This window comes from Phoenix dactylifera, unplaced genomic scaffold, assembly GCF_009389715.1.
Source record: "Phoenix dactylifera cultivar Barhee BC4 unplaced genomic scaffold, palm_55x_up_171113_PBpolish2nd_filt_p 000796F, whole genome shotgun sequence".
NCBI classification, from domain to species: domain Eukaryota; kingdom Viridiplantae; phylum Streptophyta; class Magnoliopsida; order Arecales; family Arecaceae; genus Phoenix; species Phoenix dactylifera.
Window position 1 is genome coordinate 69460 of NW_024068163.1, and position 123366 is coordinate 192825.

A 123366-nucleotide genomic window follows, 5' to 3' on the forward strand; every position below is an offset into this window, starting at 1 on the left:
AGTATCTTCATCCAAATATATCAAATAGCACACATTAAAAAAGGACCATAAACACAAGTGAGAATGTTCTTATTACTATTTACAATGCCAAAGATCGAGGTGATCAAATGGAGAAACTACAAATAGGCAGGTGGTAATGGGTAGGGTCCAGAGGAAACACATCATACATTCAATCAAGGTTTAAACTAAGTCTTTTAGAGTATCAGCAGTCCATGAGTGGGCTCTCATGATTAATAAGATTGAAGATGCATTGTCATGACAACAAAATAGTCATGGTGAGAGCAACCTTTATAACTTAACAAATAGTTCAGAGTATCAATTTTCCCCCATTTAAGATTCTACTTTCCAGAGGCTATGGGCATCATCTATGGTGATGTAACATGACATCATATGTTAATGGTGTAGCAATAAACATAAAGAAGAATTTGACGAAAACTCTTAAGAATATGAGGAGCCCATGTCAGCTTACAAATAGCATGATGATAGTGGTAACAGGAGCTATGACAACTATATTGAACATCCACATGATTTTCAGTGTAAGAACTATAATCTCACCCTAATTGATGTTGTATTTCTTGGCATATCGATCATAATCTTACTTTAGTTTGTTAATCTACTATGACTTGATGGTGGCATTGCAACTAGAAGAGAGGAAGATCCCAAGTTTTGGCCCATTATATAGCATGACGTTCCTCGGTCATTTCCAGCTGTCATTCCAGTTTATTGCCCCATGATAGGACTTGTCATCTTAGGTCAGAGTAAGTATGTAACGGAAATGTGATTGTGGAGAGTAGTCAATTGAAGACTGCTGATAGGATCAGATGCTTGATGTTTACACGAGGCATACATGGTTACTATCATATCCAATACTAATGGATGAAGACAATGGATCTGTTCCACCCATCTAGCCCCACATAACTTGCACTACTGGGTAAGTGTCCAGCATGGATGTTAATGAGCTTACTACAGATGTTGGTAGGGGGTTGACTCCCAATTAATTTGCCATGATGAAGAATGGTAGAACACTTTCAGCAGGTGTTGTCATTGGACACATAACACATTGAACAAAAAAGGCAATTTCAAGGCTTAAAATGTGATTAAAGCAATTAGATAGCTGACTGAAATAGGATCATTTAATGGTTCCAGATAGTTTTCTGGTAAAATTATGAACTGCAGCAATGGTAGTACCCTTCATATTATTTCAAATGAAATTAAAAAGTGTAGCTTGGACAAATTAAATCATAAAAAATCTAATAAGATGGAGATAGATTTGATTTCAAGCAAAATGATTGGCCCTATAAAATCAATGTTTTGGCTTCAACCAACAAAAGGACTTATGCAGTGGAATTCACCAGTTTTGACCAAAACAAGTTGGACCATTACCTAATCTGAATGTCTCCAAAACAATATGTTTTTAACCTTCGAGTCATCAAAAGATTATCACCAGATAACCTAAAACAGCATAGCCCAACCTGAGCATGACAATCTCAAATCGAACCATCAAACCAAGGTTGAAAGTGTTAGATCAAGGCTCAGAGGTTTTAATATTGTACATGCACATTTGTATCGCATGCTGACATCAACGGTGGATCATTGCATTTATTCATCCATAACATCTCTAACTAGAAATGTGTCCACAGAAGTTAGACAATGGCAAACACACATGAGAGACACAATCTACACATTCTTATTCTTTTACCTTGAGAAAGAATATTATCCTATGCCTTTTGTTTATGTTCTTCTTGAGCCTCTTTTCTTAATAATTGTAGCGTAGTTTTTAGTAAAACCATGTATGATCAGTCTAACAAATGAAAGTATTCCACTATTGCAATTGTGCCTTGCAGAACAATTAATTGAAATTGTTTGGTTTAAGTGTTGATTTTCACATTCCGATACCTAAATGGTTGAGTAATGAAAATGTCTTGTTAGGCCATGTTTGGGGGAGTTGTTGATAGTAGAGCTTTTGAAAGTAGAGCTGTTAGAAGTAGAGCTTTCTGAAGTAGAGCTTTTATAAAAAGTTTTTTGCTGTTTGGTAACTATATTTCTAAAGTGTTGTGGCACTTTAATATGTGTTTGGTAAACAAACTGAGAAAGAACTTTTGTATGACAAAATTACCATAAAGGACATTGCATAGTATTATACAACAGAGCATAATAAAATATAACATATATTAATACATAAATATATAATATAATGTAATATTACTGTAATGTACTATAATATTATTATAATATAGTAATATATCATTTATACTATAGCATATTAATTTAATATAATATTAAATTATTTAACATAACATATCAATGTATTATGATATAATGTAATATAATATTATATTTATAGTATAATACAATAATAAAGGTACAAAATATTATAATTATTAGCATACATTAATTTTTCATAATATAACAGAATATTAAATTGTTTAACATAACATATTAATGTATTATGATATAATGTAATATAATATTATATTTATAGTATAATACAATAATAGGAAATAAGAATACCTTTTCTTGCACGGAAGGGAGTCTGATCCATGGCTAGGGTTCTTTGTTAGGGCTCCAGCAGAATTTTAGGTTTATAAAGGGACAAAGTATGTAATTATTATATTTTATTATAGATATTTTGGTCAAAAAAATAGCTCTCCGACAAAACTCAAAACAGTTTTTTCGGAAAGTTCCAAAAAATAGCTTCTTCTAAGAAGCTATTTTAGCTTTCTGAAAAAGTTAAAACAGCTTTCTAAAATTTTTATCAAACACCCTTTTTCATCCAAAAGTGCTTTTGGCCCTCCAAAAGCTCCCCCAAACGGGGCCTTAGTCATCAATGGCTCTTGGATATTTATAACCAATGAGCCTCCCCTCATCAATTTGGGCACAAAATGAATGACAAGGGACCTGGCAATGTATCGTGTTCTATTCATTACCCTGCATTATAAGCACTTCACTACAATCTCTTCATTTGGATGGATAACTAGGAGAGTAATATGTTTATTAAATGTTACTTGTTTCTGGATGCAGGGCGCCAAGATTGTGGATGAATCACATGACCAAGACACTACAGATCTACACAAGTGTGTAGCTTCTATTCAGAACCGCACACCTGACTTGGACAAATCTAATGTAAGTTGCATGAAGATGTTAGGAAACCTCATGGTATACAGATGAATGGACTAGTCCACATAAGAATGATATGTCTTTCCACGTGGTGGCTTTCTTTTTCTTTGCTGATTGAGTTTCAACTTTTTCAGAGTATAAAAGCCCGACTGATAACTACTGTTTGACAGGGAAGCAACCAGCTATAAATTCAGCATGAGTTAACAACATACACTAATGACACCCCCCATGTTGCCCATATGTTTTCTGAATGCTTCTCTGTTGGTTGGCTTAAACAATTCCGCATTACTGGATGCCAGCAAAAATGAGCAGCGTAAGACATCCTGAGAGGAGTCAACAAGTGGTAATTCAAATTTCACAACTGAAATGTAAGAACTCTCAGAATCACAATTGTAGCATCAATAAAGACCACTTGATGCAATTGGGATGCATAATTCACCATAAGGTCTGCCTCTGCACATTCCAGATCAGGCTTATGGCATTTTGGTAGATACTAATACATGTTCATTACTAATGCAACCACTTAAAGAGGGATGGAAATGTAAATGGTGTAAAAGCCTATTAAACTAGTTAGCAGTTGCTTTTGATAAGAAGGTAGTTTAATATTTCCAATAGTAGCTTTCCCTCTTTAGAGCAAGTTAACATGCAAGGTTTATTAATTAGTAAAATCATATTTGGAAATTTGTGAAGGTTATCCTTGGAGTTGTTCATATGATGTAGGGCTCATGGTTTCAACTGAATGCAGAGGGAGAGCAAGAATAGTGATGAAACGGGTATGCTTAAGGAAGTTGTTGACGTACTGTGTTACCTGGACACTTTTTGTCCAGTTCCAAGAATCTGTCTAATACATATCCAAATTAGATATGCATCAGATACTTGAATACTCATCTAATTCTTTTCTTGCATCTTTTAGAGATGGGTGGACAGGTGCTCTCTTGCAACAAGGATTTCAACAGGCTATTGTGGCTTCCGCATTGAACTCTTGTTCTATTTTTAGACTGGTGAAGGATGTAGATATAAAACGCCTTTGTCAAGTGTCTTTTTTCTTATATCCTTACACTAATTGGGAAGTATTGATGAGAAACTTGTATATTGAAAAATCCTAACAAAGAATATTTTTTAATGCTCTTCCTATATAATTTTATGAAAATAATGCATAATTTAGTTGAAGCTGTTCTCTGTTACATATTTGTATCATATGTGTTTGAATCCAATTCTCATGTTCGTGTCCATGCAATACTGGACTCACATTGTTTTTAATTATGTCCTTTTTTCTCCATTACATTGTTTTTAATTATCTCCTTTTTCTCTCAATTACATTGTTTTTAATTATCTCCTTTTTTCTCAATTAGGGTTTCTCTCCATGAGTTAATTATGTTCAACTTCTAGGCACAAACTAAGTCCTCATATGAAGCTAAGGCTAGCAAAGATGTCTGATATTTTGATCCTCTGTGAAATTTGATATAGCATCGCTGGTATTTTTTTTTTCTTTTGAGAATCAAAAATTATACGATCCGTTGGTGATCGGGTTTTGCATTGCTGGTATATTCCTTATCTACCAAAATATATGAATGGAGAAGAAACTCAATATCTAATATACAACAAAAGCTAGCTTGAAAGCAACTTAAGATAAGCCTTCAAAAGCATCCAAGGAACCAAGTGACCTGTTTCAGGTCCTTTCACCCCTGTATCAGAGCATTATACTTTTGTTGGCTCTTCCTTTAATTTTTAACTACTTTATAGGCTCTTTCATTTTCAATTATCTGCCAAGATACTGATGTTCGCTTGCTTAAATTGTAGTCATGCGTTCTTGTCGTATGGCCTCTTGGAGGAAGGTTCGATCATGAGATTGGAAACATCAATGTTCTTTATTTGTTCTCAGATATGCGGATCGTCCTTCTATCTGTTGATTGCCTAATCCTACTTCTTCCAGGGACACACATGCATGAAATTCATATCCAGTCATCAGTTGAAGGCCCATACTGTGGACTGGTTCCTATTGGAAAACCATCTGCTAGAACCACAACAACTGGCCTGCAATGGAATCTGAGTAAGCACATGACACAAACTCATTATGTGACTTGTATTATGTACTTCGAATCAATAGCAGTGGTAGGAGTGGCGGCATGATGTGAGACTATATCTCCCTTCCATGAAATGTAGTTTGCTGCTAAGCATGATATGCTCAAACCATTGGTAGATATGCTAAATAGTGGTATATGGGGTCCGGTTGCTGCATAATCTCATTTTGTGGATGATAAGCCGGCATCGATACCAAAGAAAGTTGTCTGTCACCAATGCTTGTTTCTTATGATCCTTAACAGGGAACATTTGCTGTGATCTCTTTGTGGGGCATCACTCTGCTGCTACATCTGAAACAGGATTGCATATTTTTTGTTGCTGTAGATTCTAAATTTGTGAATGTGATGGGGCTTACAAGCTGTGGAAATGGCTTAAATACTTCTAAAAACAAATTAGCGTCACTGCACGGAATCAGCATTAAGAAAATGTAGTTTGAAATTCCTTTTTTGACCCTTGTTCCATCAGTGTCAAGTTTTCACATTCTGTCTGGCTTGACATGTTCTTTTTTTTTTTTTTACTAAGGCAGGTGAATCATACCTAACAAGTACGGATGCACCCAATAAAGTCAAAAAACAGAATGCCTCGGAGTGCCCAGGGCAACTCTCCATCACCAGTCCATAGGGTGCTATCGGAGTGGCTGGCTACATAAGAAGCCACCCAATCCGCAGCCCCATTAGCTTCATGGAACACATGCTTGGCCTGAAAGGCTCCGCCATCTCTCACCATAACCCAGATGTCTCACAACAACGGGTGGGCGCAATTGTTGTCCCTAGGCTCCCCTCCGGATCCAACTGATGACAGTGGCCGAGTCCTTCTCCAGGATAATAGAACTAGCCCGTAAGACACCAGGCGTGACAAAAGACCTGTCCAAGTGGCCCGCAGCTCCGCACCCAGAACCGATGTGTGGAAGAGTTGACTGCCTTTAGTAGCCACAACCCTGGCAGACGAGTCTCGAATAACAAAATCCGCACCACCCCACATACCTCCATCCAAGACAGACCCGTCGAAATTAAACTTGAGGAAACTCGGAGGTGGGGGCTCCCAGGTGAAAAATACTATACAGAAAACTATCGAAGCAGAAAGGGAACCCCAGGTGTCCCAAGCTGTCAAGGTCCCTTCAACAGGTGTAATGAGACTGAGCTATGCCGCCTACACGCGGGCATTCTCCACTACCAGTCTAGGCGACATACTGTGCTTACCAAAGATTCAAGCGTTCCTAGCCAGCTAAATCTGATAGGATGTGCAAATTGCTTGAGCCGCCTCCTAGCACAGCAGTGGGGACTCCGAGTATCGGCTCATGGCATGCAAGAATAGGTCCCTCCGTCTTCAAACCTCCCACTAGATTCCTGCCATTCGCCACGTTGTCCTAGCCTATGTACGCTGAAACAAGGCATAGTCCACTGTTTCGTCCACACCACAATCCCCGCACACCGAGAAAATCCTCAAGCCTTATCCACTCAGTACCGCTCTCATTGGAAGACGGTCCCAGGCCACCTTTCAGAGAAACAATGCTACTCTCGGGTGGAGACCCAAACGCTAGATCCAGGTGCAATTTGACCCAGGCTCATACTGCTGCTGAAGGATGCAGGAAAGGTTGCTCGCCTTGACACTGGTCCTAGTAAAGATGCTCCAGATCTGCACATCTGGACCTGCGCACCCTGGTAGCAGGAGAGATCGAACTCTCTATGCCAGATGCCCTCCAAAGAGCTGAATCAACCTAGACTCATCCCATGTAGCCCCCTAGATCACATACATGCAGGCCCTCCCCTGCTTCAACACAAACCGTAGTTAGCCAGAGCCGCAAAGGGATTGACATCTTCCTTAACTTGGTTATTTCCAGCTGACTCAGAGATGAGCTTCAGCGGCTTGATAAGTACATCAAATATTGCATGCGAGGAGAAGATAACGGTCTGCTCTGATGCAGATCTTTGGACAATTTTGATCTGGAAGCTGATCTGAAGGGCTTGCTCCCATAAGAGGTCAGAAGACATTTTGTCAGAGGTTGAAATGACACCATATGTATTAGAAAAACAGTTTGTTCGACTCTTTTCTTTGCTGATATCAATTTTTTATATTTCTAAGTCAACCATTAAGTTGTTTTTTTTCTTCTTAAATAACCTTCATATGTGCCACTTATGTCATGGAAAATATGTCATGACACTCTAGCTGTGCAAATATTCCCGCACGGTGTCACTTATTTCATGGCAAAGATCCAGTGTTTCAAAGAATGGTTGTCCCTGCAAGGCCAAAAATGAAACAGCTATATTAATTAAATCCATCAAATTCCAGGCTGCATCTGAGGTTCTAAATGATGGGCGACGAGACTATGATGCACTTGAATGTCAAAATGCAGGTATGAAGTTGTTTGGATTCAATATGCTGTTATCAGGAAGGCCAACCTGAGCACCAAACTAACACCAGAAAATTTACCCAGGCAGGGTGCTGTGGTTACATAGGATTTGTTCCAGTTCTGTAATTTAATTACTAATATGGCATTCTTAATGAAAAGTGAATTAATCGTATCGGTACTCTGATAGTAGGATTTGAATTGGTCGGATGATTTTGTAGCTCCCAGCTAGAGAGAAGGTTGAGGCTGGAACTTTCTCTCGGAGCTCCTTGTGGATTCTTATGATGTGGTGGCCTAATAGGTGGTGCAGTCTTGTGGGGTTTGAACATATCATGGCTTTAAATCATTCTGCAAAATTTCTGCAAATTTATGACCCCGGTGCCGGTGGTCATCGGCGGTAAAAAGACATGATCCTGTCACTAACTGGATGACAGGAAAATAGCTTGGATTTGAAATTATATGAATCATTTTGGATGGGCGATATTATGGGGTACATGTTGCTAATCATTGCTAATCATTTTGTCCGGATGCTGCATTAACAGATCAAGCTTTAGATCTCTCTCTCTCTCTCCCCTTCCTTTTTTTTTTTTTTTGTTGGGGTGGGGGAGGTATTGAGGAAGGCTTAGATCTCTTTCGTCAATGGTTGTGATCATTGGGTCTGGACTAGGGATGGACCCAATGGGCAAAAAAATAGGCGGCGTCTATATACATATTCTTAAGCTTAATCCTTTGATTGCTGCAATTGAGAAACGGTTGGGACTCAGAGAAGCTTTGGCACATTTGGCACCGCTCCTAAGTAAAAGATTTTCTTATGAAGATTATTATGGAGGCAGCTACCTACAAGGCTACAAATCAATAATATTTGTACTATATTAGAAAGAAATTATTAGTTGTATATGAATCGGTCCGATCAGAAAGCAATACATGTAATAATAATTTTTTTTCTCCTCTAATGAATTTATTAGCAAATTATTATTAGACATGTTGCTTTTTGATTGAATTACAATAAATTAGGTCGAATTAATATTTTTTAATATTAGCCTTGGGCTCAACTAAATATATTATTAAAAAATTATTATTATTATTATTATTATTGTGATTATTATTGTTATTATTTATACATACACACGTATACATACATACACGTATACATACATAATTATATTCATAATTACGTATACATACATGTATACATACAAATTACGTATACATACATGTATACATACATAATTACGTATACATACATGTATATAAGGGCATTTGTGTCGAGGAAGTCTGGTTGAGGACGAAGATTGGGTGGTTCTATATACACCCCCCCTATTGCTAAGGACACCCCCCAAAAACCAAAAAAAAATACCCAAACTAACCTTTAGTGTAATTACCATATTGCCCTTGAAATTTTCTCCTACACCCCCCCTTCCTCCTCCTCCGTTTCGTCTTGAAAAGAAAAAAAAAAAACACCCCTCAAACCCCCCTTAAACCCCTCGATCCATTTACATCGTTTAGGCGATCTTTGAAGGAGATTTAAGCCCCATTCGAAGCATGGACAAGCAACTAGTGATTTGGGACGAAGAATCGGCCGCAAAGGTACGTGTTCCACCTTGTTTCGAAATTTTTTTTTTTTCACGGTTCGTGCTCCGTTCGGCACTGGATCGCCGAACAAAAGGCTTCTGTTCGGCTGAACAGTGCCGGACAGAAGCCTTCTGTTCGGCAACCCTCAACCGAACAGATCTGTTCGGCTGCACAGTGCCGAACAGAAGGCTTCTGTCCGGCACTGTTCAGCCGAACAGAAGCCTTTTGTTCGGCGATCCAGTGCCGAACGGAGCACGAACCGTGAAAAAAAAAAATTTCGGGAGAAGCCGGCGAGGTGGTTCCGGGAGAAGCCGGCGAGGTGGTCGGAGATCGGGAGAATGCCGGCGACGAGAGGGAGAAGGGGGAACGGGGGGTTTTGGGCGTTGGCGAGGTGTTTTGGAGGGGAAGAGCGGGGTGGGGGGAGGTTTGGGGGGTGTAGAGAGCAATTTAGGTGAGGGGGTGGGGAGGGTGGGGGGTAATTTAGGAATTTTTAATTTTTTAGGGGTGTCCTTAGCAAATGGGGGGGTGTAGAGAGTATTTAATTTTTTTTTAATTTTTGGGGGGTGTCCTGAGCAATAGGGGGGGTGTATCTTTCCGCGGAGGGAAGCCTTGTTTTGGCGCCAAACCATCAGTACAAGGGATCGAGAGCCTAGGGTTTTACCCGAGCCCCTAAAATCTCCGAGCCTCGTTACCAATTTCCTCTCCGTAATCACTTTCGCTTCCTACGATCTCCCATCCAGACCTCGATCCTGTCCGTACCCGCGTCGCGGCCTCCTCTTCCGTTCCGACCCGGAAAAGTTTGATCTTTTTGAATCCTTTAGGGTTTATGCGTTTGGTTTTAGATCTCCATGTTAACTGCTCTTTAATCCTCATCCTCTCGTCGTACTTTTCTCGATTCGATGTAGTGAACTAAATTGATTTGATTTTTTTTTCTTTTACCGAAGTAGTAGGTGAGCATGTGAAGTGAGATGGGAGGAGAAGGTGGTTCACCGGTTATTAAGGCCATCAATAAGGCGGTGGTTCACAGGATTTGTTCGGGTCAAGTGATTTTGGATCTTTCGTCTGCGGTCAAGGAGTTGGTGGAGAACAGTTTGGATGCCAGTGCGACCAGCATCGAGATAAGTCTCAAGGAATATGGTGAAGAGCATTTCAAAGTTATAGATAATGGCTGTGGCATCTCACCCAGTAATTTTCAGGTATCTGGCAATTTTATACGAGTTATAAGCAGTAAATTATACTCTCTAGTTCATCAAATGGTTACTATTTGATATATTTTCCCCCCTCTCCTATCTTGTTGAGATTATAATTGGGGATAGCTCAAGGTTAAAAAGGCTGCCTAAGGGTGAATGGGTATCCTTTCAACCTCAATGTAGATTCTATAGAGTAATCAGTAGAATCATGGGCACCCAATAAGAGAAGTAGATGAAGCTGCTTTCTATTTTTGACCACCTTCAAAGTCTCATTTTTCACACTTCCAAGAAGAAGTAAGCTGCATTTTTATGAGAGATGCCCAGAAATTTCTTGATGTCAACCTTGATTTAATACCTATAGATGTGAATCCATATAATTTGTGGGAGCAAAGAAAGTCTTCTTTATTCCATTGTTTGGCAATAAAAAGAAAATCCAAGGAGAGAAGATTAAGAAAAAAGTAAGGAGCCAAAGTTTTCTCTGCAGAAGTAAAGGTCCTCCCCACTGCTTTTCTAATAGGCACCAATTAGGGAACAAAATAATAACCAGCCACAGGATAACAAGAACTTGGGGTATATGCTAACTGCCTTTTCTACAATTTTCTCTTCAGCAAAGAATGAGAAAATTCATAATTTTTTTCTGTCCTGTTGTTTTTTTTCCCTTTCGCTTTCTCAGCAACGGCAAAACCTTACTGCTTTCAATACCAGTTACATAAGTTTTTATTTTGGAAGATTACTTGCAGGCACTTTCTTCAACTAGTGGAATTCGTGGTCCCTAGTCAAAGGGGGTAGTTTAGTGCACAAATTTGCTGAAATCATGGACAAGTTACATAGTAAAATGATGATTGCAAGAATGATTAAGATCTAAGAAAAGGAGGCTCAAACCAATGTTGGCGGAACTGGTACCAGGTACTGTATCGGTTGTCCAGCGGGACGAGTCGGTACGGGCCTACGTCGTGCCGTGTTGGGCCCGTACCATGCCGGGCCTATACCGGCACAATAAAGGACGGGAGAGAGAGAAGGGGGAGAGAGGCCGGTGGGGGGTGGCGGAGAGACAGCGGAGGGCCGTCAAAAGCTGGTGACCCGGGCAGGAGGCAGAGGAAATCTCCGCGGAATAGGAGACCTGCCCTGTTTTTCGGCCGTGGAGCCGCGGAGCCCGGAGGAGCGTCCTCCATGTAGCTCGCCGGCCTCCACCTCCCTCTCTCTTCCTTCCTCCCCCGCTCGCTCTCTTTTTTTCTCTTTTTCCTTCTCCTTCTGCTCCTCCAGCAACGGATTTCGTTTTCGTTGCCGGTCAGCCGCCGAGGCGGCTCGGAAAGGCCGGAACCCCCCGATTTGGGACAGTTCCGCCGACCCTGGCTTAAACAAATCTTGAATTAACAAATTTTACTTCATGACTTGTCAATTTGTGGATCTATTTTATGTGCTAAATTAAAGAGTCGGGAACAATATCTTGTTTTGAACCATGATTTGAAGTGTTAGCCCATGCTAGTTCGTGCAAGTGGGCATATGCCATGCTGGGCGAGTATGATGAGACCCCCAGCCCGCCGAGCCAAATCCATGATGGCTCAACCGAGGCCAACCTCGGCCAAGGCCAAGGATCGGGCCAACTCCACTACATGGAGGCTTGCCCAGGCCTCGGCCAACCAAGTCAGAAGAAAGCACTCGGGCTAAGCCTATCCGCATCAGACCACAACAGGTTAAGCCCGACCGCATTAGCACGTGCCCAACTAAACCTAATCAAAGGGGCCACGCACTAGCAAGCACAAAGGACCCATGCGCGCCCAAGTGGCACGCCACCTAACTCTCGGCCAGCCCATGCCTAGTAGAAGACCAAGTCAACAACAAGCCGAGCCAAATGGCAATCATCCAAAGGCCACAAGCATGAGAGCATAAAGGGAAAAGCCCCCCATTCCGGAAATGCAAACATTAGCAATCTGTGGAAGAATCCTAGGACTTTTCCATGGCCATTCGATCTCTGAGAGCAAGGGCCCAGATTTAATGGGCCAAAGATCAGCACCTCATGTGCGCGTGCCAAGTCACCAATCCGCACACATGAGAAAATACAAACAAGGTAGGACCTGCAAGGCGCCAACCAAAGACAAGTGCAAAATAAGAAAGGAGATCTTCATGCGGCCAAAAGATAGCAAGTGCAACCGATGGAGAATCCCCCATGTGCGTGACAAGTCAGTAATCCATGGCCAAAGAGGACATCAGCCGGACACTTGTCAAAGAATGAATAGATCACTCGCTTTGGCCAACCAAGCGCGCGCCCAAAGGATCCAGCCTTCCACCTTTGCAATTTCAGCATGTGACCTGCATGGGAGAAATTTGAATTTAAATTCTCCATGCGACCGATTAGGAAGTCTTTTGAATTTTAAATTATTCTGCCAATAAGCCATATGTGGCACATGAGTCTTAGGTCTATATAAGGGAGTCTTAGGCCTCTTGTGAGAAAAATCTTTGATCAGTTGTCATTTAGCTCTTTTGAGTTGTAAGTCCCTTAGGGAGTCGGCCACAAGGCTTGGGCTAGAGTAGGATAAATCAATTCTCTCTAGATTGTATTAGGCTAGTATGGACCCTTTCCGTCCTTACTAGAGTTCTTGTTACCTTTGTTGTTTTTTGGAATTCGAAGCCACATCCTTTTCTTCCATCCGAGTTTATTGCATGGTGTGTGTTTCTGCTGAGCGCTAGAATAGGATTCTAGACGAATAGGCGAGAGTTCCATGTAGCAAGAGTAGTCGCGTTACCCGCCCAAAGACAGTCCCACGACCACCATCCCATCTCAATGAAAGCACCAATGTTGGCTTGCGAGGCGTTGCGATCCCAAACTCCGTGCCAAGGGCGTTGCGATCCCAAACCCTACGCCAAGGATCTGCCGAGGGAGATGGGATGGTGGTCGTGGGACCGACTTTGGGCGGGTAACACAACTATCTCTTGCTGCTTGGAACTCTCGCCTATTCGCCTAGAATCCTATTCTAGTGCTCGGCAGAAACACACACCATACAAAGAACTTGGATGGAAGAAAAGTATGTGGCTTTGAATTCTAAAAAACAACGAAGGTAACAAGAACTCTAGTAAGGACGAAAAGGGTCCATACTAGCCTAATTCAGTCTAGAGAGGATTGATTTATCCTACTCTAGCCCAAGCCTTGCGGCCGACTCCCTAAGGAACTTACAACTCAAAACAGCTAAATGACAATTGATCCAAGATTTTCCTCACAAGAGGCCTAAGACTCATGTGCCACATATGGCTTATTGGCGGGATAATTTGAAATTCAAAAGACTTCCTAATCGGCCGCATGGAGAATTTAAATTCAAACTCCCATGCAGGTCACATGCTGAAGTTGCAAAGGTGGAAGGCTGGATCCTTTGGGCGCGCACTTGGTTGGCCGAAGCGAGTGATCCGTTCATCCTTTGACAAGTGTTTGGCTAATGTCCTCTTTGGCCATGGATTGTTGACTTGTCACGTGCATGGGGGATTCTCCATCGGTTACACTTGCCATCTTTTGGCCGCTCCTTTCTTATTTTGCGCTTGCCTTTGGTTGGCGCCTTGCTGATCCTTCCTTGTTTGTATTTCCTCATGTGTGCGGATTGGTGACTTGGCGCACGCACATGAGGTGCTGATCTTTGGCTCGTTGAATCTGGGCCCTTGCTTTCTCGGATCGGATGGCCATGGAAGAGTCCTGGGACTCCTCCACGGATTGCTATGTCTGCATTTCTGGAATGAGGGGCTTTTCCCTTTATGCTCCCACGCTTGTGGCCTTTGGATGATTGCCACCTGGCTTGGCTTGTTATTGACTTGGTCTTCTGCTAGGCATGGGCTGGTCGAGAGCTAAGTGGCGTGCCACTTAGGCACGCATGGGTCCTTTGTGCTTGCTGGTGCGTGGCGCCTTTGATTGGATTTAGCTGGGCGCATGCTAATGCGGTCAGGCTTAGCCTGTTGTGGTCTGATGTGGATAGGCTTAGCCCGAGCGCTTTCTTCTGACTTGGTTGGTCGGGGCCCGGGCAAGCCTCCATGCAGTGGAGTTGGCCCGATCCTTGGCCTTGACCGAGGTTGGCCTCGGTTGAGCCATCATGGATTTGGCTCGGCGGGCTGGGGGTCTCATTAGAGTACTGATACTGAACTGTGTCAACAAAACACTTATTAGGTTCTTCGTTTTTTCATTTTTTTAACTAGAAAAGGCTTTAACTTCTTTTATTTTATTTCAACTGCTGGGTGACATGCCCTGTCAGCGACCCATCAATCCTTTCTTGGAACAAAAAAGGAAACCAAGACCATAGCTATTTATAAGTCACAATTTAAGAAGAGCGAAGTGGAGTTTTAAATTAGTTGAATGTCATGTTAGGTCAAAATGTATTTAGGAATCTTGGTCTTCCTAGTCTAGTTCTTTTCCAAATAGTAGGAATTTTTTGTTGTAGTCTTCTCATTCCTGTGCCTGCAATTACTTTGTGCACTATTCTCCAATATGGAAACTGTTGGGGGAAAAACCCCAAGTCATACCGCCACGGAGGCGCTCGGCCAGAAAGCGCCGACCGGAAAGGCGCTCGGCCAAAGAGCGCCGACCAAAAAGATGCTCGGCCAAAAAGCGCCGACCAGGAAGGCGCCGACCAGGAAAGCGCCGACCAGGAAGGCGCCCGACCAGAGAGCACCAACCAGAGGGGTGCTCGGCTAGAGAGCGCCGATCCGAAAAGATGCTCGGCCCAAGAGCCGACTAGAGGACGCCGACCAGAAAAGCGCTCGATTAGAAGACGCTGACCAGAAGCATTAGAAGCAACCCCGCCACAGGGCGCCCCATTGGGCGACCAGCTCGGCTTGGCACCCCTGCCGAGCCGATTGCCTTGACCAAATGTTCAACTCCTGCCTAACCCCTTGAGGGACCTGACAACTCCACTACAACCTGCCGCTATCTCCAAGCTATCAAGGCATAAGATCTCCGCAGGTATTTGGCACGACCTGCCATTAATGCATGAGACCCCCTCAAGTCTCCGATGCACTCAGTCATTTAATGAACACGGCTCAAGACGATCTCCGGATCACTGAACCATCAAAGCGTATGGCTCTCCCTGACCGCCGGTTCACTCGGTAATAAATGCACTTACCATTCATGGACCCCAGGCCTACCACGGCCGGCGGTTCAACCACTCCAACAGGTCCGATCGACCGTGACAACTCCCTGGTTTCGGTCTGATTCGGCCTTATTTTCCACTACGCCATTAATGGGCCAAATCGTGCCCAATTATTACAAAAGAGAACAAACCCCCTGTCACCTCCCGGGCAACATAAAATCCTTCTATAAAAGGGAGCCTGGGAGGAAAGAAGGGGGGACCGGAACATAAGTAAACGGCACAGACACAATTGAGCACAATATTCTCTTCATCTTCTCCACATATCTCTTCCTTGCTCTCTCCACATATTTGCCCCCTCTGACTTAAGCATCGGAGGGCCGGCGCCGGGGAGCCCGGCCACCGGCTTTTTTGCAGGACAGGACAGGACGCACTCTCCCTCGCTCACCCTCCAGGAGGACGCAGCCGGCCGGCGCACCGCCGTCCGCCCTCCCTGCGGCGGAGCTCCTCCTCCCCTGGCTCCGTGGCGGCCCCCGGGTCCAATTTCCAGCAACAGTTGGCGCTAGAGGAAGGGTCCGAGTCGCTGCCATGAAGCTAAGAAGCAAAGGGGCTTCCAACGCCTCTCGACGTCCTCCACCCAGTCCTGAACATTCTGTCCAAAACTCACCACCTCCGGCCGAGTCAGCACCTCAAGTTCGGCCGGAGCAGTTTGATGCCCTGGTGCGACAGGTGCAGGCCTTGGCCACCGCTGTCCAAAGCCTGCAACCCAGGGGCATCCCAACGGCATCACCTCCTCCGGCTCCAGTTCAACCGGAGCCTCCTACAAGCGGACTTCCCCTTCGAGGTCAGGACTCTCAAGTCCAGGCCTCCCTCTGGAGAGAGCACCCAGTCAGAGGCCACGGAGGCTGGCCACAACCTTCAGAAGCTGAGTCGGTTCCGGGGCAACCTGCACCCGAACGAACCGCTACAGCGATCCTCCAGAATGACGAACTCGACAAGAAGGTCGAGAAGCTGGAGCGCCAAATCCAGGCACTCCACGGGAGAAAATCAGGACGTGACGGCGACTTCAAGTTCACTACGAAGTCACCCTTCTCTCCGGAGATCGAAGATGAACCGGTTCCGCTACGGTTCAAGATGCCCCAGGTGGAGCCTTACAACGGCAAGGCTGATCCCCTTGACCACCTGGAAAGCTACCGGGTCTTAATGGCCCTACAAGGAGCCTCGGAGGCCATGATGTGCAAGGCTTTTCCGGCGACACTCCGAGGACTAGCCCGACTGTGGTTTACCGGGCTGAAGCCGAATACTGTCTCCTCCTTTGAGCAGCTCGGCAGACAGTTTGCTGGCAATTTTGCCGCCAGCCAGCCCCAGCGGCGGACATCCGACTCCCTCCTTGATATCAAACAAAAGGAGGGAGAATCCTTCAAGGAGTATTTGGACCGGTTCACCGCCGCAACATGGGAGGTCCGGGAGCTTGACCAGTCAATCGCAATGTCAGCACTGAAGACTGGAGCCCGGTCCTACAAGTTCCTCTTCTCGATCGAGAAGAATTTCCCTGCGGACCTCCCCGAAATGCTCGCCCGGGCGCGGAAGTACGCCAAGGCTGAGGAAGCCGTGGCCGTTAGGCGGGGCGGGACCGAGCAGAACCCCAGGAAGAGACGCCGCGAGGAGCGCGGCCAGCCCAGAAGCCCGTCTCCGCGACGAGCTAAGAATCCGCCCCGCCCGAAGAGTCCACCCCGGTTGAGGGGACCGCCACAGCAGAGGTCATCACTCCGCCCGAAGTTCCAACTGCGAGCCCATGCACCCGAGGAGAGGTATGAAAAATACACTCCCCTCAATGCTCCTCGGGCTGAAATTCTCATGGAGATCGAGGGTCGGGATCGCATCCAGCTCCCACCTTCGAAACAAGATACCAGAATCCGGCGTGATTCCCGGAAGTATTGCCGTTTCCACCGGGATCACGGCCATGATACTGAGGATTGTTATCAGCTCCGAAACGAGATCGAAGCACTCATCCGCCGAGGGGTGCTCGATCGGTTTGTGCAAGGCCGGCGTGAAGAGAAGAAGCCAGCCGAAGGAGCCACACGGCCTGAAGGTTCAAATGCCAACAGGCCCATCGCCGGCGTCATCAACACCATCCAAGGCGGGGCCTCGGTTGGAGAAACTTCAGGGGAAGGAATCTCCTCGAAGCGCCTGCGCGCCTCTGAAGCCATCTCCTTTTCAGATGATGATCTAGAGGGAGTCGAAACTCCCCATGATGATGCCATGGTCATCTCCATGATCATAAACAAATTTGATGTAAAGCGCATCTTGGTCGATAATGGAAGCTCGGCGAATGTTTTGTATTATGGTGCCTATTGTAAAATGGGGATGACCAAAGAACAACTACGGAGGATGAATGCTCCGTTAGTTGGATTTACTGGGGATTCAGTCCCAGTAGAGGGCGAGATTGACCTTCTGGTCACAGCTGGGCTCGCCCCCCGTGAAAGTACCGTGGGGATGAGCTTCCTCGTGATACGCCTTCCCTCAGTCTACAATGCCATCCTCGGAAGGCCAGGCCTCAACGCCCTCCGAGCAGTGGTCTCAACTCACCACTTGCTCATGCGGTTCCCCACCGGCCAGGGAGTCGGCGAAGTTCGAGGAGATCAAATGGTGGCAAGGCGATGCTACCTGGCGACCAACGAGGCAAAGCGACCAGCCGAGGTGCCTGTCCCAGCGACCGACCAGCCATCGACTAAGATTCTGGAGGCACGGGTCAACCCTCAGAAAGAGCGGGTAGAGCCTGGTGAGTTATTAATTCAAGTTCCTTTACGAGAGAACTCTCCCGGGCTAACCGTGCAGATCGGCTCTGGCCTCAACGAGCATGAGAGGGGTCGCCTCGTCAATTTTCTACAAGACAACATGGATGTCTTCGCATGGTCGCCTGCAGACATGCCGGGGATAGACCCGGAGATCATGGTCCACCGGCTCCAAGTGAAGCCAACCAGCAAGCCCGTGCGACAAAAGAAACGAGGCGCTGCCCCTGAACGACAACGAGCAGCAGCCGAGGAGGTCGGCAAGCTCCTTGAAGCTGGCTTCATCCGGGAGATATCCTACCCGGAATGGCTCGCCAACGTGGTCCTCGTCAAGAAAGCCAGCGGAAAGTGGCGCATGTGCGTGGACTACACCGACCTGAACAAAGCCTGCCCAAAGGACAGCTTCCCACTCCCCAGCATCGACCAGCTCGTGGACTCCACCTCAGGTCACGAGCTGATGGCATTTATGGACGCCTTTTCCGGATATAACCAGATCCGCATGGCGCCAGAAGATGAGGAAAAGACAGCCTTCATCACCGATGGGGGAACTTACTGCTACAAAGTGATGCCGTTCGGTTTAAAAAATGCCGGGGCAACTTATCAAAGGCTGGTCAGCCGGATCTTCAAAGACCAGATAGGCCGGAACATGGAGGTCTATGTTGATGATATGCTGGTGAAAAGCAAGGTGGCACAAGACCATATAGCCGACCTCAATGAAGCCTTCTCCACACTCCGAAAGTACCAGATGAAGCTCAATCCAGCCAAATGTGCATTCGAAGTCACCTCCGGCAAATTCCTCGGCTTCATTATTACACAACGGGGAATCGAGGCCAACCCCGAAAAGATCCGAGCCCTTCAAGAGATGACGCCTCCCAGGACGGTCAAGGAGGTACAACGGCTCACAGGCCGAGTGGCAGCCCTTGGGAGATTCATCTCCCGCTCGGCCGAGCGCTGCCTTCCATTCTTTACAGCCCTCAAGAAGCCGAAGAATTTTTGTGGTCGGACGAGTACCAGCAATCTTTTGAGGAGCTCAAGCATCTACTGGCTTTCCCTCCCCTGCTCACAAAGCCTCAACAGGGAGAGCTGCTTTATCTATATCTAGCCGTCTCCCCTGTAGCAGTAAGCTCGGTCCTGGTCCGAGAGGAGGATAAACTTCAAAAACCAGTATATTACACCAGCCGGGTCTTGAGGGACGCCGAGACCCGATACTCCAAGCTGGAGAAGACTGTCTATGCTCTGGTCATCTCAGCTCGGAGGCTCCGACCCTACTTCCAAGCTCATACAGTGGCTGTACTGACCGACCAGCCGGTCAAGCAAATCCTGCAAAGATCAGACCGTGCGGGCCGGATCACTAAATGGGCCGTCGAGCTCGGGGAATTCGACCTCGAGTACCGACCCAGACCGGCGATCAAAGCACAAGTGCTCACAGACTTTATAGTCGAGTGCACCATACCGGACGAGGCCGAGCCCGAACCTGAGCCACCAACGGTTCCGACCCCGAGTTTGACATGGACTCTGCATGTCGATGGCTCTTCAAACTCGGGGGTAGCGGAGCGGGACTTATCCTCACCAGCCCGGAGGGGGTGGTCGCTGAGCAAGCCTTGCGCCTCGAGTTTCCTGCTTCCAATAATATGGCGGAGTACGAAGCGCTTGTCGCCGGGCTCAAGCTAGCCAAAGAGTTAGGAGTAAAGGACTTGAAGGCCTTCAGTGATTCTCAGCTCGTCGTCAACCAAATTATGGGCGACTTTGAAGCCAGAGACCCGACCATGCAGAAGTATCTTCAGAAGGTACGGGATCTCGCCTCGACCCTGGACTCTTTTCACATTCAACATGTTATCAGGTCGGAGAATCTCAGGGCCGACCAGCTATCAAAGCTGGCGTCCTCTCGCATGAGCGAGCTTCCCAAGGAGGCAGTACTGGAGTACCTCCAAAAGCCCAGTACAGACGAGCCAGAGCAGACCCTCTGCACTGAGTTCGAGCCGAGCTGGATGGACGCACTCATCAGCTATCTGCAAGATGAAGTCCTTCCCACTGATGAACAAGAAGCTCGCCGAATAAAGCGCTCCGCCACCCGGTACATACTATACGAGGGAAAGCTCTATCGGAGATCTTTCACATCTCCCCTCCTCAGATGCCTTCGCCCAACGGAGGCTGATTATGCCATGCGCGAGGTCCATGAAGGGATTTGTGGAAATCATCTAGGAGGGCGAGCATTGGCCCATAAAATTCTGCGCCAAGGATATTATTGGCCGACACTCCAGAAGGATGCTATGGACTTTGTCCAAAGATGTGACCGGTGCCAGAGGAACGCCAATGTCCAACGCCGGCCCTCGGCTCCCTTAACTTCAATCAGCTCCCCTTGGCCTTTTGCCCAGTGGGGAATTGACATCCTAAGGCCATTTCCACTGGCCACTGGGCAAAGGAAGTTCCTGGTCGTCTCCATCGACTATTTCACAAAATGGGTGGAAGCCGAGCCCCTTGCCCGGATTACCGAGCAGAAGATGCGGAATTTTGTTTGGAAGTCCATAATCTGCAGATTCGGGCTTCCCCGCATCCTCATCTCTGACAACGGTCGCCAGTTTGACAACATTCACTTCAGAAATTCTGCTCCGAGCTTGGCATTGACCACCGCTTCACCTCGGTTGCGCACCCTCAGACAAACGGAGAAACCGAGGTAACAAACCGTACTATTTTGCAGGGTCTCAAAGCCAGGCTCGACAAATCCAAAGGACAATGGGTCGAAGACCTATACAATGTCCTGTGGGCTTACCGGACCACGTTCCGCGTCCCCACCGGCGAGACTCCCTTCAACCTGACATACGGGACGGAGGCTGTCATCCCACTGGAGATTGGGATTCCTTCTCCGAGAGTCGAGCATCACGACGCCAGCTCCAACTCTTTGCAGCTCAGAAGCAACCTTGACCTAGTCGAGGAAACAAGGGAGGCCGCCCGAGTTCGTATGGCGAGGTACCAGCAAAGGACAGCTCAATACTACAACGCCAGGGTCAAAGTCAAATCTTTCAGACCACGGGACCTTGTCCTCAGAAGAGCTGAAGCCTCCCGACCAACTGAGCAAGGGAAGCTGGCCCCGAACTGGGAAGGACCATACCGAGTCACGCGCATCCGCCGACCCGGAACCTATAAATTGGAGTCTCTAGATAGGACTCCCATTCCGCGGAGCTGGAGCTCTGAAAATCTCCGCGTGTACCACCAGTAGAACCCCAAGGGGTCCTCCATTATTCAACTATTGAATCTCATTCTATGAATTTCATTTCATAATAAACTTATGGTCTGCATACTCATTCCAAGCTCACCGATTTTCCTGGTTATCTCATGATCCCAGGTTTATTTCTCCTCCCCTGACCACGGTTGGGATGCCCCGATGTCTCGGGATGATGGGGGGACTTACGAGGATTCCCCTGAAGATGTTCGTGAGTTCGTGATACGCTCTCCATCGGCCAACGAGCTCGGCTCGTTCTCCTACCCTGACCACGGTCAGGATGCCCTGTCACAACGGGATGCCCCGATCCGTCGGGATGGCTCGAGACGTCGAGATACGGTCTTAAGTGACCGACGAGCTCGGCTCGTCCTCCATCGACTTCCACCGACGAGCTCGGCTCGTGCTCCATCGGCCAATGAGCTCGGCTCGTTCTCCTACCCTGACCACGGTCAGGATGCCCCGAGACGTCGGGATGCCCCGATCCGTCGGGATGCCCTGAGACGTCAGGATGCCCCAATATATTGGGATGCCCTGCCACAACGGGATGCCCCGATCCGTCGGGATGGCTCGAGACGTCGAGATACGGTCTTAAGTGACCGACGAGCTCGGCTCGTCCTCCATCGACTTCCACTGACGAGCTCGGCTCGTGCTCCATCGACTTCCACCGACGAGCTCGGCTCGTTCTCCTACCCTGACCACGGTCAGGATGCCCCGAGACGTCGGGATGCCCTGATCCGTCGGGATGCCCCGAGACGTCGGGATGCCCCGGCTATAGGGATGCTCGAGACGTCGAGATATGAGTTGCGGTCCTCTCTGACCAGACGAGCTCGGCTCGTTCTCCATCGACTTCCACCGACGAGCTCGGCTCGTGCTCCATCGGCCAACGAGCTCGGCTCGTTCTCCTACCCTGACCACAGTCAGGATGCCCCGAGACGTCGGGATGCCCCGATCCGTCGGGATGGCTCGAGACGTCGAGATACGGTCTTAAGTGACCGACGAGCTCGGCTCGTCCTCCATCGACTTCCACCGACGAGCTCGGCTCGTGCTCCATCGGCCAACGAGCTCGGCTCGTTCTCCTACCCCGACCTCGGCCGGGATGCCTCGAGACGTCGGGATGCCCCGATTCTTCGGAATGCCCCGATACGTTGGGATGCGGTCTTCACTGACCAAGACGAGCTCGGCTCGTTCTCCACCGGCTTCAACCAACAAGCTCGGCTCGTTCTCCATCACCGGATTTCTCTGCCGACGTCCTCAAAGAGCGGACCCCGAGCAGAGGAAGCGTCTTCAGTCGCCTCGGCGCAAGGACGCACACGGTACAAGGTACCCATTTATTTAATGTTTTTACATTATCTTATCTATTCTTGGATCTCTGCCGACGTCCTTAAAGAGCGGACCCCGAGCAGAGGAAGCGTCTTCAGTCGCCTCGGCGCAAGGACGCACACGGTACAAGGTACCCATTTATTTAATGTTTTTACATTATCTTATCTATTCTTGGATCTCTGCCGACGCCCTTAAAGAGCGGACCCTGAGCAGAGGAAGCGTCTTCAGTCGCCTCGGCGCAAGGACGCACACGGTACAAGGTACCCATTTACTTAATGTTTCTACATTATCTTATCTGTTTTGGATTTCTCTGCCGACGTCCTCAAAGAGTGGACTCCGAGCAGAATGTTTTAGTCGTCTCGGCGTGAAAACACTCACGATACCAACAAACTTGGTATAAACCTAGTCTGTTGAATCCCCGTCACGAGCTGACGAGCATTCGACCCATTCGTTGGAAAAGAATCCGGTCCGCCCCGGCAACCCGAGGCTCGGATTCAAAGTTCACTATGCTAAAAAATCCAAGTCCTAGCGACCGCCCCAGGGCTTGGTCGAATTCTGGACTAGGCTCGGAAAAATTCTCCGAGCCCAAATCCCCTTGGTATAAGCATAAGCGTCGCTATACCACTGGCCGAAGGACCGAGCATGGAGCTCGGCTAGCCAAACCTAAAACCAAACCCTGTGGCGGGTAAAGCTGAAGCCCTAGAGCCCATATCCTCGGAACCTAAAATGGATCCGAGCAGATAAACTTGGACTACAACAGACGAGTTTCCAAAAAAGTATATTCATTTCAAAAAGCCCGTAGGCTGAGTACAAAAATTCGGGTTCGGCCCTTACAAGTATGGGGGGCCATCCCGACTTTACAAAATAACAAAAATTACATCAAGGCTCGAGCTCGACCACTTCGGCTTCGGCAGTATCGGGAGCGGTAGGCTCAGCAGTTGGGGCTTCAGTAGCCTCGGCAGCAATGGGAGTAGCCTCAGGGCGGCTTCGGGGGCGGCTTCGGTCGCCTCGGCCGGACCTCCCTGGTCGGCCCCCGGAGTTTCTGCCTCCGCCTCCGGCCTCTCGACCCCTGCTCCCGGTTGAAGCAGGTTTACGTCAAAATCCGGGAGGAGCCGCCGCAGTTGGTTGCGGAAATCCCGGAAGCCCTGGATCAGCCCATTCACGCCCTCCTCTGCTAGGAGGTCGTGAAACTCCTCCGACTCGCGGAAGAGCCTCACCGCGTTCTGGGCTTGCTCCCGAGCCTCGAGCTCCCGAGCCTCGTGGTATGCGGCCTTCCGCTCAAGGGTTTTTATTTCCCGCTCGAGCTCTAAGTGTCGGAGGCGGGCATTCCCCACCTCCTGCTCGCGGGAGGCCAACGCCAGCTCGGCTGCGGCCAAACGAGCCTCGGCGGTGCGCACTTCGGACCTTGCTAGTGTGTGCGCGCCCTTCTCTTCATCGAGCTCGGCGGTCAGAGCTCGAATTCTTTCGTCGGATGCTCCAATTCTTTCTTGGAGCACCTGACGTTCGGCCTCGGAGGCCTGGTACCTCGCCTCGGCGGCCAGGTACCTCGCCTGGGCCTCCTCGTAACCGCGCTGGCACCTCCGGGCCCGCTCCCGGTAGTCTTGGACTATGTGCATCAGCATTTCCGTCTCGTGCAAGTGCTGTAAAAGAGACGAAAAGAAAAACATAAGGCGCTGCGAGTAAAAATCTTTTACAAATTACGCAGATGAAAATTTTACTTACCCGGACAGCGTTGCAGCGGGTAGCGTCCATGAAGGCATTGTAGCTCATGGACTGTATCGTGGCCCGGTCGGCCGGGAGCAGCGCGACCCGAAATACTTCGCGCGCCACTCGAGGGTTTTCGAGGGCTGAATCGCCCTCGAATACCGACCAGGTGAGTGCAAGAGGCACTCGCTCCCCCGAGCCTGATGGGCCCGGAAGGCCAGCATCGGCTGGCCTCGGCGGAGCCGACCCCGAGGCTCCCTGACTGCTCCCCGACTCGGAGCTAGGGGGCTGGGGTCGGACAAGCGGCCGATCTGACTGCCGCACGACTGAGGCGGGGCGCGCAAGCGCGGGACCCGCAGGACTCCTCCCCTGGTCGGCAACTGGAGCGTCCTGCCGACCAGGAACTTGTGCCAGGGGCACCGGGCATGGGAGCACTGCTGAAGCTCCCCGGGAGCCCGAGCCCCTGGAATCCGCGCCCTCTCTCTGACCAGCATCGGGGTGCGCGGGGCGAGAAGGACCCGCCTCGGCCACTGCTGTCGCTGGGGTTGCTGAGGTCGCCGAGACCTTCTGCTTCTTCCTCGGCTCGGTGGGCTCGCCCGAGAGCTCGGCTGCCCTCTTCTGGAAGCGGGCGTAGAGGACTTCGCTTTTAGTCACCATCTTTGCGATATCTGCAAAGGCGAACAGGATTAGAACATTAGAACAGTAAGGAAATAAAAAGAGACTAACTATCCTTACCGTGGGGACGTGCCGAGCTCAGGCCCACGTTCACCAGAGCGTCCTCACATGTGAGGCCGTTCAGCAAAATGCCGTCCCCGAGGCCGCGGATGGTGTCGATGATCCTCTGCTCACGTGGAGAAAGCTGGGGGGGTTTGTTGATGGACCTGAGCTGGGCCGGCCCCCACCTGGGGTCAAACCCCCAGGACCGTTCAGAACCTAGGAAGAAGAATTTCTTCTTCCAGTCATGAATGGACGAGGGGGCACCATGAAGAGTGGCCGACCCGCCCGAAGGGCGATGTAGAGCCACTCACCGTCTTCCGGATTCGACTTAAAAATAAAAAGTCGCCGAAAAACGTTGACAGAGGTCGGAATCCCGTGCAGTAAGCACAGTGACAGGAAACCGATCACCGTCCTCCAGGCATTCGGAGCGAGTTGCGCTGGAACCAGCCGGCATACCATCAGCAACTCATTCACGAAGCTGTGAAGAGGAAATCGGAGACCGGCCCAGAGTGACTCTAGGTACACTCCAATCCGGCCTACCGGAGGATCGGTTACCCGATCCCCACGCCTGGCGGGTTCCAAACGGAACCCGTGAAGAGGGAAAAACCACTCTTCGGTCATTTCGACCTCCAGGACGCTCATGGTAGATACAACCTCACTGGGAGGAGAACCCATTGAGAGAGAGAGATTAAAAAGAAAAAGGGGGACCTGAGGAAGATGTCGGAGAAAAGAACTTCGGACTGTGAAAAGCTGGGGGAAGAAAAGTTGGAAGCAGAAGGCAATAGGAAGGGACGAAGGGCCAGGGGAGAGTTTATATAAACCTCCCCAACGGCCCCGATCGGCAAAAAGAAAAGCCGCACCCCGTTGAGATGACCACACGTGTCGGTCCAAAAGACAGAACGACGCATTTAATTAGGGCTAACGCTTCGAACGCCGAAGCGCCCCATCGGATCGTGCGGCCCCATCATGAGCCCACGGCGCGAGGACGCCTCGCAAAAGGTGTTCCAATAATGAGGATTTTCGGGAAAGAAGAGACGCCGCCTATTAAAGGCATCTCGAAGCGTCCGATAATTCAAAATGCGCAATAAATTAAAATTTTCGGAATTCATAATGACCCAGCTAAAGCTACTTCCCGCGCTCCAGCTGGTAGCCAACTGGAACTCGAAAGTCGGGGGGTAGTGTTGGGGGAAAAACCCCAAGTCATACCGCCACGGAGGCGCTCGGCCAGAAAGCGCCGACCGGAAAGGCGCTCGGCCAAAGAGCGCCGACCAGAAAGATGCTCGGCCAAAAAGCGCCGACCAGGAAGGCGCCGACCAGGAAAGCGCCGACCAGGAAGGCGCCCGACCAGAGAGCACCAACCAGAGGGGTGCTCGGCTAGAGAGCGCCGATCCGTAAAGATGCTCGGCCCAAGAGCCGACCAGAAAAGCGCTCGATTAGAAGACGCTGACCAGAAGCATTAGAAGCAACCCCGCCACAGGGCGCCCCATTGGGCGACCAGCTCGGCTTGGCACCCCTGCCGAGCCGATTGCCTTGACCAAATGTTCAACTCCTGCCTAACCCCCTGAGGGACCTGACAACTCCACTACAACCTGCCGCTATCTCCAAGCCATCAAGGCATAAGATCTCCGCAGGTATTTGGCACGACCTGCCATTAATGCATGAGACCCCCTCAAGTCTCCGATGCACTCAGTCATTTAATGAACACGGCTCAAGACGATCTCCGGATCACTGAACCATCAAAGCGTATGGCTCTCCCTGACCGCCGGTTCACTCGGTAATAAATGCACTTACCATCCATGGACCCCAGGCCTACCACGGCCGGCGGTTCAACCACTCCAACAGGTCCGATCGACCGTGACAACTCCCTGGTTTCGGTCTGATTCGGCCTTATTTTCCACTACGCCATTAATGGGCCAAATCGTGCCCAATTATTACAAAAGAGAACAAACCCCCTGTCACCTCCCGGGCAACATAAAATCCTTCTATAAAAGGGAGCCTGGGAGGAAAGAAGGGGGGGACCGGAACACAAGTAAACGGCACAGACACAATTGAGCACAATATTCTCTTCATCTTCTCCACATATCTCTTCCTTGCTCTCTCCACATATTTGCCCCCTCTGACTTAAGCATCGGAGGGCCGGCGCCGGGGAGCCCGGCCACCGGCTTTTTTGCAGGACAGGACAGGACACACTCTCCCTCACTCGCTCACCCTCCAGGAGGACGCCGCCGGCCGGCGCACCGCCGTCCGCCCTCCCTGCGGCGGAGCTCCTCCTCCCCTGGCTCCGTGGCGGCCCCCGGGTCCAATTTCCAGCAACAGAAACTATCTGGGAAATGCCTTTTTTTTCTTCTAATGGTTTCACATGCATTTTGAGGATGTCTTACATATTCGTTTATCTATAAATGCTTCATACTTCTCGAATGTTATGCATTTTGGCCACTGCTCCCTCATGTTTTCTTTCTCTGCAAAATAAGTTGTTATGCTTTTATTAATAATACAGCATTATAGTTCTTCTTGCACTTCTAGTAATTTCTTTGGTTGTGTTGGCAATAACTATTCTCTTGACTTGCTGCAGGCCCTTGCTCTTAAGCATCATACTTCCAAAATAGCAGATTTTTCTGATCTTCACACTTTAACAACATTTGGCTTCAGAGGAGAGGCACTAAGTTCCCTTTGTGCATTGGGGAAGTTGACTGTGGAAACAAGAACAAAAAATGAGCCGGTTGGCACACATTTGACATTTGATCATTCAGGTTGGTAACAAATGAAAGGAAAACTGCACGTCAAGTTGGCACCACTGTGACTGTTGAGAAATTATTCTCCACTTTGCCCGTGCGAAGTAAGGAATTTAGTCGCAACATTCGGCGAGAATATGGAAAGCTTGTTTCTTTATTAAATGTGAGACAGCCTTTCTCCACACTACTATAGGAATCATTTCACTTGTTATTTCATGAATTATATTTGTCAGTTTTGTAATTCCTCACTTAGTCTAAACTTTCAAGTCTCAACCCATTGTACTTGGTTAACTATTACATGTCATTATGTTCTAAGGATCTTCTTCTTGGGTGGTTGTCTATTGTCTTATGTATTGCTTTCCCTGGTGGTTACTCTCCTTGCTGATATTTTCAGTATCATTCATTTATGCATATGCATATGCCCTAATTTCTACTTTTCTTTTCTTTTTTTCAAAAAAAAGATTGTCGTTAATGCCTTCTCCGAAGTAATTAATTGGATCTAATTTTTTCTTCATGCTTTATCAGGCATATGCTATAATTGCTAAAGGAGTCCGATTACTTTGCACGAACTCGACTAGCAAAAGTTCAAAATCTGTGGTGCTAAAAACTCAAGGAAGCAGTTCAATAAAGGATAATATCATAACTGTCTTTGGTTTAAACACCTTCCAATGCTTAGCGCCTTTGAGTTTATGCATATCTGAAGGCTGCACCATCGAGGGCTTTCTTTCCAAGCCAGGATGTGGCAGTGGTCGTAATTTGGGAGACAGGCAGTTTTTTTATGTAAATAGGAGACCTGTTGATATGCCAAAGATCAGCAAACTTGTCAATGAATTATATAGACTCTCAAATGCCAAGCAATATCCCATTGCAATCTTGAATTTTATTGTACCAACTACATCTTATGATGTTAATGTAACTCCTGATAAGAGGAAAATTTTCTTTTCTGATGAGAACTCCCTTATGCTTTCTTTACGAGCAGCTATAGAAAGGATATATTCTCCTCATCAGTGCAGTTATTCTACCAACAACATTAGGGAGCGCGAGAAAGAGGCAGATATCATTGACTCGGATGTTCATCATAATGATGAGGAGCCCTTGGCAACACCCGAATCTCCTAAAGGTGGTGGGCTAGCGGAAATCTCATCTTGTCAAGAATTGGTTGTGGATGATTACTCACCAAAGACACCGCAAGTGCAGAGTCAGGATTTCCATGAGAAACTGGGAACTGTTCAAGGTGACAGAAGCTCTCAACAAAAGGAATTGACTCTTAATGCGTGTGAGATCAACAAATCTGAAAGTCTTTCTGCCTACCAGTATAAGCAATCTAGTAGCTCTGCCAAATCAACTGCGAAAATTGATGGGAAGAGTGCAAATCACCCAAGATTAATGAAGAAAGACAAAGTTTCTCATTCAAATCTTGTACAATCTTCACTTACAAACTTTGTGACTCCAAGTAAGAGGAAGCATGAAAATAGATGCAGTGTGTTGTCTGAAATGCCCGTTCTGAGAAATGAAAATATTTCTTGTCAAGTCAGAAAAATAAGTTCAGAAATGCATGCTTCAGTCTCAAGATCCCATACATGTAATGATCAAGGGGATAATTCTCCTGAAGCCAGCACAGAAACATTAGAGGAGCACCATGTATCATTGAATATCTCTAACAGAGAGGAGATTTCCCTTTCTGGTAAATATGACATGCGTGATGGAGGATCTAGTGGGGTATGTAAACTTTTTTTAATACTTCATTCACCTTTGCCAGATATTCATTCATTTTATGTTGTAAATTGCTTTCGTCAGCATAGACTAGTAATGTAGTTGAAGTGGCTCCTAGTCCTACTGCATTGTGCTTTCCTTGGTGAGTTGTACTCAGAGGATTAGTTTGTTGTCATTATTGAGCCACATTTAGAAACTTATTATTGGTTAGGACTTAGAAGTCTTCAGATAATCACATCCTGCAGTGTATTTTCATAATGCCAAGGTTGAAGCAAGTTTTTAAATATTGAACCGTATTAGGCCAATACAGGGCGTACTGCAAGGTCCGCCGAACCGGTACTGGTAGGCGTTTTGGACTGGTTTAGTACTGGTTCGTACTGATGCCGAACCGGTGTGCTGCCCAGTGCACACAGGCGCGCGCCAATGCTGTTCCCCGCGGTCCCGCACGGTTCGCACCAGGAACCGCTCGGTTCCGGCGCCGGAACCGTTTTCCACCGTCGTATCGTACCGGTCAGGGACCAGACCGGTCCGGTAACAACCTAATAGAATACCAATATCATAATGAAGGCTTGATGTTTTCTATACAGTCATATGGTACTATTTTCTTTGATGATTCCAAAAATATACCATGAGTCAACATAGGAGCATATTATCCTAATAAGGGACTAGTATCACGCTATATACCAAAATTCAAAGCATTAGTTGAAACCTGAAAGTGTTGTCTAAGCATACTCTTCAACACATCTACACTGTATTTGCTAATTCTTGCATGTGTGTAATGAGATTTTATGCAGGCTCTTGCCAACAATGCATTGGGAACCTACTCTTCTTAATATTAGACCTTCAATTGTGCCTTCTTGACCGACGACTTTTTTGGTATTGAGCTGCTTATAGTTCGCTATCTCGGTACCGGATTCCGTATTGGTGTCATCTTATAGTGTTGGTACGTAGTACAGTACAAGACGGCAAAACATATCGAGTGTCAGTATGGTATGAGACTATATACCAATTTGGTACCGATATGGTACGATACTAACCAGTACAACAAACTTTGGAGCTGTTTGCATACCCTACTTGATACCTTTTTATGGGCATTCTTATCTATTTGACGATCATTTAACTTCATTTCATATGAGATGGTGAGCCTATTTGTTAATGCTCCTCCATATGTTCTTAATGCGGCTATCCTGCTATTTTTTTATATTTTGGATTTTGCTAATACACTACATACCACATGGACCCACAGATAGTTCAAACTTTGGGTATTTGGGGCATGCTAGGTACCAATACTGCATTAGTTAGATGAGAGACGCCTGATAGAGACTAAGTCCTCAACCTTTATTTGAAACTTGAAAGTATGCTAAAGGCATATTATGACACAATAGCACAACTCATTTGAGGTTTGATTGCTTTGTGGTGATAAGTGGATGCGTTTTCAACATTCAGATAAGAATTTTAATGATACTAAATAAATACAGTATCTTAAAAACATATTAAAGATGAAACATTGTTGGTTAGTAGCAAGTCCTGAACTAGCATGTTTTTTTTGCTTTAGCTGGTTCATCATATAATGCGTGTATGAATACACTTAATAAAATCAGAAGATACAAGCTCACGGAGTGCCCGAGGCAACTCTCCCTCTCCTGACCACAAGGTATGCTCTGAATGGTTAGCCACATAAGCAGCCATTTAGTCGGCAGCCCCGTTGGCTTCTCTAAATACATGCTTGGCCGGAAAGGCCACACCCTGCCTTGTCATCATCCAGATGTCCCGGAGCAAGGGGTGGTCCGAGCTCACATCCCTCGGACCCCCTTGGATCCATCTGATCACCATGGCCAAGTCGCCCTTCAGGATTACCGAGCTGGCCTGTAGCACTCGCCTCACATGTCGAAAGTCTACCCAGGTAGCCCTCAACCCCGCCCCGGGAACTGAAGTGTCGAATAATTGGCAGCCGCCCGCTGCCACCATCCTGAAGTACGGATCTCGTATGACAAAATCCGCACCTCTCCTCGTACCTCCATCCAAAACAGATCCGTCGAAGTTGACCTTGAGGAAGCTCGGAGGTGGAGGTTCCCAAGTGAAGAACACCATCTGAGGGGCTACCTGAGCAAAAGGGGAACCCCAGGTGTTTCGAGCTATCAAAGGTCCATCAGAAGAGAACGGATGACTGATCTCCGCCGTCTGCACTCGGGCATACTTCGCCACAAACCGCAATGACATCCTGCGCTCGTCAAAGATACGAGCATTTCTTGCCAGCCAAATCTGATAGCTGTGCAAGTCGCTCTAACGGCCTTCTGACGTGTCAGTGGACTATCCGACTACTGACGAATCATCTGTAAGAGCTGCACTCTCTGAGTCTCTGACTCTAGGCCTCCCGCGGCGTTCTTGCCCACTACTACGTCAACTTTGCCCATGTACACTGAAATAGCACATGGTCCACCGTTTCGTCAACACCACACCTCCCGCAGTCGAGGAGAATCCTCAAACCACGTCTACTCAGCACCGCGTTCGTCGGCAGGCGATCCCAGATCCCCTTCCATAAGAAGAGCGCTACTTTCAGGTGAAGCCGGAACCTCCAGATCCAAGTGCAGTCCGGCCTTGGCTCATTCTCCTGCTAGATAACTCGGGTGAGATTCCCCAACCTAGCACTGGGCCTGCATGAGGTACCCCAAACCCGGATGTCTGGTCCCGCACAGGACAGGACCGAGAGGGACCGGACCCTTTTGGCAAGATGCACCCCAAACAACTGTCATAGCCTGGTCTTGTTCCACTCTGCCCCTCCTGGTACTAGGAGGTCACACACCTGCAGCCCCTCTGCTCCTGCAGCATCAACCATGGTCGGCCAGCGCCTCAAGGAAAGAGCATCCATCCACGAGTTACCGGCCACATCGATACTGCGCCCATCACCTATTAGCCATTTGGTGTTCGCCGAAGCGGTTGACAGGTACCTCCCAATCTCCTGCCACAAGAAAGAAACTCTGCGACCACTCAGTGCCATCCCCTCCGAGCCCCACGACCATAGCTGGCTGCCATCACCTGGCTCCAAAGCTTCCGTGGCTCTAACATAAACTGAACTGCATGACGAGCAATGAAAGCCTCACGTCTCTCTAGAAGAGACTGCACCTCCAGATCGCCCTCTGGGAGGGAGGAAGCAGACGCTCTCACTGGCCACCAAGTGCACCCTATGGCCCCCTCTGTATGACCCCCACAGGAAGCTCCGAAGAAGCCGCTCTATCCTCATCAGAATCGTCTTTGATACCACAGTGTTGGCCATAAGATAGACTGGCATGGATCTCAGCACTGATCTGACCAGTGTCAACTTGCCCATCATGGAGAGGGAGGCAGCCCTCCAACCCTCCAACCTGCTTTGGATGCGCTGTAGCAAACCAGAACGCTCTGCCACCTGTAGTCTCCTGTCTGAGATGGAAACTCCCAGATAGCTCTAGATCCCCTCCTGGCATCTGCAGTATCCTCTGGATCTTCCATCTGACTTTGCTCTACATGCTACAGCTGAAATAAATTGTTGACTTCTGGAAGTTCACCTTCTGCCCAGACGCCGTGCAGTAATCCGCCAATACCCTACTGAGGGACCCGTGCATCAGAAGCCCGCACCCTGGCGAAAAGAAGACAGTCATCAGCGAAAAGTAAATGGGACATGGGTCGAGCCCCTGGAGCTGGAACCTAGGCTTCCAGCTTCCGACTGGCACACACAACCTGCAAAGCACGAGACAAACCATCAGAACAAATAATAATAAAGGATATCCCTGTCGAAGCCCCATGGTGGACTCGAAGAAAGATGACGGCGTGCCATTGACCAAGATAGAGAACTTAGGCCCTCGGATGCATCCTAAAACCCATCCAATCCATATCCTATGGAAACCAAAGCTCTCCAACGCTTGCCTTAGAAAACTCCACCTGATTCTATCGTAAGCTCTCTTCATATCCAGCTTGACTGCCATCAGGCTTCGCCTCTTCGGTGCCCGTTGAAGATCCTACATCATTTCCTAGGCCAACATGACGTTGTGAGAAATGTTTCTACCAGCCACAAAAGCCCCTTGCTCCTGGCTGATAATGTCGGGCAACAAGGGCTTCATCCTGCCCACCATTATCCTTGCCATCCTTGCCACAACTTTGTATAAGGTTGCCACAAACTTCTATATCAGCATAATGAAGGTGGCCTTCCAGTCCTCGGGCATTGTTGCCCGAGCTAAGAAGCACAGAATAGCCTCCGTAACTGCTCCCCGTATGATGCCCCAATATTTTTGAAAGAAAAGAGGGGGGAACTTGTCAGGTCCAGGGGCCTCTATCCTATGCCAGAGCCCAGACCTGCCTTCTGCACCTCCCTTTCTGACACTGGCCGAACGAGGGTTGCATTATCATTGGCACCAATTCCAACATCTACCGTCGGGAGTTGGCTTACATCACCAGAGCCCCCGTCCTCCGTCCATCGGGAGCAGAAGAAGTCAAGCAAGACCTATCTGATGGCCGGCTCTCCCTCCACCCGCTGGCCCGACCTGTCTCGCAGGGAGTGGATCATGCTCCGCTGCTTCCTGATAACCGTCGATCGATGAAAAAATCTGGTATTGCGATCTCCCTCGCTTACCCACTGAATCCGAGACTTCTGTCGCCAGAAGATCTCATGCTGTCGCAGCAATGAGTGGTGAGTGGCAAGGAGCCTTCGAAGGTCGACCATATCAGCCTTCGGGAACTAGCATTTTTTGATTTGTCTAACAAAAACTATGGAAAAGTTTAAGATAGATCGAGATATTCGGGAGAGAAAAAATAATAAGCCACCTAAACGAGAAAATAACCAAGTAACTTCTTAGGTTTGACCATATTCATGTGTATTTTGATTTGTAAATTTTGTGCAGTTTTATGGCGTACTGAAGTATGGGCAGGTATCAAAAAATGCATACCGATCTTGATGAATATCAACATGCATGCACTGTATAGTTTTGGCATGGTATACATCAAACCAAGATTCGTCGTACCAATTTGTAGCGACCACACCGTACTGTACCACTAAGGTACCGTCATGGCACCTCTGTTCGGTAGATGAGTCAAAGTAGTATGTATCGGTCCAAACTAAGGTTCACTGTACCGGTACTGGACCTCGTACTGGTGCCACACTAGCATAGTATCGGTACGATACGGTACGCGGTATGTCTGGCATACCGACACTCGGTATGCTATCGATACCGATACCGGTACGGTACGGTACATCCGATAATGTTCAGTTTGGTACGTTACAGCATACCATGGTCCAAACCGAGTGAAACCACCCCGTACCGTTTGGTACCACCTGAAGCAGGATGCGTAGCATACCATACGGACCCATATTGCCCGATTTCAGGTGGTACCATGATAAAAATAAGAAAAAGGGATCGGAAGCTATCTCGACAGGAGGTGCGTGTTGTACTATAATGGTTCCAAGATGCCGAACCGGAAATGTGCGAGGACGGCACTCAATACTGAGATTGCGGACTTTGTATCAGACCATATCAACTTTTATGCCCTTGCTGATAACTCATCAAAATACCAAGCTTCTTATTGACAGTAGAAGACAATACAGTTGAGATGGGAACTTGTAAATAATTTAATAGAAAATGGCATGAAGAACTAGCTGGTCCTCTATATGAATAGAGATGGCATGCATTGTCCAAGAGAAACTTTCATTCTTTTACTATAGCCACAAATAAAAGTCATGCTGTCACAATGTTCATGTATAATGGAATACGAAAGAAATAGAAACACAGCCTCAGTTCTGGTTGGATCATTTGTAAGTAAACTGTTCTATAGTATCTGCTACCTCCTCTGCTATATAAACCTAGAAAAGACTTAAGCCTGGTGACATTTCGTATCACTTCGCCAGAAAACCATGAAGCACTTAGGTTATACATCCTAGAGAACAGAACTCTAAAAGAAGTAGACTCCCTCCAAAAACTTAACACGAGTGCGAGAATGTGCCCTGAATCTCAAAGATCTCTTCATTGCCCAAGAATTGCAGCAGAGCTCAGTTAATATCCCGATCCCCTTTGGTAAAGGCCTTCAAAGGCTCTTGGTTTAACCCCATTTTGTAATAAATTAAACCCCTGTACATGGCCTAAACCATTCATCTCCATTTCTCTAGTAAGATTGCATAAGTATTTCCTGTTTTCCTGGTAAATAGGCATTTGATCAAGAGAGGACTTATCTAATCTATTTCACTTAAAAGGAAAGCTAATCATTGTTTTCTGCTACTATTTTTTCCACTCTTTCACTAATTTCTTTGGAAATTGTGAAATAAGAACTTTGGAATAGCATCATAGTAAGAAAATATATCTTTGGAGGATTTCTGCAGAAATTGGTGGAATGGCATGTGCACCATTTAGGACTTGTAAACATTACCGTTACTAGTTATCTCCTGTCATTTGTCATGTTTTGCATTTCTGGCTTTGCACAGGAATATTTATTGGCGGACTATCGGTCATGCATATATAGATTTTCACAAAGGGTTAGATTGATATATGAATATGACATACCAACTAATGTACGATAATTTATAGTATATGAGAATCTTAGCATATGCGAGCCCAACCATTGTTACTCTAAATGCATTTCGAACCCATATGATTCAGAGTAGACTGCATTCTAGTTAACATTCATTTCTAAGTGAGGACAGTTTAGCAAAAATTTGGCATGAGATTGCACTATTAACTAGCAAAAGTAGACTCAATTTAGGGATGCTCTGAAGCAAACTTATTTATTTTGATCACTTCCTATATATTTTGCAGTGGTACTGTATCTTCTTTTTCTTTTTCTTCCATATTGGTAGCATAATTGTTTGTAAAGCTGCACTGAACGCAATGTTACAATCCCCAGCAGAATTCAGGATTACAGGATACTCCATTGCTTGCTCAAGCAAACTCTGAATCTTCACCTGACAAAGATTTGGAAATAAAGTCAGCAAACCTTTCAGGCTTTCCTTCAGAGCTTGAATCACAACACAAAATTAATGACACTTTAAAACCTTGTTCCCTTATGACTATGTCTTCATATTTGCAATTTAATATCAATGATCTTAGAAGAAGAAGGCAACAGAGGCTCTCAAGATTATGTTCAAACAATTCATCAGATGATGGAAAGAGGATTGCAAGGTAATTGAACAATCTATCCTTTACATTATATAGAGTTAGAAAACTACCTATATCATCTTTATGTCCAGCTACGACTTTTTTCCTATTGTTTTTACTTGATTTGCCTTGCCTTAGGTGTTATACTGCTGCAACACTTGCGAATTCTCAACCAGAAAATGATGAGGGAAAAGCATGCTCTTTAGCGGCAGCTATTGTTGAGTTCGAGAGATTTTTCAGAAAAGAAGATTTTGGACGCATGGAGGTAGTCACATACACTCAGTCTTGACAATTGTTGTCATAGACCATATCCTACTTAGATGAATAACATTGAGTGTTTATGATTGTTGGGAACCCTAGTGGTCGCATACATATATTTTTAAAAATTTTATAGCAGAAGTATGAATTAAACTATTTAATTCCTATGCATGCTAGAGAACATATCTCTACAACAAAAATAGATCCAGGACTTTAAACATTTATCCTAAATAAGTATGCATGATTCTATGTCTAATATGTAGTCATGCAGAATTTCGGCAACCTAGTTGATTTCTAATCCTAATTTCTAATGAGATCAGATCTAATACCTTTTTGCTTTGAGGACTTTGATGATGCCTTGATCACCTTATGTAGCCGCACACGCGTCCGGCCTCTACGGATAGTCCACGCGAAGCTCTAGGATGATCCACAACTGCAGGAGTGCTAGCTCACGTAGAGGTGCTGCAGTGGCTGAACTTTTCTCCCTCGAAGCACTCAACTTTTGATTCTTCTTCGAGAGGATGAAGAATGGAGATGAAGGAGAAGGAGGAGAGAGGGCGGCTGGCTCTCAGAATTTGTCCAGAATTCAGAACCCTTTCTAAAGACCATGTCTTTCAAACCCTAGGCATGGGGGTCTTTTTATAGCCAAAAGACCCCCCATGCCTCACATCTATTTTAGCCAACGAATTTGGCTGATAAAATTTTCAAAAAATTCTAGTGAATCGGCAGCTAAGAGGTGAACAAATCCTCTTTTAATTTTGCGCCATGAATCCCTAAAAATTAGGGGGTTCATGTGCCCCAAACTTTAGCCGCACGCCACCCTGCTTCATGCGCCACGCTGTCCCTATAAATTAAGGATTTGATTCCAATCTTTTTAGGAAGATTTGAAGCGCCATATTTTTTTGAAAAATAGCCCCACGCCTCCTCTTTCCTTACGCCAAAAATAAAGAGGAAAGGCGCCACTAATTTTAGGGATAAGGATGAGGTGTCTTTCTTCTTCAAGAAAGAAAGTTAGGGTCCTAAAATTTAGGGATTCTTCTTATCAATTTCTGTATTTTTGAACTTAGAATCCTTATCAAATAAGGACTTTTAATAGGCTCGGGTCAAGCCTAATCAACTCGGATCGAAGCCTAATCAACTCGGATCGAAGCCAATCCAATTAGGTCAAACCCTGAATCAATTGAGTTTATTAGCAATCTAATTGCTAATTAATCCTTCAATAATTCAATAATTATTTTACTGCAACTTTTTCTTTGGGTAATTTGTCAATCGAATTGACCGATGTGCCCCTGGACGATTTTTAATCGTCGATCAGCCATTTGATCAACCTAGAAACTTCTATGCGTGTGACCCCATAGGTTTGAACCTAAGCCGGTAGCACAAGATCGACTTCCTGTACTAATCGAAGTGACCATCTAACAATGGTACTCGACGTCCGGATAGGCTGAATAATTATAAAGTAATATTCTGAAATCCTTGGACTATGGTTACCGTATAATTAATTCTTATGACTTCAAATGCCTAGGATGACTTTAGAGTTCTGTCAACTCTTTAATCAGTGCATCCAAAATGTGTTTCAACTTTACAAATTCCGTGACTCCTCACAAAGATTACCCTGGCCAAGGTTTTGCTAAATTGAACACAAGGGCATTATTTCCTATCTCCAGGAGGGGTCAATTCCATCTTGACTCACGCACCGACTTCGCAAGTACTTGACTGCACCTAATAGCCTTCCATCACTGAATTAGAAATTCAGATAGTCCAGTGCCAAAGTACAGTGAGTTGCTTGCAAGTCACCGTGGTGATCTCAGGTCTAAGGGATACTTATACCCATATCCACTCGGAACATCTCTTGACAGCAGAGCGTTCCGGAGCTGGTCACGTTCAATGAAGTGTTCTCCTATACTTTACCTGTGTGACATATCAGTATCTCTACACTCCTTGGTTAAGAGGACAACCAACGTATATGGCACCCAACGACCTATTCTTGATAATGCTATTGTCCTAGTGATAGCATATCGTTTGGCCGCGAACTAGTTTAAGGACTTGTTGATAAATCCTCCTTTATCGTTTAATAGAGTCCTAAGGACTTCATTACATTACTTGAGTTCACGAAGATGCAAAATATGTAATGAAACATTTGCCAAATAACTTTTATTAATTTCATTAATTCATATACAATTCAATCATCAACAGGCTGACGATTGTCTTTCATGACACAATTTCCAACAATGATGACCAGTTGACTACCATTCTAAGTTTTTGGGCATGGGAATCAGAATGGGCATGTTAATATTGCAAAATGCGCTTCCGGAGTTGAGATTTGTTTAATATCACAAAAACTAGTTTTCATAAAAACCATTAAGGTGTTGTATGTGATACTTTTGCTATAAAATATAGCAATTCCTAGCATCTCTTATCTATCAATAAATGTTCTGACATTTTGGCTGGAGGACCTGTGATGTAGGGAGTTGAGAAGGGTCAGAGAGAAAACAAAAGTTGTCACAGAGTTCCCATGTCTTTAATTTATTGGGAGTTTATGAATTAGATTTTGTTATGGTATCCCATATTTTGGATAATTGTTAGACTCTCCTGCATGATCACTCTGACCTTAACAATGATATTTTAGTTTAATATTATTCATCCAGACTTCCCATCTTTATATAGCGTTCTGAAGCATCCATTTTTCTGATTGAAAAACCATTATTTGCTGGAATCTGGAGGAGGAATAGAGAAAAGAATGACATGTTTTAGCATTGCTATAATAGATCAGCTCTTTTTAGGAAATTCAGGATTTCAACTATGGTAAGTTACATACACTACTTTAACCAGCCAAATTTTCAGTTGAGGTTTGGTTGCCCCAATTTGCTGACATTGTATATTCGAATTAAAGCATCTAACAAACACTTAGGTCCTCTTTGGATGCTGGAAGGTCTTATCGACTGATAAGAAATTCAAGCAGGGCATCAACTTTGAAATTACGACAGAAAGAAGATACTTGGAGGTGATTGGGGAGGCCAGAGGAGTAACTGATCCTATTTTTTAGAATTAGATAAATCACCTCATAGAAGTGATTAGTTATCCCAAAAGAACAGGGGTTGGTTAGCAACCACAGTAGCTCCTAAATCTTTCCACCATAGTGTCAGTCATGTTTTAAAAAGAGAGAGGCCCCGTTAGAAGATCTATCAGAGTGATAAGATCTTCTGACATCTGATCAGATCTTCCAACATCCGAGTCAGCCCTTAATGACTTATATATCCATTTTTTTTAAAAAAATGGGTGTTTACTGTTAGCTGATTGTTTATTTTAATTCTATTTTGGCAGTCCATCTTAATTACCTTAAAATGCTTGTTTGACTAATCAGACTCTGGGCATTTGTTATATATATATATGGGTGGTTATACCCTTTTCTTTCTTTTGGAATGTTTGAGGGTGCAAGTCTAGTTCCATAAAAAAGAAGAGGGTGTGAGTATATGTTTTAATGCTTTTTCAGGTTATAAATGAACAAAAATTTTAAGCATTGTATATTGTGTTTGTATCCATTAATAATTTGCATTATATCATGTTCTTCAATCCAAGGTCTTGTCATCTTGTGCACATTGACACTTGAAACATGCAGCATTTAAATGGACACTTCATAGGAAAGTGGAGATTGATGTAAAGCTTCAATTTTCCCCTTATCTTGACTATTTTGGATTGGTTTTTAGTGAAAGAACTGACATTTTAGGCTTTACTTATGATACTTCTCTAATACCATATGGATCCTTATTTATGCATCGCCATAGAGAATATATAATGCTAGACCAAAAATTATCAATAAAATAAAATATTCAAGAAACTGAATCTTACAAGAAGATGCTCTTTTTTTTGGCACGCTTTATAAGTTTAATTATATCCTATGCCTCACCATATCCTTGGTAATGTTTTTGTCAGTTTGATGATGGTTAGAGCAATTAACTAATACAACATTAATACATGTTGATAATTGAACTCAAAATTAGGTAGTTATTTATTATGCTGGTGGCACCACAACTCAATATTTAAGAATTCAGATATGATGTGGATTAATACTTTTAACTGTGTGCCAGCATCTCATAAGCCCATACAGAGGTGCAGCCCAAATAGAGTGACTTTTTGGACGACTATTAGAGAAATAGAGACTTGGAAACCAGTAGAATATTTGTTGCAGCTTGAAAACACATTGTGGGGGTCTAGGCAGTGATGTGGGAGTACCTAGGTCACTGTGGGTGTTTTTGGTCATTTTGATTTTTGAAGTGTTATGGTTAAATTCTTGCAAGTTCAGGGTTAATGTAAGCATATTTTGGAGGAAGGATTGAATAGATTCTGTTGCACACCTGTTGCATGTGGGTTGGCATGCGATGGTACTATCTATCAGATGGCAACATGTAGTATATGCTAGTCGCAAGCCTGGTAATATGCAATGTTCATAATTAAAAGAAAGGGTCTGTGCCAGGGAGAACAAATCATGAAGTAGGACAGTACGATACAGCATTATGGACCCAATTACCATGCCATAACTGGCCAGCATGATTTGTACAACACTACATTATAAAATGAAACATGCCAACACCTAAATCCTAGATTTAGAGTCTTATCATTTTCATTCTTACTACATGGTTGAGCTGGTTTTTCTCAACAGGGTTATATTCTTTCATATAGAAAATATTTTGCAGAGAAAACTTAATTATTTGCTCAACGTCATTACCATTTCCCAATAAAAGATAAGGTTGATTACTGAGCAGAACTCAAAGATGAGAAGGATCAATGGACTGAACTGCTTTTACAGCTGGTTGTTAGTATGACGTCAACCCCCTGGAAATTCTCATCAAATTCCCAGCGAAGGCAAATCTAGGCAAAAGGAGGCCTTATATGCTACATGGCAGATGGGAAGACCTACCTGATTATCTGTTAAAACTAAGAGTTGATAGATGGATTTTTTCTTTATCTTAGTGCAATTGAGTGATGCTTGTAGGTGATCAGAGATACCTATACCCTCATCTCTTCCTTTGTTTTATTTTTCTTTCTTCTCTTTACATGTTCATTACTCTTGCTTTAGTTTTAATTACTCAGTTTATCTGGGCTTTGATTTTTTTCCTTTTAATATGAGGACATGTTTCAGGTTGTTGGGCAGTTCAATCTTGGATTTATTATTGGAAAGTTAGACGATGACTTATTTATTGTAGATCAGGTGATGTCTTTTCTTTGACATCAAAGTACTTTCTTGAACCACTCATATTGTGCACATGCAAACATTGTTAATGAATAATGTGTGACTCGAATCCGAAAGTCCTAATTACGACCATTTTCATGGCATGGTAATTAGATTATGCTATGTGCATCGAATTTGAACTGACAGTTTCACAACCTTTTGCTCTCATTATCTACAGCATGCTGCAGATGAAAAATGTAATTTCGAGCAACTCTCACAATCAACCACCTTGAACCTACAGCCCCTACTTCAGTGAGTATGGAGATAATCATTTTGATACGTTATGTGATTCTTTTGTGATAAAAGTGCAAATTTGTGATATTCATAAGAAACTGATAGCAGCTAAATAATTAACATGGGATCATCTCTTCAGAAACTAAGCATGCTTAGGTGTGATATCTTATTAAGGGAAACCACTATAACAAGCCATCCTATGCTTCCTATGTGTTCTCCACAATAAAAGATGTATATGATTACTAAAGTATCTAGGCTGTGGTTTTATTAGGAATGTAACAATTACCAGGGAAAGAAGTGTAGCATCAACTACTATGGTTTGCGAGGGACTTGCATATTCCGATATATTTTTTCTTAAATCAGGCCTATTACCTGAGCATCACCAAGTTAACTGTTGCCCATTATTGATCATTCAATCACCCCTTGAGCCCTTTTGGACTACCAATAGTTTCCACAAAAACTTAAAAGCAGAATTTTCAAACCCCTACATTGTTATGGTTGCCAAAAACATGCAATGTGTCCTACGTCCTGTGACAGGAGTCACCGGACAGTAAACCCCGGTTTTCCTAACCCTAAAGGTCGACCTAGTCATTTACATGCCATGTCTTGAACAGAATTTATTGGAGAGTCTACCTAACAACCATGATTTATCTTATAATAATTTACTGTTAAGTTTCCAGGTGCAGTACAAAAGATTGGGATATGCATTCATTATTCTTTTGTTCAATACAAATTAAATTATGGAATATTTTAGTGGTTGGTTAGACTAAGATGTGCATAGGTTGTGGGTACCATGCTCTCTAGACATCTAGCACTAGAATGACATCATAGAAAGCAATACTAGAAAGAAAATTTAAGTTTTTATTTTTTAGTTAAAGAAAAATATAAACAGAAGGTGGTTTATAAGTATTTTTTGGTTTTTCAAGGAACTGGCATTTGGTTAGACAGAGGTGTAAGTTTTACAAAGATTAAAGAAAAGCAAGGCCTTTTTTCCCTTAAAAAGGGCTTTGAAATTTAACAAAAAAAAGCTTTAAAATGTGGTCTGTATTCTTATTCCATTTCTTGCCTATTAATGGTGAAAGTGATGGTCATTGAAGCATCCATAACTGTTGGCTCATAAAATGCATGTATTTCTTAATCCTCAAAAACTTCAATTAAATACTTGTAACTTATATATGAAAAAATACTTGTAGTAGCACTGTTTTGTGTGTGTTTCCTTCTGAACTTGTAACCTGGTGGCAAGGGCAATGTTTTATCTAGTCAAATTTGTACTTGTTTATTTACGTCTTGACTCTTCTCTTTCTTTTGTAATGCATGTATATATTAAGGCCAATGAGGTTGGAATTATCACCAGAAGAGGAAGTAGTAGCTTCTATGCACATGGAAGTAATCAGGTATATATTTTGTTTCCACACTTCTTTATGTAATTCAAGGTAGGATCACTTTGTTAGTCTATTATAATTTATACTACGATGCTAGATACATCTTCAGAGAATTGCTATGCCATTTATCTTTGCTAGAGATAGAAAAGTTTTGTAGTTTTCTTATTTTATCATGGTTATTGCTGATAAAAAAAAGAGTTATCATAAATTAATGATATCCATATTAGCCTGGTTGTACTGTTTGGGCTCTTGTTCTTCTTTCATTTAAGATTCATTTTCACTGAGATTCTAAGAAGCCAATGCAGATTCAGTTAGCATTAGTTCTTTATAATTTTTATTATGTGGGGCCTAGATGCCATTTTGGGCGTTACTTCCTCTTCCACTTCATGTCACTTTAAACACTTGCTCAAGGGTCCCATGTTACGAGCATTAGGAGGTAGAACATAGAGAATGCATGCTTTGCCGTAAGAAACTGCATTTCTTTTAAAGGTGACTTTGATCTTGGCATACTTATTCCTTTCCCAAGAATACGTTACATGGTATGAACTCATACTTTTTACCTCTTCTTGAGTAGTATTACCTACAAAGTGTAGTTGTTTCTAACATCCTTCGGTTCTTTCAGCCCCATGAAAATTTTTATATGCAAAACTTTGTAAATTTGTTGAAGAGTCAAGATGTCCTGCTTTTCATTGCATTTATCAAATTTCAGCATTCTTAATTCGAGTCGTGTGTCTATGGCGTTTGCACTTACAGTTTCTTTGCTTTTTATAAGGAGAAATGGGTTTGTTTTGATGGAGGATGCTCATGCCCCACCTGGCCATCGATTTCTAGTGAAGGCTGTTCCATTCAGTAAGAACATAACATTTGGAGCTGAAGGTAATCATGCTTGTAGATTTGAATTGGTCGTTCTGTAGTTACTGTATTTATATCCCAGAATTTAGGAGTATTCGAATAAAATGTACTATCTGGAGTTTTTGTTTTGTTTTGCTTTCTCTGACACAGACGTGAAGGATCTTATTTGTACCCTTGCTGATAATCAAGAAGATTGCTCGATAATTGGCAGTTACAAAATGGACACTTCTGATTCTCTATGTCCATCAAGAGTTCGTGCTATGTTGGCTTCACGGGCTTGCCGGACATCTGTTATGATTGGTGATCCACTGACAAGAAAAGAGATGCAGCGGGTAACCAATAAGGCTTAATGGACAACAAATTGGCATGTCTACATTAGTCCTAGTATATTTTATAAGTCATTTGAAAAATTGAACTTGTTACATTGACATATCTGAGAAATCGTTTAACTAAAACTTAATTCATTGCACATACATGCTAATAAAGTCCTGTGATAACCAAAAGCATTCTAAAGAATGTTCATGTTTTCCCCTTGTATAAGTAATAACAGAAATATCAATGCTTTTTAAAGTTCTTTTGATATATATTTCCATTTGTTTAATTAGCAGTGATATGATAACTACTTGATGATGCTGATGAATGGCATAATATTGACTGTGCTAGAGGACACTTTTTGGTGCAATTCCAGTGTTTAGACATTCATGGTGTTTTATGTTTGTCTGTTATTGCCTTTGTTTTTATGAGAGTTTCTGTATCTTTATTCTGTAAAAATAATCTTTAGCATTATCTAAGGCATGAAAAATTTTTAATTGTCTATTAATCCTAAGGGAAAGGCCAGAGCCTATGTAGTAGATGATTGACCACCCTATGGAAATAGCTGGCATCTCGATCAATTCCAACGAGTTCAACTAATATAGAAATAGGATGAAAGTTTTGGACCCTGTTAACATTGTACTTGTGGAGCAGATCCTTTTCAGAAAGCCCATAGACCTTTTTTTTTTTGTGTGTGTACCGGCATCTCACTACAAACCATGAGAATGCCCGGAATAATCAAGCAAAACACGCTCTAGTGCCGCCGGCACTTGCTCCAAACCCCTCCATAGGACGGCCCCAGAGTGGTGTGCTGCGAATGTGGTGATCCAGTCCGCTGCACTGTTTGTCTCCCGAAAGACATGCATGGCTCGGAAGGAGTCCAACTCTCCCACAAGATAGCAGATATCATAGACAAGACCTCTATGTAGACATGGCTTATCTGAAAATTTATGACTCGAATGAAGTACTTGTTCTTTATGCCTTCTGCCTTTCTGGTTTAGTTTTATTTTTTCACCAGAATATCTGAAATTAGCAACAAAAAGATACTAATCGTGCCTCTCTCAGGTTACCTAGAAGCACATGTGGATTATTAGAATTTAGGGGATGTAGAGCAGATTTTTGTTAAACCTTGAGCAGTTTCTTGGAAACTTGCTTCATATAAGAAACTTGAGTATACTGGATGCTCTCACATTTTGAGAAATAAGAAACACTCTTATTACTCCCAAAAGATTGTGTAACTGACTGCTTGTCAAGAGCATGCCCTCCTTGTTCCAACCACAACAGTCCAGTTAATTCTCCATGTCTTGTTTTAAAAAAAAATGATGTTCCATCTTCTGAAACCAGTATTTCTATTGTTAATATATGAGAATCTCTATATTTCCATTATGCTTTCCTATCCCTTGGGTTTGGTAAACTAGTTGGAACTTAATAACCTAAAAGACACAACAATGGGGCATTGTTAGCTTAGTTTCAATCAAGAATCTCTAAGAGATTCCCATTTCAGTATTAATTTGTTCTGACTTTTTAATTGTTGGGAATTGTGTCCCAAAGCCAATTTTTTGTTAATTGTAAGAAATTGGAGTTTGTATATGTTTTATTAAAATGAATAAAATTTATTCTGGCATTTTTTCATTTATCACAAGTGTTTCATCTTCAATTTGAACTTCTGTGTATTGTGATAAAGTCCTTAGGACTAATTTAGTGGATAAAGGAGGTTTTTATCATTTAGTCCTTAAACCAGTTCACGACCAAATGATGAGCTATCAATTGGACGATAACTATGTCAAGTATAGGTCGTTGTATGCCATTTAGTTGGTTGTCCTCTTAACCAGGAAGTGTAGAGACACTGTATGGCATACAGGTGAGATGTAGGAGTACATTATCACTGAACAGTGACTCACCTGCGGAGCACTCCACTGTCGGAAGTTAGCTCATAAAGCGTATGGGCATAAGCACCCCTTAAATCTGAGACTATCACAGTGACTTGCAAGCAACTCACTGTACTTAAGCACTAGACCTGAATTTTTAATTCAGAGATCGGAAGGATGCTGGGTGCAGTCAAGTACTCGCGAAGTCTGTGTATGAGTCAAGAAGGGATTGACCACTCCAGATTATAGGAGTTGATGTCTCGCTGTGTTTCAATTCAGTAAAACCTTGGCCAGGGTAAACCAAGTGATAGGTTACTTGATTTGATTATTTGAAATACACTATGGATGACCGGACCCAGAGGTCGACAGTCCACTCTGAGGTCATCTTGAGCATCAATGGTCATAGGGATGAATTATGCAGTAACCATACGTCTAGGTTCTTGAATGTTGCTGTGCATATTCGACCTATCTGGACGTCAGGTATCATTACTATATGGTCACCTCGATTAGTGCATGGAGTGGTCCATGTACTACCGGCTTAGTGTTCGAACCTATCGGAGTCACGCATATTAGTCAAGCTAAGTAGGAAGGTCTTGACCCAATTTAATTAAGAATTAAAATTGTGGGTCATTTGAAATTTGGTCCTGTCTATGTTCAGCTAGCACTGAACATGAGGTACATGCTAAATTTCATGGATGAACAACTAATTAAGTCTGTATTCAGGGTCGATCAAGTTTCAATTAATGTAATTAAACATGATCAGGACTCAATTGTTGAGATTGAGTTTGATTGGGTCTCAATTAGTGTAATTGGGCTCGATCACGATTTAATTGGGATTTAATTCCGTATTTGTTTTGATCTAAGTCGGACTTGGATCGAGCCAAGACTGGAGCCAATTGAACCTCCCATGAGTCGGACTCATATAGAATTTTTTAGGATCAAAAATCATTCAATTGGGCCATCAATTTGGTTTAGAACTAAGTGAGTCAATTAGGCTAACCCATTTAATTGAACCGGCTGACCCAATCCAATTTTTAATAACCTATGGACCTATGGACCCGTGGACCAAAGCTCACATGGACCCTTAACTCTATTTTCCCATGGACCCTTAAGGTTTCTTGTGAGCCGCGATGGAGAAAAGCCTGGGAGGAGAAAACAGAGCCTTATTCCTCCCGGCTTCGTCTCCACACCACGTCGCCATCCGAACTCCGTTCGACTTGCCGTCTGGACCGGAATGTCCAGTTTTTGAACCGGCTACATTCCGGTTCAATTTGATTTTTGAAATCCGGCTGTTATCGGATGGATTTACTATTTTTCCCCACGTTTGTTTTTGAAACGAACGTTATGAATTCATAACGTATGGATTCGTAAAGGCAGTCAATTACTCCGATTAAATCCTCTCAGCATTGGCCTATAAGTAGGCCACCGTTTCCTCTCGATTAACAGATGAATTGTGAGTGAATCAGAGAGAAAAACTAGAGAGGATTAGTGAAGATTGAAGTCTCTGTTTGTGTATAAAACTCACGAAACATAGAGGCTTAAACGGGAGTTCTGAAGAGAGAGAGAAGTGGTTTTTCTCTCTCAATCCTCTCTCCGGTGGTAAGCATCCAGATCCGGTGACGTGTCCTCTTCTTTCTTTCCTCTGTGATCGGCATCCGAGCTCTCAGGCGTACAGTGAAGATACAGGAGAGAAGCAAGAAGAAGGAAAAGAAAGAAAAGTGTTTTCTTGTAGGGTCCTTTTGCAAAAACTGGTTTTGCAAAATACAGACACCATCCTACCTTCCTACGAAGTTTGGCGTGCGCGCGAAGTAGAGAGCCTGCAGATCTAGGCCTCGCAAAGCAACGTTCAAAGATCTAGATCCGCCCTACCTCGACCAACTTCCGCTGCGGGAACGAGGTATGTTTTACATAAAAGGACCCTAGAAGAAAACACTTTTCTTTCTTTTCCTTCTTCTTCCTTCTCTCTCGTATCTTCACTGTATGCCCGAGAGCTCGGACGCCGATCACAGAGGAAAGGAAGAAGAGGACACGTCGCCGGATTTGGATGCTTACCACCGGAGAGAGGATTGAGAGAGAAAAACCACTTCTCTCTTCAGAACTCCCGTTTAAGCCTCTCTGTTTCGTGAGTTTTATACACAGACAGAGACTTCAATCTTTACTAATCCTCTCTAGTTTTTCTCTCTGATTCACTCACAATTCATCTGTTAATCGAGAGGAAACGGTGGCCTACTTATAGGCCAATGCTGAGAGGATTTAATCGGAGTAATTGACTGCCTTTACGAGTCCATACGTTATGAATTCATAACGTTCGTTTCAAAAACAAACGTGGGGAAAAACAGTAAATCCATCCAATAATAGCCGGATTTCAAAAATCAAATTGAACCGGAATGTAGCCGGTTCAAAAACTGGACATTTCGGTCCAGACGGCAAGTCGAACGGAGTTCGGATGGCGACGTGGTGTGGAGACGAAGTTGGGAGGAAGAAGGCTCTGTTTTCTCCTCCCAGGCTTTTCTCCATCGCGGCTCACAAGAAACCTTAAGGGTCCATGGGAAAGAGAGTTAAGGGTCCATGTGAGCTTTGGTCCACGGGTCCATGGGTCCACAGGTTATTAAAAATTGGACTGGGTCAGCCGGTTCAATTAAATTGGTTAGCCTAATTGATTCACTTGGTTCTAAACCAAATTGATGGCCCAATTGAATGATTTGACCCGAAAAAATTCCACATGAGTCCGATTCATAGGAGGTTCAATTGGGTCCAGTCTTGGCTCGATCCAAGTCCGATTTAGATCAAAACAAATATGAAATTAAATCCCAATTAAATCGTGATCGAGCCCAATTACACTAATTGAGACCCAATCAAACTCAGTCTCAACAATTGAGTCCTAATCATGTTTAATTACATTAATTGAAACTTGATTGACCCTGAATACAGACTTAATTAGTTCATCCATGAAATTTAGCATGTACCTCATGTTCAGTGCTAGCTGAACATAGACAAGACCAATTTCAAATAACCCATAATTTTAATTCTTAATTAAATTGGGTCAAGACCTTCCTACTTAGCTTGACTAATGTGCGTGACTCCGATAGGTTCGAACACTAAGCCGATAGTACATGGACTACTCCATGCACTAATCGAGGTGACCATCTAGCAATGATACCTGATGTCTGGATAGGTTGAATACGCAAAGCAACATTCAAGAACCTAGACGTATGGTTACTGCATAATTCATCCCTATGACCATCGATGCTCAAGATGACCTCAGAGTGGACTGTCGACCTCTGGGTCCTGTCATCCATAGTGTATTTCAAATAATCAAATCAAGTGACCTATCACTTGGTTTACCCTGGCCAAGGTTTTACTGAATTGAAACACAGCGAGACATCAACTCCTATAATCTGGAGTGGTCAATCCCTTCTTAACTCATACACAGACTTCGCGAGTACTTGACTGCACCCAGCATCCTTCCGATCCCCGAATTGAAAATTCAGGTCGTCTAGTGCCTAAGTACAGTGAGTTGCTTGTAAGTCACTGTGATAGTCTGAGATCTAAGGGGTACTTATGCCCATACGCTTTGCGAGCTAACTCCTGACAGTGGAGTGCTCCGCAGGTGAGTCACTATTCAGTGATGATGTACTCCTACATCTCACCTGTATGCCATACAGTGTCTCCACACTTCTTGATTAAGAGGACAACCAACTAAATGGCACACAATGACCTATACTTGACATAGCTATCGTCCAATTAATAGCTCATCATTTGGTCGCGAACTGGTTTAAGGACTAAATGATAAAAACCTCCTTTATCCACTAAATTAGTCTTAAGGACTTTATCACAATACACAGGAGTTCAAATTGAAGATGAAACACTTGTGATAAATGAAAAAAATGCCAGAATAAATTTTATTCATTTTAATAAAACAGATACAAACTCCAATTTCTTACAATTAACAAAAAATTGGCTTTTAGACATAATTCCCAACTCCCATTTGAACTAAAGCCAATTTGTATAGTATCTAATATCCATCTTCGATTTGTGATAATCGAACTCCTTTACAGAAAGGGCTTTAGTGAATGGGTCAGTTAGGTTTCCCTTCCATCGATCTTCTGAAGATTGACGTCACCTCGTTCCACGATCTCTCGTACAAGGTGGTAGTGACGCAGAATGTGCTTGGTTCTATGGTAAGACTTTGGCTCCTTCGCTTGTACAATGGCTCCAGTGTTGTCACAATACAAAAGAACTGGACCATTGATTGAGGGAGCAATACCAAGTTGATTTACGAACTTCTTGATCCAAACAGCTTCCTTTACAGCATCTGATGCAGCAACATACTCTGTTTCGCATACGGAATCGGCTACTGAATGCTGCTTTGAACTTTTCCAGCAGACTGCTCCTCCATTCAGGGTAAACACAAATCTTGACATACTCTTATTGTCATCATGGTCTGACTGAAAACTAGAGTCTGTAAACCCTACAAGTTTTAAATCAAATTCTCCATAAATTAACCATTGGTCCTTAGTATTTCTCAAATACTTAAGGTTGGTTTTCACCACCTTCCAATGGTTCTCACCCGGATCAGACTGATACCTACTCGCTACTGCTAATGAGTAAGCAACATCCGGTCTCGTACATGTCATGGCGTACATGATAGATCCCACTGCAGAAGCATATGGGATTCTACTCATATGCTCTCTCTCTTCGGAAGTTGTCGGACAATCTTTCTTAGAGAGAGAAATTCCTTGGCCTATCAGAAGATAGCCCTTCTTGGAATTCTCCATGTTGAACCGCTTCAACATAGTATCGATGTACGTGGATTGGGACAATCCTAGTAACCTCTTAGATCTATCTCTATAGATCTTCATCCCTAGGTTGTAGGATGCTTCTTCCAGATCATCCATGGAGAACTGTGATGACAGCCAGAGTTTCACATTTTGTAATGCAGGGATGTCATTTCCAATTAAGAGAATGTCATCTACATACAAGACAAGAAATGTGATCACTGAACCGTTAGCCCACTTGTAGACACAAGGTTCTTCTTCGTTCTTAACGAAGCCATATGTTCTGATAGTTTTATCGAAACGTATGTTCCAACTTCGAGAAGTTTGCTTAAGTCCATAAATGGACTTTTGTAGCTTGCATACTTTGGACTCGTCTGTGGAAGTGAAACCCTCAGGTTGTATCATATACACCTCTTCTTCCAGCTCTCTATTTAGAAAAGCTGTTCACATCCATTTGCCAGATTTCATAATCCATATATGCTGCTATAGCAAGCATGAACCGAATAGATTTTAGCATTGCCACAGGAGAAAAAGTCTCGTCATAGTCGATACCATAACGTTGACAATACCCTTTGGCAACCAGACGGGCTTTATAGGTCTCCACCTTTCCGTCTGCGCCTCTCTTTCTTTTGAAAACCCATTTGCATCCTATGGGTTTCATCCCTTCGGGTGGATCAACCAGTGTCCATACACTATTGATTTCGATTGATTCCATTTCGGATCTCATGGCGTTAAGCCATAACTCAGAGTCAGACCTCTGTATAGCATCCATATAGGTGATCAGATCCTCATTGTTCTCATCGAGCTCAATAGGATCTGCGTCATGGACCAAAAAATTGTAGTATCTGTCCACTTGACGCGGTACTCTACCAGATCGCCTTAATGGTGCCTGTACACTGGGCTCCTGATTTGATCTAATCAAATCCGGTTCAATGGGTTCAATAGATTGTGTTAATTCTCCTACCTACTGAACTTTACTAAGTTCAACCTTAGAGGCAACAATTTCTTCACCAAGGAATTCCTTTTCCAGAAAGGTTGCCTTTAGTCCTACAAAAACCTTTTGTTCATTAGGAAGGTAGAAGTAATAACCCCTAGTTTTCTTGGGGTACCCTACAAAATAACACTTATCGGACCTAGGACCAAGTTTGTCAGTTTGAAAACGTTTAACATAAGCCGGACATCCCCAAACCCTAAGGTAAGAAAGTGTCGGCTTACGTCCAGTCCATATCTCATATGGAGTCTTCTCAACGGACTTACTTGGAACCTTATTTAGTATTATACATGCAGACTCTAAAGCATAACCCCAAAAAGATAGAGGCAGACTAGTAAACCCCATCATGGATCGAACCATATCTAACAGAGTTCGATTCTTTCTTTCGGACACACCATTGTGCTGAGGTGTTCCTGGAGGGGTCCATTGAGAGAGAATCCCATTCTCCTCTAGATAAGTCAAAAAATTACCAAAAAGATATTCTCCTCCTCGGTCTGACCGAAGGATCTTAATACTCTTCTTAGTCTGTTTTTCTACTTCATTACGAAATCGTTTGAACGTTTCAAATAATTCCGACTTATGATTCATCAGATAGACATACCTATAACTAGATAGGTCATCTGTGAAGGTTATGAAGTAGGCATAACCACCTCTGGCACTTATGTTCATAGGTCCACATACATCAGTATGTATGAGGCCGAGAACATCGCTGGCTCGTTCACTCTTTCCAGAAAAAGGTGATTTGGTCATCTTACCAAGAAGACAGGATTTACAGGTTGGCAATGATTCACAATCATTGATTCTAAAATGCCCTGTTGGGCTAACCTGTTTATCCTGTTTTTGTTTATGTGACCTAGCCGGCAATGCCATAAATAGGCTTAATTGACATTATCTAACTTAGGGCGTTTATTAGAAGTGTACATTACATTCACAGGCAGTGATAGAGTATAAATGCCATGTTTCAATTGTCCACGAAAAATTTTAATGCCATTCAAAATGATATCACAAAAATTTTCTTTTATTGATAAGCAATCATTTTTGGCCAAAAGACCTACAGAGATGACATTCATCAAAAATGCTGGACAATAATGACAATCATCTAATATGACTACTCTAGATTCAAAAACAAGCTCAATGACTCCTAAAGCTAGGACTGGAACTGATTTTCCATCTCCAACGTTCAGGAATCTTTCGCCATTCTTGAATCTGCTACTAACTTGAAGTCCCTGCAACGAATTGCAAATATTGATTAGACTTCCGGTATCTAATACCCAAGTAGTAGAATTATAAACAGAAAAATTACACGGTGTTATCATATAATTATCTTGTGCAGCAACTGTTTGCTGTTTTTTTTCTTTTTCTTAGGCCTGTTTGGATCAAGGGACGCTATGTAAGCCGGACAATTCCGCTTCCAATGACCCTGCTTCTTATAAAAGAAGCACTCTGCCTTGCTCTTGTGGGCTTTCTGCTTCTTAGTCTGACTGGGCTTAGAGCCCCTAACACGAGTTTTCTGCACCTTCTTCTTTTCTTTCTTAAAGGAAGAACGTCCTGCAGAAGTCCCACCTACTACATTCACCAACTCCTTTTGGAGTTGGTAATCCTTCTCATAGGTCTGCAGTAAACCTAGCAAACCATGATAGGATACTTCAGGCTTGGTCATTCTATAATGACTAAGGAAGGTCAGGTAGGACTTGGAAAGTGAGTTCAAAATGACATCCTTTCCCAATTGCTCGTGCAAAGGAAAGCCAAGTTTACTCAGGCAATCGATTTGTTCGATCATGTACAATACATGATCGGTAACTGATGTCCCTTCCCTCATGCAGGCATTAAATATAGCGCAGGAGGTCTTATGTCGTTCGACATCGTCAGGAGTGCCGAAGGACTCCAACATTTGAAGGATTTCCACTGGCTGCGCTTCCTCGAATTTTCGACTAAACTCGTCATTCATCGATGCCCTCATGATGCAGCGCATTGTAGTGCGATCGTTGAGCCACTTCTGATAAGCGTCTTTGATTGCATGTGGTGCATTAGCTGTAGGTTCTTCAGGTGCAGGATCCAATATCACATACAAGATCCGCTTGTACTCTAATACAATTTTCATCTTTCGATACCAGCTATCGAAGTTGGGACCATTAAGCTTATTATTGTCTAATAGTGTTCGGAGGGACAATGAATTAACCATATCTGAAAAATAAAGGAAAACCCAACTAATTAGTATATGATTTATTTTAATCCTAAAGATTTGGACTTTAGTCTAAAGTTTTCTCCCACTATTTTAGTCGAATTAATAGCCTCTACCTTTAATTCGAGGAATTACTTTAATTTCTTAGCGGGTACTAGAATCCACATAGATTGCATACGGGCCCGAGGAAGGCTCGGCCAACCCATGTGCACCTAAGGGTAGGTACATTACCAATTGTTTCTCTAAATAATTTCTAGTATTCAATTTTGCCTCAGGTGGTAATCAGTAGGCGGAGGCCTCCACTGAAAATTCTGGTTAGGTCCAACCATTAATAAACTAGCTCAATGACACTACCTAATGTATGATTAGGCCCAAGAATGGCTCGGCCAACCTAATCACAATTAGATAGCTCAAAAAAACTATCATATAATGAAAAATAATTCCAATATACAGAGGAACATCAGACGGAAGCGTCCTGCATATTCAACTGTGATACTGGACCCATTATCATTCACCCTAATGGAAGGCTATGATCTAGTTATCTATATAACTTTATCATTTTAAGGGCCTAATAATTTAGAGGATTTTAATTGAGATGTGACACAGACCGATAATTCCAAATCCTCCCATTGACTTCACCAAGTCATACAGAGGACTAGCTCTTATTGGTCTATTAGACACCTAAATCAGTCACACTAATTTTTCTTAATGGCATGGGTGAGTGCCAAGTCTCAAGGTACCTTAATCAAAACTTGATCGACCAAATTGGCCAGATAAGAGAGATCATGGGAGGGTTCCGCATTAACCTCTTTCCTAGACACCAACTATGTTGGCCAGGTAAGAGGTAGCCCCAATTAAAAACCATGATCAAATGCCGACTTACCTTAGACACCAATTGGTTTACCAAGTTGATTTAGGTTATCCTTGGAAACTCGGGCTCGACCACTAAGCCACAATCAGATCCAATTGAAATGTTTGGATATGATAAACTACAACTATTGAGTTTGATCATTTTAGAAACCTTGATTTAGTCTAGTTCACCTATTGATTTCAAGATTAGGTCTAACCTAGTCAACTAATCTGATTGTGCTAACCCATGCCCAAAACCCATGATCAAATTTTGAATTTTAAATCTTAAATTCGAATTTCAAATTTTGACTTTTAAATTCAATGTTTAATTCTTAATTAAACTTATTATGATCATGAATTCAGGGTGTCAATGTATTCCAAATATAAACAATTTATATTTAAATTTTGTGGTTATAATAAATTTAAAACTGAAATTTTATTAACATCAATTATGCATAATTTTCACAAAAATAAACTATTTATTATATAATACAAATTAATCTCAATCTTGTGCTAGGACAACCTTTTCACTATAAGGGGTTAACCTTAAGGACAACCTTATGATTCAGCACAAGATTGATATTTTATGATTAAATCTAGATCTAATCTAAATTTAAAAATTAAATCATGCATAATTCTAAATATTATAGGCCAAATTCATCGGCCAACCTGGCTCTGATACCAGTTGTAGGGAAAATTTTCCGAATTGTCCGATAAAATCGGACGCCTGCATGAAAATCAGTTTTAAAATTTTATTTATAATAGTTATAAATATTAAACATAACTTTTAAAACTGATTTTCATGCCTAGCGTCCGATTTTATCGGACAACTCGGGAAATTTTTCCTATATTAATCTCGTTTCTGGATTCACTGGTATTGATTCAATTTAACAGAGCTCTAAGATATATTCCTCTTTTGAAAGAATATGCATCATATCAATATTCAGTTTAACTAATTGATGTATCTATTTCTAAGGGATTCCTCCATAATGACCATGAACAGTTGTTCCTGCAGTGGACAAATGGGACTTTGCTGATCTTTTAACTACAAAATCAACATAAGCTATTAAAATTGACCACCCAACTATATGTTTAGTAAAATCAACTCGATCCTGGACATATTAAAATCCTCGAGGAACTTTTTCAGATAACCCTGACTGACTTGTGTCGTGTCTTCTACATTTGTCTTCTACATTTGAGTAATTGACTGATGATCTAGTATTTTAAATCCTTTATTGTTGATATCATCTGCTTTTTTATTCTTCTAAAACAAATTGGTTTCATGCAGTGCAAGGATGTTGAGTTTAACAATGAGTTGGTTGAATTTCATGTTATGTCAATTGGATATGCTTTTGCTACTGTTGGCTATCTCTTAACAGTTTCCCATTTTTTCTTTTCCCGTTTTTCATTCTTGAGCAGCCTTGTCTATTTTCTAATTATCTGGGATATCGATGATCATGATTGTGTTGTATCCTTCTAGTACGAAGTAAATTGACCACAAGGTCTTTTTTTAAATCAGAACTTATGAAGGCTAAGGATTTCTGTTTTTCGACAACCTAGGTTCTTCAGTAAAGAAAATGGTGGTAAATTGTAATCCATCTTTTCTTTCTTGAATGAGATAGTTTTTTTCTGAACAGCCCTTAAGGTTTCTTCGTTCAATCCTGGAAGATGTATAATTTCATCTAACTGTAACAACTTTAAACATCACAAACATTTTTTATCATATGTGCAGGATGTAGCATCTATATAATTTATGATGAGGCAAATGCCTTAAACAACTACCAAGTCTGCAAATGTTCAAAAGCGAGCTGTTTTCTGTTTTGAACTTAGAAGCCAGAGGTTGCAGAATAATAGAGTCAAGGCCCATTCAAAACATGCTTTCACTCCCACTCAAGGTTTAAAATATGGAGAATCAATGCGGTATTGAACAACGGTAGATAGGGTATGCATCATATCAAGGATCTTACTAAAGGGTATCAATAGGTACACATAGATATCCCTCAACTACCCTCGTTACAGCCTTTTTTAGCCTCCAAACTCTTAACTTTGGTTTTTTTATCATGTTTTTTTTATCTAAATATATATTTGTTGCAAGAAATATTCTTGGAAAATTGAGTTAAGTGCCCTCATCATGGTTTTCTATGTGCGCTGAAGTCGTTAACATACATAGAAATATGCTTGCAAGCTAAAATACATTGATATATATTAAAATTAGAAATGCAAGTTACTAAAAAGAACATGTTCATAATATCATTTAACTAGAGCAGCACCTGCCATCCAAAATCATTCAAAATCAATAGCCTGAAAACAGTTTTTCCAGTGGGAGTGTAGGTAGAACCGTTCTTGACAGCATATATGAAAATCATCCTAAACAAGTATCAATTGCTTGGGTTATTTTTGAATTTACTCTAATTTTCATACAAGTTTAAAAGGATCCACCAAAACCTCAAAATTTATTAATTTTGATCGTCCTCTCATGCTCTAGGATATGAATCCACAGATCAAGTAAGATTCAAATCAAAATTTCATGGAGTTTTTCTCTAGTCCTGTCAATCAACACATATTTGCTTAGTGATGGCACTTTTAGAAAAAGGAATGGGAAAAAAAATTACCTAGTTCAAATGAATTTCTCGCACAATATAAAAATCCTTCAAGCAGTTTGCCCCAAATTCCTCTCATTTTTCACCTTTAAATAGTCGAAAACAGGAAAGAATCACCCTTTCACCCACTTCTTGAGCAGCATCCAGGCATACCACTCTTTGTAAGCGGTTCTGGGTGAACCAACCACAGTCCGCCTTAAAACCACTAGATGCACCCTCAGTTTGATTGGTTGGCGAGACGGTTCCGATGATTTTCATCTGAATCATGCCTCCCTGTACCAAATTGAGTTTCCTTGTACTGAGGATGCCTCAGTATAGTACGTACGGAGGTATGTGCCAAGCCACTCAGTATTTCAAATCTTGCTCTGACTCCAGAGCCAATTCACTTCACTTGACTCTGGTAAACATGACATTCTCCTTTTTTTTCCCCTTTCTTGTCTTGTTCCTGTCCTAGCTTGTTACTTCCAAACTGATAGTTGAAGAAAGAGTGATTAACAGATTCTGATCGAAGAGGATAGCATGTAATTAAGTAGATAGAAAGAGGGAAAAGCATCTCAATTCAAGAAATTTCAGAAGGCTGTGCTGAGGGCATTAAATCAATCAATGGTTCAAATAAAATTGGTATGATAATTTGTAAGGTGCTCAAAGTAGGATAGATTTACATGGCACTTAGAGCAAAATTTTGCACAAACTGATCATTGCCAACTTGTGCCAACCATCTGCTGATTAATTTGAAGATCATTCTGATATTAAATAAAATTAACTTAAATTGGTCCAATGTCCTGCTTCCCATCACTTTTTGAGTTGTCAAAATTTCATTATAATAATAGAACTGTAGCTCTTTGAATAGCACCACTCCTCATGTTACATGACCAGCAATGGAGAACAGTATCTCTGAACATGGATAGCTAACTATTTCATGCCAAGATTGATTTTTCCAGAGCTAAATGATATAATAAACCAAATAAAAAAATCTAGGTGTGTTGGCATAACTAACAGATATTCATGATCTTTCTTGGTCACATGGTCAAACCTTGACCTGGAATTTGCTGCAAATCAGATGAACTAGAATTCTTCTGAGTGGACTCCTTATTTTCCAAAGCAAAGTGTTTCAGCAATATAGTAAGATTGGTTCAATGATTGTCTAGTGTAAAATGCGTGAAAAAATGATTTTTTTTTTAATGAAAGGGCAACTCAGTGAATAAGGTTCCCGCCCGCAACCTTACCCTCATTTGCGGAGAGGCTGTTTTTATATTTCGAACTCGTGACACCCAACTCACAATCGAGCAATCTTATTGTTGCGCCAAGGCTCACCCTCAACTGATAATGTTTAGAGCATATTTTTTAATCTCTTAGGAAGATGCTTGAGACATCCTTGAAACATGATCTTCTTTATTCTTATGACATCAGAGGTGGTGGCTGCATCACTTGTTGTTCATAATCTGGTTTTTCTGCCTTCTGAACATTTCCTACATGATCAGCAATACATTTGAAGTGGATTTGCAAAGAATGGATCAGCCTTCTAAAAAAAGTTGCAGTACTATCTTTATCCCTAGGCATGCCTTCTCCATGTTCACATCCGTACAAGGCTAATATTGACTCAAGGTGAGCCACCTGCATTGTTTGCACCACCCTTAACTAGCTCGGATTTCAACAAACTACCCAGTGACTTAGATGATGGGTACTATACAATGTAAATAGTTTGTGAATTCAAAAATTAGAATGCTAAAGGTATTGGAGGAAAAATCAAAAATTAATATGTGGAGCATTGATGCATCTCCTTGAGAAAATGATTCTTATAGTAGCGCGTGCATTAAATTGATAATATAAAATTAAGACCTTATTTGTCATAACTTGCATGGCTGGATTGGAAGAGTTGCTCCATGATGCTTCAGAAATAGATAATAAAATGCAGAATGTATGTTGGCCTGTTTCAAAGTTAAAGGGCGAGTTGCAAGCTCTTTTATGCAATGATGTTGATCATTGATTACGTACAGCTGCGTTAGGCACTTAAGCATAGGGTCACATTGAGACATTTAATTTCTTGCCATATATGGATAATTGGTGGGTCTTTCCTAGTTTTTGGATTATGTAGAACAGATGCTGCAAAGGGTGTCATGGCTATGTAGATCCAGGTTTGCTGTCTCGGTATCGGACCCATACCGGTGTTACATTAACACTAACGGTACGGTATGGAACAGTACGGTATGGAGTCTTTTTGGCATATCCAGTGTCGGTACGGCACCCGTACCGGATACTGGTACCGAACCGGTACAGACGTACGGCATCCGTACCGGATACCGGTGTCGAACCAGTACGGCACCCGTACCGCCCAACTCGGGCCGATATGGCAAACTATGGTGCGGATGGTGATATACTGTAAAACTATATTTAAAATACTTCTTCCAAGGTAACGTTGGATGGGTACAAATTGGTCTATTCACATACAAAAATGTTTCACTTAGACAAAATTCTATAGAATCTGAGGGTGTTGGATGCTTGGACACGTTAGAGGTTGATGGATCTTATTTTACAGAAAAAAGTAGTTCTCTCTGTCATTCTCTTTTGTCCGCTATGGAGTGCTTCCTGAAAGATTATACAGTTAGCAAATTTCCATGTTATTAATATAGGGGTATAGTCTTTATGCATGAGGTGATCTTGATTAGGTATTGTCACACACACCTGTGTATGTGAACATATTGACACGTTTTGACAAATTTCTACAACTTCAAGGGGCCTTTGTGAAGTGCTTTCACACATTAAAGAATTCTTGAGGTTCACCATGGAAGCTATATATTCCTTCATCCATGCGGCAATACTAATTCTGGTGTAAAAGTAATCCCGTTTTCTTATCAAGTTATGAGGAATAAAACAACATCCAGATGTAAGAGGAAGTTTATTTAATCACCTGAGACAAAAGTTTCATGTTTTTTTTCGTCACATTTACATGCTGAGGCCATTTGACAACCCCTCTTCCTTTTATTTGTTACAAGTTTTTCTGATTACTTAAGATCATGTCATTTGCAATACAACAGCTTAATATCCTGCATCATTACCCAAAGGAGCATTTTAGTACTTGGAGGTGTTTGTGTAAACCAGGAGAAAAAGTTTTCTTGAAAATCTTTGGACTACTACTCATTTGAATATAAATCAGGACAATATGTTCAGTATAACTTTCAGAATCCAATAGACATATTGGCAGAATTTCAGGACTCAGATAAGCATTTTAAGCCCCAGTAACAGTGAGAAGACTTATATTTTCCATCAATATGCTACCAACTTTTCTGTATTTTATTCTGCAATAAACCACGTGATGTAAATGAATTAATTAAACTGAACCTATTTACATGTATATGGCATATGAATGACATTTATCTTTTTAGTGTTTCTATGAAGCCAATATTTGTGTTTGATTTCTATGAGTCCACAAGTTTTATTATATAATTGTTTAAGTGAGTAGATACTTATCTAGGTTACTTTCCGTCATCATCATTTTTTCTTCAGATACTTCATGATTTGGCGGACCTCAAGTCCCCCTGGAATTGTCCTCATGGTAGGCCCACCATGCGTCACCTGGCAGACTTGATCAGTATTCACAATGCAAGGTTAGAATTTGCCGACTACATCTGGTAGTTACCTGACAATTACATTCTTGTAAGCACTCTTATAAGAGCAAACTAAATTTGAACCTACGGCCTCAAAGATGGGAGCATCCTCCTTGACCGTTAATGGGTCAGAAGCAATCTGCTTTCATGAACCCATTTAACAAAGTATGCAGTTGCTTTATTTACTGGTAAAGAAAAGAATGTTTTTTTTCCTTTTGTTTCTGTCTGTTCTGAGATTTTAGTTCCAAGTTATTTTTCATGTTGCAGCTATGGTAACATGCACTCAGCAGCTGAGATTATCAAAATTTCCTTCCTTGAACTATGTTTCTGATATAGCTATAAATAGATGACCACTAGAGCACAGTGCACAAGTGTAAGTGAAAATGATATTTCAGAATGAGCTCATTACCATGGGCTTGCACTTTAAATCAGGTCTGCAGGGCATTTAATTTTTGTGGTACAGGGTACTTCTTAAACAACCAATAATGTGCTTGTTGGGAACTTGTAAAATCTGAAAAGTGACATGTTATTGGATGGTGGATTGAACAGAAGACCTAATATGAGAATCTCTCTCCCACGGGAGTAGAGTTGAACCAATTTCCATGTATCAAGAGGTAACCTCAAGACATGCGGATCTCCATTTCTTCCCAATAATGTTATATTGAGTAATCACTTCCTCTGTGTAATATGAAGAATGTTTAAAACCTGTCTCAGGGGCTTCCTATCAGTGGCATTTGCACACTTCTTGCATAATATTAACATGAAAATTTATGTCTTTGCAGATTAAAAGTGGAGTGATTTCTGGTCTGGCATCTGTTTTCCACCCCTGGAGACACTGGTGGTTTTTGTTGCCCTGTATTCAAGATTTGTGTTCTTGTTGTGGGTGATGTTTATGCTTTCTTGTATCTGTATCAGTATTATTAGTTGAAACATAAAAAGGTTATTCTTTTTTTTCTCTCTAAATTCTGAAGATGGATTGATTGCCACTCATACTATGGGAACCATCAGCCTCTGTGCAATCACGGCATGGCACTCTGGGGAAAGCTTTTAAGGTGCAACACAAGCAGCACAGCATTCCAGCTGTTCATGAATAATTGAGGAAGTAGACTGCTTTGTCTTTTGTTTGAAGTTTTGCAGCCTCATTAGCCAGCTCAGTTCATCATTTCCATGCCTCAAATACACTCTTTTATTTATATCAAGTTGTTTATGTTTCTTTTGAAAGATGATATATTCCAGTTTTGCAGTGAAATTTTATTTAGCTGGCTTCCTTGATGAAGAGAATGTGGCTCCAGTGACTCAGACAACTCAGGGCTGACATGGACCATCAGAAAAATTCACCTTCTTGCAAGACAATGGGCTTCTGTATTTCTTTGGTATTTTCCATGAGAACATTGAAGCCTTGAACATGCTCCAAATCTCAAAGTCCTCAAGGATATCTGAGAAACGTAAGTGTTCAAAAATCTTTTCCTGAACAGATCCTTCCAGGGCTGTGATGCAGGCAAAAGTCTAGAATGGATTGTTGTGATTCTCGATTTCATTTAGGTGTCTTCCTTTACTCGTGTTATTTAGTAAATATACTCCAAGCTCGGCCTGAGTTTTAGATTCTCAGGCCTGTATTTAGTATCCATGCCCATTAAATTTCGGGCTGGTCTGGGCGGGCTGGGTGGGCCATGATCAGCTCTATCTCCACTGCATAACCACAAGCTCGACAGCCAGAATGAGATAATTTGACAGAAGACTTGGGAGTTGGGAGTAAGAAAATATGAATCAAACATAGCTGAAAAGAGTTCAAAAAAAAAATAAAATCTCAAATATAAAAATATAATATGCAAAAGAATATCAGGAAATAAGATTTTGAACTCATAAAATGTGTTTAACTCTATCAATTTGTAAATCTAAAAATTCTCTCTTGTTATTTTAATTGGAAAACTCAAACATTTGTAAGAAGAATAAAATCTCCAAACATTTGTAAGAAGAATCTATCTATTTATCTAACTTATCAATATCCGAAAGTGAAAAATAGCGCAGGAAACCTCCAAATATTAGTAAAGAAGCTGTAATTCAGTATCCTAATATATCAAGAAAGAAAACATGCAATAAAATATATAGTATACATGAGGGGAAAATGCAATTGATTGTCACAATCTAAACTTTAAAAGTGGATCTACTCCTATGCCACGAAAAAAAAAAAATCATCAATGCTTTGGAATATTATATTTTAAAATTTATCTAGCATGTTATTTATTTCAAATTTTAGTTTTTAGAATTAACATCTTCCACCAAAAGGGTAATTTTTCTAATTCCAATTCTAACTAAAAAATTATAAAATTATTCAATTAAGATTTCCATTAAATAGGGATATAGGGGAAGCACCCATTGTTCAGTTATTTGGATCGCTTTGTGTTTCCATTTTTTAGGATTCAAAATATTTTGATATGTAAATACAAGCTAAAATGCTATGATCCTGCATTTTGCAAGTTTCTTGCATTAGATAACACCACCACTACCTACAAGAAGAAGAAAGAAAAAAATGAAAGGTATTACGAATTTTGTATAAAAATCTACTTAATCATTAATTTCATAGAAAAAATGATTTTTTTTTTTTTTAAGAATGATACTTGTTTTGATATCATTAGACAATTTTGTCCCTAGGCCCAAGAATGAGGCTTGCAATATACAAAATTGGAAATGCTCTATCTGCCTTTTAGATTACCCCTCCTCTTGTGCTGGGGTCTAACAGTATTATGGGCTCTCCCATCTTTCCTCCCAAGGGGGAAAAAAGCTTTCTTATAAATCAATATTTTTGTGGCAAAAGGTGAATTTTTCATAAAAGAGTGAATCTCATAACTTCTAGAACTTTTAAGTAATTGAGTATTATATCAGGGATCTTTAAATAATTTTCCTACACATGATTCATAAGTTTGGCAAGTTCAGCCGATTTCATGGGGAAGCAGGGGCTTACAGTTAATTTATTGTTGGAGCAGGTATCTGGAATAAATTTCATCGGCCTACGGAAGTCGGTACCTGCTTGCCGACTTTTTTCGATGTTTGGAATATTACATGTTAACCCCTCATATTTCGATACGAAGTTAAAAAAAAAACCCATTCTCCGTCCTGGAACCCTACCGCCCTGCGTTTTTTTTATTCCTTCGCCCGTCGCCGGCGACTCTTAAACTGTAAAACCTAATGCCAATTCGAAGGGAGAGAGGGGAGGGAGAATAAAGCGACGAACCGCCTTCTCTTTGGATCCAAAGGGTTCCAAAGTGGTGGCGACTCCGGCGGTGGCGATGGTGGTGTCTATCGTCGGCGGCGGAGCCGGAGGAGGATCGGCTCTTCCACCAACAGGTCATAGGCGACCATGTAATTAGTTAATCTTTCTTTCTCCCTCTCTTTGATTACCTTTGGGCCCGCCTCCCCCCGCCGTCGATCGCCACCACCCACCGTCATCTCCTCGTCTCCTTCGCTATCCCCCGATCCAAACCCTAGAAAGATCCAATCGCTCTAGCGTATTCCTCCGGTGGTCTCGACCGACTCTTGGGCTGTCCGACCTCTGCTCCTTCGAAATCATCCGATCTTTGGTTCCTCGCTTTAACTCCGATTCGCTGATCGTCCGAAAGAATGTCTCTTTTTATCTCGTTCCATCGTCGGAGTTCGGAAGGAACAAATTCACACGAAAAAAGGAAAAAAAAGTGGTGCATTTCTTGCTGACGTTTCCCTAGATTTTTGGGTTCTCTCTATCTCGGATTGGAAAAAAAATGGTTCCTTTCTTACCTTCTTAGTGACTTCTTTCTATTATACCTTCGATGCTGTTTTCAAGCTTCCTTTCTCTTTTCTAAAGACGGAGCAAGGGCATCCGATGGTAAGATCCTTAATTTTCTTGTTGTTTGGGGTTTTTTCCTCTCATTCCCGTCCTTATGGTAGTGTATCTTACAGGGTTCACGGTCTTATTCTTTTTAGACTGGAATTCATGGTTTTATTTCGGTGGCGCTTTCTATATGGGTAGTTTTTCACCGGGTTGAAGAATGCGGAGAGTTACAAGGGGCACTTGGTAAATTCTGATGCCTGGATGACATTCACCTCCCGGAGGTTATCTCTACTTCAAGGGCTCGTTTGGTTCGCAGGAAAATGAGGGGGGAAAGTGTGGTCAACGGGAAAGTAATGAAATGCCTCTTGTTTGGTTGGAGTTTTCAAAGGAGAGAGATGGGAAAGTTGTATTCCCATGGAAATATGATTCCCACATTTCATAGGAAAGTCTTTCCCATGAGAAACATGGGAAAGTTACTTTCCCATGAGGTGGGAATCACTCTTTTTTTATTTTTCCCAAAAGACCCTTCAGCATTAAAGAAGCTTTAAAGAGGCATTAAAGACCTAATTTTTATTAAGGGCATAATAGAAATTATACATAACTTTCCTAGGAAAGTGGATGGTCAACCAAACTTAAGCACTTTGGAAATTTGTCACTTTTCCATGGTTAACCAAACATGCCAAAAGTACTTTCCTAGGTATCCTCTTCCTAGGAATCTGATTCCAGGAATCATATTCCTAGGAGGGAAAATACTTCCGTGAACCAACGAGCCCCAAAGGTGATATCTTGATCTTTTCTGCATCCCATGTGGGTTGAATGCTGCTCTATGAGGGCCTAATTTAGTATGCTGTGGTGTTTGTTAGAATGGCAGTAGGTTTTGGAGGATGCCTGAATGTTATCTATGCAGGGCCAGCCCGAGGCCTCGGCCCAAAGAAAGGCCTCCGGGAGGCAAAGAGAAGATAACTACAGAAGGAAAGGAGTAGGCAAAAAGGCACCAACTTGCGATGCAATAAAAGAGGAGAGGAGAGAAAGAGATTGAGAGAGAGAGAGTGAGAGAGAGAGAGGGGGGGGAGGGAGGTTCCTTGCCCTATTTTCTGTGTCTGACCGTGACCAAAAGGAAGCAAAGGCCCTATATAAAACGGGAACAGGAGCTGGCTACGAGCCTTCCCCCTTGATGGAAGGGAGGTGGAGAGCTTCCTGGCCTGCTGAGGGGCAATTTGGGAAGTTGGGGACAGTAGTTTTGTTTTTGGTGGAGAGAAAGAGAGAGGAGGGATTTGGTTGGTTGATACACATGTCTGAAGCCACTCTTATCTTTCATCCCTTCTCTTTTTGGTTTTGGTCTTGGTTTTCCTTCCCTCACATTACTCATGATCCAGCTGGGCCATCAGGAAGAAAGATAGGGGGATTGGAGATGGACTTCTTGGAGGTTGGAGATTCTTTTAATTTTCTCCTCTCTGTTTCTTCTCCCCTCTTGGGTGGTAGAGAGAGAAAAGGAGGGGGGGTGTTGTTTGAATGGCTGCTGCTGTGCTGTGATGTTGCAGTTGCTGCTTGGGTACTCACTTGAAGGGGAGATGGTGGGATGGGACTTTTATTAATTAGATGGAGTGAACCGTCGCAAATTCAAACTTGCGTCGAAAATGCTCTTCATTCCTCTGTCTCGTTTCCGTTCATACGTATGAAATAAATTACATTACTTCTCATAATGCCCCTACTTTCTCTTATAGAGAAGTCCCTTTCTGGACAAATTCTTTTCTTTACCTTGACCATGAAGTGCCATGGGATAACCTTTTCCTATTCTGCTCTTGCTTGACATGGTAAACAGTATTACCAAGCATTATCTCAGTTATTTAATCAGTTTTATGGGCCCTTCTTTTAGAGTAAGAACTTTTCCGTGCTTCCATTCAAGAATTATATTAAACTGAAGAGGCTTCTTGTCTATCTTTGTTAGATTCATGCATCTTTGTTGAAATAGTGTACTTGACAGCTATCTATTTCCATATCATTTTTTAAGTATTTTGTACTTATTAAATGTTTTTATTATTAAAAAATAAAAGGCCTTATTCACTGAATTCGCCTTAGGCCCCAAAATGTATTGGGCCGCCCCTGTATATATGCGTGGGAATGCAAGCAAATATCTCCAGGTTCCAGGCGGGGTTTGCAGGAAAAATCTTTATATGGAAATGTTTCATATTGGATATACAACTGCCTTATACCTGCATTGTTATTTTTGGTTTAAGTAGAGTATGCTTGACACCAGATAGTCCTTGAATCTTGATATGGTTTGAAACCCATTTGATGGGAATGACATCATCAAAATAGATGGTAGCTCATAATAATTTTGAGAGTAACATAGTGTAGGTACATGTAATGTCTTGCTAGACAATCGCATGCCAAGCAAATTCCTCGGCCCCTTAGTCATTGCTTTGATGGATTTAATTTTGAACATTCTGTTCATCTAGTTATAGAGAATCTTGACTAGTCTTATTCATCACTGTTCATGCCAATTACACATGCTATGATCATAAAGGGTGTGCTTGCAACATTTAGGCTTCACAGACCTGTTGGTTTCTAACATTGTCCTGTTCTTACTCAACCAAGCATCTAGCTCAAAATGCTCATACTCTGTGTTTGTATGTGCATGTACTCTCTTTTTGCCCTCAAAATTTGATTTATACAATATGACCAGAATAATTACTTAGAGATTGTAATAATCATACCAACAATAATTACTGATAGCTGAGGCATGTGTTGGTGTTACTTAGTCAACACAACTTTAACCAAAGTAGTTGTGGCAACAGACTGAGTGGGATTGCATCTTACAGGGACCATGTTACTGCTTAAGCACATGTCAGCAATATATCCAACTTGAGCAAGAATGGCCTGATAAACTAATTGATAAAATAGAAAAAGTTACAAAACTAATATAGCAGTGTACTTCTGTTTTGAGAGCATTTTCACCAAGTCCAGCTCCAAGCCATCTCGAAGAAGGTATGATGACTGCCTAGTCAGATGTGCCACAAAACTAACTGATTAAAGTAGTTCCACTTCTGAGCATAATACTTCAAGAGTTGTTTTAGTTTTACATGATTCTCCTCCCCTGCCCCCCCACCCCTCATATGTATATCTTCAAAAAAAAATTATAAAAAAGAAAATCATTCATGTGCCAAGTGCTCCAATCATCTTAATGGCTTTTTCTCTTGTTGTTATCCTGCTCTCTCTTATCTTGAATTTAAGTTTTTTCTCCTAGAAAGGAAGTAAAGGCATTGCCTTTTCAGATGATGAAATGAAATAAGTCATTTTCAGGCGGTAAACTTTCAGAATGCTCGAGCATTTGAAAAGCGTGTTCTATTTTTAAACAAGGTCCCATCTGGAATGATGCGAAATTAGCCAAATCAGACATCTATGTGCTCCTGCAGGCTTTCTCATACAAGCTTTCCCTAATATTGGTGCTGTTGGTGAAATTTCCTTTCTTGGGAAATTTTGCTAAGCACTTTCTTGAGCTTGCATTTAGATGCCTTCAGTGGAAGCGCATATCTCTGATGATAACAGCGAGATTGGTTGCTTGCTGACCAGATATGTTCCAGTGAATTCCTAGATTGAACATGCATTCTCGCCATGCCTTCTATTTGGATTTGTGGAAGCTTGATTCTATCTTTACTATTTGATTGCATATTTAATATCTGCATCACTTTGCCCTTTTCTAACAATTTAATGTTTGAAAAGTACAACTTCAGGAGTTTAAGACTTGCTAAGGAACAATTGACAGGTGCTTGTTGATAATGTTACAATTGCCTGCATAAATTTGATACAGTTGCCGGCATAAGTTTGATTTTGAAACTGCCGCTTTGTCTTCAATGTTTTTTCTCTTTTTTTTTTTTCAACTGTCACTATTTTCAAGTAATGGTTATTTATTTTTATTACAGCTTATTTAACATGTTCCTGGCAAATTATTCAGAAAATCATTAGAAAACTGGACGAGATTTGATCTTCATGAGGTCTGCCAAACTTGTTTTAAGTGATGCCCGTGCAAACTACGTTCAAAATTTTTGTTTGGCCTATATCCCATGTCAGCAGGCTGAATCTGATCCAAACATATCCAAAATTTTGGACAGGTCTGATCCTATCCCCTGGTCCAAAATAATATAAAAGTAAGCGCATAGTTTAACACATTGACTACTTGACACCCCTATCTCAGTTCTTGGTGCAAATTATGTTAATTTTAAGAGCATTTTGCATATAGGAACCCAAGCTTTTGACAATATTGTGTATTAAACCTTTCCTTATCCTTGTTTACAAATCTACACAGATAAAGTTATGTTCTTACGTGTCATTCAGGAGCACCCATAATGTATTCCCTGCATCAGTGTTAAGAAGATAAAATACTTAAACCATCACATGCTACAGATTATGGGCTGAATAAGATTGAGGATGATTTGACCTATGTAAAGTACCAATCCATATTATAGATGAACAAACAAATATGGCGAAACAAGATGATTCCTTCAGTTAAGGCTTTTCGTCATCATAATTTTCCAAAGAAGCACTTGGGACCATGAGGATGTAAACTTGGTGAGGGGGTAGAACGTAATGACCCTAGTCTATACATAGGAAACGAAATATGTAATGGATGCGTACAAAATATGAAAATGAACCCTTTTGCTAAGGTACTAAGTGTTGTCAAGCATCGTCTTAGATGACATGCTTTGAAGACTAATATATATGACTTTTCTAACTAGATTTTTGGGTTTTAGTAATGCTTATGTATAAAAGAACTTATGAAACTTAATGTTTGACAAACACAGTTGCATTTAAAAGACAATTTTGACTCGGAACCAAAAATCAGGATTTTCCAGGTTTTGGTAATGCTTATGCATGAAAGGATTTATGAAACCTTAAGGTTTGACAATACCATTGCATTTAAAAGATACAATTTTGACTCAGAGCGAAAAAAATAAGGATTTGAGCTAAAGTTGGGAAATCAACTTTTTGTTCTCGAGGAATTGGAATTTTTAAATATTTTTCTTGAATTTAAGTAGTAGGTGCTTCTTTGCTTACATGCAACGTCTTAAGTAAATGGAAATAGAAATGAAAATAAAAAAAGAGGACATTTACTGAAATGATAAGGATGAAGATGAGGATGATGACAATGATGAAGCAAAACTTGGCAAGAATTTTCTTGGTTTCCTTTTGCAACATAGGTAAGTAACTTTCTTCATGGATTTGAAATTTAGTTTCTTTTTGTTTAGTGTTTCATTTGAATCTCTTAGTCCATTTTAAGCTCATTCATGGTCTTCGAGTTTTAAGCTGCATGGTCCTTGCCAAATTCTATGATTTTCCTTGTAAGTAACTTCGCCATGTTTTCGAATTCAAGTTTTGTGCTCTCAAGTCTTGAAATAAATCTCAAAATCTGTATATTTGATAATGAGCCTCCTTCCTACCATTAGATCTAAACTTTGATATGATTGATGTTTTTGAATCCCATAATCAGTTTTAAGCTTACAAATATAATTTGAGTGGATGCGGCTTATGGCCCATGTGTGATTAGGGGACGCTACGATACGAACCCTTTCGGGGGTGACCATAGGCCGATCGTGACGTTTGCAATTGGATTTGGATTCTTAGCCTAGTGAGAATCCTACGTTTTAAACCGAGGGAGTATGTGAGGACTTGCTCGAGCATATGTTTAGTCCCACATTGGTTGTGTGCTGGGGAGATCTTGAGTAATATACAAGGCTAAGGAGCTTAAATAATATCTTCCAGCTAGTCTTTTTGGGTGAGGTCTGAGTCGTTGTACCTTTTTATGTTGCAAAATAATAATTCTGCCTCTTTCTAAAAATTGTTCATTAGTTGTTCTTGAGCGGTTCTTGACAATTGTTTGCTATTCGCGGTATTGATAAGGTCCAAGAGGGGGCCACAAAGAGCTGCTCAATTAAGTACTAAAATCTATTTTAGGTTATCGCCACAAATTATTCGAAAGCATTATTGCATCATAAGTTTGTAGAGCAATTGTCAGTAGTGCAAAAAATGGATTCATTTGCTGTCAGGTGAGGGTGCTATAATATAATAGATATATTAGAGGTAGTTATTTAACATCTTTTAGCAAGATCTTTTTCCATCTAAGTCCTTTCATTTTTTGAGCATCTGAGCTGTTTACTGATTCAGGAATATGATTTGTTGTATTCTTTCCGTACAGAGATGCCTGTTAGCATTTAATGACATGGACTAGATGAACAAACTGTCACAGTGTTATTTGCAAATTCATCTTTGAGCCTGCATTTTCTGCCATGTAGGAAGTTGATTCTAATAGAATATTATATCTGGAGTTGCTTCCGCATAGAAGACCACCTGGTGTAGGCAATGCAAGGGAAAGAGGTAGAGAGAACCGTGGAATTGAGTGGTCTAAAGGGACTGTACATGGTCAGGGTAATGGAAGCAGTGAAGGCAGTTGTGGCAAGGAGTGGAGCTGGTGGAAAGGCAGTGGTAGGAGAGGTATTAATTTCCATGCCTCAATTCAAGTTAATGTATTTACTCCACATATTTGAAGGACAGTATTGTCTTGAAGATAATTTATCATCTTATGGAAGACTGAGACCCTTTCTTTATGAGCTAGCTTTTAAATAGCAGGCATAATGTGAGTATCACTTTTTGATTTTTACCATCCATGGAATGATTAACTGGAGGAGGGCATGGGCATGGCTGATAAGAATTCAAGAAGAAGAAAAGCCATGCTTAGAGGTTATTTTCTTTGCTACATGATCAACATATGTGGAAGATTGCTTCACCTTTTTTGTTGCTTTTGCATGTAATTAACCAGGTATGGTTAGAAGGAAGTCTTCATTAGAGGATTAGATACAATTGTGGAAAGGAAAGAAAACAATCCTGGCCCACTTTCCTGTTTTACATTGACTTCAGAAAAAAGCAAATTGAACGATTATTTGTAATAGACGTACATCTGATTAAGATTTCTTATGGGCTTTCATCTTTTTCCTTTACAATGTGATCATTATTTTCGTATTTACAAGGAGGATTTACCTGTAACTAACAGACGCTAGTGGATGATCATTTGTAGTATGTCTTCTGGTTGTGTCTGGGCTTTTAGCTTTTTCCAATACAATATGTGATCCTTCAATCATTTCCGGTGTTTACATTGAGGATGTTGCATGTAATTGAAACAATATTTAGTCATTGTTTCTTGGCAGGGTTGAGACTGGCTTCCTCAATTCCAGCATGGAGATTTTGCTCAGTTGGTGTGTGTGTGATGCGAGGGTTATGTTAAATTTGAATTGATGCAAAATGGCAAGACTAGCGATAGAAAATGGGAAGTTTAGATGAGCAATAATGTCAATTTACATACACATTCCTGCAGTTGAGTTTTGAATGATGACTGTAGTATGGAATTCAATGATATACAATCGTATGTCGATTGGAAAGCAAGGCAGTAATTGATTGAAAGATGAGTCGGAGAGTGTTTTAGGTGCATTGTAGTTTAGGATCACTTAAGGGTGCAAGGTTAAAGTTGAGCAGGCTAGATGACCTTTAGCAATGCAACAGAAGAGGATAAAGTGACTGGAATAAAAATGTGATGGTGATCTTGGCAAAGGCCAGGAGACCTTGGTAATCGTAGAAGCAAATCCTCCACAGCATGAATGGTACAATTTTGGTGGGCTCTTTAACATAGATGGAAACATAGAGGAGATTTTACTTGACCAAGGAAATTACTAGAATCAAGGTAACTGAAAATGCATATCTTCTGTTCTCAACCCTTATGTTGATGTTTACAAAATGTATACACACACACACACATACATATATAAAAACTTAGAACCTACATATAGGGATGACAATGTATGCTGGTCAGGTCAGAATCTGCCCGGTCCAGACCCATTTCCAATTTGATCTAGTTAGGATGAGTCAAAGACGTACCAACCTTGCTAAGCATTTGATCAACCCCCTCTCTCCCCAACACATGACAACCTTCTCAAGGATAAGGTTGGTTCATATAGACCCAAAATTTAGCAGGTCAGTAAAACTGACCCAGACCCAGTTTTTTTTTTTTTTTTCTTTTATCTCCACCTGTTTCAGGCAACTTGGCAGGTTGAGGATGAGGGTTGCCGGCTTTTACTTTCCAGTCCTTGCTCCCTTGTTTCTCCAAAGCAGTTTGTGAGCATGCCCTAGTTTCTATTCAGAGCAAGTACGAATCAACCAACCATGTGATACTAACAAAGAATCAACATGAAAATGTTTAAACAGTGAACTTTTCTTCTTTGCAATTAAAGTATGTGGGGTTTCTAAGTATGAATTTCATTCTTATAGCTGACTAGTTATCATAGTCTTTGCTACCTTTCAAGGTTTATTTAGAAGTAATGACTGTGTGTTCCTCAGTTTCTTCATTCTACTTTTGGTTTTGTGCAAGGTGAACATCATGGAAATTTTAGCTGACTGAACTTGCATAATTTGTGTTCATTACTCGAAACTCTATTGAATTTTAACAGACTTACTTGCTCTTTGTTTATCCTGACACTGGTCCTAGTGTCAGTTTTTTGGTCAATTTGATGCTAGTGTGGAAATGTGCATGTCAACCTAGATATATTCTAATGCTGTTTCTGAGAATTTGGCATCATTGACATTAATTTATTTCCATTCCATAATGGTTTACTGGCATAGGCCTTGACATTATTCTTCAGTCCTCTCAAACAACCAGTCACTTCAAATGCCTTTCAAGCAGCTGAGGACACTGCATGACACAATAATATAATTATTGTATGTCTGACAGAGATAGGTATACACACTCTCAGGGAGGGAGAGTAAATTGATTATTTATAATGAGAGATGGCTGATCATCAAATTATCCAAGCAGGGACTTTCCTACATACTCTATACCTCATTTTATGAGGGATTTAGAGGCTGGTTCATGAGCTATAATAACTTTAGACATGTCTGATGCCTCTAATTCTACTCATCCATTTGCTAGCAAAACCAAAACCTCCTGAACGGAGAGCCGTTCTGGTACCTTATTATGTTAGAAACTACTTCCACCACACTCACCTTCCTATTAGAACTATTTAAAGAGGTATCCTTTTTCTGCTACATTCAGAAGTATCCTTTTGCTTGACCTCTAGGATAGGCTGAAATTTTGTTATTATAGCTGTGGTGAAAGATTGCAATCTAAAGGAGTTGTAGTTAGAACAATAGATCTTCACCTCATGTTTCTTCCTGATGTTGGTAAACTTCTTCAATATGCCCACATCTGATGAAATACTTACCATGAAACTTATCAATTGTTGATTTCATGAACCATTTTCTTCAGAGCAAGGTCACTGTTTATATTCTCTTGGCTTGGAGATCACACTTTCTCCTCATGGATCTTTGGTATGCATCCATGGTATCTCAGAGAGGTATCGTGTATTTCTAATCATAAAAAAAAAAAAGAGTGTTCTATTGCATGAGGCTTCTGCCACTGCAGGGTCTAGGAAAGGTTAGGATAAACTATCATATTGTACATTGTGGTCATATTATAACTTATTGATGCTTCCATAAATTTAAAAGGTGGTTGCAAGTTTTTCATAGGTCTAGTCCGCCAGTCTTAGAAACCATGAAGAATTGACGAGTATTTAGAGTGTTTGATGCATATCCAACTTGCCTGTATGTGTCGCCACAAATTCTTTAAGCTAGTTCTAATCTATGATGCATTTCGCTTGCACAGCCTCTCAGGTTGTCTTCACTTACTATGCTTGCTCTAAAAAGCAAAAGATGTTTTAGTTGGCAATTCAGTATCCTCTTGACATAAATATAGATACAACAAGTACAGCAAATAGCATTAGTTATGTTAATAGTTCACAGATGTCATAGATTGTCGCAAATAACTTATGAAACTGTTGGTGAGTCATTCAGTCATTGGGATGCATGGTCTAACAAGTTTATAATTTTCTTTTTGCAGGCATCTTTTTGCCAAAACAATGATGTAGGTATAATCTGGAGGAGTGCTGCCTGAGACATTCCTGGCATTTCGACCTAGGGGGTAAAGATGCTTCCTCTGTTTGCTGTTATATCTTCATTCTGATTCTCTTTTGAAGACTTGTATCTGACTGGGCTGTTTAACAACCTCTCACTCCAATGGTTTAGAAAATTGTTGCTCTGACCTTTATTTCTAATTTGTGGTGCATATCTAAAATTATTTCAAGTAATTGAAGATTTTTTTGAAGATAAATGATAACTTTATTACTTTCCATTCAAAATAATTGATGAACCAATAAAACTTAATAAAATTAGGATCTATGCGTGCATGATTCATCTATGTAAATTGTTGCGAGAAGGATGCATTTTCTAACCGGGAACAATCAAGCGGTAGACTGCAACTGGTTCATATTGGCTCTTATTCTGGCTTGATATGGATTATTAATCCAAATAGACCTTACATCTAATATTTGAAGAACTCAGGTGCAACCAACTAACTTGAGACTTGAGAGCTTGACTTAGATTGACCTGAATAGCCCTAATGTCTGAGATTCAGGCACAGGTGCAACGCACTTTATTGATGGTCAGCCTAAACTTAAAGCTTTAGGGCTGCCATTTGTATCTAAACAAGACTGATGCCACTTCTGCAGGGTCCACAATTGACTTGGACTCTAGGTTCAATTTAGGGTCTCTATCCAAGGGTGGTCTAAATATTATTGAAGATTTGCTACATTCAAATAAGATTGAATAGAAGTCTGGGTCTGCCAATCAAGGATATGTTTGGTTATAATGAGAATGGCACAAAAAAAACTCTCTTTTTAAAAATCTACTTTTTGGTTACTTCTTTTAATAAAAATTAATAAGTTAAATAATGTATCACTGTATCTTCAGAATTTTTTTCTTTCTTTCTAAAACAAAAACATAAATTTTCTTCCAACCAAACATACCTAAAAGCGAAATTCATAGATGACTCGAGTATTGCATCAATAATTTAACAGTACGACATTCGTATCTCTTTCCTGAAGTTTCCGTTCCGTTCCCCAAATTCTTGATATCATGTTGGTAAAAAAAGATTGCGTCATAATCAGCTATTACATATTTAGCTTTTATAAACTGATTTCAGTAGCAGCACTTCCTGAGTAATTCTTCTATATAAAAAAAAAATCATGGGGAATTCTTCATGGGGGATAAAACCTGAAAGATGAGACAAGTATTGGCAATATTGCATTCCATGGACCACAATGTTGTGGCGCTCCTTTTCTTTTGTGCCCAGCACCATCTCTTTCTTGTTCTGTAGCAAAAAAAAAAAAAAGAAAAAAAAGCCATCTCTTTCCACGCAGCTCCGTTCCCCGTTCCAACGGCTCCATGATTGATTTTAAATCGTCACAAGTGACGCCATCATCACCAAAGGCCAAAACTATGTCTCAGAGGTCAGACGAGATGGCAAGCTCTCTCTCTCTCTCTCTCTCTCTCTCTTGTCCTCCACTTTTCCACGTCTTACGTCGCGTGCTCTGTATCTTTTACTGAACTTTCGGGTCCAAGCCAAACCCAGCTTTTAATTCTCAATCTCTCTTTATTTACGTGCTTCCAACCTTTCACAATGACCTGAGACTTTGGCAGGTCATTAAGAAAATCGAACTCTTTTCTTTTGTCTCCAAAAGATACGAGTAGATACCATCCATCCACGTCAACCAAATGGCCTTTTACTTAAGAGTTCCTCTTAGCCACTGATGCCGAGGGAAGAGAGGAAAAAAAAAAAAAGAAGAAAGCTGGAAGGATTGGGAACTTATATTGACGTTGAACAAAGGAGGCATGTGTCATTGAGATGGTAGCTCAGTGAAAGTGTGGCTTTACTGTCATTGTGGAGACCGGATACTTTCTATTCGGACGTTGATTAAATTGTGGAGACCGAATGCTTCCTACTCGGACACGGAATTTGGAAGGGTGTATCGCTCTGCTGGTAGTCTTGGTGGTGCCAGATGTAACGTACTCACATGTGGTACTCGTGCCGGAGTCCAGATAGATAACCGAGCTGGCGCTGTCGGCCGCGCGCTGCTGCAGTGGGCGCAGAACCTCGCGCAGGGGCTGGATATGGCCTGCGCGGGGCTGCGCCGTGGGCTGGAGGTACTGGCCACTGAGAACTTGACTTCATTCGAACATTCTCCTGGCAGGATGGGGGGGCCAATAGGAGCTGCTACGCGGGGTGGGTTTGCCTCTTCCTCCCCCTTCTCCTTTTTTCTAGCGCGCACACACACAAAAAAAAAAAAAAAAAAAAAAAAAAGAAAGAAAGAGAGGAGGAGGCATGAATGCTGAAAAAGTAAGGGTTGATTGGAAATTTGGAAGTGATCATGACCCAAGCAATTGGCAGCTTGCAGGGGGTGAAAAGCATTGCTACTATCTGTGATCATGCAGACATTTAACACGCACCGCTTACAATGACTTGCGCAGGGGGAATATTATATTGTGTCCACACTATCATGTCTTGAGCCAAATAGATACGCCAAGGCCCAAGGATATGAGTGGATGATATTTCTCACATAAGAAAATCTAAGGTTGAGAAACTTGCTCCTAATTGGGTAAATATCTATTTCTAGATTTTTATTACATATTTAGACCATTTAAATTCGCGGATGTCGTGCATTCAGCCAAGGACTACAACAACCACCAAGGGTGGGTCCATTTTTGCTGTGTGCCACTTGTTCAACAAAACTTAGCCGAGGTCACTTTCTCTCATACATCAAGGTGAGCCTTTTGAACACGGAGTTTACCAATTGAAGGATTTTTAGCAGGTAGAAAAGCTTTTAATATTTGGATAGAACAGAAGAGATGGATAATTTTAATACTTTTGCATGATATGCATGAAATCAAATCTTGACCATAAGATGGCTGGATGTGTCATTGTTCTCTCACCATTAAAAAAATACGCACATTTGGTACTGGTGTTTTTGAATCAATAATTAAGTCAAAATGTAACATCTGTATCTTTTATCATACCTTTTTCCAAATATTAATGAGACTCATCCCTCGTGCCAAGGTTAGTCAGCTATATAGTTAAGCTTAATATCCGAGTTATTGTATTAGAAAAGATAATCATAACTTTTGGCGCCTAAAGGATTGTTTATGAGATTATTTTGCACTTCCTATCATTGTCAACGTTTGGAATGGCAGGAATGTCTGCGTTCGACTGTCATACAAAGTGCATCATTTTTATAACCTAACTACAATTATTGCTAGTAACTTCTAGGGAAAGAAGTAAAGGAACAAGACAGCCATAGGAATTTGGAGTTTTAACTATGATTTAGAGAGTGTTTTGAGGGTGAATGAAAGGGATTTCACCTTTGTGTAATTTCGAGAACATTTATCAATGATTCTAAAATTTCTGTTCCAAGTTTTGAATGTGAATACTCATTATCTATTACAACAGTGGACCAGTTGTTGTAAATTATTTCTCAATTTTTTAAAAAAATATACTAGAACTTCATATAATATGTTCAATATCACTCATATTATATTTTTATTTTAAACAAACTTGAATATTTTTACCGTAATGATAATCATAACCATAGTAATGACCACCTTGCAAATAATTATGGAGCAATCCTTGTTATTATGGTAGCCTTGGTGTAAGTTTTACAATTTTTTTTTCCATGACTTCTCTTCAAATTAGCTTCTTTTCTCCTACTCTTTTTGAGACACTTCACCATAAATTTAAAAAATTCCCAATGAAGTCTCCTCAAATCTCAGCAGGAAATTACTATCAAAATCACCACTTATTTCAAAAGCGTAAGTTAATAGAATGAGGTAGATTTATTTATATATTTAATTTTTTTACATTTCTCCTCACATGTGGGTCGGACTTCTCTTTTAATGGGTGAGCCCAACATATGAATTTTTTTAATAATAGGGTTAAAGAGTGTGGAAACAGAGTTCGAACTCAAGATTTCTACTCTAATACCATGTTGAAATCACAACTTTTTCCAAAAACTTAAATTAATAGAATGAGGTAAATTTATTTATGCATTTTAATTTTCTTACAATTACAATAGTTCTTTTATTTATTTTTATTTTTTTTTGTGTGCGCACGTGCGAGGTAATGATTGACAATCATTTTAGTTAAGATGTAGTTATCACAGTGCTATTAAGGTGGCATTGCTGTCCGTCCTTGCTTTTTGGCTATTGCTAAAAAGCGCCCTTGCATATGCTTGCCAGCCCTAAGTTTCCTTTATACCTTCATCATTGAGATGTGGCTCAGCTCTCTTATTGGTACTAATAACAAGTTTTTGAAGGTTAAACTTTAGAGTTTCCAGCATCCTAGACTCGGCATATAATCTTTTAGTAACTCTATTTTTCTATTAGTGTTTATCCTATTCAATTTCTTTCGCATCTCATGGATGCCACATGCATCAATTAGTTAACAAACATCTTGTATGCAAATAAGTAGAAAAGCAGAGGCAACAAGAAAAATACCTCAATAATAACATAAAAGCTTTGTACAAATCAAATATATTAGTAATGTCTTTTTTTTCCACTAAGGCTGCTAAGTGGTAAAATCATGAAAGGTTGAATATATCCAAGGTATTCCGAACCGTTACTGATAGGCGTACCGGTGGTCTACCGGACCGGTTTATCGTTTTTGGTACCGTTTCGGGACCGGGCCCGTACCGATAGTTGGAGCCAGAGAAGTCGAAGTGAAAGAGAGAGTGAGCAGGGAGGAAGGGAAAAGGAGAGGCCTCTGCCGCCAACGGAGAGTTTCAAAATAGGAGATGCGGCCGCGGCCTCGATCTCCGCCACGCCCCCGTGGGCTCCGCCGCCCCCTTGCGGGCTCCGCTGGCAACGAAGGCCTCTCCTTCTTCCTCTCTTTCCCGTTCGTTCTTTCCTTCTCTTCTTCTTTTCGGCTTCGACTAGATTCTCTCAGTACAGACTGCGTACCATTTTTAGGACTGAACAGTACCGATCAGGATTTGAATCGGTAAGATGCGTGTTGAATCGGTCAGTATGGGCTGGTCGGTACCTGTAGGCGTACCGGTGGTCTGCTGGACTGGTTTATCATTCTTGGTACCGTTTCGGGATCGGGCCCGTACCGATAGCTGGAGCCGGAGAAGTCGAGGTGAAAGAGAGAATGAGCAGGGAGGAAGGGAAAAAGGAGAGGGCTCCGCTGCCAACAGAGAGTTTCAAAATAGAAGATGCGGCCGCGGCCTCGGTCTCCGCCGCGCCCCCGTGGGCTTCGCCGCCCCCCTGCGGGCTCCGCTGGCAACGAAGGCTTCCCTTTTTTCCTCTCTTTTCCGCTCGTTCTTTCCTTGTCTTCTTCTTTCCAGCTTCGACTAGATTCTGTCGGTATAGACTATATACCTTTTTTACGCCGAACAGTACCGATCATGATTTGAATCGGTAAGATACGTGCTGAATCGATCAGTATGGGCCGGTTCAGTATACCATGAATATATCTTAGATTTGTGTGTAGTTCTATATGACACTATCACCATCGGCACGTGCGGAGGTAGAGAGAGAGAGAGAGAGGGGCCACCAATTGAAGGCAGAAATTTTGCTGATAATATGACAACATGCACGTACCAAATGGGGCAGAGAGAGAGAGAGAGAGAGGACCACCAATGGAAGGCAGAAATTCTGCTGATAATATGGCAACGTGCACGTACCAAATGCCAATGTTTTGATAGAGGTCAGGTGATGTGAAATAAAATATAATTTTTAAAAATAGTGGGAAAATAATAAAGATATATTTATTTTGACTGCCTACATGTGAAATACTATAAAAAATAAACTATAATTTTTTGGTACATTGATAAATCATAATTTATAAAAATATAGGAAGATAAAGGGAGTTACCCCCTCCACATCTTTAAGCTCACATGCACAAGAGCCAAGGGAACAGGAAAGTAGGCACCTCCTTGTAATATGGTTGCAAAGTTAAAAGCTAATTTTTACCCTGCAAGGAATGCTCCATCGTATATGGCAAATAATCGCGCATGGCCTCTGCACGGCGCATTGGCAGGGAGGCAAGCAAGCAAAGAATTTTTCTTTTCTTTTTTTTTCTTTTTTTTTCTTTTTTTGTATATCTGCATCTCACACCTAACATAACGAATATAAGTGTAGCCCATAAAATTTAAAAAATAAAAAAATATGAAAAAATGAAACCAAAACATAGTTGTCCCAAATAAAATCTCAAGAATGCTAAGCTACAAAGGATGTCATCCAATCCGCCGCACTGTTTGCCTCTCTGTAGGCATAAGTAGCTTGATGGAAGTCGCACTCACTCAAAAGACTGTAGATATCGTAGATCAGCCGCATTCCACCGGCCCCACGATCCGGCTTCTGAATCCACTCGATCATTATGGCTGAGTCCTCCTCAAGAACGATGTGGTTCACGCTCAGCACACGCTTTGCATAGGAGACTCCCTCCCACGTGGCTCTGGCCTCCGCACCGACCACTCAATCATTTTTTGCTTTTGGATGTAGGATTGTTATGCACAGCAGAAGATTAAATGAAGTAAATTATTTTACTAACCTCCGGCCATCGTTGATTAAGCACTTTGATTAAACACCAACTAAGTACCTCACACGAGAAGAGGAAGACCAAGCACCTGAGGAGGAAGAGACCTACGGGAGAGAGAGGGGAGGAGATCTAGAGCTTCCAACCTATGCAGGACTTGAGTGCCTTAGGTGATGGATCCACAGGCTATTTATACTGCTAGGTTAGAGACTCGGATCTTTATCTCTAAGGTTTATCTCTAATTAGTTTCCATCCATCATAGAAACTACCTGATAAGATAAACTCTGAATAATCTCTAATCAGATTGGAAACTTCTTTTTGGCCAATTTAATTCGATTTCAAAGCCATGTTCATCTCTTGGAATCCAACGAACCAATAAAATGATACGATACTTTTAACATATTCTATCCTTGCACAATTCATAGGTCATTGCACTTCAAAGTTATTTAATGCACGGTGTTGTATACAATTTAACAATTTATAAGTTAAGATGTTGATTATCATGATGCTTTTGGAGAACTTTAAAATCATGTTTTATAATTTTTAGATATTATGATTCATTAAATTAAAATTCTCCATATTGGTGATGCTGCAGAAATTTATCCTATAGTTTTTATTTTAGAACTTTTATTATAGAATTTATTATTAGAACTCTACGCAAACTAAATCTTCATGGAAAAACTATCCTCTTGAGACTGCACAAATGCAAGACCACTCACAAAACTTGTGGACCTCAGCTTATGCTGGGGATCATCTTATAAATTAAAGAGGGTTTGGCTGCAATTGAAGTTGAAAATATATAAGCATCCAACAAAAATATTATACATTAGGGTTTTTTTCTTAGATGCATCTAGTCAGATGAAGCTTTTGAAGGAAGGAAATTACAAAATCGACGCTTCATCCTAAGACATGGAGTTTGCTGAACTCAATCCTACTTTACATAATAGACATAATTAAGTTGTCTTCTTCCAAAAATCGTTCACCTTCTAAACTTAGCAAAGGCAAGATTTTCGAACCAAGTCTCTTATAATGACCGCCCAACAACTTCGCCAACTTGATAAATTGGAATATGAACTAACAAAAAGTATATATAATAATGTGCATGCGTGCGAGAGAGAGAGAGAGAGAGAGAGAGATGATATGAGTTCTTGTATACATTATTTTCATGTTGCTACATTTAATATGTGGTGTGTTTTGGAAGAGGCATTGCTTAGATTTCACGGGAGCAAACTCTATATGATTCGTTTGTACTTCTCGAATGGGGCTGGCCAACATTTCCCAAAATCATATGGAATATATACATATATGTATACATGTATGTACATACATATGCATGTATGTACGTATGTATATATGTATATGTATATATATATATGTAGGTTTTTTTGTATGAATATCCTTCTAAAATTGATATTTGCATATATATCCTCGTAAAACACTTATTTGGCTATTTTGCCCTTCTTTATCCTTATTTTTGCATATGTACCTACGCCATCTAACGTCGTTAAAAAATTAACGATTTCAAATTAAAATGGCTAAAATTCTCTTAATATAATGCAATCGCAATGGAGGACAAAAAAGCAATTTTAAAATTTTATTTTATTTTTAATTAAAATAAATATGATTTTTATTAAAGATATTAGAAGAACCATGGCATTTGTGAAAAATAATATTTTATGAAAATATAGAAATAAATATAAATTTTAAGACGATATTCATGTAAATTTAAATTTTTAAAAATATATTCATGTAAAACTCTCTCTCTCTCTCTCTCTCTCTCTCTCTCTCTCTATATATATATATATATATATATATATATATATATATATATATACTCGGAAGGCTGGCCGGGATTGTGACCTTCCGAGCGGACGAGGTCGGCTCGGTGACTGAGGGCTTGCGTGGAGGCGACATTGCGACCACGGGCTTGAACGTCACTTCTTCATTTCATCCCGAACTTGGTGGTTAAACTCTACTGCGGGACGATACTGTAGGGGAGGTCCTGCGGAAAAATAGCTCGACGCCAGAATGATAAAAAGCTTAACACCTCTTATTTGACTTTTGAAATATTTTTAAATAGGAAAAAGATCAAAATAAAAAATGCATATATATATATATATATATATATATATATATATATATATATATATATATATATATATATATATATATATATATATATATATATATATATATATATATATATATATATGGACAATAACATGTTCGACGTGACGAACGAATCTGACCACGTCAATAAGCCAAGAGGCTGGACGTGGCAAATTGAAATTATGAGCGAGGAACCAATGCCGCTCCCAACAGCACGATTACGACGGCGGACCCTGCAACGACCATGGCCATTCCGTTGAAAGCCTTTCGACCAACCATTTCATCTCAACCCAACCACAACCGGCTAGGTGGTCCAATCCACACCAAAACTAAATCCGGGGCTTAATTATATAATTAGCAAGGTAACTCGTGTTTATATTTAATTGCACTAGGCTCTAATTAATATTTTCATATTATTAAGCAGAATGTGCAGGTTCCTCAATCTTTGTCTCTCATAAAAACAAAAAAAAAAGAAGCTAGGATGCTTTAGAGAAGGACAAGTCCCCAAGCAAAGCTTCACGGGCCACTGATCAAGATTCAAGAGTTTTCTTTATTAGTGGTGTAATAGATTTATTTGTTACGTAGATTTAGAAGACAGCAGATGCTGATTCCCAGCGGCAACTGGGGCCAATTTGACAAATAATAAATGAAGGACTTTAAAATAGAGAGCGAGTTAGGTGTGAATTGAGGCCTAAAACTGCACCACCCCCATCTCAGCAAATAATGGCAGCATACTCGGATCGTGTCCGGTTCTGGTTGTCTTGTTGCAGCCAAGGAAGCAGCATCATATCCCGGCATGTTAAAAGATTCGGTGGTAATTTAATGCAGGGTTTTCGGATTTACGGTTATGCGCATATTGCACCGCAGAATGATGTACAATACTTGATCAGTGACATCTCTATTAAGAGATAGGCGGCGGCCATCAAATGCTGCACAGCACTCTACGATAGAATTTACGCACTGCAGAGGATTTTGAATTGGGATTTTCAAGCCATGTTAAATAAATAGGCCATGCAAGGCTAAATTGTGAAACTAAGTGGCCTCTCTTATATGGCTTATAGTTTTACGATGTTCGCTGGAAAAAGTGGGGCACATTAACTCATAAAATTGTGCCCTTGTTGAAAGAAAAATGTTGAGCCATTTCCTTTAGCATGTTCATCGGTATTCTCTAACACGATAGATGAAGAGGAAGAATACTTTGCTACTAAATAGGGGAAATGCAACACAGTTAGTTAGGTGTAAACAAGAATGATATCCCATGCAATGCATGGTTCTTCAGAAATTTTTCTTTTAATTTTTCTGTATTTTGGAGAGGGGTTGAGTTATCTCCCTCCTATTCATTTAATAGGTTTAAAGATAGAGATAGGGATTCAAACTTTGTGAAATAACTATAAATTTATATTTTTATGCATGGCTTTAAATAGCTAATATTTTTATAAGATAATCTAAATTTATTTTTTTTCCTAAAATAATTAAGAAGAGTCCTACAAAATTTATTTTGAATTCTTTGCTTAAATATTTTTTTTATGTACATGAAGGAAAATATTCATGAAAGTTTCCTGATTTTTTTTTTGTGCATGGACTCTAAATAGCTAATAATTTTTTCTTAAAATAGCTAAAAAGAGTCCGACTCCAATTCAAAGTTACTTCAATTTTTTTCTTTTTTCTTTTCTTTTTGTTCTACGTGCATGGAATACCTCAATCTCCATTCTCCACTCAACTAGAATAAACTAGCAATCAAGAAAAAGAAGGCTTCAAGGCCAAATGCCATAAGCATATTGGCACCCTACACAGCATTACACATCAATCTTTTTAATTTAAATTACTCAACAATTAATACACAAGAGCCACTTTATACCATCTATTTTCTTTGTATTGCACCAATCCTTAATTGCCACAACAGCTGGTGAAATCTACGACAATACTCCAATTTTTTTCCTCATTTCAAGCAGATATAGCATTAGCCAGGCTATCTTTGAACAAATTCCATCAAATTAAGCTAGTAAACCGAAATGATGGAAACAAACTTATTCCTACTTTCTCTCCATTAAATCCATTCCCACTCCCTCAAATTGATTCAGAAGCTAGCAGTCAGCATAAAGAAATTATTTGGTAGATCAAGAATAAAATCATTCTTAGATCACATTGCAAGAAAAAAAAATACTAAAAATAAAATATGATTTCGTCCTAAATTTAGGATGGATTTGATCCATCTAATAATTTTGTGGTTTCAGATCCAGCCCGCGATATCACTAAAGCAGTCCAATGCCATTAAAACCCAATCATCCACCACTGCCGAACGATTGGTAGATCCCCGAGAGATTTAATTTTGAAAGCGACCTCAAGCCAATCGTCTCTATCTAAGTCACCGCCTCAGCCAAGTCTTCTCAGCTTTCACGCCTCCGGTCACAAAACAGTTACCTCACTGGGAGGTGACCCGATCTCGGGAGTCCCCCGGTTTATATAAACCGCGGGCAGCCTTCGCTCGCTCGCTCGCGCGCTTTCATTTCTTCTTCTTCTTTCTTCGGAGGCGGCTGCTCGTCGGCCGGCCGATCGCCCTCTCTTCGCCGGCGACGCTCCGTTCCTATCCGGCGGACGAGATAGAAGAGAAAAAGGGCGGGGTCGAATCTCCAAGAAACATCCAAGAATTAACCGAAGAATTCGATTTGGTGGCGCCGACGAGAGGACGGAGAAGAATCTCTTGGAGCCGTCGGAGAGCTCGCAGTCGATTCAAATTCGCTTCTCGATCCGATCTCTGTGTCGCCTCGCGCTTCTTCCTTCGAGGTAACTGGCCACGCTTAAAAAAGAACGTTTTTTTTTTCTTTCTTAAATGGTGAAATTTATCTATTTATTTATTTATCCAGTGCAATTAAATAAACGAGATTTTTTTTACATGAATATTCTTTTAAAAATTTTGATTTGCATGACCATCCTTTTAAAATATATACTCATAAAAAATTATTTTCGCACAAATATATTCTTCTATATTTATTTTAATTAAAAATAAAATAAAATTTTAAAATTATTTTTTTATATTTTATCGTGATTGTTTTACAATTTTTTTAATATATTCATTAAGAATATTTTAATTTTTTAATTTAAAATTATTAATTTTTTAACGGTGCTAAATGATTTAGTTACATATAAAAATAAAAATAAAAAATAAAATAGCAAAATAAGTATTTTATAAAAATATTTATATGAAAGTATTCATGCAAAATTTGATATTTAAAAATATTTATAAAAAAAATTAAATATTTTTTTTAAATTCTTGCAGTAGCTTGAAAAGATGAGATTTTAACGCCGGGGGGGGGGGTGGAATTACTGATAGGACCACTCTTTTTTTTCTTTTTGTTTTTTACGGTAGCACGCCATTGTAGGTGGAGATTGGTGGAAGAGGGGGTGCAGTTATTGAGACCTGGACCGGTGTTGTCGTCATGTGGTGGTTGGTTTGCGACCTTGAACTGCGGGCATCTAGAAGGTTCGTACGGTGGGAACCTCCTCGCTACGGTGGGAACTGATAAGTGTCTCATCTAAAATTAAAATTGTTTTATTTTTTTTTGTTTTCGTGGTTGGTAGGTTGCTTGCTAAGTTATTTATAAACCTATATATTTCCATGAACAATGAAATTATAATTCAATTTATTATTAGGAATTTGAATGAGAAATTCACTTGAGCGCTGAAGTTGCTGAAAATTATATTTATGTTTTATCCGACCATTCTATCACTACCCATACTAATAATAAGAATATGTTTTAAAGTATGTATATATTTATGCCATACTGATTTTGTGAGAACATTAATATTGAGTGATGTTTTTTTAGTCAAACTCTTTTGTTTGTAAATTTTTCTTTTTTCTTTTTATGCTATTTTTTTGTAAAAGTTTTTCTCTCGCATTACTACATATGAGACAATTCAGAGAGAAGAAAAACCAGTCAATGCATATTGTTTATAAAAATTTTATACATAATTATAGTCCAGATAGATCAATTATTGGTCGAGATTCTGCAAAAGAGACACTCCACTTTCGTTCTATCTATAATTTCATTTACATAAAGAACTTAGGTATAATTTTAATTTAATAATAAATGATAAATTAAGAGTATGTGTAGGTCACTATACACAAAAATATCAAATTTTTGTGTAGCTTGATGCAAAACTCTACTAAAAATAAATATAGTTTAGGCTCAAGGCTTGGCCCATGATCAACTCTACTTAGACATAAATGCTACGGTGGTGAGCAGCTTCCAATAATTTTCTTATATCTCATCGTTTTTTGTTTATATTAGGAAAGAAGTATAATTTATTAGAAAATTTATTATCATATCATTAAACTCTCAGTGCATACCTCACTTTACTTCTGAATTTGGTCATCTATATTGCAACCTAAATCCTTTTAAAAACTAGTAAAATGTTATATGTAATTGATATTTTCAAAAATAAATATATCCTTTTTGATACAAAGGCTGCATTCTTTCATAATTACCCCAAGCTTTCCTCTCCTCCTTAACATGGAAATATAAACAACTATTTCCAATGTGGGTATAAGTATTTCTTTTCGCACCATTCTACACCTCACAGAATTTGTTTCCAACCATCGCATTGTAGTCTATATCAAAGACGGTTCATAAGTAGAGTCGATCATAGGCTGGATCTCATGTCTAAATTATATTTATTTTCAGTCAGATTTCAGGCCTAATCTACTTTTAATTTATTTTGTTTTACCAAATCCAGCCCATTATCAGCTATATATTCACATCAATTTTACACGTCACATCTTATGAGCACGACAAACACCTAAATAACACAAAATTCTATCATGCGTCCGTCACATATGTTTGTCTCTAACTTTGCATGTGTGCGCTTATACTTTTCTTTTAAGATATCTAATTTGACATAATCTTCGCTCTTACTAATTATTATTATTTTCCATCTCCACTTTCCAAATATTAAGAAAATTGGTAGCCCCAAGCATTGAAATACCAAAACCCAGGAACAACCATACTTGGTGCACCCCATTCCCTCTTACTTGAACTCGGAGGTGCACTTGTATTTCAAGTTTGTTTCATATGAACCACTTGTTCCTCTCTCCATCTTTTTCTCCCTCACTCTCCCCCTCTCTTCTTTGCTCAGCAAGGATACCACCGTCTCTGCCTTGCTTTGATATAACAGTAGATGGACTGAAAGACTCCCAAACCCCACAAACCTAAAAGGCTCTCCTCCTTTTTCCCCTCCCCTCCCCTCCCTTCCTTCCGTCTTTAGGATATCTAAAGTTCCACGTATCTACACTTCATGCAATTATTGTCATACAACTACGCACCTACCCTCTTTCCATCACAAAAACAACTTACATGAGACCTCCTTTATGAGATTTCCATCTGTTTTTCCCTGTCAGGAGCTAAAGGAGAGAGATCATTGAAGTCAAGGAGAACGCCACAAGAAAGAAGCAGCAGCAAGGGAAAGCAAAGAAAGCTCTCTCTTTCCCTGTGTATATATGTATTATTCTCTAATTATTTCATTCGTAATTTTCCAACAACAAAAATAACGAAATAAGCTTCAAATCCCATGGCTGCTTCTCCTTCGTCCCCTTCTTGGTTCACCTCTCTCACGTGCAACCCCTACTCCTCTATCCATCAACCTGAGTCTCTTCTCCAATGGCTCCGCTTCATTTTCCTCTCCCCGTGCCCGCAGCGCCTCCTCTTCTCCGCCGTCGACGCTGTCTTCCTCCTCCTCCTCCTCGCCTTCGCCCTCCACAAGCTCTTCTCCCGCCTCATCCACCGCCGCCGCAGCGGGGAACCGGACTCCGATGCCCTGAAGCCTCTGCTGTCCGGGTCCCGGGTCGTTCTCCGGACTGACTTCCGATTCAAGCTCGCCCTCGCGATCTCCTCCTTCCTCGCCGTCTCCTTCGCCGTCCTCCTTGTCCTCGTCCTCACCTGCCTCCCCCGATCCCAGTGGCAGCTCGCCGAGGCCGCCTTCCTCCTCCTCCAATCCCTCTCCCACCTCGCCGCCGCCGCCGTCGTCGGCCACGAGAAGCGCTTCCAGGCCGCCGCCCACCCGGCCACCCTTCGCGTCTTCTGGGTCGCCACCGTGCTCCTCACCGCCCTCCTCTCCGCCTCCGCCGTCCTCCGCTTCGTTGCCACCGCCCCGATCTTTCCCGACGATGTCCTTTCCATCGTCGCCCTCGCCCTCTCCCTCCCCCTCCTCTTACTCGCCGTCTCCGGCTCCACCGGCGTCTCCGTCGACCACCTCCGCCCCCCCGACGAACCGCCGGCCCGGTCCGACCTGAACCACCCTGAACCGAATGTAACCCTGTACGCGACCGCCTCGATCCTCTCCCTCATTACGTGGAGCTGGATGAACCCTCTGATCTCCAAGGGCTACCGTTCGACGCTGAACCTGGCCGACGTGCCGTCCCTGGCACCGGACCACCGGGCGGAGCGGATGTACGAGCGGTTCCAGTCCAAGTGGCCCCAACCGGCGGTCCGGTCGGCTCACCCGGTCCGGACCACCCTCCTCCGCTGCTTCTGGCCCCACCTCCTCTTCACGGCCTCCCTCGCCGTCCTCAGGCTCTTCGTCATGTACATCGGCCCCACCCTCATCAACCGCTTCGTCGACTACACCTCCGGCCGGCGGTCCTCCCTCGCCGAGGGCTACTACCTCTGCGCCATCCTCCTGGCCGCCAAGTTCGTGGAGGTCCTGGCCTCCCACCAGTACAACTTCCACTCCACCAAGCTCGGCATGCTAATCCGCTCCACCCTCATCACCGCCCTCTACAACAAGGGTCTCCGCCTCTCGTGCTCCGCCCGCCAGTCCCACGGAGTCGGCATGATCGTCAACTACATGGCCGTCGACGCCCAGCAGCTCGCCGACATGATGCTCCAGATCCACTACATATGGCTGATGCCCCTCCAGGTGGGCACCGCCCTGGGCCTCCTCTACATTTACCTCGGCCCTTCCGTCACCTCCGCCGTCGTCGGCATCGCCGGCGTCATGCTCTTCGTCATCCTGGGCACCCGCCGCAACAACCGGTTCCAGTTCTCCCTCATGGGCATGCGGGACAAGCGCATGAAGGCCACCAATGAGATGCTCAACTACATGCGCGTCATCAAGTTCCAGGCCTGGGAGCGCCACTTCGAGGAACGAATCAAGCAGTTCCGGGAAGGGGAGTACGGCTGGCTGGCCAAGTTCATGTACTCCATCTCCGGGAACATCATCGTGATGTGGAGCGCGCCGGTGCTGATCGGGGCGCTGGTCTTCGCCACCTGTGTGGCGGTCGGCGTGCCGCTGGACTCCGGCTTGGTGTTCACCGCCACGTCCTTCTTCAGGATCCTCCAGGAGCCGATGCGGAACTTCCCGCAGGCGCTCATCTCGGTGTCACAGGCGACGGTGTCGCTGGATCGCCTCGACGCGTACATGACCAGCGGCGAGCTGGAGGACGGCGTGGTCCACCGCGTCGGCGGCGGCTGCGACGATGATGGGAGCGGCGCCGCGATCGAGGTGACGAATGGCGCGTTCGCGTGGGACGACGAGGCGGAGGTGAGCGACGCCGTGCTCAAGGGGATCCACATCAAGATCAGGCGCGGCGCGCTCGCGGCCGTCGTGGGGACCGTCGGATCCGGCAAGTCCTCCTTCCTCTCCTGCATTCTCGGGGAGATGCACAAGATCTCGGGCAAGGTACGTTCAATGTTCCTCTTTTTCTACTCATACATCTCTGGCCGTTCATTTATTTTAGACGTCCATGTGGTTAGGATCCGCCGCAACGTCATTAAACCGTGATAACGGACCGTTACGACCCGAACCCAATATAACGGCGGTGCAGGTGCTCCTGCACCGCGTTCGAGTAGGATTCTTTGGCTCACGTGTCAGGATTTCGTTTTTTAATTAAATGAAAGCGGGATCAACAACTCTGTGGCAAATCACGTCGAGTAATACTAAAGAGTTGAGTTCGTGGCACGTGGGATGGAGCACGTGTTAACTCGTAGCGTAGGTTGCCACGCCTTCGCACATGCCCTGGCTGACCCGTCCCTCTATCTCTCGCTCTCTTAGCCTAATTTTTCCTTTTCTTAAAAAAAAAGATTTTATTCTTCGGTGCGGCCATAGACTTTGACCGACCTAACAAGAGCTAAAAAAAATAAATAAATAAAAAACGAACGATTCATTCAGAAAATGCCGACGCATAGACCGCCCACCATTTTGAAAATTTTTTTTTGGACTCGTCCTGTATCTGTTTTTCACCTTCTTATTCTTTTTTTTTTTTTTTTTTTACTCCAATAGCAGTGCTCATACGAAATTAATATGAGCAGCCGGTATTAAAAAAAAAAAATTGCATAGAAGCCCTAGGCGGGATTCTGGTCTTCACATGCCAATGTTGAGGAAGAGAGAAAGCAGTATGGACAGCTGGTTCGGCACCCTCATAAAAATTATTATGCGTGCGGATTGAGGGGTGTATTGTTCATCGTGCATGGAACCAGGATTTTTTTTCCCCACATGCCACATTTGCGAGAAAAGAAAAAAAAAAAAAGGTTTAGGGTTGGCATGAACTTAGAAGAGATTGATAAGACTCATCAGATCCTGTTTCAATTGACCCTCGCATAGCTAACTGCACGCTCGCATGCTTTTTATAAGTGACAGCACACAGCTGGCAAAAAGGAAATGGTGACAGTAGCTAAACAAGGTGTTTTTTTTTTTCGCTAAACCAAACAAGGTGTTTTCATCTGGCTAGACTCGTCTCTAACTACCATCTAGAAGCAAAGCTACACAGTACAATTTTGACATCACCACACTAATTTTTTTTTTTTTTTTTCTTACAAAGGATGATTTATGCGATCTACTATAACTCCTGCTTTCCAACCCATAAAACTTTTTAGGAGTGATCGGCAGCATCCAATCCACAACCCCGTTAGCCTCTCTGTAAACATATTTGGCCTGAAAGACAAATATGTTAGGTTGCTATAGAATTTAAGAAAAGGGCAGACAATATTTCGTTGAATCGGGTGAATGGTTTGTGCAATATTTCGATATTTGTTAACATTTGTATGCTTCACCTATTCTTTTCAAGTTTTACATCGAGGCACGTTCATTCCCATTTTTGTAAGAATTATTGATAATTATACCATTCTCTTTTTAAGTATTTAAACAAATGTTAATGAACAAGGAACGAAGGATCTTGACTCGATTTAACTGTCATCATCACTAAAACCACTGCTATCGTATCATAGATGTAGTTAAAATACTGTGTCTGGCTTTCATTCTGATTCTCGTTCGCATATTATGGTGGCAGGTCAAGGTTTGTGGGAGCACAGCCTACGTATCACAGACGGCATGGATCCAAAATGGAACCATTCAAGAGAACATCTTGTTTGGGCAGCCAATGAATCAGGAGAAATACAAGGAAGTCATCCGGGTTTGCTGCTTGGAGAAGGACTTGGAAATGATGGAGTTTGGGGATCAGACTGAGATTGGGGAGAGAGGGATCAATCTCAGTGGCGGACAAAAGCAACGCATCCAGCTCGCCAGGGCTGTTTATCAGGATTGCGATATCTACCTCCTTGATGATGTCTTCAGTGCCGTTGATGCTCACACAGGCTCAGAGATCTTCAAGGTGACTTTCTTTCGGTTTTGGTCTCTGACACTTGCCAATTTAACTTATTGTTGCCCATGTTGGTAGGAAGACAAATTACATACAACTACATTATGTTTATTTCCCCTCCTTACTGGTTAAACATGGTGAACCCTAAGTGCAAAAGTGATAATTGAGGTTGATGTTCTACCCGTCCCTTTTGTAGCTGCACAAAATTGGATTTTTCATTCTATGAGGACCCCGTATGGGTGTGTTTAGTCTCACATCGGTTATTCGTTGGATAGATTTTGGGTACTTATACATAATCAAGGAACTCAAATAATACTTTCCAGCTAGTTTTTTTGGGTGAGATCCTAAATTGCTTCAAATGGTATCAGAGTGGGCCTTACCCATAAACTATGTAGACTAGGGGATTCTACAGTACAGATTCCTTGGGGCTGACTACAGGCCACTCGTGATGCTTGTGGACGTCAGAGCTTAAATGAAAAGAGTATGTGAGGACTCATGCAGGCATATGTTTAGTCCCACATCGGTTATTCGCTAGTTAGATTTTGAGTATTTAGATCAAGAAATCCAAATAATACCTTCTAGCTAGCTTTTTAGGTGATCTCCTAAGTTGTTGCACATTTATTTTTTGATCATTATGTCTCATTTGTTGTGTATCCATTCTCTTACCTTTCCTTTTGCTGCATTTGTTGAACAAATTGCTTTTTTGATCATTAATAACGGAGCCTAGCATGTGCAAAAAGAATCCCTTTGTCGAGAAAATCTGGTCATAAACCTAAAGATACGATCCAATACTTACTGTTTCTCCTTGGTTTTAAATGAAGGGCTTCAGGTTCTTTTTTTTTTCTTCTTCTTTTTTCTTTTCAATAATGCACGGCATTTGATTTGGAGGTTTCAGGCGGCCTGGGGAGGCTTTGGAGTCCAACATGCACTGACTCCTAGTACTCTTTATTTCTTAAAGACAGCGGTGCAGCATGCAAGCTTTCCCATTATAAAGAAGATGTCAATTTATGCATGAATTGAAATGCATGCTTGCTTGTTAATATAAATCTCTTCTGCAAAACCCAATAATATGTCATAAATACTGCTCTTTATATTCTAAAGTAGAATCATAACTTTGAGCTTATTGTTGTAGGAATGTGCAAGAGGTGCTCTCAAGGAGAAGACTATTGTGCTTGTAACACACCAAGTAGACTTCTTGCATAATGCCGACCTTATAATAGTAAGTGCTGTATCCCTTCCTCGAGCATTCTTGATTGTGAAAGTTGAGGTGAAGAAAATAGTTTCAGCTGCTGAAGAGAACAATTTCGGAATTTGTGTAGAAATTTTTGACTAATCATGTTCACTCATTTGCCTTTTTATGCTGCTGCTTTAAATTAGCTAGTAATATCCTCTTTTTGAAAAATGATTAGTTAATAACAGTATCTTAATTAGAACTTCCACAAGTTTGTCTTCATCTGTTTCCAGTGATGAAGTTTCAGCCACTATCTTTCCTGTATTTCTTTTCCTTTGCTCGGTTTCTTATATCTACTAGTTGTCAACATGATGAGAGTATTGCTGTGTAATCAAAAAAAAAAAAAAGTGTCAGACCGTCGGTAGATCTTTTTCCTATGTTATATTTTCAGTCTGTTTTTCATAAGCATGCTCCTTTTAAACTTGGCATATTTATCATATTTCTTCGTTCGCTAAATTAGCTAGTCCTTCCTCAACATTGATAATTTTTTGGCAATTAGCTAAACATTAAATTTTGTTTCCTCTCTAAATAATGAAAAAAACCACACAGGTCATGCGAGATGGGGCGATCGTACAATCTGGAAAATACAATGAATTACTAAATTCAGGCTCAGATTTTGCAGCACTTGTTGCTGCTCATGACAGTTCCATGGAACTTGTAGAACAGAGTGGTTCTACTGGTGAACACATAGAGCATCAGCCAAAGCCATCAGTACAACCTGCCACAAATCAGGAGCAATCTAATGGAGAGAGCGGTTCTGCGATCTCACCAAAGAAAGAAAAGGGCACTTCTAAACTGATAGAGGAGGAGGAAAGGGAGAGTGGTCATGTCAGCTGGAATGTGTACAAGTTATACATGACTGAGGCTTGGGGTTGGTGGGGAGTAGTGGCAGTATTGGCAGTTGCTTCTATGTGGCAAGCTTCGTTAATGGCAAGTGACTATTGGTTGGCATATGAAACGTCTGAAGAGAATGCAGCTTCATTCCGTCCATCCTTATTTATTCAAGTTTATGCCACTATAGCTGCAACTTCAGTTGTCCTTGTTGCAGCCAGGTCTTTTCTCGTAGCATACTTGGGGCTCAAAACTGCACAGATCTTTTTCAAGCAGATTCTCAACAGTATCCTGCATGCTCCAATGTCCTTCTTTGACACCACCCCTTCTGGAAGAATTCTTACCCGGGTAGGTCTCACTTTCTTCTGATATTTCTTTTGTTTTACACATGTTTAGTATATGCTTTCAGTTGGTTAGTGTCTGAGTCTCCATCATCTCATCTCTATCTTAGAAGATCAATAGCTTTACTTGCTCATTTCCTGAATTCTTTTGTGTATAGATGCCTGCTTCTTATAGATCAAAGGTCATTTTGTGTATTTCCACTGGTTGTTAGCTATTCATATGGATTTTTCTGACTGTTTTTCCTGTTCTTTCCAGGCATCATCCGATCAGACCAACATCGATCTTTTTCTTCCTTTCTTTGTAGGATTAACTGTTTCAATGTACATTACAGTGTTCAGCATCATTATAATTACATGTCAGGTTGCCTGGCCAACATTGATAGCCATATTGCCACTGGGATGGCTGAACATCTGGTACCGGGTATATTTCAGCCATTGGAATTCATGTCTTCTCCATTAAAATTTATCTTCCATTATGCTGGTCCATTTTAAAGCAAAGGCATGCTTTTATATGCAGGTTGTTTGGAAGTTAATTGTTTTTCTCTCTTTGCTGTCTTGGTTGCAGGGATATTATTTAGCAACATCTCGGGAGCTAACCCGTCTTGACTCGATCACAAAAGCACCAGTTATCCATCACTTCTCAGAGACAATTCAGGGTGTCACGACAATCCGGAGCTTCAGAAAGGTGGAAAGGTTTTCCCAGGAAAATTTGTATAGAGTCAATTCAAGCTTACGCATGGATTTTCACAACAATGGTTCCAATGAGTGGCTGGGATTCCGGCTGGAACTGATAGGAAGTTTTGTCCTCTGTATCTCTGCTTTGCTCATGGTCATGCTGCCTAGCAATTTTATAAAACCAGGTATCAACACAAAGTCATCGGTATCGCTAGGATCGATCGTTTTCATGTTCTTGGCCTTTAAAATCTAGCAAGCGCGTTCCTACTGTTTGTCGGTGTTAATCATAAGCTGCTGACATTGCCATTAGATGAACATATTTTTTGGGGAGAATGCCACTTTAGGTTCTTTGGGTAGCTTTAGGACCTCCATTTCATCTGCACCTAACAGCAGTCCAGTGAAATCTTGAAGGCCTCAGACGCATCGTCTTCCCTTTTATGGTTTTGCAGTATGGCACTGAATGTCTAAAATTCATGTTAATATAACATAATAGATACCATTAAGATGATATCAGGTATCATTGTTTAAACTCATGCAACTATGGAGCAATCCTCCTGAATTCCCCTACCTAGAAAGAGTCATGGGAAAGTAAGAAGGTTTGATGCAGGAGTTTGTTTTCATCTTACTTTAGCATAACAATCTAAAATAAAGACATTCTCTTGAGACATGACAATTCTGTCAGATGGGATTAAAATCAAGTATATCTTGCAAAAAACTACCATGCAACTCTTATCGGTATGTTGATTAGTAGAAAAGTCATGTGTTAATGCTTTTTCTTTTGAGGTCATGAACTGAAAATCCTGTTTCCCCTCCCAATGCACCTCATATATTCATTTTTTAAAGAATAATTGTTTTGAACTACCATGAAATCTGCAGGAGCTAATCTTTGTTTCTATGTTGCAGAGTTTGTTGGTCTATCTCTCTCCTATGGTCTCTCTCTCAACACTGTAGTGTTTTATGCCATATGGATTAGTTGCTTTATAGAGAATAGGATGGTTTCAGTAGAAAGGATAAAACAGTTCTGTAATATTCCTTCTGAGGCAGCTTGGGAGGTCAAAGACTGTCTAGTGTTGCCAAACTGGCCAACCAGAGGAGATGTCATCATCAAGGATTTAAAGGTTACTGAATAACTTTCTTTTATTCATGCAGTTAAAACCAAAAATCTTATGAACTTTCAGGTGGACTTTGAAGTTAATATGTTTTTTTTTGTGCAATACCAGTTCTAGTGTTGTTAGAGGAAAATCCCAGATAGCAATGCATATGAGGATGCATATTAGATCCAAGATAGCTTTTCCTTTGAAACGTTGCTCCCACTTGTTATTATTAGGTGTTAAATTGAGCTATGCCTTCTGTTTGTGCAGGTTAGATATCGATCAAACACTCCTTTAGTTCTTAAAGGGATTTCAATTAGGATTCATGGAGGAGAGAAGATAGGAATTGTGGGAAGGACTGGGAGTGGCAAGTCAACATTGATACAAGCTCTTTTCAGAATAGTAGAGCCTTCTGAGGGCCAGATAATCATAGATGGAGTAGACATTTGTACTTTGGGTCTTCATGATCTCAGGTCGCGCTTTGGAATTATTCCTCAAGAACCAGTTCTATTTGAAGGAACAATTCGGAGCAACATTGACCCAATTGGAAAGTATTCAGATGATGAGATATGGCAGGTATCAGTTATATAAAATCCAAACAACTGTATTCATGCTATTTGATTATGATAAGGCCTGATCTTCATTGCTGACCCCTTCTCGAACAGCTTAAGCTTTTACGGTCTAGCGATCGGTTAACACAGTATCAAAACCAAGAGTATTTTCTTCTTTTCTTCTCTTGAATTTTTCCCGGTCGAGTCATTCTAGACTTGTCTCGAGTAATTCTTGACTTGTTCGTGCCTTCATGTGTGTGTCCGGGCCACATGTGGAGGGGAAGGGGGTCGCTAAGGCTTGATATTCATTGTTGATCCCTTCCTTAACAGTTCAAGCTTTTGGTTTCTAGTGGTTAGCTGACAGTTTAAATGACAGTTGCCTCCCAATTTGCCTCTTTACAGGCCCTTGAGCGTTGCCAACTCAAAGATGCTGTTGCTTCAAAGCCTGATAAGCTTGATTCACTGGGTATCCCCTCTCTCTTATTAGTTGGTTTATTGTTTGACAAATTAAATATTCTTCACCTTTGCTATTGTCTTCTTCTACTTGTTAATATTAGAAGGTTGCTTCCTTTTTCTCAAAAAACAAAAAAAAAGGAAAGAAAGGAGAAGAAATTTGCTTCAATTGTTAAATAAACTTTGTATTTAGATGGAGTTACAGTCATTTGAGAATGCTGAATACCTGTCTTATGTCTTGTAAAGCTCAGAATTCCCACTTTTATATAGTTAAGCAGTACTACCACTGTTAGAAAGATTAAATTAGAAATATTTATGTCAGGAAATACGATTCTTGATTGGCTGTGTAGAACTTGATGAAACTGAACACTGGGCAATATAGTTTAATGGAATATGAAGCATTATGATGCGATGCAGACTAAGTCCATCTTGTATTTTAAGAAGAAAAAAATAGAAACTTGAAAAAGAGGAAGAAATTGGCTCATTCATTTGGTTAGCTTTGAATGTTCACCATCTCTGGCTTGCTCCATCCTTTATGGCATTCCCTCTTCCATACCTCATGCATTCTTACATTGACATTATCAGTGGTTGACAATGGAGAGAATTGGAGCGTTGGACAGAGGCAGCTTCTGTGCTTGGGACGGGTTATGTTGAAACGCAGTCGTATCTTGTTCATGGATGAGGCAACTGCTTCAGTGGATTCACAAACAGATGGTATGATTCAAAAGATCATTCGAGAAGACTTCGCGGCATGTACAATCATTAGCATTGCTCACAGGATACCCACAGTCATGGACTGCGACAGAGTTTTGGTTATAGATGCAGGTAATGTTCTTTTTTTCTTTGGTATAAAGAAAGTTCCCTCAAGGAGTCATAATAGTTTATGGATCTCACTTTAATTTAATGTAATGTTAAATGATTTTCTTCATTTCATCTATGACGTCGATACTTGAAGGAAAAGAGTGGATCGGTGAACATGAACTACAAATATAATAATTGATTTTTTTTACACCATGCCAGGATTAGCAAAGGAATTTGACAAACCAGCCAACTTGATCGAACGTCCATCCCTCTTCGGAGCTCTGGTTCAAGAGTATGCCAACCGCTCTTCTGATATATAGGTCACAAGTGTACCGAATTCTGCGAAAAATGAAGATATGGACCTGCCTCAGTCAAAAGAACAACAGAGGTGTGTAGGAATCCTAATGCACTGACAGGGCAGTAGCTGATGATGCTGGATCATAAAGAATATATATATATATATATATTTAAGAACAAGGGTGTGGAGCAATTGAAGGTATCTTATACCATGGTTGTTTGATACTTCATAAGTGGATGGCATTTCTTCAATCTCCATTACTAGATTTGAGCTGTGATTGACTGCTAAATTCTGATTCAGGAAACCATCTGCTAAAGTTCTCGATCACACGCATCAAATTTGAAGAATTGTATTTGTAACTGCTTTATGTTATGTATAGTGGGAGTAAGGCAGCAGAAAATTTTGCAGCGAACAAGCTCAGACTCGAAATAAAATTTCTTCATCACCTGTAGCAACTTTCTCTCTTTGTTTCTCATCTTGCATCAGATAAACTTTCAGATTTTGGTACGCATCATGTAGGATTTTATATCAATGGTTCTTCTCTTTGGTGCTTTTATGTGAAAATCTTTGCAACTTCTTACCTATTAGACTTCTGTGCCGAACAAGAGTGTTGTGTGCAAGTAGCCATACTCTTAGTCTTTTCATTAGGGGTCCTGACCAGAGCAGTTAGATTAGAATTGAGACCCATGAATGTGATAGGTCCCAGCCTGTGAAGGAGGAGAAGAGAACGGTGGAATAGAAATACTTTATTCAAGACCTCTCTTCGGGTGAGAGAAAACCCATGCAAGGAAATACTCTATTTCTGGTGAGAGTAACCTATGCTTCACACTAAAGAAAGAAAAGAAAATAATTCCACATATCTCCCCTGGATCCCCCCCTGGGGCCATCACTCATCAACGCCCTCGTCTCACGTCCACTCCGGAGTTCCTCGAACCCACGCTCCCCACGTGCAGTCCGGGCCATCACGCATCCTTGTTCCCCGTTCTGCATCCTCTCTTCCCTCGTCCACATGACATCCGAGCCATTGCTCATCACGCCCCACTCCCCACTCCCACGTCTGTGCTTTGGAGAACCCATGCATGACGGAGTCGTCGAGTTTCCTCCACTCCCACGACACTCGGTTTCTTCATTCCCGGCCTCGTTTATTTCCCTGGTGAGTCGGTAGCTCCGTGGGAGACGTGGTCGATCGCCACCAAGTAACGCCAGTTCAGCCTCCGAACTTGCTGGGGTCTGATGCTCCCATCATCCCTTCCTCCTTCGACCAAAACCTTGTCCACAAGGTTTGCCTGTGGAAATTGGTTCTTCAGCTGGTCATACTCTTCCCAAATAGCGTCCTCTTAGGCAGAGAATGCCATTGTACGAGCACTTCTTTGATAATCCTTCCGCCCTTCTTCACCCATCTGTAGTCTCTGATGGTAGTCGGTTCCAGCATAGGGTGACCATATTCTTGAATGTGGGGTGGGCCTTGGTAGAGAACTTGCCCATCTCCTAATTTCCATTTGAGGAGAGAGACATGAAATACAGGATAAACTTTTGCATCCTCCGGTAAAGCTAGCTGGTAAACGACAGACTGATGTATTCCAAAATGCAATATGGCCCGAAATATTTCTAGGCGAGCTTTTGGTGAGCTCGTCGGAAAACCGTCTGCTGTCGGTAAGATGGAAGTTTTAAGAACACCCACTCTTCTTCGGCAAGGGTGGCTTCCCTCCTATTTTTGTCAGCTTGTTACTTCATACTGGTTTGCACCCTCTCCAGTTACTCTTCAACTCCTTTAGCAGTTGGTCGGAGTCGACTAGGGTCCTTTCTACCTCGTTGACTGCTGATAGCCCTTCCATGTACTTGATGATCGTTGGTGGCGCATGTCCATAAAATACTTGAAACGGTGTCATGCCGGCGGAGGAATGAAAGGTGGTGTTGTACCAGTATTCTACCCAGGCCAAGTTTTGCTCCCATGTTTTTGAAAGCTGGCTGCACAGACATCTGAGGTACTGCTCTACACACTGGTTAACAACCTCAGTCTGGCCGTCGAATTGAGGGTGGTATGCTGAGCTCATATTGAGTGAAGTCCCTTGGAGCTTGAAGAATACTCGCCAGAAATTACTCATGAACATGGAATCCCAATTGCTGACGATCGACCTAAGCATTCCGTGCAGACGAGCCACCTGGTTTACAAAGAGTTCTGCTACCCCTCTGGTGGAATATATATGGATGGGAAATAGCCAGGAAGTGAGTGTATTTAGTGAGCCGGTCGACAACAACAAGTATGACATTCTTCCCTCTGGACTAAGGCAACCCTTCGATGAAGTCTAGGGAAATGTCTTCCCACACCTGGGTAGGCACCGGCAGAGGTTGAAGTAGCCCTGCAGGAACTTGAGCTTCATATTTGTGTTGTTGACAAACCACACACGCAGCTACAAATTGCTTGATGTCCTTCCTCATCGACTCCCAGTGGAAGGCTTGGGAGACCCTTTTGTAGGTTCTTAGAGCACCGGAATGCCCACCAATTTTTGTACTATGAAACTCCTCCATCAACTTCACACCCAATGAAGGGACCGGGAGGAATCAAAACTCGGTCTTTGTAGTATAATATCCCTCATCTGAGCTAGTAATTCTTCATACGGTCAGGCGCAGCTTCTAACTATTGGATCTTCTGCTGCAAATAAGGATCCTCACGATTAACTACCCGTATCTCCTCCCAAATGTTGAAGATTGGTTGATTGAGAGCATGTAGTGTTGTCCTCCAGGCAGACGAGATAGAGCGTCCGCGGCCGAGTTGTCCTTCCTGGGCTTGTATACAATTTCATACTCATATTCCAACAATTTCGCTACCCATTTCTGCTGCTCCGGCATGCTCACGCGCTGCTCCAGAAAGTATCGCAAGCTCTTCAGGTCGGTGCATATTTGGAACTTCCACCCAAGCAGATATGGCCGCCACATCCGCATGGCCTCCATTGATTGCTAGCATCTCCTTGGCGTAGGTCAACCAGCCTTTCTTCCTCGTGCCCAAGGCCTTGCTCATATAAGCTATTGGCCTCCCTCCTTGAGTCAACACCGCTCCAATCCCTTTCTCTGAAGCGTCCGTTTCAATCACGAACGCCTCTGAAAAATTGGAAATAGCAAGCACCGGAGTGGTGGTCATTACTTGCTTGAGTAGGTGAAAAGCTTGCTCGGCCTGGGACTCCACTGGAATTGCCCCTTCTTCAACAGTGTGGTTAATGGAGCGGCGATGATCCTATAGTTCTTAACTAACTTTCGGTAGTAGCCCGTTAACCCAAGGAATCCCCATAACTCAGTCACAGTTGTGGGTCGCGGCCATTCCTTCATAGCCTGTGTTGCCCAGATAGACAACCCAAGAGGGGGGGGGGGGGGGGTGAATTGGGTTTTAAAATAATTATTGCAATTAAAAGCTTTGTGAGTAACTAATTAAAACTTTTTGCAAGTGGATTAATTAGTTGCTATATGCAGTGGATGAAGGAAAAGTAAGAGACAATAAAGCAATCACAAACACAAGCAAATTTATAGTGGTTCGGAGCTAACCCTTGCTCCTACGTCCACTCCCCAAGCCTCACTTGGGAATTCACTATAACCCCTCGGATTACAGCCGGTTGTTTTACAAGTTCACAACCCAACTTGTTGTTTTACGAGATCACAACGAACTCGGTCGGTTTTCCCAGGCTCACCGACTAGAACCACCCGATTGTTTTTCCGGGATCACAATCAAATCCTTACATCGTTGGTTTTAACCTAGGCTCACCAACAAACCTTACAACCCTTGATTCAATCCCCTGATTGAATCAAGTAAGAAACAAATGGTTTGAAAACAAACAGAAAAAGGAAGCTTCTTAACAAGCAGATATTCAGCGATATTGAAAAGAGAGAAGTTAGGAGCCCTCAAACAAATTTATGAAGATTTAGAGGAGGGCTTCTCGAACTCAGGGTCTCCTCTTGAATGTCTCGAAGATTTGATGACTGACGGAGACTTCTTGAATGCTGGGAAGAGTTGGTTGAATCGAGTTTAATGCCCCTCTTCCTTCTTTCACTTGTATTTCCTTGAAATCCTTTGGTAGGTGGAGATTACTTGTTTTCTTTGAATGGAATGTCACTTCTCTACCTTGCTACAGTTCTCTGTGGCTATTTAAGCCATTTTCCAAGAAAACTAGCCGTTAGACCCAATATTCTAGCCGTTCTGCACATTCTGCAACTCCTGACAATGTTTCCGTTGGGATCGGAGTCGACTCGCGTGATCTAGAGTCGACTCGCCTGTTGCAGGAGTCGACTCATGCTTTTCTGGAGACGGCTCGACAACTGTTCTGGATTTGAATTAAAGTGCTGTCTTGACTTGGAGTCGACTCGATTGAACCTGGAGTCGACTCCCCAATGTCTGGAGCTGACCTGGCACTTTTGGAGACGACTCGTTCAAAGGAATCCAGAGATGTATTTTTCAAGTTTGCTCACTCGAGTCGACTCGGATATTCTGGGAGTCGACTCGGCACTCAGAGCCCGAACTCCCGATCTTCTGTCTGTTGACTTGTGCCGTCTCGGAGTCGACTCGAACTGTCTTGGAGTCGACTCGGTTCTCAGAGATGAAAATTTAGTCTTCTGTCTTTGGGGTCGCGCTGCCTTGGAGTCGACTCGAACTGTCTTGGAGTCGACTCGCCTCTCAGAGACGAAAAAACCGTCTTTTGTCTTTGGGGTTGCGCTGCCTTGGAGTCGACTCGGACTTTGCGGGAGTCGACTCGGCTCTCAGTGTCCGAAATTGGCTCTCTGACTTTTTGCCTTGCTTTTCTCTGGGAGTCGACTCTTGCTTCCTTAGGAGTCGACCTGCCAACCATCGGAGTCGACTCGAGTTCTTCGGGAGTCGACTCGGCTCTCAGAGTCCAAAATAGCTTCTCTGTCTTTCTATCTGTTACTCCCTGGAGTCGACTCGTACAACGCTGGAGTCGACTCGGCAAGCATTGGAGTCGACTCGAATTCTTCAGGAGTCGACTCATTGACAGGTTCTGAGATGAATCTTTCTGTCCGGCTGTCTGTTCTCAGTCGGAGTCGACTCTTAATGTCCAGGAGTCGACTCAAGCTTGTGCCAGTGCTTCTGATATGCTTGGAGTCGACTCGTAATCTTTTTCGGAGTCGACTCGAGTCTCAGACTTTGGTTCAAATTGAATTCTTTATTTATCCAAAATGTATTGAACCAAATCTAGAGACACTTAACCATAAATTTACAAGTATTTGACTGAAACACTAGATTGAATTCATCAGTATAACATAAGATATACTCAAATGCTTTGAGCTCATCAAAATCAAATAGGGTTATAATCAATCACTCCACAGCCTGTATCTTAGTGGCATCAACCTGCACTCCGGCTTCCAACATGATGTGGCCCAGATATTCCACTTGTTGTCGTCCGAACATGCATTTAGTGGGTTGCAAATACAAGCGATGGTGAGCAAGTATTCCTAAGGTCGTGTCCAGGTGAGACAAGTAGAGCTACCAGGTAGCACTGTATACTAGGATATCATCGAAGAAGACCAAGATGTATTTGTGCAAACACCTCCGAAAGATGGAGTTCATGGCGGCTTGAAATGTTGATGGGGCGTTACACAACCCGAAGGGCATCACCAGGTATTCGAAATGACCGTGGTGTGTGCAGAATGTCGTCTTATGCACGTCCTCAGGGTGGACTCTGATATGATGATAACCCGCTCTGAGATCCAACTTGGTGAAGAAGCAAGCTCCATGCAGTTCGTCCAGCATATTGTCGACGGTGGGAATGAAAAATCTATCTCTAATGGTGATGGCATTGAGAGCTCTGTAATCGGTATAAAATCTCTAGGTAACGTCTTTTTTCTTCACCAACAGAACTGGAGAGGAGAAAGGACTTTAGCTTTCCCTGTTGATCCCCGCTTCCAGCATCCCAGCTACTTGGCGCTCGATTTCATTCTTCTGGTAATAAGCGTATCGGCATGGTCGGACGTTGATAGCTGAAGCCCCATCTTGTAGAGAAATTCGATGGACAAAGGACTGCTCCAGAGGAAGCCTCTGGGTTCCTCAAAGAGCGTAGAGTACCTCCTCAACAACCTCCGGAGATCTATAGAGAGCGTTTTCTTCTCGGTATTCAGTGGTTGTTCCTCTAGGCCTCTGACCCTGATGGGAAATAGTTGGGTCCCCCTTTTGATTTCTCGCTGCATTCCTTGGGAGTTTAGTGCTCGAGCGGGCCGGACTGGTTGCCCGGTGAGCCCGCAGTCTTGGCCATTCCACCGAAACTTCACTGTCATCCTCTTCCAATCGCAGACCACCGGGCCGAGCATAGCCATACATTGTACACCGAGGATGGCGTCCAATCCCACTAGTGGCAACGTGTAGAAGTCCACCAAGAACTTGTTTCCTTGAAACTCTACCACCACCGACCGGAACATTTTCTGGCAGTGGAGTATCTCCTTGTTGGCAACTTGAACTCCGAATTTGGTCATGGCTTCGATGGGAAGTGGAAGAACCTTGACAATGCGATCACTCACAAAGTTGTGGGTTGATCCGCTGTCAATGAGAACCGTCACGGATGTCTGTGGATGTGTGCCACCACCTGCATCATCCTCAAACCACTCCATCCTGAGAGAGCATGTAGGGAGATCACCGGTTGTGCCGCATCGTCGGTCTTATCTTCGCCGTGGTGCTCGAACTCACTGTTGATAGGTCCTTCTTTGTCCTCCACATAACCGTGGTCTTGCACCTGTGCCCTAGCGTGAACTTCTCATTGCATTTGAAACTCAGCTCTTGTTCCTGCCGCTGCTGCATCTCCTCCTAGGAGATGCATTGGATTGGCGCCGGAGTGGGTAACCGTGGTGCAGTGACCACCGGGTTCAAGACCCTCGAACTGCCAGCAACTCGTGTGCAATGCTACGGGACGCCTTCTGCTTCTGTTCCAGCCTCTCCTCCCGCATGTGAGCGATCATGATTGCTTCTCTTAGGAAGTGGGGTTGTCGTATGCGCACTTCCTTCGCAATGTTCTCCTTGAGTCCTCCAGCAAAAGTACCGATGAGCACGTCTGGTGGCCAGCCCCTAACTCGGTTGGCCAACTTTTCGAACTCTTATTGGTACTCTCTCACCTTTCCTTATTGTTGGATGCATGATAGTTTCTCGTTGAAGTTCACATACTCATTGGGCCCAAACCGAGCCAGCAATTCCTGCTCGAACACCCTCCAGGTAATGACGGCTCCTTCCTCCTGGTATGCCTGTTGTATACATTTCCACCAATGGTTAGCTTCTTTGTCCACATAGAATGAAGCGGTGGCAACTCGACGGTTGGCGGGGATTCCTTGGCCATCGAAATATTGCTCAGCCCGATCGAGCCACACGATCGGATCGTCCCCTGTGAACCGAGGAAAATCCATCCTCGAATGGCGCTGGACACCGCCGGTCTCTTCTATTCGATTGAGACTGTCTTGTCGTTGTTAGATATATGCCCTAGAAGCCAATCTGGCTGATACATTATTAATTCTAGAATATAATTTTGTACTTGACTTTATTATTATTGAATAATAAAAGGCATCTTTTTCATTCATATTGTTTATGTGTCTATGAATCGTCTAAGGAATTAATAAGATGATGATGCATATTCTTAAGAGTTAAGAATTTGAGCCATGTATCATTGGTGATTAATTTCTAAATGCTCCTGATCGATGGATCATCACGAGGACGGTGATCGATCCGATAAGATCAGTGCATACATCACTTTCCTTATACATGGACGAGTCTCGAGTCCACAGTGTGAGACACTGAAGTGATACTGCAGGTACTTGTTAGAGAACAAGGGTACTGAGCGTGACCAAGACAAGAAGTCACTTGGATGTCTATCCACTCGTCAGTGACTTGCTTGATGTGCAGTGATGTGACTGGTCCTTTGACCTGCGGTACTTCGGCTACTCACAGTAAGGTTATTGTAGTTTAATTGCATGCATACATGGTCTCTAGCCATATGGATCCATGCAGTATAGATTGGTTGCAGTAGGTTCACTGTAGGAGTAGGGTATGCATCTATAAGAAATCTATCAACCTTGATAGATAAGAAGAAGTCCTATGTGATTTATACGACTATGTTCGTAAGACCTCGGCCGGGACAGTAAAAGGAAAAGAGTTTTCCGCTTCCGAACTCAAGTCGAATAAATCTACACATATGACAGACTGTGAAGTTTGACGAGTTATCCATGACCTTGTCTAGTCGGGACTTATGTATAGAGGGACTGTATCATACGATAACTGCACCTAGAGGTTCGTTATTCTATTCTACTGGGTTGCCACTACATACTGCTAGGTGTCACTTGTGGATGTTGGGACTCACGGGCATTTACCTGATGATCGGTAACCCTGACGAGTAGAACTGAAAGTGTTTCAGTCCACTGAAAGGTGTTTCAGTGATATTGAGATGGAGATCTCAATATGTCTCATTAGAACCTATGAGGTCACACACATTAGAGCTTCTGATTATTAGGATTGTCGAATTGTGATTTGGAATCATAATGTCAATTATCAATAAGATTGATGTTCGAAATAACCCACTAAGAATTAGTGAGTTAAATAGAAGAATTAAATAATTATAATTAGATTATAATTAAGTCTTTTATTGATGATTAATTGAGTCAAATTATGTTGGGTCTGACCCAAAGAAATTTGACTCAAATCCTAGTCAAGAGTTGGCTAGATCGAGTCCCTAAAAACCCTACCTAATTCGGCCTTTTTTCCTGAATAGAGGCAAGAGGGGGCAGCCAAGAGGGCAAGGAGGGGCGTGGCCCCCTCTCCTTCTTTGCTATGAGCCGGCGCCTTCCAAGAATCAAGGGGCCGGCCAATATAGGAAGGGCGCCAGGAAACCTAGTGGGACTAGGACTCCTGGCGCCTAGGGTTTTTGAGCCCTATATATGAAGCCCCACGCCCCAAGCCTTTAAGAGAGTTCTTCTTCCAGGCATGGGGCAGCAAGGAGGTATTTTTGGGGATTTTAATCAGCAAATAAAAGGAGAGAAGAGAATCAAAAATAGTGAAAGCGTTTCTTCTTCCCTTGAAGGCTGCACAAGGTGGGATCCTTGTGATTTCTTCCTTCTTCTTCGACATCCAAGAGAGGGTTTTGCAAGGAGCTAGCACCCCGGTGAAGCCCCATCTCTGATCTTCAGCAACCTCATGTGGATACTTATAGAGGCCAGACGTTTGTGCGGCTACAAGGAACCAAACCACGATCATCAGTTGCGGTGTTCTTCTACCCGCACAAAGGTGAAGATGAGATCTTTATTTGAATTTTTAGATTTCTGATTTGCTGGTAGTTTAACAATTCATAATTAATTATTAGATCTTAGTTTAGTCCCCATCTGAATTCAAAAAGGTTATGAATCGTTCTGATTCAGAAAACTTTTGAAATCCACCCGATCCTGTTCCGGCGTATACGATGCACCAGGCCCGGCACGCGGATTCCGCCGCGATCGTCGCGCCGCTGCGGGGCAATCCAACAGTGGTATCAGAGCCATGATTTTGGGGAACCAATTAAGATAACAATTAATTGATTATGAATTAGTTCTGATTTTTTAATTATTATGCATGCTGAAAAATTCTGCGTGCTGAAATTTCGTGATTGTTGAAATTTTCAGCATGCTGATTTTGTTAGATCGATCATGCGATATTAGTTTTAAAATTATGATATGATTATAATGTTTAAAATTAAGGTATTGCATGATCTGGATCTTAGATGGTTGAATAATAAAATTAAAATCAGATTAGATAAAACCATGCATAAGATTCATGTGGCGATGATCATAGGATTCAAACCCTTTTGGTATCAAATGTAAAGACCTGCGATGTGATCTGTAATATCATGTAATATTTTCAGATGCTTGCATGCATCTTATTTGATATTTTGAGGGGCCTGCGTGCCTCCTAAAAGGAATGTAATTTATTTCTATATCTAGTTGTATTTCTGTAATGTAATGTACGTCAATGATCAGTCGAAGATAGTATATGAGATGAACGGCGATCTGAGCGGTTGATGGCGATTGGATCAAGAGTTGATCAGAGATCGAATCAAGGAAGCTCAGGACCAATTCAAGAGTTGAAGACCATCTGATCGATTGAAATGCATGTGCTTGTAATATGACCTAATTAGAATCCATGATCATCACCTATTTAAAATTCAGCTTTTATTTATTGCTGCGATTATAACTGCCTGCAATGTGCCATTTGCATGTGATGTGAATGTGAGCGGGGTAGATAGATTTACATATGATGCAAATCAGTTAAGCAATCCCAATGAGACCACAAACCTCCTCAATCTAGTCGAGGGTGAACGATTCATTGAGTTAGCCATTTTAGATTAATTGATCGAATTGGTGTCTAAGAAAGCATTAAAGGTGGTTACTTAATTAGGACCTTACTCTTCGAGTAAGGGGAGCCTTCCACCTGCTTACCTGGCCAATTGATCGATTACCTTTCATGGAGAACTCAAAGATGGAATCATCAAGACTAAGATTACCCAAAATTTTAAGTCTAGCGGTCTTCCACCGTAGTAAAGCTGCTAACGTCTTTCTGGTGTTGACTCATCTCGGCTGGTCACAGTAGTCAGTTGCACCGGGGGGCGGGACCTCTCTAATGGCATGAGATGTTGCAAGGTAAAGATGGGGTTGGACCCAATAACTGTCAGGTGAGGGACCCAATGACGACTTTGCTTTTGCGGGTATATGGTGGGTCTGACTTAACTAAGGAATGAGGCCAATAACTATCAGGTGAGGCTTCATGACTTAGAGACCAGGTATCGCTGCGATTTGTTTGAGAAGTATTGTACAAGAGTTGTACACTCATTGGTTTATGTATCGCCAATAACTGACAGGTGAGGTGGCATATAGATCAATGGGACCGCATCACCCCACTCGAAACCCTAGTCGCAAAAAAGGTTTCCGTTCTCCACCTAGGGAGTGTGAGAGTTTTGTAGAAATAGTGGGAGCATGTTTGTTTTAAAAGTCCTTAAAACAAATTATATCAAGTACAAAAATTTAACTAGAATCTTTACTCTCTGCAGATCACAATGTCAGCTTCAAATCCTTTGATCCGTATTCTTGAGACCAACCGACTAACCGATACAAATTACAAGGATTGGCTTAGGAACCTCAAAATCGTTCTGAATTGTGAGAAACTAGGCTACATACTCGAAAGAGATATCTCCAGACTACCAGCACGTCCTACTGATGATCAGCGTGAGACGCATCAAAAGTGGACGGATGATGACGTTAGAGTCAAGTGCTACATCATGGCATCCATGTCCAATGAACTTCAATGCCAGCATGAAAATATGAAGACTGGTAGGGAAGTATTAGCACACCTACAAGACTTGTACGGTGAGCAGAGTCGCACAACTCGTTTCGAAGTGTCCAAGAGACTCTTCAAAGCAAAAATGCGAGAGGGGCAATCTGTCCATGATCACGGTCTGACTATGATCAAGGATCTAAAGGAGCTTGAGAAGCTCGGTATGAACATGCACAAGGATTGCAAGTAGATCTGATCCTGCAGTTCCTTTTCGATTCATTTGGACAGTTTATAGTAAACTACCACATGAATAAGATTGAATGCACTAAGATTGAACTATTAAATATGTTGGTAACAGCTGAGGGGGGCTTGAAAGGTTCAAGGGGCAATGTCCTTGCTGCTGAGTTGACTTCTGGTTCCAAGAAAAAGTCTACTTGGAAGAAAAAGAAGCCAGCGAAGAAGCAGAAGAAAGACAAGAAGCCAAAGAAGGAAGTTCAAAAGAAAAAGGCTAATGATAAAGAAAAATGTTTCCACTGCAATGTCAACGACCACTGGAAGAGGAACTGTCCTTCGTATCTCGAGAGCCTGAAGAACAAGAAGGTAGACACACCTTCAGAAGGTATGTCAGACTTGCTCGTAATTGAAACTAATCTTATGGTTCTTCTACTTTTATTTGGGTTATAGATTCTGATTCTAGTGCTCATTTGTACACTGCTATGCAGGGTCTAAAGAAAAGTAGAAGGCTGGCAAAAGGTGCGGTAAACCTTCGGGTTGGCAACGGGGCAAAGTGCTGTTGTGGCTGTGGGCACCTATCCTTTGCAACTACTGTCTGGTTTTAGTTTATTACTTAGAGACTGTTACTATGTACCTGCTGCTAACAGAAATTTGATTTTTGTTTCGTGTCTAGCACAGGACGGTCATGTTTTTACTTTTGACAAAGACTGCTGTTCTATTTATTTTAGAAATAAATTAGTTACACATGATTTTATGATTGACAGTCTCTATAATTTGCATATGGATGTATCTGTAAATGTGTTTGAGCAAGAAGTGAGTGCCAAAGGATTCAAGAGATCCAGGGATGAGATAAACTAGAAGTATTTGTGGCACCTCGGCTTGGCCAAATTGGAGAGGACTGAATGAACAAAATAGAGAAAGATGGGCTTCTCGGCTCATTGACTTCCGAGTTATATCCAGTTTGTGAGTCCTGTCTTCAAGAAAAAATGGCTAGATTGCCCTTTGTAGGACATGGGAAAAGGACCACTGAAATACTTATCCTGGTACACACTGACGTGTGTGGCCCATTTGATGTGCTTGCCGGAGGTCGTTATTCATACTTCATTACCTTTACCGATGACTATTCACGATATGGGTATGTGTATCTTATAAGACACAAATCTGAGTCTTTTGAAAAGTTCAAAGAGTTCAGAAATGAAGTAGAAAAACAAACTGGAAAACTCTTTAAGGCTCTTCGATCAGATCGAGGAGGAGAATACTTTAGTGAAAAATTTCGGGACTATCTCAAGAAGAATGGCATAGTCTCACAATGAACTCCTCTAGGTACACCTCAACTCAACGGGGTGTCAGAAAGGAGGAATCAGACTCTATTGGATATGGTCCGATCCATAATGAGCTTCACTGATTTACCTATATTTTTTTGGGGAGATGCCTTACTTACCGCAATTTATCTACTGAATAGAGTCTCCTTTAAATCCGTTCCTACCACACTGTATGAGATATGGCATGGTAAGAAGCCGAGTCTTGGTCATCTCAAGATTTGGGGATGTTCGGCCCACGTCAAGCGACTACAGGCGGACAAGTTAGAGACTAAGACCATAAGTGCTCATTTTATCGGATATCCTAAAGAGTCATTAGGATATTGTTACGGGGGAACTAAGCCGCCATGCCCCACGTGACCGGCACGCGCGCCCAGGAAGACTACGGCTGCCCTTTGATCCAGCAATCCGACCCCGAGTCGGACATCCTCGGCTCCGCAGCCCGACCCCGAGTCGGCTGCCCTTTGATCCAGCGCTCCGACCCCGAGTCGGACGTCCTCGGCTCCGCAGCCCGACCCCGAGTCGGCTGCCCTTTGATCCAGCAATCCGACCCCGAGTCGGATATCCTCGGCTCCGCAGCCCGACCCCGAGTCGGCTGCCCCTTGATCCAGCGCTCCGACCCCGAGTCGGATATCCTCGGCTCCGCAGCCCGACCCCGAGTCGGCTGCCCCTTGATCCAGCGCTCCGACTCCGAGTCGGAGATCTCTTGATAACGACAGGCTATTCCCCAGAGGCACGCCGCGGCCTCCTGCTCCACTACTCCCTGCAACAGCTGTATCCGATGCTGCTCCACGATCTCCTGCATCAGCCGTACAAAGCGGAGCCCCGCTATGCCCTGACGTGGCCGTACCCGGTGCTGCTCCACGACGCCCTGTAACGGCCATGTCAGTGGCCACAACATCGTGCCCCACGATAACGAACCCCCCTGAGAGACCCCCCAGCCAGGTATATATGCGGCTGGGGGGAGAAAGGGGGGGGTGAGCAATATCTCCCAGAGCACTCTCTTACTTGCGATTATCACCTCTCCTCCTCCTCCAATCTCCTCTGACTTGACCGTCGGAGGGCCATCACCACCCTGGTGGTGGTGCAAGGCTTGTTTGCAGGTTTCTTGGCGGAAGGTGGAGCGCAACCAACACCAACCAAGACAACTCAGACGGAACCCCGTTCACACCGCAGTGCCAATCGTTCTCGGTTTGGACCACCAGCAACAGTTGGCGCTAGAGGAAGGGACGAATCTTAGAACGATCGTAATGGCACGGCGAGGTGGTCGTGGAGCTTCCAATGCTTCCGGTCGCGGAGCCTCTCGCGCCTCCGGCCGGGAGGCTGCTGCGTCCCCAACGCACTCTCAGCAGCACTCCACCGCCCCTTCTCCCATTCAGACGGTCGAAGCTGCTCAGTTCAACCAGCTAGCCCAGCAGGTTCGCACCCTCGCGGAGGCAGTGCAGAATCTGCAGGGTGTGATCTCTCGGGTGCCGCAACGGGCTCAGGAGCCACTGCCCCCCGAGCACTCGCCTCTTCCTCACAACCCGCGCTCCTTCCTCTCCCATGGAGAGGAGCGCCGGCGCGAGGAGGATTCTCGAGTGCGGTCCATTCTGCCAGGACCTTCTCATCGGAGCTATGCGGGGTACGAGAGGCGGACCCGGGCGCGTTCTCAGACACCCCAGTCCTCGAGGGGCCCGCACTCCAGTCGGTCCCCCTCGCGCCGCTCCTTGTCCCCCACCCACCGGTCGCGCTCCCTGGACCGGCAGGTGGACGATCTCCACAGACAGCTCCAGGTCCTGAAGGGCCACTCCAAAGATCCCTTCGCTGACTTGGAGATCTCCTCCCAGCCGGCGCTTGCCTCGAGGATCCTGCGGACCCCGAACCCGCCGGGGTTCAAAATGCCGGCGATCGAACCCTACGACGGGGCGGCGGACCCGCGGGACCACGTGGAGAGTTTCAGGACTCTTATGCTCCTCCATGGAGCATCGGATCCGCTCCTCTGCAAGGCCTTCCCGGCGACCCTCCGTGGCCCGGCAAGGGCATGGTTCGCCGGCCTGGAGGCTAACTCCATCCAGTCCTTCGACCAGTTCACCCGCTTCTTCATCAGCCATTTCGCCGTCAGTAGCAGGCGGCGACTGGTCTCCGACTCCCTCTTTGATGTCCGGCAAAACGAGGGAGAAAGCCTGCGGGATTATCTCACCCGCTTCAACAAGGCTACACTGGAGGTCCGGAACCTGAGCCAGGAAGTGGCTCTCTCAGCCCTGAAGCGTGGCTTCCGGAAGGGCAGACTCACCTTCTCCCTGGACAAACGCCTGCCGCGGAGCTTCCCGGAGCTGTTATCTCGGGCAAACCAGTATGCAGACGCCGAGGAGGCAGCCTCCCACCGGAACAAGGAGGCCGCCGAGGCCCCTCTAAAGCCCGGGAAGAAAAGGCGAAAAGAGGCACCCCAGAGGAGGAGCCCGACGCCTCAACGCCGGCGCAGAAGCCCGTCACCAGCAAGGAACCACGGCGCCACACGCCCTCGTTCTCCGCACCGACGCTTCAACCGGTACACCCCACTCCTGGCCCCCCGGGCCCAGATCCTCATGGAGGTCAAGGGGCGGGAGGACCTCCCGGTCCCGAGGCAGATGAAGAAGATCCCTGGGAGGAGGCCTTCTCGGGCATACTGTGAGTACCACCGAGACCACGGCCACGATACCGAAGACTGCTTCCAGCTTCGGGACGAGATCGAGGCTCTCATTCGCCGAGGGCGTCTCGGTCGATATGTAAACGACCGACGTCCCCCGGCAGACCCGCGTCCGGCCGACCCGGCCCCTCAGGAGCCTCGGGAGCAGAATCGACCCGTTGCGGGAGTGATCCACACCATCACTGGGGGCTGCTCTCGGCCCGTGAGGAACGCAGGGGGCTCGGCGGAAGCATCAGGAGCGGCCGTCGCGAAGAGGCAGCGGGTCGGAAATGTAATCGCTTTTTGTGATGAAGATGTAAAGGGGGTTCAGACTCCCCACGATGACGCCATGGTGATCTCTCTCACTATGGCGAACTATGATGTAAGGCGTGTTCTTGTGGATAGTGGAAGCTCAGCTGATATTTTGTATTACGAGGCCTTCCAAAAGATGAGCTTGTCCCGACAATTGTTGCACAAAACATCCACCCCCCTCATAGGATTCACTGGAGACGCTATCTCGGCCGAAGGTGTCATTGAGCTGCCTGTGACTGCGGGCGTTGCACCCGCAGAAGCCACGGTGCGACTCGGGTTCTTGGTCGTCCGTGTCCCCTCGGCCTACAACGCTATCCTCGGACGACCCGGACTGAACGCCCTTCGCGCGGTGGTTTCTACCTACCATTTGCTCATGCGGTTCCCCACGGCGGCCGGGATTGGAGAGGTCCGAGGTGACCAACCAACCGCACGGCAGTGTTTCCTAGCAACTCTCAAAGGGAAGAAGCCCATGGAGGCCCTAAGCGTCGAGTCCCTTGACGCCAGAGACGAAGTGGCCTTGCGGCACGGGGAGCCGGCCGAGGGCGTAATCGAAGTTCCCCTCGAAGAAGGCCGTCCGGACCGCACGGTCCGGGTCGGTGCCAACCTCGACTTGGAAGCTCGGCTCCGGTTAGTGGAATTCCTCCGAGCCAATGCTGATGTGTTTGCCTGGTCGGCGGCCGATGTACCTGGGATCGACCCGGAGGTCATTTCTCACGCCCTCAACGTCGACCCGACCCACCGACCAGTAAAGCAAAAGAAGAGACACTGTGCCCCGGATCGGATCCGGGTGGTCGACCAGGAGGTAGACAAACTCTTGGAGGCAGGTTTCATAAGGGAAGTGAGCTACCCCGAGTGGCTGGCAAACGTCGTACTTGTCCGGAAGGCGAGCGGGAAGTGGAGGATGTGCGTCGACTACACCGACCTGAACAAGGCGTGCCCCAAGGATAGCTTTCCGCTTCCGCGAATAGACCAACTGGTCGACGCGACTTCCGGATATCAGCTGCTGTCTTTCATGGACGCCTTCTCCGGCTACAACCAAATAATGATGGCTCCACAGGACGAGGAGAAAACGGCCTTCATAACAGACAGGGAGCTGTACTGTTACAAGGTAATGCCCTTCGGTCTGAAGAACGCTGGCGCTACTTACCAGCGCCTCGTCAATAAAATCTTCAAGGAGCAGATCGGCCGGAACATGGAGGTGTACGTGGACGATATGCTGGTAAAGAGCCGCCATGCGGATCAGCACATTGCGGATCTGGAGGAGACCTTCGCCACCTTGCGGAAGTTTCGTATAAAGCTAAACCCAGCGAAGTGCGCCTTTGGTGCTTCGGCCGGGAGGTTCCTCGGCTTCATTGTCAACCAGCGGGGGATCGAGGCCAACCCGGACAAAATCAAGGCCATCCAAGATATGTCCCCTCCGACCAAAGTGAAGGAGGTTCAGGAGCTCACTGGAAGGGTCGCCGCGCTCGGACGATTTGTGGCAAAATCGGCCGAACGCTGCCAACCGTTCTTCAAGGTGTTGAAGCGCCCGAAAGACTTCCTCTGGACGGCTGAATGTCAAGTGGCGTTCGACCAGCTCAAGGAGTACATGGCGTCTCCTCCCCTGCTGTCCAAGCCGCAAGAGGGGGAGATGCTCTACCTTTATCTGGCGGTCTCCCCAACCGCAGTCAGCGCAGTACTGGTTCGGGAAGAGGCAAAACTTCAGAAGCCCGTGTACTACACCGAGATGCGGTACACGAAGGCTGAAAAGATCGCCTTCGCGCTGCTGACTGCGACCAGGAGGCTTCGCCCCTATTTCCAGGCTCATTCTGTCACCCTTTTGACCGATCAACCACTGCGGCAGATCCTCAGCAATCCTGAGAATGCGGGACGGCTGGTGAAGTGGGCAATAGAACTTGGTGAGTTCGACATCCGCTACCAGCCCCGGCCTGCCATCAAGGCCCAGGTGCTCGCGGACTTTCTCGCTGAGTGCACTGTGCAGGAGGCGGAACCTAGGCCGCCGGAAACACCCAGCCTCGATCTCCCGATCTGGACGCTCCACATTGACGGGTCGTCGAACCCTGAAGGTGGAGGGGCTGGGCTGGTCCTTACCAATCCCGATGGAGTGATAGCCGAGTATGCCTTGAGGTTCGGATTTCCAGTGACCAACAATGAGGCGGAGTACGAGGCCCTAGTCACGGGACTCAAACTCGCCAAGGAGCTCGGCATCCGGCGTCTGAAGGTCTTCACCGACTCCCAGCTGGTGGTCGGGCAGGTTCGAGGGGAGTTCGAGGCACGGAGCCCGACCATGCAGAGCTACGTCCGGAAGGTGCAAGCACTCATTCCCGACCTCGGCAGTATTGACATTCAGCAGGTCCCAAGGAGCGAAAATGCTAGGGCCGACAGGTTGTCCCGCTTGGTGGGCGCTGAGGCACACAACTTGTCAAGGGCGATATACCTGGAGACCCTAGATGCCCCGAGCATCGGCGAGGCTGAAGCGGGTAATGGCAATTGATCCGGAACCATCTTGGATGGACCCGCTTGTAGCTTACCTCGCCGAAGGGATCCCTCCCCGAAGATGAAGATCAAGCTCGGCGACTTGTTATGAAGTCCGCCCACTACGTACTCTACGAAGGGAGGCTGTATCGGACCTCGTTCACCGCCCCCCTCTTAAGGTGCCTCCGCCCTTCGGAAGCGGCCTTACGCCCTCAGCGAAGTCCACGAAGGCATCTGCGGATCGCACCTGGGGGCTAGGTCCCTGGCACATAAGATCATGAGGCAAGGCTACTATTGGCCGACCTTATTGGAAGACTCAAAGGATCACGTACGGAAATGCGACGCCTGCCAGCGCCACGCCAACATCCAGAGAGTCCCCTCTGTTCCCTTGGCGCCAATCACCGCCCCCTGGCCCTTTGCACAGTGGGGAATGGATATCCTCGGACCATTCCCCATCGCTTCGGCCCAGCGGAAATTTTTGATTGTCGCCATCGACTACTTCACCAAGTGGGTGGAGGCAGAGCCACTGGCCACCATCACGAAGGCGCAAGTCCGGAAGTTCGTAAAGAAGAACATCATTGTCCGATTTGGGGTTCCTCGGGTCCTCATCTCGGATAACGGTCGACAGTTTGATAACAAGCATTTCCGAGACTTCTGCGAGGAGTTCGGGATCGAACATCGGTTCACGTCCGTGTCGCATCCCCAAACCAATGGCGAGGCCGAGGTCACAAATCGGACAATCCTCCAAGGTATCAAAGCGCGGATCGGACGGACGGGGCAAGCTTGGGTCGAGGAACTCGAGAATGTCCTTTGGGCGTATCGGACCACGCATCGGACTCCTACCGGGGAGACGCCTTTCAGCCTAACCTATGGCACGGAAGCCGTTGTCCCCGTAGAGCTCGGACTTCCCTCACCTCGGGTAGCCGCACACCGACCCGAGGCCAACTCGGAGCAACTCCGAGGGAACCTGGATCTCTTGGAAGAAGCAAGGGAAATGGCGCAGGTTCGGATGGCAATGTATCAGCGGAGGGTGGCCCGATATTACAACTCCAAAGTCCGACCGAAGCTTTTCAGAATTGGAGATCTGGTGCTGAGGCGAGCTAAGGCATCTCAACCTACGGAAGGTGGGAAGCTAGCGCCGAATTGGGAAGGCCCGTATAAAGTTCGTTGGGTAAACCGACCTGGCTCCTACCAGTTGGAAGCCCTAGATGGCCGAGAAATTCCAAGGGGCTGGAATTCCGCTAACCTGCGGATGTATTACCAGTAGAACAACAAGGCCAGAAAGACAATTTGAAAAGGTGCAACACTTTTCATTTCAATAATTTCTGGTTACAATGGCGTGCTCGTGTGATTACAAGAAATTCCCAGAGGGGAATTAGGGAGTAAAGAAAGCAAAGAAGAGGTGGAGAATCCGTGGAGCTGAGGACCGAGGATCCCAAACCCTCAACCCAAAGCAGCTGCAATCCCACCGGAAGTGGGTGCTTCTAACCGGAGGCGCCATCCAGCACCTCACCAAAAAGACGAGGAGCCGCCGCAGAAGAAGCTCCCGCTGCCTCCAGGGGAACGCCGCCTCCAAAGGATATTCCCATCCTCCCCAGTGGTAGGAAAGAGAAGGAATTCGAGGGGGAAGAGCATATGGAGGCGCGGTCCCGGACTGAGCGTCTGGTGCAGAGCTCAATCGGGAGGCTGAACTTCAAGGAGGGGAGATGTGATCTCGGATGAAACGCCTAGAGCGGAGTTCCGCCGGGAAGACCCTCCTTGTTGATCCCAGATGAAACGGCTAGTTGGCTGAAGTCGCAAGGGGAGCGCCTCCCCTTTCCTTCAACAGGAGTCTCTCAGTCATATGCCAAGGAGGAGGTCCGCGATCCATGGCAACCTGAACAGCTCCGGCTTGGCAAACTCCATCGTACCTGCACCTGTATTTATAGCCAAACTGCGGCCCCCTGGTCGTTCCGATGCGGGTGGCTCCAATAAATGCAGGCGCATTGAAACCGGAGCCGTTCCGGCTCCCGAGGCGTATCTCCCCGCGATTTTCTAAGCGTCATTCTCCTTAAACCGCATTCTTTGTGCAGGACAATCCGGGTGTCATGTACCCCTAGGTCCACATATCTCCGCTCGCGCCCAGGCCGTATCCTCCTCGAAGAACCCGCGTATCGCGGCCGCTCAACTAACACTCCTCGCAAGCAGCAGCTGGCGATCCGATTTCCCAGGTAACGCATTAATTAGCATTTAATGCCCTTCTCGTGTTCCCCCAGGCAACGCTTAGAGAAAAGGAGAAACATGATGGCGGCTGGCCACGGAGAAACCTCGTCGGGCAGCGAGCGACAAGCGCACGACCAGCGAGCGGAATTTCCCGAGGCTCGGCCCTCGGATGCCTGGCTAGCCCGATGATCATCCCGGGAGCAGACTAGCCGGAAGCCCCGACCGGTCGCCTCGGCTTGCGCCAGCCTTGGCCGACCAACGAGTGGAATTTCCTGAGGCTTGACAACCCTCGGATGCCAGGCTAACCCGACGATCATCCCGGGAGCAGACTAGCCTGAAGCCCCCGACCGGTCGCCTCGGCTTGCGCCAGCCTTGGCCGACCAACGAGCGGAATGTCCCGAGGCTCGGCCCTCGGATGCCAGGCTACCCCGACGATCATCCCGGGAGCAGACTAGCCTGAAGCCCCGACCGGTCGCCTCGGCTCGCGCCAGCCTTGGCCGACCAACGAGTGGAATTTCCTGAGGCTTGACAACCCTCGGATGCCAGGCTAACCCGACGATCATCCCGGGAGCAGACTAGCCTGAAGCCCCGACCGGTCGCCTCGGCTTGCGCCAGCCTTGGCCGACCAACGAGCGGAATTTCCTGAGGCTTGACGGCCCTCGGATGCCTGGCTAGCCCGATGATCATCCCGGGAGCAGACTAGCCGGAAGCCCCGACCGGTCGCCTCGGCTTGCGCCAGCCTTGGCCGACCAACGAGTGGAAGGTCCCGAGGCTCGGCCCTCGGATGCCAGGCTAACCCCGATGACCATCCCGGGAGCAGACTAGCCTGAAGCCCCGACCAGTTGCCTCGGCATGCGCCAGCCTTGGTCGACCAACGAGTGGAATTTCCTGAGGCCTAACCCTCGGATGCCTGGCTTAGCGCCGGAAGAGTTTCCTGAGGCCTAACCCTCGGATGCCTGGCTTAGCGCCGGAAGAGTTTCCTGAGGCCTAACCCTCGGATGCCTGGCTTAGCGCCGGAAGAATTTCCTAAGGCCTAACCCTCGGATGCCTGGCTTAGCGCCGGAAAAATTTCCTGGGGGCCTAACCCTCGGATGCCTGGCTTAACGCCGGAAGAATTTCCTGAGACCTAACCCTCGGATGCCCTGGCTTAGCGCCGGAAGAGTTTCCTGAGGCCTAACCCTCGGATGCCTGGCTTACGCGCCGGAAGAATTTCCTGAGGCCTAACCCCTCGGATGCCTGGCTTAGCGCCGGACAGAATTTCCTAAGGCCTAACCCCTCGGATGCCCTGGCTTAGCGCCGGAAGAAATTTCCTGGGGCCTAACCCTCGGATGCCTGGCTTAGCGCCGGGGAAAGAATTTCCTGGGGCCTAACCCCTCGGATGGCTGGCTTAGCGCCGAAGAATTTCCTGAGGCCTAACCCTCGGATGCCTGGCTTAGCGCCGGAAGAATTTCCCTGAGGCCTAACCTCGGATGCCTGGCTTAGCGCCGGAAGAATTTCCCGAGGCCTAACCCTCGATGCCTGGCTTTGCGCCGGAAGAATTTCCTGAGGCCCAACCCTCGGATGCTGGCTTAGCGCCGGAAGAGTTCCCTTGAGGCCTAACCCTCGATGCCTGGCCTAGGCGCCGGAAGAATTTCGGGAGCCAGGAGTCAGCAAGACGCTACCGAGAAGTTAAAAGAAAAAGAAGGACGAAGGCGAGATGAAGAAACATTCAACTTGCAGTTAATTTTCATTGTTTCAGGGCCGAGGCCCATACAATTGGCAAAACGCCAGTATACAAAAAAAAGAAGACAACGAAAGGTACAAGAGGTCAGCTTGGAGGAACTCCCGGGTCGGGAACGTCGGGCTCGTCCGCAGGAGGTAGGGAAGCAGCAGGAGAACCAGCAGGCAATGGCGCCGGAGAGGAGTCGAGAAGGGAGATCTCGCTCAGGTCAAACTTCGGGGTACTTAGCCGACACCCTTGCCAGGCCCCTCCTCGAAGCCTAAGACAAAAGGCTTCGGCCCCCGCGTCCGACGCGTCACGGACAAACTCGGTCGGACTGACGATAGGTCTGTACTGCCTCCGACATATCATGAGCGAACTCGGCGGACTGGCGAATAAGCCTCTACCGCCTGACGCCCGATTTCCGCAGCTCCTCTCGGCCAGCGCCGCCTCTGCCCGCTCCATAATCTGGGGCTTTCGCCTCCAAGACCTTCGCCACAATTCCGGCCTTCCGCCTCGGTGGGGACCCTCAGCAGCTCAGCCCGAGCCTCCTTGTGCTTCGCATTCGGCAGCAATCGAGCAGCCTCAGCCTCCGTCAGGCGCGAATGAAGCTCCTGATCGCTCGCACGGACTTCTCCAAGGCCGACTCCAATTCGCCCAGCTTAGCTTCAAGAGACCGGGGTTCGGTTGCGGGCGTTGTCGGCTGACCGCTGGGGCCTTCTCCCACCTCTCCCGGTAGTCGCGCAGCCTTCCGGGACTGCTTCTCGGCCCGCTCATTCCGCCTTCTTGACCTCGCCACTCGAGAACCCGAGGCAACCCTTACGAGCTGTCCTGAGGCCTCCAGACAGTTGCTTCTCTGAGGGCAGCAAAGGCCGAAGTGCCCGCGTCTTTCGGCCCTCCCGGAAGCCTCGCCTCGGTCCCCGGTCGTGCTGCCTGCCACCAGGCTGGCCTCCCTTTTCCACTGCTTTCAGCCGGTCCTCGGCCTTCGCCAGAAGCCCCGCCTGTTCCTATGTAGCACTCCTCCAGACGGATCATGTACTGGGCGAGCTAAGAAAATAGGAAAAATAAGGGAGTCAGGCGGAGAACAACAGAGCCAATAAATGGTGAAAAGCGGCCAGAAGAACACTCACCGACATGAGACAGACACAGCTGG

At 43.6% G+C, this 123366-nt stretch overlaps 2 protein-coding genes and 1 non-coding gene across 7 annotated transcripts; all 3 read left to right on the plus strand.

The window, feature by feature from the left end:
- Positions 1-9711: 9711 nt before the first annotated feature.
- Positions 9712-75831, plus strand: LOC103718613 (DNA mismatch repair protein PMS1). The gene is given in 14 exon segments (XM_039120380.1): positions 9712-10314; positions 27694-27871; positions 27874-28016; positions 28379-29572; positions 36428-36702; positions 36817-36943; positions 42077-42145; positions 42345-42418; positions 43729-43794; positions 44555-44658; positions 44785-44966; positions 61719-61819; positions 62602-63264; positions 75562-75831. Coding segments are annotated over 13 exon segments (2757 nt in total). The 5' UTR covers positions 9712-10086; the 3' UTR covers positions 62618-63264; positions 75562-75831.
- Positions 69068-69198, plus strand: LOC113461025. The gene has a single exon (XR_003382946.1). It is a non-coding gene; the product is annotated as a small nucleolar RNA snoR127 (small nucleolar RNA).
- Positions 75832-86673: 10842 nt separating the features above from the next.
- Positions 86674-100588, plus strand: LOC103723467 (ABC transporter C family member 14-like). Of its 5 annotated transcripts, XR_606633.4 has the most exons (14): positions 86677-86979; positions 87576-87676; positions 89591-91869; positions 93476-93796; positions 94917-95003; positions 95565-96194; positions 96444-96608; positions 96753-97047; positions 97766-97980; positions 98224-98529; positions 98907-98970; positions 99543-99782; positions 99978-100254; positions 100357-100588. XR_606633.4 is itself a non-coding variant. In XM_026800099.2 (13 exons), exons 3-13 carry the CDS (start codon positions 89761-89763, stop codon positions 100076-100078), a joined length of 4533 nt encoding a protein of 1510 aa, XP_026655900.2. In that variant the 5' UTR covers positions 86677-86979; positions 87563-87676; positions 89591-89760; the 3' UTR covers positions 100079-100588. The 5 variants fall into 5 exon arrangements, 4 of the variants coding, with proteins under 4 accessions (XP_008812601.2, XP_026655900.2, XP_026655901.2 ...); XM_026800099.2 differs by having other exon boundaries at positions 87563-87676; positions 99978-100588; XM_026800100.2 differs by having other exon boundaries at positions 87576-87705; positions 99978-100588.
- The last annotated feature ends 22778 nt before the right edge of the window (positions 100589-123366 follow it).

Excerpts from the sequence above, each read along its gene's own strand:
- LOC103723467 (XM_008814379.4), top strand. The coding sequence starts at position 89,761 with ATGGCTGCTTCTCCTTCGTCCCCTTCTTGGTTCACCTCTCTCACGTGC. Across the intron at positions 93,797-94,916 it reads CAGGCTCAGAGATCTTCAAG|GAATGTGCAAGAGGTGCTCT; the intron begins GTGACTTTCTTT and ends TTATTGTTGTAG. Across the intron at positions 96,609-96,752 it reads GGCTGAACATCTGGTACCGG|GGATATTATTTAGCAACATC; the intron begins GTATATTTCAGC and ends TCTTGGTTGCAG.